The 118,547-nt window shown below is 33.8% G+C and overlaps 13 protein-coding genes, 3 long non-coding RNA genes and 2 pseudogenes across 18 annotated transcripts; 7 read left to right on the top strand and 11 right to left on the bottom strand.

The window, feature by feature from the left end:
• The first annotated feature begins 6,391 nt into the window (after positions 1 to 6,391).
• On the top strand, positions 6,392 to 9,539 carry LOC113717972 (protein NRT1/ PTR FAMILY 5.5-like). Of its 2 annotated transcripts, XM_072071759.1 has the most exons (6): positions 6,392 to 6,535; positions 6,663 to 6,711; positions 6,822 to 7,036; positions 7,492 to 7,555; positions 7,667 to 8,252; positions 8,844 to 9,539. In XM_072071759.1, the coding sequence occupies exons 2-6, from the start codon at positions 6,690 to 6,692 to the stop codon at positions 9,337 to 9,339; spliced, it is 1,383 nt and encodes a 460-aa protein (XP_071927860.1). In that variant the 5' UTR covers positions 6,392 to 6,535; positions 6,663 to 6,689; the 3' UTR covers positions 9,340 to 9,539. The 2 variants fall into 2 exon arrangements, with proteins under 2 accessions (XP_071927860.1, XP_027098647.1); XM_027242846.2 differs by having other exon boundaries at positions 7,492 to 8,252.
• Positions 9,540 to 14,129: 4,590 nt separating this feature from the next.
• LOC140004331 (feruloyl CoA ortho-hydroxylase 1-like) lies at positions 14,130 to 14,766 on the bottom strand. The gene has a single exon (XM_072073068.1). It carries the CDS (start codon positions 14,689 to 14,691, stop codon positions 14,206 to 14,208), a length of 486 nt encoding a protein of 161 aa, XP_071929169.1. The 5' UTR covers positions 14,692 to 14,766; the 3' UTR covers positions 14,130 to 14,205.
• Positions 14,767 to 15,246: 480 nt separating this feature from the next.
• Positions 15,247 to 15,747, bottom strand: LOC113717722 (bi-functional coumaroyl CoA and feruloyl CoA ortho-hydroxylase F6H2-2-1-like). Its single transcript, XM_072072132.1, has one exon. The coding sequence runs from the start codon at positions 15,745 to 15,747 to the stop codon at positions 15,247 to 15,249; it is 501 nt and encodes a 166-aa protein (XP_071928233.1).
• Positions 15,748 to 18,070: 2,323 nt separating this feature from the next.
• Positions 18,071 to 18,418, top strand: LOC113718484 (receptor-like protein EIX1). The gene has a single exon (XM_027243385.1). The coding sequence runs from the start codon at positions 18,071 to 18,073 to the stop codon at positions 18,416 to 18,418; it is 348 nt and encodes a 115-aa protein (XP_027099186.1).
• A 196-nt stretch (positions 18,419 to 18,614) lies between these two features.
• Positions 18,615 to 21,943, top strand: LOC113717558 (receptor-like protein EIX2). Its single transcript, XM_027242305.2, has 3 exons — positions 18,615 to 19,385; positions 19,593 to 20,755; positions 21,694 to 21,943. Exons 1-2 carry the CDS (start codon positions 18,650 to 18,652, stop codon positions 20,753 to 20,755), a joined length of 1,899 nt encoding a protein of 632 aa, XP_027098106.2. The 5' UTR covers positions 18,615 to 18,649; the 3' UTR covers positions 21,694 to 21,943.
• Positions 21,944 to 24,620: 2,677 nt separating this feature from the next.
• On the top strand, positions 24,621 to 28,440 carry LOC113718482 (farnesol kinase, chloroplastic-like; annotated as a pseudogene).
• Positions 28,441 to 29,274: 834 nt separating this feature from the next.
• On the bottom strand, positions 29,275 to 31,006 carry LOC113719580 (UPF0481 protein At3g47200-like; annotated as a pseudogene).
• Positions 31,007 to 34,421: 3,415 nt separating this feature from the next.
• Positions 34,422 to 42,101, bottom strand: LOC113718759 (MACPF domain-containing protein At1g14780-like). Its single transcript, XM_027243675.2, has 8 exons — positions 41,664 to 42,101; positions 41,293 to 41,534; positions 39,413 to 39,614; positions 38,944 to 39,018; positions 36,924 to 37,107; positions 36,432 to 36,601; positions 36,036 to 36,100; positions 34,422 to 35,352 (listed from the first exon to the last, which is right to left on the bottom strand). Exons 1-8 carry the CDS (start codon positions 41,898 to 41,900, stop codon positions 34,737 to 34,739), a joined length of 1,791 nt encoding a protein of 596 aa, XP_027099476.2. The 5' UTR covers positions 41,901 to 42,101; the 3' UTR covers positions 34,422 to 34,736.
• An 11,239-nt stretch (positions 42,102 to 53,340) lies between these two features.
• On the top strand, positions 53,341 to 56,018 carry LOC140021440 (uncharacterized). Its single transcript, XR_011825171.1, has 2 exons — positions 53,341 to 53,517; positions 55,793 to 56,018. It is a non-coding gene; the product is annotated as an uncharacterized lncRNA (long non-coding RNA).
• A 2,318-nt stretch (positions 56,019 to 58,336) lies between these two features.
• LOC113717709 (alpha,alpha-trehalose-phosphate synthase [UDP-forming] 6-like) lies at positions 58,337 to 62,456 on the bottom strand. The gene is made up of 3 exons (XM_027242505.2): positions 60,024 to 62,456; positions 59,647 to 59,920; positions 58,337 to 58,899 (listed from the first exon to the last, which is right to left on the bottom strand). Exons 1-3 carry the CDS (start codon positions 62,027 to 62,029, stop codon positions 58,612 to 58,614), a joined length of 2,568 nt encoding a protein of 855 aa, XP_027098306.1. The 5' UTR covers positions 62,030 to 62,456; the 3' UTR covers positions 58,337 to 58,611.
• Positions 62,457 to 75,561: 13,105 nt separating this feature from the next.
• On the bottom strand, positions 75,562 to 79,772 carry LOC140021539 (putative caffeoyl-CoA O-methyltransferase At1g67980). Its single transcript, XM_072072615.1, has 5 exons — positions 79,611 to 79,772; positions 78,082 to 78,167; positions 76,785 to 76,929; positions 76,421 to 76,552; positions 75,562 to 75,987 (listed from the first exon to the last, which is right to left on the bottom strand). The coding sequence occupies exons 1-5, from the start codon at positions 79,668 to 79,670 to the stop codon at positions 75,694 to 75,696; spliced, it is 717 nt and encodes a 238-aa protein (XP_071928716.1). The 5' UTR covers positions 79,671 to 79,772; the 3' UTR covers positions 75,562 to 75,693.
• Positions 79,773 to 81,824: 2,052 nt separating this feature from the next.
• On the top strand, positions 81,825 to 86,273 carry LOC140021774 (uncharacterized). Its single transcript, XR_011825754.1, has 2 exons — positions 81,825 to 82,581; positions 86,090 to 86,273. It is a non-coding gene; the product is annotated as an uncharacterized lncRNA (long non-coding RNA).
• A 92-nt stretch (positions 86,274 to 86,365) lies between these two features.
• Positions 86,366 to 90,902, bottom strand: LOC113717797 (putative caffeoyl-CoA O-methyltransferase At1g67980). Its single transcript, XM_072073061.1, has 5 exons — positions 90,711 to 90,902; positions 89,176 to 89,261; positions 87,879 to 88,023; positions 87,515 to 87,646; positions 86,366 to 87,081 (listed from the first exon to the last, which is right to left on the bottom strand). The coding sequence occupies exons 1-5, from the start codon at positions 90,768 to 90,770 to the stop codon at positions 86,788 to 86,790; spliced, it is 717 nt and encodes a 238-aa protein (XP_071929162.1). The 5' UTR covers positions 90,771 to 90,902; the 3' UTR covers positions 86,366 to 86,787.
• A 2,157-nt stretch (positions 90,903 to 93,059) lies between these two features.
• On the top strand, positions 93,060 to 96,960 carry LOC113719732 (heat stress transcription factor A-8). 2 transcript variants are annotated; one of them, XM_027245021.2, is made up of 3 exons: positions 93,610 to 93,747; positions 95,330 to 95,581; positions 95,896 to 96,960. In XM_027245021.2, exons 2-3 carry the CDS (start codon positions 95,558 to 95,560, stop codon positions 96,823 to 96,825), a joined length of 954 nt encoding a protein of 317 aa, XP_027100822.1. In that variant the 5' UTR covers positions 93,610 to 93,747; positions 95,330 to 95,557; the 3' UTR covers positions 96,826 to 96,960. The 2 variants fall into 2 exon arrangements, with proteins under 2 accessions (XP_027100821.1, XP_027100822.1); XM_027245020.2 differs by lacking the exon at positions 95,330 to 95,581 and having other exon boundaries at positions 93,060 to 93,747.
• An 880-nt stretch (positions 96,961 to 97,840) lies between these two features.
• On the bottom strand, positions 97,841 to 100,471 carry LOC113718790 (vacuolar iron transporter 1). Its single transcript, XM_027243707.2, has 4 exons — positions 99,955 to 100,471; positions 99,337 to 99,422; positions 99,127 to 99,241; positions 97,841 to 98,246 (listed from the first exon to the last, which is right to left on the bottom strand). Exons 1-4 carry the CDS (start codon positions 100,173 to 100,175, stop codon positions 97,949 to 97,951), a joined length of 720 nt encoding a protein of 239 aa, XP_027099508.1. The 5' UTR covers positions 100,176 to 100,471; the 3' UTR covers positions 97,841 to 97,948.
• Positions 100,472 to 102,792: 2,321 nt separating this feature from the next.
• Positions 102,793 to 107,403, bottom strand: LOC140021048 (probable L-gulonolactone oxidase 6). Its single transcript, XM_072071769.1, has 4 exons — positions 106,681 to 107,403; positions 105,711 to 105,966; positions 105,250 to 105,351; positions 102,793 to 103,629 (listed from the first exon to the last, which is right to left on the bottom strand). The coding sequence occupies exons 1-4, from the start codon at positions 107,371 to 107,373 to the stop codon at positions 102,914 to 102,916; spliced, it is 1,767 nt and encodes a 588-aa protein (XP_071927870.1). The 5' UTR covers positions 107,374 to 107,403; the 3' UTR covers positions 102,793 to 102,913.
• Positions 107,404 to 114,249: 6,846 nt separating this feature from the next.
• On the bottom strand, positions 114,250 to 114,555 carry LOC113718481 (probable truncated L-gulonolactone oxidase 7, mitochondrial). The gene has a single exon (XM_027243384.2). It carries the CDS (start codon positions 114,553 to 114,555, stop codon positions 114,250 to 114,252), a length of 306 nt encoding a protein of 101 aa, XP_027099185.2.
• A 1,848-nt stretch (positions 114,556 to 116,403) lies between these two features.
• Positions 116,404 to 118,198, bottom strand: LOC140021688 (uncharacterized). Its single transcript, XR_011825585.1, has 2 exons — positions 118,100 to 118,198; positions 116,404 to 117,059 (listed from the first exon to the last, which is right to left on the bottom strand). It is a non-coding gene; the product is annotated as an uncharacterized lncRNA (long non-coding RNA).
• Between the last annotated feature and the right edge of the window lie 349 nt (positions 118,199 to 118,547).

The raw sequence follows: 118,547 nt of genomic DNA, 5'->3' as shown, positions 1-118,547 counted from the left end.
ATTGGGATACCTTTATGGTGGGAACCTGCTTATGGTAGGAAGACGGAGACGTTAAATTGTTGTACAGCGCGTGGAGAGGAAATATACAAGAACCGTCTGCGGATGCAACCAAAAAATACACTGACTTCCATACGAGTTGGGGCAGGAAGTGTTTTTGCATGTTAAAACCAGAGGCATTTATGTATTTGTAAATGTACCCATTACAACTGGAAAAATGTTGCAAATGCCTTGGACAAAAAATGTGCATAAAGAAGGTACCGAAATTTTAAGAAATAATAAATGACTATCGCACACGCGTGGGGATAATAATTTTGAAGAAGGAAAAGTGGAGGTAAACGAAAGGATTCAAGCCTTCATTATATTTATATACATATATAAATTTAGTGACCAAGTGTTCAGCTTAAGTATCCGGGAAAATGGTCCCATGACTATCATTATGGTAAAAAAACTTATTATAATAGGTTATAATAAATTTAGCAACCATTTGATTACCTGTTGGACTTATCCACTTGAATAGAATTATGCGTAAAAATAAGGAAGTAAGTTTGTCATCTAAAATAGTAAGTTAACGTAATAAATTAGTAATTTTTGCAGCCCAAAACGTGAATTGAAAGTATTACGAAACATACTTTTTAAAGAGATAAATTACAATTTTTATCCTCAACATACTTTTGAGGGAGTAAGTTTATTCGAAGTAATAGTATGTTTTTATACATAAATAATCATTTTTACTTATAACATAGTAAATTTCATTAATGACAAAAACATGCTAATTTATGGCAAAAATTCTCTATTATGCTTAAAAAACTTATGCCAAGCCCATATTTTATTGTTATTTAAAATAACACTAAAATGTTTTATTAATGATTAAAACTGAGTACCTTACTTAGTAAGTAATGTTAATATACTTGTATAAATACTTGATCGTATGTGAAAAAATTAGTATTTTTGAAATTTATACATAATTAAATTTTTTCTATTGCAGTTTTAAAAAAAAGTAAGCGAAATTTTTTTTGCGCAGAGCACCAAAATCCACAAGTCAAAATAGTTGGTCTGAAAGGGAAAAATACAGCTGAATAGCATTGTTTAAAGCACCAAATAAATAGATGTAAAATGCTGGTTAAAAACTGGTACTTTGACATATAATAAAGGAAAGTCATAAAAATTAGACCATTTATGGAAAAAGTTTTCATTAATAAAAATTCTAGCTCTTCACGACTTTCTTACCAGTCCTCCAAAGCATGAGCAAAGTGCCAATAATTGAAATAGTAATTTTTCCGATTTATACAGAATTAATTTATTTTTTTGCAAATTAAAAAAATTAATTGAAATTTTTTATCAAAAAGCACATAAGCCAAAAGGATTGGTCTAAAAGAGAAAGGAATAGCAGATATGTACAGTACTTGTATTTCACGTTCGAAGGACTACAGTGCTGTTTTTGACAATACCCCGAAAAATATGTAATGCAAACGGAACCGATTCTTCATTATTTAAAATACCAAATCTGTGATTGTGTTTTACCTGTTATCCATTGGTATTCTAAAGTATCATTTTTTCATCCAATACCACCTCTTTAACACCCGTTTTCCCTTAAAAATTTTATTTATTGGATGAAAAAAAATAAACCTTTTATGCAATAAAACACTAGCTCTTTGTAGTTTTTCTCCATTATAAGAATAGAGTACCCATTTTTTCATAAAAAAATTTATTTATCAGATAAGATAAAAATTAACCCGTTTTTCAATAAAACACTAGTTATTTATGGTTTTCGTCCATTATAAGAACAGAGTACCTATTTATAAAAAAAAAATTTATTGATAGGGTATAATTTTCTCATTTATTTTATTATTAATTTTTCCTATCACCTGACATGATGTGGATTAATTGCTGGATTCTACTCATTTTTAGCATTTTGCATTTATTTCAGGAAATAGAACGAAAATATAATAACAGGTGCCAATTTGACATAAAAAGGAGTCCAGATGATAGAGCTTGTCCCAAGGGCATTTTTGAAAAAAAAGATGTCACGCCCATTTTGGTAATTTCTGCAATGGGATGACGGACGAAGGGCTTCTTCTCCCTGGTGTGCCGCCGCAACTAGAGACGAGAGCAATAGACTAGAATTAGGATGGCAGATGACTAGCTTAGCATACTCTTTTGTGGACTTTTTCCTTTGGACCTTTTTTTTGGCTTTGGACTTACGAATGTCAGGAGCACTTAGCCATTCTTGGCTTTGACCTTTCTTCCTTAGAGGCTTTTAGTAGTTTTTTCCCTTCTCGTGCGGGAGACGAAGTGAAAACTATGAATTGCCTTTTGTAGCTTTTCTATCTATTCAATATTCGGACGAGTTAGATTTTCCAAATTTCAATGGATGATGGCCGCTACTCCCTCTTCAATTTTGTATGGATTCTTCACATCAGATATGAACTAATTTCCTCACTCTAATCAAGGAAAAACGGAGGTTTTGATTCGCCTAAAGATTGCGAGATCGATTTAATTTAATCTTTTCCTTTTATTTATTGGTATTCGCATATTCTTTGATTGCTATGCTTGTGGTTATTTAATTAATTGATTGTCTTGGATCCAGATAATTAATTGATTTGGTAATCTTTTGTCAATTAGGACATTAAATCCGTAATTGTTTAATTGTCCTGGAATAGTGACAACTGGCACGATTAGATTTGTGTCAGGGGGATATGCGGGCTAATCTGAAATAACCCTGGTAGTGAGTTGTTTGGTTAGAATAGAGCTCCTCTAATACGTAAGGCAATTGGGGAATTAAATCTTACGGGCGTACGTGGGATTATTTCCTAATTAGAGCAGTGATTAACGGGCGTATCTTAATCACCGATACAGTAAGGAAGGGTTGACTGCCATCGCTTGTTTGGTAGTTATAACCTATTTATTGATAAATAATTGGGATTGCCTTTGCATCGATGATCAATTAGGTGAACCATTGCTGAAGTTAATCCTTGGCTAGATCATTAATTACTATTACCTTGATTTTAGTGAATTGCCGTTTGATTTTTAGTTGCTTACTTTATTTTATTTTTAAGTGTTTTCTTGTTTTAATTGATTTAGGCCTTTAATTATTGTTACTCTGAGTTCAGTGAATTATTGTTTAATTTCTAGTTAGTTATTTATTTTTATTTTCTTATTTGAATTTATTTGATTGTCATCGTTCCTACAAAATCACCCCTTGTGTTACTTTGGATTTCTTAAGAGACAAATATACCCAATCCCTGAGGATACGACCCTACTTGCCCTATTTACAAATTCATAATTATTTGTGAAAAAAAAACCATCCCATTCGGGTATATCGGATCAAGCAAACTCTTCGGGAACATGGTGAATCAAGTAACCCATTGCACACCTAGAGTCCCTGCTCCAGTACTTGGAATTGGGTTTTGGTCATTTTAACTGGCAATTAGGTTTAATTTTATTATTGTGCAGGCTTCGACAACCTGTCAAATAACAGAGTTGGTATAACAAAATTAGTTTAGTCTACAAATTTATTTTTTTCTGCAGATAGTTCGCGAATATGACATTCAACCACTAAAAAAAAGACATCTATATCTGTCTATATGTATTGCAGAGAGAATTTTAGATAAGGAGCTTTTCAAATTGTCAAAAGTTCGAATACTATTTTATTACAATTTTACATTTCTAAAATTAAGAAATGTTTATCTCACAACTAATCCTTAACTGCTCGTACAAATCCTATAATCATGCTCATGTTTTTCCCACATTTCCCCCACTAACCAATAAATTAAAACTCCCGAATTTTAACTAACAGATAATAACCAACCATGTCAAATTAATATATGTAAATTTCAATTAACATCTCACATTTACTGCTGACTTTACTGATAGTATTAACTAACAGTTATTACTGACATTCACATCTCACACTTACCACATTACTCATAGTAATAATTAACTGTTAATTTAAGATATTCGCAACAGCGAAAGTCACATATCCAAAATTTAGGAGCATGTTGAAATTATAATTTTCACAATTCAATGTATTTTATTGCCATAATATAGTTTACTCTCGGAATCATTCACAAAACTGCTGCACACTAATCCAATTGACCCATTTAATTTGCCATCATATAAATTCAATACAGTGAAAAAATTACGTATCATACATTTTTTCACTAAGGATAAATCTCAGTTACAAACATTTCAGTCAGTGACAAAGCCAAGTTTTTTTTTCTAGAGAGACTAAAATGGGTACTCAGTTTTTATAATGGAGAAAAGTCATAAAGAGTTAGTGTTTTATTGAACAATAGATTTATTTTTATTTCATCCGATAAATAAATTTGTTTATGCAAAAATGGGTGCTCTGTTCTTATAATGGCGGAAAGCCATAAAGAACTAGTGTTTTATTGAAAAATCGAATTTTCATGTATTTTATCCGACAAATAAATTGGTTTATAGAAAAATTGGTGTTAAAGAGGTGGAATTTTTCTAGAGGGGCTGAAATGGATACTCTGTTTTTATAATGGAGGAAAGCCACAAAGAGTTAGTGTTTTATTGAACAATGGATTTATTTTTATTTCATCCGATAAATAAATTTATTTATGCAAAAATGGGTATTCTGTTCTTATAATGGAGGAAAGCCATAAACAGCTACTGTTTTATTCAAAACTGAATTTTCATGTATTTTATCCGATAAATAAATTGGTTTACGGGAAAATTGGTGTTAAAGAGGTGAAATTTTATGGAAAAATGATACTTTACGATACCAATAGATAACAGTTACAACACAATCATAGATTTGACATTTTAAATAGTGAAGAATCGGTTCCGTTTCGATTACATATTTTTCGGGATATTTTTAAAAAATAGCACTATAGTCCTTCGAACATAAACTATAGGTACTGTATATATATGCTATTCTTTTCCCTTTTACACCATTCTTTTGACTTATGTGCTTTCTCATAAAAGATTCTCATTCATTTTTTTAAATGGAAAAAAATTAATGAAATATGTATAATTCGAATAAAATATTATTTTAATTATTGCCATTTTGCTCATACGTTGCAAGACTGATAAGAAAACCGTAAAGCGTTGCTATTTTTTTGAATGATAACTTTTCTCATAAATGGCTTGCTCTTTATGTCTTTCCTTTATTATATGTCAACGCACCTGCTTTTAACGAGCATTTTACATCTAATTTATTTAGTACTGTAAACAATGATATTCAGAATGTTTCTTTCCCCTTTAGACCAAGAACTTTGACTTGTGGATTTTTGTGCTTTAAGAAAAAAGATTTTCGCTTGCCTTTTTTTTAAACTGCAAAAGAAAAAATCAATTTCCCCATAAATCTCAAAAATGCTTATTTATACACATACCAGCAAGTATGTATACAAGTATAATAACTGTATTGACAAGTAACGTACTCAGTTTTAATCAGTAATAATACATTTTTGTGTTATTTCAAATAACTCTAAAATATGGGCTTCGTATAAGTTTTTTAAGCATAATACAATATTATGGCCATAAATTAGCATGTTTTTGTCATTAATCAAATTTACTATGTTACAACTAAAACTCATTATTTCTGTATAAAAACATATTTTTACTTCAAATAAACTTACTCCCTCAAAAGTATATTTGGGATATACTATTGTAATTTATCTCTTTAAAAAGTATGTTTCATATTACTTACAATTTACCTTTTCGACTGCAAAAGTTACTAATTTATTACGCTAACTTACTATTTTGAATGACAAATTTACTCCCTTATTTTTACCCATAATCCTATTCAAGTGGATAGGTTTAACGGGTAATCAAATGGTCGCTAAAATTTTTAGAACCTATTATATCATATCTAAAACTGTGTTGTTTACCGTATCGATAGTTATGGGACCATTTTCCTGGATGCTTAAGCTGAACACTTGGGTACTAAATTTATATATGTATATAAATATAATGAAGGCTTGAATCCTTTCGTTTACCTCCACTTTTCCTTCTTCCAAATTATTATCCCCCACGCGTATGCGATAATCATTTATTATTTCTTAAAATTTCGGTACCTTCTTTACGCACATTTTTTGTCCAAGGCATTTGCAACATTTTTCCATCAGTAATAGGTACATTTGCAAATACATAAATGCCTTTGATTTTAACATGCAATAACACTTTCTGACCCAACTCGTACGGAAGTCAGTGTGCTTTCTGATTGCATCCGCAGACGATTCTCGTATATTTCCTCTTCACGTGCTGTGCAACAATTTAACGTCTCCGTTTGGACTGTATATAACATCAACACGTGTCGCTCTCTGCCGGCCTTCCTACCATAGGCAGGTTCCCACCATAAAGGTTTCCCCCATAATTGGCACGGCATGGCACGGCATCAACTTGTCCTCTCTGCAGTCTGTACTGGACTATTTAAATACATTTCCAGGTGGTTTTCTTCCAGCTGAGTTAGCAAGTGAAAGAACACAGTAGTTGACTTCTTGCAGAGAAATTCTCTCAATCTCTCCTCCTCCAGGCTCCAGGAAGCAAGGACAGACCGGAATTTGAGGTAAAGAATAACTAAATTCAACATCAATGCAGCTTTCTTTAGCTTTCTGTGGCTAGAACGTGGAATTCTTGAACTTCTCCTTGTCCTATTTCTGTTTTTTCTTCATCTTTTCTCTGCCGAAGGACAGGGAGAATCCATAAGGATCACAAAGAAAATGGCATTTCTCAGAATAATGGGTAATTCTTCTCATCCCTGATTATTCAGTACTTTTCTGCTTATTGATTTGTTCATAGGTGCTTTTGGCCCTTCTGCATAAGATATTGCTGATTTCTTGCTCTGTTGGCAGTTCTGTTATGGGCAGATATGCTTGCAACATATGTGATGTGGATAATGCAGACATACTTAACAAATGTTTGGAAACTTGGATTTACTCATGCTGCTAGAATCATGAATATTTACACTGGCCTAACTAAATTTCTGCCATTAGTGCTTTTCATCTTTGTGGATGCTGGCCTTGGTAACTACTGGAATCTGCTCCTCTCAAGTACAGCCTTTTCAATTGTAAGTTCTTCTGCTGGGCAACTATATTTTACCTACTTTCTTCTTCAATTGAACTGAATATACTTGCTAATCTACTGTTAGAGTTCATGATTTAGCCTTTATAGCCCTTGGTTAGCTCGATATTCGCTGGTTATAGTTCCATGATTTAACTTCTATAACCCTTAATAGCTGAATATTCGCCTGTAACAAACTGAAAATACAAAAGTCAGTTCTGCCTATTGATGCAAGAACTTAAATTAATCCAGCTGGTGCAATCTCTTAAAAAGAAAATGTCTTTTGCCGTGATCAATTGCTGGGATTAGATAGGAATCTTCGGTCCCAATGCTAATTTTGTCCCTTTTGAAGTATGCGCGAACATTACTTTAAAAGGGACTTGTGACATTGTTATTCAAGAACATTAGCTAAAGATGATGATTGGCCTTTCTTGAATTAATCATGCCTGCAACTATTGACAGGGTTTGGGATTTCTATCAATGTCAACACCACCAGTTCTACACAAGGCCACAGGGACCAGTAAAGGTTACGAGCCAAATTGCCTTGGTCATACACAAAAGGCCCTCTTTTACACAGCTTTAGCATTGATAGCAGTTGGATTAAGTGGACATGTTGTCTCACTGGTTGCATTCGCAGACAATCAGATTGAAAAGAAGCCAGATGAACCTAAAGTCAACGAGCCGAAGTTTGAACGAAGCTCAAAGTCCTTCCTATACAAGTTCAGGAGAGGGCCTGATGGAAAATTGAAATATATGCCAAACTTACGAACCCCATCTTTCATGGTCAATTATCACAAGAGAAAGAAGCAGCAGCAGCAAGGTGAGAGTACTCCAAAAACTGAAGTTGATATATCACAACTTCAATTCCAACCAATAGAAGCAATGCTGGCCCTTGTGCAAAAAGAGCGAGTGAAACTCCTTGGCGCTTGTTTTATAATCCTTGTCCCTGTTATTGGTTTAATTGCTCTACCATATATAAAACCATGGTCACTTCGGTTTGGTATCCCAGCAATATGTACATTGGTGGCAACCCTTGCATTTCTGCAGGGTACAGGTTCATACAAAGGGGAAAGTAAACCAGATGGAAGTCCAGTAACCAATGTTTTAAGAGTCTTTGTGGCCTCCACACGCAAAATGTTTGAAGATCCTAAGCAATATTCAGAGCTTTATGAGAATCAAGACACCAACACTCCAAAATTGCCTCATACCAAGGGACTACTCAGGTTTGACAAAACTTTTCCACTAGTATTTTGTTCTCTATACATTATTTACCTTCCCAAGATAGATTAACTTGTTTGCTTATAAAAACTTTGTTCCGGTCAATGATCCATTAAAATCCTGAGATGAGGCAAGGTACGGTTAAGATTTGTCATAATTGGCACATTTCTTACAGAATCCGATCTGCAGTGATGTTGTTTTAGTTGTGAATTTTGTTCACGTACACTGGGTCTTGATAGTGGTGCAACAAGTTGCATGGTTGTATGCCAAAGTTAGTAAGAAGCACATCCATGCTGTAACTACCGCCAACCTCTAAATTCATGGAACTCTAGTTTCTCAATCTAAATAGTACCAATGGCTTACAATAGTTTGCGAATATCTAATAGTTCATATGCTTTCCAATCAAATATATACATTGCCAGTGGAAAGGTTTTAGAGTTGTGAAAATTTCATCAGATTTATAATTTTATATTCTCTAAGCTCAATTAGTCAAAATCTGAGTTTATTATATCCTGTTCTATACTTAGAAAGCATGATGCATTTAATTTCCTTAACTTGGCTCTAGCTCATTTTTATATTTTATGCACTTCACTCAGTTTCTTAGACAAGGCTGCCATCCAATTGACGACTGAAATTGAAGAACCAGAAAAGCATAGATTGAGACTGTGCACTCGGACAGAAGTGGAGGAGACAAAAATCATAATCCGCATGATGCCAATTAGGATCACCTTTGTAATTTGTGGTCTCATTACTTCTGTTGGAAACACATACTTCGTAGAGCAAGCAAACCACATGAATTATAAGATTGGAAAACTAAAGTTGCCTAACTCAGTCAATCTGGTGTTCTATGAAATATCAAAGTCACTGATTAAGTTAATTTACACTGCTATTGGAAGGTGCTTAAGAGGAGCACGCAAAGAAAAGTATGCCCCCTCAATTGGCATTGCGCTTGCTACAATCTTCTCAGTGTTATGTTGCATAACTGCTTCTGGAATCGAAACTCGAAGGATACATGTGATCAGAAGTCATGGACTGCTAGATAAACCGGAAGATAAGATCCCTTTGAGTGTGTTTGTGCTTCTTCCACAATAGTTTCTTCTAGCTGGTCTGGACTCGCTCTATGAAAACAATGTTACCCCTTTCTTGACTGATCAGAGTCCTCCTTCGATGAAAAAGTACCTTGTATACCTCAGTCCTGGATTATCTGGGCTAGGAATCGTTGGAAGTGTTTTATCAGTTTATGTTGTAGGTAAAGTTAGTGAAAAAGGGGGAAAAAGGAATTGGTTTCAGTACACATTAAACCAGGTCGCCTGGATCGCTATTATTCGGTGCTTGCTGTCCTGAGTGCTGCAAATTTCATTTGGTTTGTATTCTGGGCTGTATTGTTCCCTCTTAGAGAACCAGGTTCAAATGATGAGAAAGCTGCTGAAAATGATGAAGAAAAGGCTGGAAATAATGATGGAAATGAGGAACAGACTCGAAATCAAGAAAAAGAGGAACCTATTGGAAATAGAGAATGGGTTGACCCTTCTCTGAATTTTGTTAACGATCTTTTGGCTGCTAACATTACACGTTGATATATGGCTTGAGAGCAACATTAACTTGTCTCAAGAAAGTGTTTCCCACTCAAGCTTCATAGGTCTTGTACATGGTTCATACCTTTTATTTTTACTAGTAATAGTTCACGTGCTTTGCACGTTATTGTAATATCTTAAAATATATTATTTTTTAGATACTAAAAATTTTTTATGAAATTTTGATCATCAACATCGTAATATAGTATTTTTATGTTATTTATTTTTTTAAGCTAGTTACTTTTAAAAATTTTATTAAATGAAAAGAGACAGAAAACATTCCAATGTAGTTGACATATCCCTTAGAATTGAATTTGAAATCATGAACGAAACACTATTTGATTTATAACTTGAACTCTAACATATCAAATATTGATAATATCATGTTTTACCAAAAGTATTATATATTCATGACTCTATTGCATATTAGCCACAATCATCAAAATTTTTTATAAACAAAGAATATAATTAAGTTAGAAAAATAAGCATACATGTAATTTGAATTCTTTGTATTATGTTAATTTTATTTTTGTCAATAATAGAGTATAAATGATCTACCACGTAAAGTTTTTTTGGCTTGTACATTCTAACAATTGAAATTTTATAGATAGAGATAGTTGGGGTTTTTCTATTTTCCTTTTCTTTTATTCATGTTTTTAGCACAATCCAATGCGAAGCAAGAGCAACAAGTCTACTTTTTTCATATGAGGACAATATTTTTTATTTTAATATTAGTTTTTTTGATGATCATGAAATTGGAATGAGAATTGTGGCTAATTAATTATTTTAATATTATTTTTTTGTATATTGCAGTGTTTTAGTTTTTATTTGCCAACTTTTAATCCATAACCGCTATCATTATTATTACTTATTGGAGAGCATTAAATCTGTCTAATTACAATTCTCACCATAAACGAAATTTACTTAATTTTAAAGCTTTTCATTTCATAATCGCTTCCATTATTCACTAATATTGCAATACAATAAATATATGTAATCATTAGAAAAATAATGGTATTTTGGATATCACCAAAAACAATTTGGATATCATTTTCATTTTATATTTACTCTTATTATAATCCTTATTTTATCATTGGAGATAGTTTCTGACTTGATGGATGGATTTGGTTTGCTCAAACCAATACAAATGAAGCATTACTATATTATTGTCAATAACAATGTTTGTCTTCCCTGGACATCAGCGATTTGGATGTTGTCTTTGGTATTATTTGAATTGTATTTTAGCTTTTTAATTCATTTGCTATTTACTTTATGTCATTTTATAAATAGTTTTCAATTTTATTTCAGTTTTTCTTGTTTTGATCAGTTGCTATTAATGATAATAGTGGTTTGTATGGTGCTATTTTAGATTTCTTTTTTCTAGTTTAATACTGCTATTTCAGTTATAAAGGTGTCATCATATTTTGTATATTGAAATTTCATTGGGTGCAACATGAAAAATTCTTCATATTGGTAAAAGTGCATAATTGTAAAATTTACTTGTGATATTTGTGTGAGGATATACAGATGAATAAGGGTTTTCTTGTCATTGTATGTTTCTCCATTTCTAGAGAGTATCTATTTTTTGAAATTGAATTTTTTTAATAATCTCAACTAATGACTAATGAGGAATTTTTCATGCTTCAATTAAGAAATTTTGATACATATAATAATAGGAGATGGAGTCCAAGGGTAGGCAAATAATTTTTAATGAGGAATTTTTAATTATAATTACCAATACCATTAAAATGTAATCAATTGGAGTGTTTTATTTCTTTTAATTAGTGCCACATTAAAATGCAATAATTCTAATTAAAAGGCATGAGGGTAATTTAGGAATAACAAAAACTAAGATAAAAAAGTGCTTACACTTGCACTACCCAATACCAACATTCATACTTTTTATATAGTAATGATAATGATTTTTTTCTTCTCTAGAGGATGATTATGCAGAAATTCCTTTTTAGATTAGTTGAAGGATTTTTGTTGTTCATATCGATTTCACTCCATCATCCTATTAGAGGCAAAGTTACCTTTATTGTTATCTGATGTACAACTTTTGTATCTACCAGAGAAGAGAGAGAGATTATCTATCTTAATTTTGTCTTGTGTCAGCAATTATTTTCACTTAATTTGGTCATCTGCAGCTCAAATTCGAAGCAATACCAACATTTGTCTTACTTCGATGAAACTGCCCAACCACTAGGCTTCGATGATTGTGATTTGTGTTCTGATTGTCATCTGTGATGGATTAACACTTCGAAGTGTTTGTGTTAAGCTTAAAGTAAGTTTGATCCACCTTCATGGTGCTGACGGTTGCATTATCATATCAGAACCGAGCCAGGACAAACTACTGGATTCTTTGAAAACCGCTTTTCCACTATGTAGAGCATTTTGGAGGGATGAAGTGATCACTGTCCAGGAGGAGATGACACTGCATTGCAGAAGGATTTACTGTAGAAACAAAAAGGTGTTTAGAAATTGTGTTCAAGGAGTATTCGATGGACGTTAATTGAGTCAAGCTATAGTAATTACAACTGAAGAAATTTCTCAAGGCTGGATAAAAGCATGTAATGATCTCTAATACAAATTATGCATGGATAAACCCGAGAACAGCAGGTTTGGCAAAAGAACCTGTAACAACCAAAAACACAAAATTGAGAAAATATTCCTCTCTATTAATGGTGTGCATAGCAGCAACAGTTTTTTATTACAGAGAGAGAGAGAGAGAGAGAGGCAAGATGTTTAGATGCAATTACGTCACTAGTTTACCTTCAATGTAGATATGAAAGATCAACGTGGAATTTTAGATGTAGACTTCAAGCTGATCATTTTCTAAATCAGTCTGCTCTCTGAATCAGCTTGACAGAATCCTTGGCAGAGGGACTGCACCCCCTCATCTCAATAACCTCTAGTGTTGGAATTTCTCCAAAACCTGAAGGGATTCTTGAAGGTGTTTACATCTGTGCAATACAATTTGCTCAAGACTGGGAAGATGCTTACTAGACACAATCCATGTTATAATGTTCAGCAAATCTAATTTCAAGAACTTCAGGTTTTGGAATTCTCCCTCATTCATTTCCCACTGTTGCCCTTCAAATGCTCTGTCTAATAATTTGAGAACTTCAAGGTTGGGAAGTCTTCCAATGCCTGAGTTTTCATTCCATGGTAGTTGAAAACTTGATGCTATCAACCTTTTGAGATTTGCAGGAAAGCTAAACTTGGAAGGACTATGAACCTTACCAGAGAAGCAAACTTTAAGAGATTCAAGTTGACTCAAACAGCTCAATTCTGGAAAGCTGTTGCAATGATCCCAACATTTTGTAAATATGCATCTGAGTTTCTGCAGCCCAGATAGCCTACCCAACATGATCGTTGAAACATTACTTCCATGATTTAGAGAAGGAGTAGAAATGGTTTTCAAATTACTCGTTCCAAAGGGGTTTTTATCAAAAGATTCTTGACTGTAGTGCTGGAAACGGAAAAAAGCACTGATGATATGAATATGCCTCAATCTTTCCATATCCCAAATAGCCTCCAGTAGAATCACCTCACCAATTGCTTCTTTCACAATCAAACTTTCAAGATTGCAGAGATTAGCAATTTCTGATGGGATTTCTTTTGTACAAAACCGGGGAGCCAAGTACCTTAGCTCAACCAGCTCTGCTATCAGGACCAGATCATGAGTGTTGGCGCAACCCTCAATGGGAACATTCCTAAATCTAATACTTTAAGAAGTCTGAATTTGGATTCTAGAAATGGAGTTCATGATATTTCTAAGATTCGTGATGTACTGTTCAAAAAAACATTGTTCAAGAATTATATGTTGCATAACATTTGTCGAAAAATAGGTCCTGTTTCTTCCCAGGGTCAAGCTGCTTTGAAACCAGTGGTGTATTTGATACTCTATCTATTGGTTAATGTTGTCTTTGCTACTTCCTTATCCATGAAATTATTCCAATATCCTAATTTTGGGCAATGACTGAAAATCCTCTTTTATTCTGAAATTCTAGTAGTGACCATCAAAATAGTAATCCAATAATTGACTAAATCTTCTATAACTTTTTTAGAGATGACTGAAGTATCCATAATTTTTCACTACACAGCTTGCAATAAAGTTGGCCAACACAAAATTTCAGCACTGGATAGTGTGCACCATATTTTGAGATATCTTGTATACTCATAGTATGATTGAAGTTCAACCAGTAGCCGCAAATTAGCAAGAAATAGGGCCAATGTGCTGTCATTACAAAGATTTTTGGATAGGGTGTCGAAATGGTGGATAACACTGATGCGTACCAGAAAACACACACACACACACTCACTCACTCATGCTTCCAGAGAGATTTTATTTTATTTTATTTATTAAATTATGGGATGAACTTCATATTTTACCAAATTCTATTGTCTTCTTTCCATCATGTCCTTTGCTATAGAAGTGTTTCATGTAATCTGACCAGGGAACGTCTTTGTAAATCGGCTTCTCTCCATTCTTCAGGACTTCTGGCAAAGGACCAACAACTCCTCCAGCTTTAGGAGAAGCAAAGATAGGCACAGAAACCCTGTTTTTTGCTGCATTAGGAATCACACAATGCTCGATGCTCTTATATCGATCGTTGCTCGCAATTTGCAACTTGTCGCCTAGGATCCATTGACCAGCTCTTGTTGCTCGAACGTAGAGACCGCCCACATCATCTTGAAGAAGGATAGTGATGCTCGAAATATCAGAATGAGGGCCAACTCCATAACTCAATTCTGGGTTCGGACAGATAGAGTAGTGATTAAGGCTGAGTGTACAGGCTCCCGTCAGGAGAGATTCTTTTTCTTCATCAAACTCCTCCACATTCAGTCCCTTCAGCAGCACTTCCATTAGCCCACTTTATGTGTTCCAAAACTTGATCTCTATGAAATAAATTAGAGTGTGTATTTAGACCGAATTGCTGGACAAGATTCTATGTGTCAACAAATCAGAAGAGTCAAATCAAACAGGAACAAGAGAGTCGAATCAAACAGAGGTGGTCTAGATGGCTAATTTTACAAGGAAAATATCAAGATTACAGATGCTGTAAGTTACAGACGTCTACAAATCATTGACAGCGTTTCTAATGTAAATCAATCTCAATATAATCTTAACCTTGTATCTAAATTTTAGGTATACCTGTCCCTGAAAAAGTGAACACTCTCTTGATTTTTCAAAAATATCAGGCTTTTCCGTTGTCTTTGTGATTTTGAAAATTAGAGCTTCGGTGATTCAACTATTGTTCTATTTTATTTTTCCAATAAATTTCTTATCCGATTGATTTTTTTTTTATTATCAAAAGATATTGCTTCTTTTTAACGAACCTATACATACGGTCATTGCTCACCACTTGGCTAATGAAGAAAAGCCAAAATTAGGTATGAGAAAAACTCCTAACTTATTTGCTTACTTGGAAACTGGAGGCCATAAATTTGTACTCTCATCTCCTGGCACATAAAAATGTATCAGAACATCTTTCCACTCCAGAACCATTTCTACTGAAGGACTGTGGCTAGTGCTCAACTGCACTGTGGGAGTAGGAGAATTTTCCTTGAGATACTTCCTCCTATCCTCAGTTGGCAACTGAAAGAACTTGTGAGCAGCCTCCTTGACATTGTCAAGAACCTCAAGTGGAATCCCATGATTGACGATTTGGAAGAAACCCCACTTGGATGCAGCCTCACAGATGGAGGCTGCAACTTTCGGGTCATCCCAATTGGATACATCAATCACTGGTATTGACTCATCATCCACTACTTGATTCTTGTCCAGTCTTTCTTCTGGGGGTTGGACGTATTGCCTCGGAACGGTTTTGAGGTCTATTTCTGAAAGGCCCTTGACCCCATTGCCTTGTTTTACAACAAAGTCTGTGAGATCATTAGGATCAGATAGGGATGATGATGACATTTCAGAACCAGCAAAGCTGTAGAGCTCTCTGATCAAAGAGAATCTGAATGTTCAGTTTGTCGATTTGGCAATGGCCAATGGAACAGCGCAAGGCTATTTAATGCAGTTCAGATCAGTAATTAGGCTGAGGAAATTAAGTATTGCAATTTAATTAGCTAGTTTTATATAGACCGTCGCCTTAATTTCTGGCCGGCTTGAGCTAGTAGGAATTGAAAACTTCAATATGCTTCTGCAGCACATAATGTCAAAAATGCAATTACAAATATTGGAATAGCTTACAGGTGTTCTGAAACCAAACGTAACCATGTTTGCAGTTTAGACTCAAGTAAAGTTTGCTTATTTGAAAAGTAACTACATATAAGGATTCAATCAATCCATGGAAGGGTAAGTAACGTCATATGGCAACTATCTTCTAAGTTTATCTTGCTGATATTTTTCTGATCCTAAATTATATAGGATGGATCCAACAAAAGCTACCTTGTGTGCTATTCTAGCAACTAATGAAGTTCATAACAGTAGCAAACATGTGTATATGCATCAAAGCAACAAGATATATATATATATATATATATATATAATCTATTAATATAAATTTTTAACCACCAAACTATTTTATGCATTTATAAAACCCTATTATCAAGAACTACAAACAACTCATTTGTACTTGTACAAACGAGGTATAATCTGGTATATGGAGCAAAATAAGAATTCAAATAACTGAAAAGAAAGTATGAAGATTTTGAATAACCAAAACAATGGACATAAGCCTCATCTCCTTGAAACCTATATGTTTTATGTATCCATTTTTTTTTATCATTTCAGAAAAAACTCTATCAGGTTGAAATGGTCAAAAGATGCACTAGATGCTAAGATTTTAAAATTAGATTCAAAGAAGCAAAGAGATAATCAACAATGGAAACACGCACACACATGTGTGTGTGTGTGTGTCATATTTTCAAACCTTCCTTTTCTTTTATATTTTTCCACTAACCACTACTTTTTTTTTTTTTGGTCTTTTCATTAAAAAAAATGGGGCTCAACTCAATAAATACATACAATTTAAGAAGAGTTTCCTACTATTCCGATAATCCTGCATAACTAATACCAACTACATTAAGTGACACTAAACTTAGTTTTATTAGATTAAGCGTCAACTGTGTCAAATTATCTAATGTTAAAACGTCATTGTACTAAATGTTCTATTTAATTAAAAAAAATTTCTTTTTTCTTGGATGATGGGAACAACAATGCATGAATATCTTGTTAAAGATATGATCCAAAATTCAGTACTAGCAGTTATTATAATTATTTTAATCATCAATAGTGCCGACCCTTCTAGGCATGATTAATTCAGAATTGTCTCGCAGTATTACTTTCTTTTTGACCTTTTGAAACTAACTGTCTCTTATGATGCATTTTGTCATAAAAGTTGCTACTGGTCAGTAGACTTTGGTCCATTCTCAGACTCCCAGTTGGATAGGTAGGCGGCAACTTTTGAACGGTCATAGTTAGATACATAGCCATGGTCCTAGCAGATGCTAAAAATGCAATACTTCCACCTCAAAAGTAAACTGCAAAATATATCAATAACCTCTTTGGTCATTCATGCATCAATTCAACCTTTCCTTGCTCTTTCATTCAATAGCTATGATCTTAAATCCAACCAACCACTATTTAAGTGCACAAACAATCACGAGTTAAAACACAAGTGGCTCTTTCTCCAATGGAGACATGCCTAGGCTGAAATATAGCCAAATTCCTTTCTCCAATTGCGGCAACTTTTGAATGGTCATAGTTAGATACATAGCCATGGTCCTAGCAGATGCTAAAAATGCAATACTTCCACGATTCCACCTCAAAAGGAAACTGCAAAATATATCAATAACCTCTTTGGTCGTTCATGCATCAATTCAACCTTTCCTTGGTCCTTCATTCAATAGCTATGATCTTAAGCAAGAAAATTTTCTCCAACCAACCAACCACTATTTAAGTACACAAACAATCACGAGTTAAAACACAAATGGCTCTTTCTCCAATGGAGCGTCATCTTCTTTGTAATTCTTCATCTTTACTTCTACTCTTCTTATTCAGTTCTTTTCCTATCACTAGCCAATTCCCATTTGGTAGCAGCAAACAAGCTTATCACCATTCAAATGTCACTTGTATTGAAAGTGAATGACGTGCCCTTCTTCAACTCAAACATGGATTGAAAGATGAATTAAATCGTCTGTCATCTTGGATTGGAGAAGGTTGTTGTTCATGGGAAGGAGTTGGTTGCCACAAAATCAGTGGTAGTGTTTTGAAACTTGATCTACACGGTACAATGTATGATGATTATCACTGCACAAATTGCTTGGGAGGCCAATTAAGTCCATCTTTGGTCAATTTGACCAATTTGCGATACTTGGACATGAGCTCAAATGATTTTTCAGGAATCCAAGTTCCTGCATTCTTGGGATTGTTGAAAAACTTGAGATACCTCAATCTCTCAAGTGCAGGATTTGATGGTGAAATTCCCCACCATTTAGGAAACCTCTCACATTTACGGTATTTAGATCTTGGGTGGAATTCATTGAGCACTAAGGATCTCGGGTGGATTGCTGGGCTCTCTTCTCTAGAAGGTCTAGTCCTGTCTAAGTTGAACCTTGCAGCCGCTCAAGATGGATTATAGTCAATTAACATGCTTCTTTCACTAACAACACTAGACTTGAATGGTTGTGATCTCTTCATCCATCCTCATCTTTCACATGTCAATTTCACATCTCTTGCTTTCCTTGATCTCAGTGGAAATAATTTCAACAACTACATGGCCCCTCCTTGGCTCCGTAATCTTACTGGCCTCCATGATCTTCGTCTTGTTGGTACTAATCTTTTTGATTCAATTCATGATCTATTTGACCATATGACCTCTCTCGTTCATCTCGATCTATCTTCAAACCACTTTTGTAATGCAAGCAGTCTTACTTATTTGGATCTGAGTTTTAATAATTTGCAAGGGTCAATACCAAGTGAAATAGGCCAACTTATAAATCTTACTTATTTGGATCTGAGTCACAATAATGTGCAAGGGTCAATACCAAGTGAAATAAGGCCGCTTTCAAAATTAACTAACCTATCATTGTCTGGTAACAGCTTAAATGGTACCATACCGACCAATCTTGGGCAGCTAACGAAGCTACAAGCATTTGACGTTGGTTACAATTCAGTAACTGGTGTCCTATCTGAAGACCATTTTGCGAAACTCCGAGAGCTGAAGTCACTGGGCCTATCCGTAAACTCACTCGCGCTGAACGTGAGCTCCTCGTGGGTTCCTCCTTTTCAACTCCATGAAATTCGGATGGGATCCATCATTGTGGGACCCAGGTTTCCAGCTTGGCTTCGGACGCAGAAGGAGGTTGAGGAGTTAGACATGCGGAACGCGAGCATTTCAGATACCATACCCAGCTGGTTTCGAGTGCTTTGTCATAATATTACGTCATTAGATCTCTCCAGCAACAGCCTAACTGGAAATCCTTTGGAGTTCAAATCTTTTCCGCAGCTTGAAGATTTAGATCTTTCACACAATTTTCTTACTGGACATATTCCGCAGCTTCAACATGCGCTGGTGGTTCTCGCACTAAATGATAACCGTTTCACAGGTATGGACAAATTTAAATATTCGACAAATAGTCAAATAGTTTCCGTTGATATTTCATATTATCCTTTTCGAGAAATATCTCTGAGCTCTAACAAATTGGACGGATCTCTCAAATCGTTTCCGTTGGATATTTCATTTTTTGGATCTTTCACACAATTTTCACAAATTCCGCTGTGGTCTCTCTTTCTGAATGATAACCGTTTCACAGGTACTATCCCTGAAGACTTGTGCAAGTTGGAATATTTAGAATCTCTAGATCTATCCAACAATCATCTGTCCGGAAGAGTTCCTCTGTGTCTAGGAAACTTGCGAGACCTGCAGTACCTATTCTTGGAAAATAACAGTCTATCCGGTCAAATTCCGAGTTCACTGGGTAACTTGTTGCAACTTTCTTATCTGCATTTGAATGGAAATAAATTCGTTGGGAAGCTCCCTGCCTCGATGCAGCATCTGAGCAATTTGCTAATTCTTGATCTCGGTGACAATGGACTGAAGGATACTATACCAGCTTGGATTGGGGATAGGTTATCAAAGTTAAAGTTTCTAAGATTTCAGTCAAATAACTTCCATGGACCCATTTCCGATACACTCTGCCAACTCTCACATCTTCAAGTGCTGAACTTAGCACATAATAACTTGAGTGGATTTATTCCTCGCTGCTTTAACAACATTACTGCCATGGTATCAGGTCTAGATGGAGGTTACACCATTGATTCAGTAGAAAGCCTTCAAGACATTAAGGGAGGAAGAGAAGTTCAGTATTCACAAGACAGCCTTCGGCTTGTTAATTCCGTAAGCCTCTCAGCAAATAATTTAGTTGGCGAGATCCCTGATGAGATAATGGAACTGGTTCAATTGCAAGTTTTGAATCTTTCACAAAATCATTTGACTGGAAGGATCCCCAAGAAGATTGGCAACTTGAAGCAACTTGAAACACTTGATCTATCAATGAATGAACTCTTCGGTGCAATCCCTGAAAGCTTATCTGATTTGTACTCATTGAACTCTCTCAATTTGTCACACAATAAACTTTCAGGGCCAATACCATCAGGAAATCAGCTTCAAACCTTGACCGATCCATCCATCTATGAAGGAAACAGTGGACTCTGTGGCAAACCGCTCCCAAACAACTGCTGGGAACACAAATTGCCTACCAAAAATGGGCCTATTGATGATGATGAAGGCCACAGGGAATCTGATTGGTCTTGGTTTTATGCTGGAATAGGACCGGGTTTTGCTGCCGGGCTGTCAGGAGTTTTGGGAATCCTTCTCTTCAAGAAGTCATGGCGCTATGCATACTTCAAGTTTATAGAAAGTGCCTGTGACAAAATCTGGGTAAAGACTACTCGCCCGCGGAGGAATTTCCGTTGAGTAAGTTCCTATAAAAGCACTCATACTCTGTTTTTCGTATCACACACTAAGGAGCCACAATGTCCGTAGCATACTATCTTTGATAATTTGCTCTTTGAAAATTTCACATTTTTGTTGACATTCCTTCATCTAACTTATTCTTTTTGCTTTTATATGCTGATCGTAGAGAACTAATTAGAACTTAACATTCATAATTTGCAACCTATTTTGATTCGTAATTTGTTTTTTCCAAATATTTCTGAGGATTTATTTTATGCGCCTGTCCAATACAAGAAAATTATAGCTCAATAAGTTTGTTTTTTTTTTTCAAACAAAGAATCTTAATAAGTTATATCAACAAAAGAATAGCATACCAATTTTAATAGACAGGAGTACAAAGTAGTAGATGCCTGATACCAAATAGCTTACCAACAAGATTCTAACATCAAATTGGTAGCTTTCAAAGAAATTTTTTTTCCCAATAACCTATTACATGATTGTAGACCAAAATTTTCATTCCCTTAACTTTTGAAATTTTCGATCCCAAAAAACTTGATAACAAAACTTTATGTGCTTTCTATTGGCAATTGTTTCAACTGTCTCAAAATTTTGAATTCTAATAATTCTCTTCTATTATTCATATTTACATTTTGTTTCCTATGTTTCATTAAATTCCATGTTATGAATTTTATTGAATTTTTTTTAGTTACACCTGATTACAAAGATAATAGCTCATTGATCTAATGTCCATCAATAGTTTTATATGCTTTAGAACAGTTCCATACTAGATTAGTTTTCTACCTCCTCCACCACTGCAAGGAGTAAAGATTTGACAAGTTGTGTATTTCAGACTAGAAAGTTATAAATCTTGAACTTTAATTTTTTTTTTTTTTTGAAATTGGCACTTCACTAGAGAAGATTTATTAACTTTGGTACTTTGTTATCTTTCAATTTGGTAGGCCTACGACTATCAGAGTGGTTGCTGCTGCTGTTGTCCAGGGTGCCTCGAGAACCCAATAGTAGTTTAGTTGTGTTTTCGTGTATTTAAGCTTCGAGTATTCAGTGTTTTTCTGTTTTGTTTTGCATCTCAAGATGTAATCTGAGGATTAGTCCTCTTTCAACAGCTGTGAATTCTATGTCAAACGGTATGAGACCCTGGACAAACGGTAGTAAATCCTTTAGAAACATAGAATAACTTAATAATCTTTATCAATGATTCGCAATTCATAAATAATTGAACATGCATCCTCTTTAGTGTTCCACAATCTCTTTCCCTCTACCAACCTGGACACAACGCAGACAAGCACATAAACAAGCATATATATGTGTGTGTATGTGTGTATATATATATATATATATATATATATATATATATCATGAGAATCACTTGTATATTTATTGTAGATACCTACTCTTTCCAGGGCATTTTAATGGTGGATTTTTCTAACAGAAAACTAATTATTCCATGTATTTTATGATTTTTTATCACGAGAATACTTACGCTGTTACCTGCATTTGGTTTTTCCACTTCCCTTTTTCGTTTATCATGTTCCTATTTCATATTAGTGCTTTATATTTATATTTATGTTTATGGAATGTTGATTTACTTATGCAAATAAAAATTAAAAACGTATCTATTCAAATGTGGAATTTTACACCTTACCACCCCAAATAAAAATACAAAGCAATAGATGTTATTTGTGATGGTAAAAGCATAGATGTGTTTCCCACCTTTTTTGATCGGAGGTTGTAAATCTACTTCATAATTACCATGAAACAATTTTCTTTGTTTCAAGAATTTATCTTTGTGAGAGGAAATATATGTACCAATGAATTTAGATTTGTATTGCTGAAAGTCACGCTTTTACAGCCTGGTAATGCGAATTGTACTACCTCCTGGAGAAAATCTTATCAGGCGATATCAAATAACTCTTTTGCAAATAAAATTATGTTTGACAATAAAAATGATTTACCTCCAACTTTATAAACTAAAGCAATTTGCTCAATTACCACAAATCTCGTCATTAAAATTCACAATTGTACACACCATTGATGAGGGTCATAATACTTCAAAGTTCAACTACCACACAAAACCTGCATGGTTTTTAAAAAAATAACAAGAAAAACAGAGGGGTGGGTTGAGCTCCGGGGGCACTAGGATACATAAACCAATCGATAGTATAGGTAGTTTCTAAATGTTTTTCTGAGAGATTATTTGTAGATTAATATTTTAATATTGAGTGAGCTATAACTTTCCTTTTTTCATAAGTGTAGGCTATATGCAAACTACATGTATCAAAAGATTATTTTGTTTTGAATACAATTTAAAGTATACTTGCTAAAAAAAAATATGTGTTTGGAATTGGTCGGTTTACTGTTAAAATATATGGATCTACATCTTCTAAAGGATGATAAATCTCTAATTTTTATAATATGATAAGAGTGTTCAATTTGACTTTCACAATATTAGATATTTTGGTTGAAAATATTTGGGCTTTATGGTTAATTAGCTAATTAAGATTGCAAGTATACTATTGTCAATTTGTAACCTTTAATTGGGCCATGTTCTCTTATCGAACTAACCAGGGAAATAGGTAAGATTTTGGAAATCTCAAGGGTCTAGGTGTACTATGAGAATTCTAAGGAAAGGTTTCCAAATTATCCCTAGAAGCTAATGGTATTTTTTTTTTGAACCTATTTTTTAGTAAGTCAAGGTCCTAACTTGACTCCTATTTACATCCCCTTTCATCTTACTACCCAACCGAACTGTCCTCCCTAGTATATTTTCTTTGAATCATTGACTCAATCATTCTTCTAATTTTCATGATTTCGGGCAAAAAAGGAGAGGAGGTCAACAATTTTTAGGCAGCCATTGCCTTTTAATTTGTAGGGTTTTTCATTAAAAAATAAAAAAGGATAAGCGTACGGTCAATTCTCCACTCATATGAGGAGGCCACCAAGCCACTCAACCTCAACTTCCCTGTTCATATGGCCAACTCTTTACTTCGCCCGGTACTTGTAGAGGTGTCAAAATGGGTGATTTTGATGGGTTTAGATTGGGTAAAATGGGTAATGGATATAAGTGAGTCAACACATTTATACCCATTTAATTATATGGGTATAAATGGGTAAGTCAAAAAATGAATTGGATAACCCAATTACCCATTCATAACTCATTTATTTTAACTTTTTTGTAAATTTATTTAAATTCATTTTTGCAAACTAAGTTATCAATTTATACCATCCTTTGCACTCACCATTAGTTTTAAATATTTATTTATAATGCTCAATAAACCTAATTATCAATTTTTTTCCCATATGTACTCTATGTCGCAAAATTGCATATTATTTAATAATTAAATAATAAGAATATAAAATTTTGAACTAAGTACTACAAAAGTTAACATAAAAACTTAATCAAAAAATTTTGAACTTCTAGCATTTTTTCGTGTGTAAATTTAAAATTTCATTTTGGAGAAATAAGAAAAGAGACTAAAACTTGTCATAAATTGGTAATGGTGAGAAAAGAGCAAGTTAATGGGTGGGGGAAGTGAGGAGATTTGTGGGAAGACAATTCTAAATTGGTTAATTGGGTTTGATGGATTACCCAATAATACCCATTTAATACCCATATGCAAAAATTTAACATACCCATACCCATCTATTGATGGATTACCCAATAATATCTATTTAATAAATAGGTATTATTGGGTAACCCATTTATACCCATATACAAAAATTTAACATACACATATCCATCTATTCATGGGCGGGTATGGATAAATTTAGTTAAATGGGTTTGTTTAACAACTATAGGTACGTGTCTATTATAAATTCAGCTATACTTTCATGAATATATCAAAGACGTCCAAGAATTTCCATGAATATGAGCACAGCCCTGGTGGCTTTCAAGATGTTTAGAGAGCACCCAATTGTTGGAGATGCTGTTGCTACTGCATTGACCCGTTGTATTCTCCTCTATACCACTCCATTCTGGACAATGATTTATAATAGGGGGCTTCTTGATCAGGTACGCAGGGCATTGCAATCATTTTGTTTTTAATTTTTGAAAAATAGTTGCGAAGGAGGAGGAATTGAAATGGCAAGAATCTAAGCCTTGTTCACAAACGAGAATCCATGCCACACTTTCAATCATTGAACATTAAAGACATTTAAACTGATTAAAAGGTTACAATGTATCAAAAGTTTCTAAAGAAAGGGCCATTTTAAAGCACTACTTTTGTATTGAGAAAAAGAGAAAAGAGCGAAGGAAATTTTTTCATTATTCTTTGGAGTTTTCCTTTCTAGAATACTTACGGGAAGCTTCTGCATATTAGCATGGGGCTAGTTTTCATGCTTTGCTGGCCACTGTTCAGGTAATTTAAATTTACGTACTAACAAAGTAGAGGGAAAAAAAAGAAAAGAAAAGAGGCCACTCTTATTTGCTTGAGAATAGAAATGGCGTTTAATTTAATTTATTATGATTTTTGACAGTTCTGGTAATCAAGGAGGGTTTTTAGCAGCTACGGTTCCTGGTTTCAACGCTTTCAAATTGCTTCTTTTGGGACTCGAAATGCGGAAAGATGAGAAGGCTGTTAAGTTGATGAGCGGATTGGGAGATCACTATAGGTTCTGGCACCTTAACAAAATGTACTAGAACACTAAACCAGATTACGTAAAGGACATTAATTTTCTAATCCCACACTCAACTTCTATTCCATCCTACTCTAGAGAGATGGGGAATCCAATTAAATTGTATAACGGACTACAGAGAAGGCCCATCCATACCAAACGGGTACATTAGCACACCCATTATATTATTTTTACTTAGAGTTGGCAAAATGGGCGGGATGGGCGGGATTTGCTTGGGTTTGAGATGGAACCGAGTCATATGGGTTTGGGCCCAACCTTACCCATATGTGTTTTGGGACTAACTTGGGCGGGATCATTTTGGGATGGGTTTAGATTGATCCCGCCCAATACCCAAATCCATTTTCTACATATTTTTTTTCCTTTAATTCATTTTTTATTTTTATATAATTTTAATATTTTTGATTTATTAAATTTCTTTTAGTTTTATTAAATAAACATGCAAGTGCTTTATACTCAAGATTCCCACCAAAAATTGGATTAACAAATAAAGGAAAAGATAGATATACAACCATATTCCAACATATATCAAGATGGCCAAGGTCCTTAGGATGTTGAATATTTATCCTTATCATTGTCCAAGGATGACAGGTCTAAACTAACTGAAATGTTGGAAATTCTTGTGGATAATGACTAGGAAGACTACTAGATTATATTCGCTGGTATAACTATAAAAATTGTTAAAGATAATTTTTGAATCTAAGATTCCGTTTGGATTGACTTTTTTTTCAAAAAATAAGTTTTTCAAATACAATGTTACAGTAATATACAATAACTCAAGAAACATCCCATCCATATTAATATATCAAATATTTCAAAAAAATTTTATAGTAAATATTTTTCATATACACTGCTACAATAAAATATTTCAAAAACACCTACCAAAAACAGCTAATCCAAACGGAGCCCTTGCCATTTGAGCCCAATGGGTACCCAAGTATTTCCCATCCTTTCCCATTCATTAATGGGTATAGTTGGGATGTGTCCCAACTTAAACCCAATACCAAATTATAATACCCATCCCGCCCAAAGTTCCTTTGGGCATGGGTAGCCCATTGGGACTTGGGACAAATTGCCAGCTCTATTTTTACTGTAGGAGTTGGGGTTTGACTCCAACCTACGAGCTAAAGAAGGATCTTATATCCTTTCTGGTTGCCGATTTACTTTTGACAAGTTGATTTAATACATTTCCCGTCAAGACTATACATCGTGATTAACAGCCTTTAGTGCAGTTTTGTGCAGCATTTTATAACAGCCATATAAAAGACAGGTTGAATATTAGGGCTAATTGCAATATGCACCTTTAAACCATGCATTTTTCTCTCTAAATTATCAATTTGTGGCATGTAATTGTCCACATCAATAAGTTGAAGCCAATTTTGATTTTCTAAGTGTTTTTGAATGCAACGACTATAACACACCTAATTATTTTTCTTTTTTTTTATATAAAATATGTGAGAAGTTTCGAACTCGAGACCTTTCACTTACACTCCCTCCTTCTGATCTATCCAACCAATCGCTTTTCCCTTATAACACACCTTATTTGCTTTTGTTTATCGAAGTACTTTTATTCATTTATGGGTACTATGTCTGTTTAAGCAAAAAATATCTATCTAATTTGTTGGATTTGAAATAACCAATATGCTACAAACTGATGGTGTAAGATACTTTAATGCTACAATCGAAAGCTAAAAGTAAAAAGCACTTGTGATAGTTTGTGGGTACATATAACAATTAAACATTGATAATATAATCAACACGAGGAAAGTCATATAAATTGTGCGATATAATTCTATAGTAGCAAATTAAGACAAAACTGAATTTGATCCAAACACATATCAATGTTGGCTTAATCAACTCTATCATAACGATATGTTCAATCAGTATTTTCCTGATTTAACAGGCTTTGAATGTTGTGTGTGGAGGTTCCAAGGCTTGAAAATTATGCAACTCTGACCATTAGGATTTACAAAATGCTTCTACATATAAACATGATTCTTGTCAACTTCCAGTGCAAAAAGCGTAGTTGAACTTTTCTTCAATATTTGTAAACCAACTTATCCAACTTACCTGTTGCTAGCTGGTTCCCAGGTTTACAGGTTTGATCAACCAAGTTAAATAATTATTTGCTTTGAGAAGATTAAAATATCATTTTTGCTTTTTAACTTTGAAAAAGTACAAAAGATAGTTATTGTAAACTTTGATTAAAGTGTATTGACATGTTTTTAACTTTGACATATTTATTTCAAGTAAAATCAACTGTTAAAAGGCAATAAAAACTAAGCAGCACAAAATTTCCATATTGTCTTCTTCACCAATTGCTTAATGATTGAAAACCTCTACATCTTTCAATGCCTTCATAAACTGAGCTTGGCTAATTGTTTCATTCAGGCAAATTCTCAAGGCATCATTTTATTACCTTACCGCAATCTCCTTAGCCTGTGTTGTTTATTGGAGAACTCTCCCGTGGCTGTTGCGGCAGTATGCAACCTTTGTGCTGGAGACGATACTATTCTTTGATCCATTCTCATTTTCTTTAACCACATTATCAAGTCAAATCCATTGTTTCTTGCTTGTATGCTTTTTTCTTATTTCTTGTTTTTCCCCCCGTAAAATAAAAACAAGAACCAGTGTCTACCTGGTATTTGGATTTTGTATTCTTATCCTGCTCCAGGTATAGCTCCTATTGTGGGGAGGCTTTTCGGGAGCCTGAAATTACCATACAACAAAAACAAATCCATTGCTGGAACTTTTTCAATGGTAGCAGCTAGTTTCTTAGCATCCATCTGGTAATTCCTGCTTTGTCTTGATACCAAATATCAAAACTTGATGTACAGTACTCTGACAAAAAATGGTTGCGCAACAGGTACGTGCACTATTTCTCGATATTTGGGTACCTTCAAGAAAGCTGGAAAATGGTATACAAATTCTTTGTGGTGTCTCTTGTTGCTGGGCTAGTGGAATCTCATCCTATCAGCACAAAACTTGATGACAATTTGACAGTTCCCCTTGCTTCGACTGCAGGTAAACAAGAGGGATTCATCAAGGCCATCTGAGGATGTCATTGGTGCTGCCAAATGATGTTATTGAAGGCATGTGTTAATTAGTTTAGTTAAACATGCATTTGTAAAATTATTTGTGTCAATTAATTCGGTCAAAGCTAAACTCAATGGTCCAAACTTCTCCAAGGTCTTTGATTTTTTGGCATATCTAAATTTATCTGTATTGAATTCTGAAAGAACAGCAAGTCTTGGTTTGTTAAAGTGTTAGGATGTTATTCGTCATAGTTTTTTTTTTTTTTTTTTTTTTTTAACTTTGACAGTTTCCTCTTGTCTATATTGAAATTCAATGGATTTGAAAATGAGAAGTTCTAGGGCAAAATTTTAAAACAATAATTGAAAGCAAATTTGGATTGGGAGGGCCACATGATTTTTTTTCCTTTTTTTTTTAAAATTAGCTCGATCGACACATGCAGGGATTGATTTGAACAAGACCGGCAAATTGTTCAGATAATAATCATGTAGAAAAAACTACCTCATGAATGTCTACATCAATGATTTAGTTCCAACTTACCAACTGGAAAACCATACAGCGACCATGAATTAGAGAATGGAGATACATTCCATCCCAAAAAATTTTTTTTTTTTTTTTTTGAGAATATATGCAAAGATTTTCAGCAAAGTTCATTCTATCCGCATGCTTCTTGTTAAGTTCAAGGATATAAATCTGTCTACAATGAAACCAACAATTATGTTTTTATTGCAGTACTTAATAACATTTGAGTTCCATCTTTTTTATTCCAATGACATTTATAAGTTTCTTCACCCTTTTTACCAACAATTGATGATCAATATCCATGAAATTGGTAACAAGAAATGCCTAAACATTCACTAAGGCCTCCGATAGTAAGCAATTACGGTATAACCAGTCTGGGCAAAGGTGAAGGCAAAAAGAAACATTGAACCTATTACAGATATACTTGCCCATGGATTCTTAAAGTAAGTCCTAACAAGATTGGCTCTCCAACGAACCCAAGGTCTACTGCAGTATTTGATAACCTTCTTTTCGACCACGTAAACTGAGCTATTATCTCTGGTTAGTGAGTTGAATAAATCAGCAACAACTTCATCCTTACCAAGAGAATTTTGGATGATCCCACAAGAGCGAAGGAGACTAATGTCCTTGGAATCTCGGATGATATTGTTCATGAAAGCAAGATAGTTAGTCACTTCTCTGCCTGCCCCGACGTGTAAACGCTCGAAAGCCAATAGGTTGAGAAAGAATGTTTCAGTAATATTATCCACAACAATTACAGGAATCTTGAGGGTGACGCAGAAAACACCCTTGTAGAATCTTATGTCCTGGAGACTTGTACTTCTGCTTCTTTGAATTTGGATTCCTGCTTCGTGAAGCTCTGTTGCAGATGGAATTGTCTTCTCAAGAACCCAACTTGGCCATATTTTTCCACGTAGATGACTGGCATCGGAAGGCAAGAGCAAAACCCTGTGACAAATATCTAATACATGCAAGGATTTGTCTATGGATTTGTGGCGACTGTAACTGTCGAGATTGTAGAGGCGAAACAACAGCTTGTTGACATAATCCTCTGCCTATATGCAACATGAAGATCAATTGCTCAAAAGTTGATGTACTCAGAGCTAGACTTGCATATATAGAGTATGATAATCTAACGTATTCGTTCAAATCAGCGATTTGAGATAACACAGTAACATGTTATAAAAGTCGCAGAAACGCAAATAATGAGAAGGAAAATGATGTAAGCCTGTACTGTTTATATACCTTTGTTACTAATACTTTGCAAAATTATGGTAATTTAGAATAAATTAGTGCTTCCTTTAGGGTATGCACTATCCAAATTAATAGTGTAAGGTGTGAAGTGATAACAATTGATAAATTTATGGTGTAATTTTATTCAAAAATATAAGTTAAAAGAGTGTAAAGTGAGAACTGATAACAGTTTGTTGGTGCAAAGTAGAATTAATCCAAGAGAGGAGACCTGAGTATTAGAGGCACCTTCAGCTGCAACAAGCCGATGAAGAACCAGCATGGGCAGCTGATTTTCAATCATGAGCATGTCACGCATAATATCTGGCATGACGTAGACGATTCCATGATTGCTGAAATGGGATCGCTTTCAGCATAGCCCTCCATGCTTCGAGTGAATATCCTCAAGATCTCTAGCATAAAACAGCCATCAAGAATCATAAGTTGAAGGAACCTTTCTGTATCTTCACGCCAATGATTATCCAATGATTGATATGCAGCCCGTAGATCATCTACTACTATATTTAAGCATTCAATATAAACCATAATAGGTTTCCGGAATCTCCTGAGGAAGTGAAGAAGAGCTCTGTCCTTGTGTTCTTCCATTGGCTTTAAATTAGCATGGCCATGGTAACAAGGGCCAAAAGAAACAACTTGAGGTGTGTAAGCGTTCCTGTTCAGCTTAATAATGGAGGCTGGCAATCGATAAACAGACAGCCGCTTCCACCGTTCATTCTCCGAATAAATATCAACTTCATGCATAACTCTGTGATCCAGTTCAATTATCCATCTCCTAATTTTTTCATGCGGCTCAACTATCCAGCTGTTGTCACTCATTTTCTTCAACCAAGATTGAAGGTTGATTTTGAGCCAGGACAATTCTTGCTCTCAGAACACTTGAGCTATCATTGAAGTGCTGTATGAAATACACAGAGTCTCTTAAAATTTTAAAATCTCTTTTCTATGGGAAGAAGTTTGGTATCAATCTCTGACGCAACAGGGGGCGCATCATCTTGATTTCGGGCTGTTCTAGATGCTTTTCTAAATCATAACTCAAGTTGATTTGTACAATAGAGTCTTGTGTAAAAATACCAAAGAATTGTGCTTTGCTCCAAAGCAAACTAACCCCTCTTCGGTCTATTGAAATCAAGAAAAGAATAAGTTCTATCAGAGTAACTTTTATGAACCATCGTCAAGAACATGTTAGAGTACTATTAAGTAATGTTGATTTAGTATAGATTTAAATGGATCCCATATTCCTTTCTTGCGCATGTGTAATAATCTTTATTCTGTACTTCTTCAGTCTAATTCTTGAATCTTGATGAAAGCACATGCAAAATGGATATTTCCCCGTCAGTTTCTTTGCAAAACAGCAAGTAATTGTGTCCCTTTCCTGTAGCCTAAAATCTCTGGAATTTTTTTAGAGGTCCTTCTGAGCATGTCTTCCACATTCCTTTCGTACCAGCTCTTTGACCTGGGATCAACCATTGATTCCATTCTTTCAATTCCAAAACAGCCGATTTTCTCCAGCACTGTCCTCATCTCTTGACAGAAGCTGCACATATAGGCAAATTGCATGAATCAATTTATATGGATGCTTTGCTCCTCCCGTATAAATCAACAAATCACTGGTTTAACCAGTAAGCCAGTTGGTCGAACCAACACTACGTTAATTTTTTATTACATCATCAAAGTTGACAAACGGAATAAAAATCAGCAAAAAGATATTGTTACAATGTTTCGATTGATATCTAATATACTACTATATTAAAAGTAAAAGTATCATGACTTGTAGCATTATAGAGTGTAGGCACTTTTTTTTTATCTTAGTTTTTATTATGTCTATATTATCCTCCCGTGTTTCAATTAGAGTTATTACATTTTAATTGTGGCAGCAATTAAGGATATAAAACATTCCAAATGATTAGATCTCAATATTGTTGGTAATTAAAATTAAAAAAAACTCCCTATTAAAACTATTTACTAATCCTTGCATTCCATCTTCAATTCTTCTGTGCATCAAAGTTTCTTATCCAAAGCAATTTCTTACTCGAAATAGAGTGACCAACTATATTAGCCGCAATTTTAATATCGTAAAAAATATGAGTATCAAGAAAATAGATGCTATTAGAATAGAAGAAAAAAGATAAAAAGAAAAGAGTCCATATTCATTTGAAGAATCTTGATATGGATATGACAAGACATATGCATAATTATGTGGTGTTTATCAATATGAAGAAATACAAAAACAAAACCAAAATAAAAGAATCCAACTATTTCTAATAATTGAATTTCAGTTGACAACTAAATAGCCAATCTAAGATAATTGAGCTGTCTAAATCATTTACATTCTTTGTTAACCTAAATAACACTTACAGCTCATTTGGAAGGGCAAATTTGGTGAGAAAGGAAAGAATTACTAAGGGAAGTTGAATTTTTCTGACATTTGGAATTTTGGATGGGAAAGAATTGAAAAGAAAATGAAGAATATCATATCCCTTTCAAGACAGAAAAGCTATCCGCCCAAAACTGGGCAGAAAACGAGAGAAATGAAGTGGGTCAAGTACGTGAAATATTTCATATACCAATTTTACCTTGAAAGGTTACAATATAACTATGTAACCTAATAGAATATTCATTTAAATTCAAGATTTAAGGGCCTTTATGTAAAGCACGATGTTTTCTTTCTATTTTTCTTCACTCCCAAACAAAGGAAAATTACATCATTCTCTTTGTCCTCAAAAACTTCCAAATAATAGGAAAGATATTACAATCTTTTCTACTCTATTGTTTTCTTTTCTAACTTAAGATTTCTCTTCTTTTCTTTTCTTTCCTAAATTCCCAAACTAGCTATTAGAAAAAATGTAAATAATTCAAATTCAACAATGCACTTCACATTATTCAATTCAAATTATAAAAAATTAAAAAGTTCAACTAGAAAGATATAAACTAAAATAATTAAATATTCATACAAAGTTGGATATAAGCACGGTTCATATATTTTACTCTTAAATGATTACTTCATTCTAACTATACAATTGCACTTTGGTTGTCTTAGCAAGAAAAAAAAATAACATTCAAAATGTTATGGCAAATAACATTAAAAATGTTGATACAAATTTTTTTTATTTGTTAAAATTTACTGATTTCATTAGAAACATATTCATGAGTATTATTTTCAAGTCAAAAAAGGCGCATCTAGACTCTAGTTGGAAAATGAGCTTATGGAAGGGATAAGTGTGCCAAAAACAATTAGAATGACAAAATTTAACAAGCCAATTCATTTACTCTAATACCCCTCTGGAAATTAATTTTATTGTTTAAGTCTTTACTTTACTAATAATTATGAATTCTGTTTGCTAAGTTCACACTTGACATGTGTACATATATTTTTAGTTTAACATCTTTTATCCTCGATTAAAAAATACAATATTATGATGTAATGGTAAAATAGTATGAGTATACAACAATTTTGGTGAAACATGACCATATTAAATTTTTTTTTATCAAGGTTGAATCCATAATTTACCAAAAAGCTCAAAATAAATTCAAAAATCAATAGATCAAAGAGTTTGAATCTAGATAGTCTTTGTAACAACGATTGCTTAAAGAAATTGAAAATATAAAATACTCTATTATGAGGTAAATAATCAAATTTTACAAAAAAAAAATTATATAAAAGATGCTATATTTAAATTAATATAATCACGTGCAAAGTAAGTGAACTATTACCGGTAATAATAAGGTACTGAGCCTGAATCGTCTTTTTTATTTATACTCAGGTTTTATCACTAAATAGTTAGGTGTCACGTCTGTGTATGCCTCGTAAAAAGGAAATTTAATGAATTAAAATTCATTATGAAGTGCACACTAGGTGGAGTGACTAATAAAAATGACGCATTTTTTTCCTTATCTGACACTGACTAATTATTGTTACCCATTTATACTAAGGCGTTGACATATCATGTAAATACATTTTGTACAAAAAAGGACATCTCACACATGCATTATGATATTCTCATAATTGATACACTTAGGTATAAATAGATTAAAAAGAAAAAGAAACTATTATGTTGCCTTCATCGATTGTCTTCATATCATACCATTTCCATTGATTTTTCCCTTGAGTTATTAACTAAATTTTACAATTTCGTATTGAAAAAAGGCTATGAGGTGTGAAACTTAGCCAAGATGAGGTTTGAACAATTCAACTGATCAAGATCACTAGACAAAAATGTATAATCACCTCAACTAAATCACAAGAAAAAGAATAAAGTATTTCTGATTCAAACCAAGGGATCCTATAAACAATTTCGGGATAGCTTCTGCATAAAATTCAAAATCTACAAGAGGACTCTCCAAGACTCTCCAAGCCTATGGTTTCTCCAAGTCCAAACCTCATAATTAGTCTTCTGCATTTTACTTCCTGGGATCGTATGACCAATGGACCTGACCTCCACCACAGTAGATATCTTACCAAAAATCTATATATTAACACAAAACTATATATACAAAATTTAGGTCAATTTGGATATCCCTTTGGATATGTGGACATTTCCTGGTCTGATCAAGAACATAAGTTCAACAAGGAGAACTTGACATGCAAGCAAATTTTTCCTTTCTCCAAATCCAATTTAGCTCCTGTCACCAACCAATGTCCTGGATTATCCTGAGGCCCTTTACACAATTGTGAAGTGTCTACAAACTTCAACAGCTTTTGTGTTTGCACTGGCACCGGCGGCCCTGTCGGATAAACCGCAGAATCCACCACAACGGCGGGCATTTTCTCCTTATCCAAAGTACCGGAAATCGACGTGCTTATGGCTGAGAAAATGCTCCACTTGATGGAGTTTTCCGATGGACATTGCATCCAATTTGATTGAACAACACAACAATTTGAGACCTTTGAGTATAACAGTCGAAGATGTAGCACTGTTTTTGATGATTCTTTCTTAACATGGATTTGTGCCCCGGTAACAATGAATGCTTCGTCTGTTTTGGTAGCCCATTTTGGATCATATCTCACAGGGGCTGTGCATATATGTGAAAATTTTTTCGATTGAACTGCTTCCATATATCGATCATCCGTGATTTCTTCTGTTCCTCGCCATGTTAGAGGGTCATTGATCTTGTCTTGGAATAATACTGGAGCATTTGATAAGTGTTGCAGATGTATTGCTAACCTGATAAAAGTCCAATTTTTGTTAAATAAGAATGCTAGCCAATTTTATTAATATAATTTCAAGATTGATCACCTGTCAATGCAAATAAAAATTTTTGAAAAAAAAAAAGCAAGAATAAAAATTAATGTTTATTAAGTTGTATATATAGTTTTGTTTAATATGAAAATCAATAAACTGTTGCACAAAAAAACGCATACAAAAAGATGAATTTGTGACATAATGTACAATGAATCATAACGAAAAAAACACTAAGTAATTGATAACTTGGATATAAAGAATCTAAAAACTTAAAACATTAGTAATAAGTTGTTTCTTCTAATTCACCAGGAAAAAATATAACCATTATTATTATTATTTGTCAGAAACCACATTTGAGAAGCCAGAAGCCAAGAATACTTGGTGTTTGATGTTGGCAGGGAATTTGATCCCTCAACCAGCACCCCAAGAGAGACTTAAAGGTTCTCCTGGTTTAGGAAAAACAGATAACCATTAAAAAAAAATGATTGAAGTCTGCATGCTTTATCCATCTATCATTTTAGTGAAGTTCTAAAATTAAAATTGACCACAGTTTGCTTTTTTTTTTTTTTTTTTTTAACTAAATACAACCTCTTTGTCTAGGCTAACAAATACAACTTCATTCATTAGTGCATATATTCACCAATATTGAGATTGTCAAGCAATACCTGTTGCATTTCATACCCTCCAGGTACAACCGCATTCCCGTTACCGGTCTCTTTCCAACTATAACCTACAGCAAAATTGTCCCATTAATTCATATACAAATTATAATCACCAATGAATCTATTTAGTATACGGTTATTCCTTTGATAACAAGAACATGAGTTATATATTATAATATAGATTAACTTTTTATATACTGGCAACATAATAATTTTTTTATAGTAACAGTTTCAGATATATGCCATAAGTGCATGATTTGAATTTTAAATTTGAATTCATATTATATGTCATGATCTAAATCTGCTATTACAAATAAAATTATGCACTGACAATGTATAAAAAGGTTATCTTTATAATATTTATATTTACTAAAAGGAGAAAAAGATAAAAATAATTACCTTAGAGGTGTTGACATAGAGCTTAGGGCCCATGAAGTTGAAATGCAGAGTGGGGTTTTGTCGAGCCTTGTTTCTTGTTGGCCCAAGAGGAAGATCATTGTGAACTGGAGCCCACATTTTGTGGGCTTGGAAGTCCAGAAAGTACTGCAAATCATTAATTGGTGGTTTATCTGCAGATCATGCATATACAACACCAGTTATTCACTAATGACTTCAAGCCCAATGGAGTGGAAGCTTTTATACTTTTATTTGTATTCTTCTCCTCTTCTTCTTTTTTCTATGTGGAAAAAGATCCATTTTCAATTTCATTTTGTCGTTGAATATATAATTATAACACAACCCATGATTTATGCAGTTTTCTCAATTACAACACAAAATTATCTATTATAAATTACTAATTCATTTTTTTATGAATTACTAATTCATGCATGTCAAAGAATTAAATTAAAAGTATGCAAAAGCTAACATATACATGTAATAAAATTAACTTACAACGAAGATAGAGGTTGATGGCATGTGACAAGAAGCCCTTGCCAGGCACACCTTTGAGCAGAGAGGTGATGGGAATGAAATTGAAATGGATTGCATCTGGCATTGATGGAACTGTTAGAATCCACTCACAATGAGTACTAGTAGAAGTATCACCACCCCTTTTTGAGCATATAACTGTTATTCCCTGCAGAATATATTCATATCACAGGTTGGAAACATAATTTAATCAAATAGTGTATTCATTTCTTAGGGTCTGTTTGATAATATAAAAAAGTGCTGAATCTGAATTTTTTCAGACATTCAGATGTTTTGAGTGTTTGATAAATGAAATCTATTTGTTGAACTTGTTAAACAGTGCTGAACCTATGTGTATTTTTTTCAGCACAAGAATCCTAACTGAATGCTTAATTCTGATAAGAATCAATAGAATTTATTTCAGCTACCTTATCTTATCTACCAAATCTACCCTTGTTTATTAATTATGTTCAAAATTTTTATCTAATTAAACAACATAATATTCTCTATCTAACAATTTTTAATTTCTCTTTTCTCCCTTTTTAATGACTTTTATATCTTCTCCATGCTCCTCATATAATATATTTCATATTTTATGTTAATTTGATTTAAAAATAAATATTGTCATTTTCATACCTAACAATTTTAAACTAATTAAATCATAGATTCTATTTCTTTTTTGAATGAAAGGATATAAGGGCAAAATTGTCAAATTAAATTTATTAAGCATTTAGCTATAAATATTTATCAAATAGTATAAATAGGTTTAGAATTAAAATTCAGACATTCATATATATTTTTTCAGTGCTTAAAATTCAGCAAATTAATTGTTTCAGTATTCAGATTTCAGAATTCAAACTTCAGAATTCAGATTCAGTTTTATCAAACGGAACCTTAGTCTTTTGATCTTTAACAGCCAAATGAGAACACTGCTGTTTGTGTGTTTTTTCTTTTGTAAAATACCCTGAATTTGATTTTCTTTAATAGTAATAGTTTAAAAGTTCCTAAGATATTAGAAAACTACAATTTTGGGCTCTTAGCTTTTCAGTTTTCTAAGTTAATGTGTCACATTTCCTTCGATTGTTAATTGAGTCTTTCAATCGTCTCTAATGCACTGAATTATTCAGTAATGAGGTATATGAGATGGAGGGACCAACTAATTTACTAACTTTTGAGAAACTAAATTTCTCTAAATTTAAAGGGACCAGACTAAAGATAACCTCAGATTTCAGAACTAAAGCTCCAAAGGTTCATTTTTGTTCTTAATATACTAAAACTTTCCTTAGTGTGTCGCATTTTTTCAATCATTCTTTTTTTTTAATCCTCTCATCTTTCTTATTCCTAACTGTCAGGTTCGGATCATGAATCTGACCGTGAAAAAGAATCTAAGAGTTTTCTCCTGTTACACTCATATTTCGGACCATGCTCATCAGACTCTAATAATTTTTTGTTCCAAGACCAGTCAGACAATTCAATGTTATATAACCTTGAGAAACCACCACATTAGCTGCCTTATGGAGTCTTGAAGAATTCAAATACCTGATTGTTCATTTAAGATCTTGAGAATTCACTTCTTTCTAGCAAAATTGTGAGTGATCCTTGAAGAAAATAGTCATGGGAATAGAGTGCAATTTTGGAAAAAAAATTATAAATTGCTTCCCAGACCTGAAGTTTCTAGGAATACTAACTAAATTTACCATTTAAGCATTAAGATTCACCAAAGGTCAAATATTCACATGGTAACATGAATTCTTGGACCAAGTGTACCCCATTCCCCATAAAAGATCACAACCACCGAGTTGACCAATCAGTGGAAGAGTTGACATGGCACAATTATTAGGGACATAAAAATGGTATACTGTTTAGATTATTTTTTCTTTATTCTTGATGCCTAAATATTTTGGCATCAAACATTAGATTACTCGATCATTAATTTCAACAACAGCAACCCAATATGTAGATATGAATGAACAAGAAATATCACTGAATGATGAACCGAACCTACATCTTTCGTTGTGATTGATGAGAAGCTGTTGAAGGGGTTAGGATGTGGATCGAACACATTGAAAGCCTGAGGTGCCTGTATTCAGAGTACCATGTTAAATTAATAGATGATTATTAGTGAAAACTAGACAAATTACAAGATTTTCACCATGAAAACTAGACATCTTATTTTTTTCCCCTCCTTTTTTAAAGAAGATCAATCATGATTAAGTAAAACGTCTTACCATCTGAACTACACTTCATTGTTATGAAAACCAGATATCTATCGAATATTACTTCCAAATATAAAAGCTATGCAAGAGTGCTGTTTGATCAAAAACATTAAGAAAAAAAAAAAACTGTCTTCATGTTTTTATAAGAGGGTAATACGGAGTTACCTAGCTTGATGGTAAGGTAATTTTTGTTTTTAACCAAGAAAAATATCAAGATGGAGGAAGTGAGAAATTAGTTTTTGAGCAAATTTAAGAAACCTTTTGTTTTTGTTCTCTGGTTTTCAATTGATGAGGAGAGAAGCTGCATGCCCCAGTGAACAGCTGATCTCCAAGAACATCCAAGTGGCTCTTGAGTTGAGATGGTTCCAAATTAGAAGATTTGTCTTGTCTTACTAGCACCACGTCTTGCCCACCTATGCTTAGTCCCACAATAATGTGGGTACCATATTTCTCAATAAATCTGTCAAACATCAACAATTAATCATTATAATTACTTATAAACTGTCATCAATATCTCAATTAAGTGTCATAACCTTCCATTGTTGTACAATATCGTCAATGATTTTATTCACTTTTTTTTAAAAATAAAAAAAGAAAAAGTAGAGGTTTTAATCACTTTTAGACACGATAAAAATAGCATCTACCAGCCAAATGCAAGTCATTTCTCCTGGCCAAATTTAGTTGTCCTTTTTTTTCCTCTTGGATTTGGACGTTGGAGGGGAAAATAGTCATAATTGATATTATCATGTTAGACAAAATGTTGACCAAATTCATAACGATGTTTAGAGGATGTTTTGTGATTTGCAGCTATTTTCATTGATCGACGTACCTTTTTTTTAATTAATTTTCTGTAGCAAATATTTAATTCTTTATCCCAAATCTTTTACCAAATTTCAACCAAGGAAGCAAATTTCAAAGTTGTTGAATTTTTACCAAATCTAACTCTTGACCATTGCAGAAGCTATCTTCAGGTCATTGTTAGCAAATACAAGAAGAGGCAGAATAATCGCCTCATTCATTAATTTCTTGTAAACGAGATGAACTGATTAAAGGTCTCTCCCCTGTGGAAAATTATAGCCACCAGATTTTTAGCATGTGTACCAAAAGCCCTGGCTGGCTGCTATCCAGCCTATCATGTTGAGAAAGCAACTTGTGGTATTCGCCGTCGATTTTGCTGACTTTATGGGTGGATTCTACGTGGAATATTCTTGATCTCCCCAGAAAAAAAGGAAGAGGAATTTTGTAATAGATGTTGATGACTTAATTGGAAGGACTATATACCCAATTATAAATTGAAAAAGTATACATTAATTGTGTGCATATATGTTAGTTGTGGTGCAACAAAGGCACGTATATTTTATTTGTGTAAAAGTTTTTTTTTTTTCAACAACCGAAATTACTGGAAAAGTTTATTGACTTGGTCAAGTTTAGCTATTTGCATGAATACCTGCCATTTTAGGTCAACTTTTTTTTGAGTGTGGATGAGGTAAAGGTGTGGTGTCAGACACCAACCAAACCATGCCAAATATTGCCCATTTAACTGCCAATTAACTTTTGACCAAAAAAAAAAAAAACTGCCAATTAACTACACATTACTATCAATTTTCTTGTGCCCATTCTTCCATTGGTAAACTAATAAATGCCCTTTTGCTCCATTTTGGTGGATGAGAGAGCCAAAATATTAAATTCATTATCTAAAGTTGATATTGATATTTGTGCACCTTTCAAAGTAGTACATATACATTTATATTTGACAAGAAATTTGGAAGAGAAACTTTTATCCTACACTAAAATTGTACTTATTGACCAAAAAAAAAACTAAATTTGTACTGCCATCTTATTGGTAAGTTATTGTTTAGCCCCATCAAAATAATTTACACCCCTCTCCACCAAAATGGCCCTTTTTCTTCTTCTTTTTTTTTTTTCTTTTTTGCTTGCTTTTCTCATTATTGCAGGGATTGGATGGGGTATGCTATGTTAACTAGATAGCAAGCAGTTTGCAGAAAATAATGCATAAAAATTTAAGGATAATGCCAGATTTTTAAGATTTCATAGTTATGCTTCATGTTCAAGAACCACAAAAACATGAAAAAACAGGCTAGCGTGTAACACTGATGCAGAAGTGTAAGGATTATTACCTTGCAAGAGCAGCTGGATCCCAGGTGGAAGGAACAGCATTCCGGACTTCGTCAGCAAGAACAAGAGGATACCGATCAATGTGGACATTGAAGAGTATAATGAAATAGCCATCAAGGCCTAAACACTTTGTATTTGCTGCATCTGTTGCCCATGAGCCACTCTGGAATCCAAACATTGAGTTGAACATCCCTGATGGTACTTTTCCAGGAACTGAGGATTTCTGGTTGAAAAACTCTGACATCTGCAACAATTTTGTTGAAACCAGGAATTCTAGTAAAACCAAAAATTTTAATACTCTGGTCCGAACACGCTTATCTTCAGAGTTCTGACAAAATCTGATGAAATCAATAACAAGAAGAAGAAGAATTACCTGGCTAAAATCAAGGATATCGGATTGATATCGAGTTCGATCACCTTTATCACACTTGATATCAATTGAGACATCTCTGAAGGCTCCAAATCCCGGTACAAGAAGTTCTGTCGTCTCCCTTTCATTAAGCCAAACCAGCCTTTCTTTTCCCTTGCAATATTTCAGTCGAAAATCAGATGTTATATCGAATCCTTTGCCCAAACTGTTAAGAGCCCTTTCCACGATTCCTTCTGTCATTTCTCGTTCTGCCCTTTTGTTTTCTATATGGAAATCAAGTTCTTGATGCTTCCAAGCATTAATTGATGAGGAGAGGGAGAAAGATAGAGAGAGAGAGGGAGAGAAAAAAATAATGTTCAAGTTTAGAAAATATTTTAAGCTGCTGAGGAATAGAAGAAAGCCGTTGAATTTGAGAATGTTGATGAGTTAATATATAGTTTCCTTATATTATTATTCAGCACAAAGTAGGCTGGAAAATGTAAAGAGTTGAATAAAAGACAAGACTTGGTAAGAGAAAGATACCAGTAGGAAATTAGGAAATTTCATTCCCTTTGTTGTTTTCTTGTATACATGGCTGGCCCAGCAACAAACTTTGACTGCTCGGTCTAGATGTGTATAGTGTGTAAGATTCTATTAGCATTCTTGGCTTCACACAGATATCAAAAGGGCAAGAGACGGTTGAAACAGCGAAAGGGATGACTGGTTAACTTGCATAGATCTTTTTTAGTTTGAGATTTCATGCATCTGCATAGCAATGTGAACGTGAATTTGAAGGATTACCGTGTATTCCCCAACTTTTAGCCAGAATTATATGCATATGTTTTTCCGTATAAAGTTTGGAGTCTTACTTGAACTAAAAGAAGAAGAATTATATACATGTGAAGTTAATCAAACTCATGTATGTTCATACAAATTAGTGAATACGTGTTACACATGATAGCTCGATTAAAAAGGATGAAATTGTTGTAATCTAAAACTCGTCTCTCAAGTTTAACTTTTGTTTTTCTACTTGGTCGAGTATTTAAAGAATAGTTTTAACATATGGATCAATTCAATACGTCTTAATTTGAGTGAGACAATATATAACCAACACATTTAAGCAAGAAAATACAGAGGTTTTCTTACGCACTAAAGTAAATTTTTTCCTGTTCTATTTTAATTTCCTGAAACAAATGGAGCTGGACTTTGACCTAAAAAGTTCGGGTCTAAAAAGCTGACGTGCGGTCCAAAAAAGGAAGTGAAATCTCAAAACTTGCTGGTTTTTAAAAGCTGCGAAGAATATGTCAATATTGTTCAATTATGCCAGTTGATTAAACAGGGCTAAAGATTTTTTTTTTTTTTGTCAGTAACGATGTATTTGCATAACCTACTCTATCATAATCTAGGGGGAGGGGGAGCCTAAGGAGGCTGCTGTAGGGGTTAGTGGGTGTACAGACCCAACTAGATCAAGGAAGTGCTATGGTACAACCCTTAGATTTTTTTCGCTGCTGGTGAAGTTCGAACCCTCACTTACAGCCCAAGGAGGGAAATCCCTCCCTGGTGGCCACTAGAGGTGGCAAATCAACCCACTTAATTAAATTTACCCATACCCGCCCATGAATAGATGGGTATGGGTATCTTAAATTTTTATATATGGGTGTAAATGGGTTATCCAATAATACCCATTTATTAAATGGGTATTATTGGATAACCCATCAAACCCAATTAACCCATTTAGAATTCTCTTCCTCCCAAGTCTCTTCTTTTCCTCCACCTATTTTTTTTTCAAATTTTTCATTTTGTCATGATGTTAACTACTTTTGTTTTATTATTATTATTATTATTATTATCATTTGTTGATTTTATCTTATTATTTTATTTTCTCTAAGTTTGTTAACTTGCTCATTTTTCAGCATTACTAATTTATGATAAATTTTAGCCTATTTTCTTATCTTTCTAAAATGAAATTTTAAATTTATATATGAAAAAAATGTTAGGGGTTCAAAATTTTTGGATTAAATTTTTATATTAATTTTTATAGTACTTAGTTCAAATTTTTATATTCTTATTATTCAATTATTAAATAATAGGTAATTTTGTGACATAGAGTATAAATGAAAAAAAATTGGTAATTAAGTTTATTAAACATTATAAATAAATATTTAAAACTAATGATGGGTACAAAGAGTGGTATAAATTGATAACTTAGTTTGCAAAAATGAATTTAAATGAGTTTACAAAAAGTTAAAATAAATGGGTTATAAATGGGTAATTGGGTTACTCAATTCATTTTTTGACTTACCCATTTATACCCATCTAATTAAATGGGTATAAATGAGTTGAGTCACTTATACCCATTACCCATTTTACCCAACCCAAACCCGTCCAAGTCACCCATTTTGACACCTCTAGTGGCCACTGAGCCATTGCCCAGTGGTTGCTAAAGATTATTATTTGCTTGATACATATGAACTTGGTCCAGAAAAGGAGTATAGGGATTTTGAAAATTTTGACTAACAAAAATACTTACTAAGTTCGTTCCTTTCTTGATTACACAATTTGAAAAGTTCGCAAACATACATGGAAAAATGTGGTTTGAAAAGCCAAATTTCGTTAAAATTTTGAGAATGAGGTATTCAATTTGATTAGCATTACTTAGCATTATTTAAAGGGAGAAAAGGACAACATGGCCAAAGAATGTTAAGCGAAAAAAAAAAAAAAAAACAGAAACTGTATGGTCCCAAAATGTTGCAAAAATTGTAGTCCTTCAATAATAAGATGATGTCAGTTCTCCTTTTAAGTTTAAAGATTATTACAACAATCAATTTTTCATCTTCGTTGTGTCCCTTAATTACCACTCATTACAAGCTAAAATGAGACATTTCAACCTCTAAGTTATTCAATTTATCTTACTTAAGTAAAATTATTGACAGAAGTAAGGCAGGTTTTATATTTTAAGTGAGATAAATGTGATACTTTTAAGAATAAAGTAGGACAGGTTTAATAATTTAGAAACTAAAATGCGTCAGGTTTTATATTTTAGGTACTAAAATGTTATAAATTTTATACTTTACGTACTAAAGTGTTTCATTTTACAGTTTAGAAATCAAAGTGAGTATAATTAAGGGTGCAAAGTAGAATTAGCCCTTCATCCAGTCATCCAACTAGGCCTGTCAATGGGCCGGGTCTAGACCCGAACCCGGCCCGGATCCGTGAAATTATTGCGGGTATGGGTAGGGATTTAATTCCATTACCCAGACTCGGATCCGGATCCGTTTTGTCAAACAAAAAAATGGGTCGGATACGGAATATAGTATTCCGACCCGTATTAGACCCGGATCCGAATATAAATGGATTAATAATTTAAAATATGTATATTTATCAATATAAATGGCTTATTATCCTCTCTAACTATTGTAATGAATAATATTGGGTTTTGTCTAAGAAGCACTCAGTCTCAAATTTTAAAAACTTGAAGATAAATTAGCGCAGTGTTTAAATGTTAGGTCTTTTAAATGTGAATGTGTACATTTACACAGCAATCTTAGTGCAAATTGAGTACACTAACAAGTGATGAATAGGCATCCATTAAAGATAAAATATAAAGAATTGGTGCAAATATATGTATATGGTTAAAAAACTAGCAGCTGATTTTACTAGCAAATCGGAAAACATTCCCTTTCTATCAAGAGCTTTGCTTGCACGGAACTAATGAGGAAGCGGATTATTAGTTTATGTCAAATTATTAGGCATTGTTGTTATAGACTCAAGATACCTTGTCTTTTGGGAAAATGCCGCAGGAGAAGCATTAATAATAGACCTCAAGATTAAAGGGAAACAAAGGGTTGTTGTAGGCTAGTTTAAATTAATCCAAAACATTCTCCATGGATGGAAAATAAAGATTTTCTTCAGCACCTGGTCCAATTGGCCTTCCTGAGGATGATCTTGTTGTCCTAAATGCTTGTAACTTGCAAAATTAGGTGGTCCGTTCATTCAAATAATCAAACTTTTAACTTTTATTGATGGACACTAGTGTTTAGCTTCGTTATAGAAAGTTTCAGTCAATACACGTCATTTTTAATTGGGTATTTACTTCGCATTCAAAATAAAAATATAGAGCTAATACGGGAATATCTGAATCTACACTTTTAAACAACGATTTGATTAATGAGCGATTAATGGATACTCATTTAAAAAAAAAAAACATCATGTGTTATTTTATTTTATTTTATTTTTTTTGAAAAAAGGTGCAGTATATTTGGGAAAGTATCTTAATTCTGAAGGTGTAATAGCTGTGATTGTATATATTCACATAGTAATTTAAGTGTATATTTTTCCATTTTGTTTGAACTCAAAATTCTCCCTTTTATGTGTGAACTCAATATAGTATTACACTGTGAGTGGCCAGAAATAAATGCAATGTTTGAAAATAAAACATAAGTCATTTCCCATTTGCTTTGAAAATAAAACATAAGTCTGCTGCAAAATGATATACTCCATGAATATAACAATGATATATATTCTACCTTCTGACTAAAAACACAAATAGAGCTAAATGACGGGCTCATTAAACTTCTAATAAAATCAATTTATGATTGACTATGAAAACATTTGACGAAAAACAACTGGCGCCATAAGATTCAAGAAGCAGATTAATCCGTCACTATTTTGAAGTTCTTTTTTCTTTTTCTTTTTGTATTTCATTCTCATGCACTTTAAAAATACAACATCATAGTGCAGTACGATAATTTCAAACAAGTAATCTTTCCTATTCATTTGGATTACCAAAAAGTAAGTCATGGTCTTCCCCCAAAAACAAAAAAAAAAAGTCATGGTCTTGCTAGTTAATTAAAGGGGTTTAAACATGACTGTTAATTTGTACAGATAAGAGTAATTAATGGATGATTTGAACGTTCAATTAGACAGAACTGCTTAAGTCAATGGGGACTTGCAAGACTGAATCATTCAAATCGCCCAATGAGGTGGAAACTGCGCGTATCTTCTCCAGCCGACACATCGTTTCAAATTTGAGAAATTACTTCTCCTTATTTATTTGTCTAAATTATATTTTCAACACAAATTTCCAATGATATAGTCTAAAGCTATGACATATATAGGTTTCTTACACGACACGTACCAATCTTATGTTGAATTTCAATTATGAATAATACTAGTTTATATTAAGTCGTTGTAGAATAGTCGTAAAATATTACCTCATAGTTTAAATGAAATAGTACAAATTTGACATTCTTGAATTTTAGCGTATTGTCTCACCATGCACCACAATGGTAGTATCGTGAAAGTGTTGAAATTTCTGATTTAGAATATTATCGTATTTGCATGGCCTTACCAAAATATGATTATTGCTTTCTCCGTCTAGATTTTATTCAGTTCAACTAAATAATTTTGAGATCATATAACCTATAACTAGTGCTTCTTTTCTTTTTTTATTTTTATTTTTTTTTTATAGTGAAGAAGTCTGGGGGTTAGGAGACATGTATACGGGGCAGATGTTAAAAAAAAAAAATGCAAGAAGACACAATTTAGTTCAATTGAAGCACGTAGAGAAAAACTTTTGAACGTTTTAGTTTCTTTGATTTGAATTATATTGTTGTTAGTATATGTATCAAAAAGATTGAAAACTAACAAATTAGTAGACGTTGTTAAAAATTTTAAGGTGACTCAAAATTTGGTATTCGTGTTTTACTGAAAAGAAAGAAAGGATAATTAAAGACATAGCTTTTTTTCTTTCTTTCTTTTTTGGGTAGCTAAAACGTAGGTAGTATATTATCACAAAGCAGTAATTAGGAAACAAATTTGGAACATAGGAGGAGTTACTATAAGATAAGTAATCCAGGGATAAACAGACAACAAAACTTTCTGAATCTAAGTAGTAAGAAAGCTTTCCATGATCTCAAAGAACCCATTGCAACCCTGATCAGAGCTCTAGCATGATTATGCATGTCAAATTGCAAGAAAATGAAAGGTAAGATTTATTACATGCCAAAAAAATGTCTCAAATTCTAATCATTCATCACTAATTTTTCTTCTTAAATAATACTCCAATAGAAAGCTGTTGTACACTAGGGGGCAAAAATTAACACATGTGAAGTTGTTGTTTCTACACGCTAACAAAACCAAAATCCTAAGTATTTTTCAACGCAAGGGCTCAATTGCATCCATACACACAAGGAAAATACAAGCTGTAATAGGATGAAGTCGTTGCTGTTTTCTTTTGTATTTTAAAGATTTCTCAATTGCTTCTTTATCCACACAAAGAAGGACGCGGATCGAATGGACATTGAGTGATGTATTCACATTAAGCTCCTGGAGTGAAGGTGACAGGAAGAAGAATGTACCAAAAAGAAAGAATGTGGAAGAAACAAAGAAGTGTGAAAGCAAGAATTCAAGAAGAGAGTCAATCCAAAAACTCTTCAGTATTACTCGGTGGTAAACTATTACACTTGATATATGCCAGAATTATTGCAACTTGGAGTCTTCAATTTTGTTGCGTGTTGGAAATGGGATAGAGACATATTGATAAGGACATCGACAGTGGTGGTGCTTTCAAGGCCTAGGTGGAACTTAAGGAATTTGGTCACTATTGATAGGAAAAATCAATATGGCTTCCCTCAGGCATCAACCAGCATGACTAGTCAGATCAGATACTAGAATATATGGGTTCTATTGCAATTTGTTATACTTTTAACTTATATAATAAGTTCAGTTTAATTTTATATTAGTGTTTGTCCCATTATTTTTTAGTAAGTTATAATCTATGAATATTAATCCAACGTACTTGTAATCTTTTTTGAATAAAATGAACTAGTATTGCTTGTGAAATTTATTTTAAAAAGTTATTTTATATGAATTACTTTTATATTAAAAAAAAGCTTTTGATCTTTCAAATATTTTTTCTATGGGATTATAGTTAACAACTGCTACAATGCTTATGGATAATTGTATTCCCATATAATTAGGTGGCTAAATATAAACTTAATTTTGAAAAAAATTAGTTTCACTGATGATGTTATTTTTACTGAATGTCATTTGTGAGAGAAAAAAGAAAAATGAATAGGAGAAAAATGGGGAAGTGTGGCGTTTTTGACATTCTATAGAGTGACATGAAATTTTAACACCAAAAGTTGCTCATAATTTATATATATACTAGTGTTAAGGATACACTTAATGTTTGTGCACTCTAGAAATAATAAAAATGAATTAAGTTTATATAAGTTTTGTTTTTTACACAAATAAAATTTATATAATTTTTTAGGTTATAGTAATTTGGTAGTTATGATACATAGGTGATTTTTTTTTTGTTACCCTCCCACCCCTCCCCACACTTCCTACCCCCAACTGTAGACATAGAATTCGAGCCCTAAACTTAACAGTGAAGAAAATTCTAACAGCCCTCTCATAACCAATGGGGTTGACCCCGTGGTTACTTAACGCTGTTATGAGTGATTATGTTAGCAAAAGCAATGATTTGGTAGACCTAGTTTATGGCCTCATCCACAGATCTAGTGGTTCGTGTCAAAATTTGGGCCACTGGGCATAGTAGACCAGGTCTAATCAATTTTTTGCCAAATATGAATAGCTGAGTTACAGTAAAAATAAGTTTTTTTTTTTTTTTGTACATGAAGTCTATATAGTTGAAGGTATTTACTTAAAGTGTAGTATTTTATTTTGTTTACCAAGATAATCATTATCAGAATTTATTTTGCATATTTTTTTGTTTAATCAGCTTATTTTCTAATGTTTGGGTAATTATACTAATTGTAGTCATTATAGTTTAATTTTCTGGGAAAAAAAATAATCATTCTAGTGAACCAATACTATAACTAACTGCTGCTCCCAAAAAAAAAAAAAAAGTTAACTGCTAGTGTACTTAACCTGTTATGTGGATGGATTCATGAAACAAATTTTCAAACATGTAAAACCAGTCAAAACAATCATTTATGCCCTTACAATAGCAAGAACAGTCACAGTTGACTCTTATTTTTGCTGGTCATATTTATTTAATCATCTTCATAATCAAATCATTTCTCTTTATTTAAACAAAAATTTCACATTTGCTGTGTTAAAAAAAAAACTTTCAAACTTTGGTCCTGTTTTTAATTGTTAAATTTGCAATATCATTCAAATTAGAGCTCTTCACAAGTCAATTAAATCAATATGCCTTTTTAATCGGTCACTGTTGCATCACGGGAGGACTAATTCGAGTGACTAGATCACATCTCAAAAGAAAAAGGACAAAGCCAGCTCGGCTTGACCAAAATTTTCTGGTGCTCTAAGGAAGCCTTTGGCATAGGCTAAAGGCAAACCCGATAGTGTCACCGAGAGCAAGTCAATAGGCCCATTAGTACAAAATAATATCTAACCTTTGACTAGTCACGAGTCGAAGAAGTCTTGATTTAGAAATTAAAATTGACATTTCAAAATTTAAAATTTTTGGGTTATAATTTCTCGGTCCTCTCTCTGCTTCTTAAATCGCATTCCTTTTTCGCTAAATTTTCTTTTAAAAGTAATACTCATGCGCGAAGGCATACACGTGTATATACATCGTGATTAATATTTCCTTACGGGGCCCGACTAATCCCCTGCGGCCCGGGTCCGGCGCTCCAACCCGACCCAAGCACGATAAGTGCGCGGAGGAATCCAGCAGAGCAGAAACTCGTTTTTGGGACCAAGTGGTCACCAGTGGGAGGTGCTACCGCTGGACCATTCACGCGGAGGCATTCTCAAATTATATATTGATAGACAATTTGTAAGATTCATTATGAATAGCAAAAAACTGTTTTGTTACAGATCCCGAACTTAGAATAGAGTAACGATTACAATTAACATCATTCTAAACCCTTTTTTTCCCTTTAATCAGTAAAGGATAGAAAAAAATTTTATTCGATATGGCAGTGGCTCAACATGTTGTGAGTTCAAAGAAATTAGCTTATTTTAACTTCTGAAAGACAAATGCTGAAATTTGTAAACACAGACAATAATAGTTATGAGTCCGTGAACTCCTGATGTTATGGTGATGTAACTGATGTTCCCGTAGCTTGTGGTTATATTTTGATTTCATTGTAAAGCATTCCAAATATGATTCGTTTACGAATTGCCCAACAATTAAAAAGTGGAAAAGGTCAAAATTGAATTCTTCAACACTAGGGGTATGTTTTCAAGTGCATTTAATTTCATTATTGGCTACCAAAAAGTTCAACTGTCTTTTTAATTTTTTGGAAGAATGAGCGAACATGGTCTTAGACAATGATGGATAAAGAATCATTACAAGTTTGAAAGACTAACTAAATTACTCAATATTTGAATCAAGTTCGATTTGATAAGAATTTGTTTGACTTTGATTCATTTTTTGTTCCCTAAACATTTGAGTTCGATTTGGGTGGTACGAGAGAAGGAAGTATAATTGAGAGATCCTAGATTTAAGATCTTTCAGTTACACAAAAAAGATTATATATATATATATATATATATATATATATATATTTATAGACACACACACACACATACAGACAAATTCAAGTTGCTCGAGCTCAATTCAATAAATATTTATTTGAAATCAACTCAAATCTTAAACTCATTAAAATAAACAAATAAATTTGAACACTATCGTTTATGCCCTAGCAGTTATAACCCTTGTGTAAGCATTAGATTTGTCAAATTAAAGGATTCTATAACTGGGCTAAACAGGATGGACGCTGGTAGTTTAGCCCAATTCTACTGGGATTGACATTTAGGTGAGACTGAGCCGAAGGAGAAAATGCTTCCGGTTTTCTGATTTTACTCAGCTTGAAGTGTGATGAAGCTGGGCCCAGTCCATTATATAACAGCAATTTTAGCAGTTAATTATTGGGAAAATCTCTTAAACATCACTCATATTTTACAAAATAATGGTTTTCATCCCTTACTTTTAAAAGTGTAATATTACGTTCCTTACAAATTTACATTGATCAAATTCGGTTCCTACCTAGATTTCCGACTAGTTTTTAGTCAGAATCCATCACGTGCCTTGCACGTGATTATTTTTTAGGGGCAAAATTATCAAATCAAATTTTACATGATTCAATCCATAGTCCTTCACATTTCACAAAATGAATTTTTTCATCCCTCACATTTCATAAAATAAATTTGTTATCCCTCATTGACCATGTGTATGAATAATTTTTTTAATCCACGTATGTATATATTTGATTTCATTTGAATAATACGAATAGTATGTAATATATTTCTATTTGATTTTACCTAAATAGATTAATTGTAATTGTACACATGCTATTTAATAGATATATACATGGGTTTAAAACTAATAATTTTATTTTAAACCCATGTATATATCTATTTGATTTCACCATGTGAATTTGTTCAAAATTTGTGGGCTTTTCTCTTTTAGTAATAATTCATTTATTGAGTTGTCTACTAAGGGTATTTAATTAATGGGTTCTAACTCGAATTATATAGTCATGCTATCGAATTGCGGTTTAAATCTGAAGTTTCTACTCGCAACCTTTGAAGACCAACAATTGAATTATTTGCCTTGTGATTGTCCTAAAATTTGAAAGTGTCAATTACTTACTTCTTTTTGTCATACTTTTCCTTTGATTTTTTTGTCCAAATCTAATTTGATATAAACACTCGACAATGTTCAAATTATTTGATTTCATCTAAATAGACTAAGTAGTTGTACATATGCTATTCGTATTATTCAAGTGAAATTAAATAGATACATACATGGATTTAGAAAAAACTATTCATATACATGATTAATGAGGGATTAAAAAATTCATTTTGTAAAATGTGAATGATGAAAAAATTCATTTTGTGAAATGTGAGGGACAAAAAAATTCATTTTGTGAAATATGAGGGACTTTGGATAGAATTATGTAAAATTAATTGGACAAATTTGCCCTTAAAAAATAATCACGTGCAAGGCACGTGATGGATTCCGACAAAAAACTAGTCGGAAACCTAGGTAGGGACCAAATTTGATTAAAATGAATTTGTAAGGGACGTAAACACTTTTAAAAATGAGGGACAAGAAAAGTCATTTTACAAAATGTGAGGGACGTTTTGAACTGTGAGGACTTGCAAATTCCTTATATTTTTCGTAAAAAAATTCCCTTTTATTTGGAAATTATTCTTTTATACTAGCCCTACTACCCAATCACTCTACAATAAGTGCAAATGAATATAGAAGTAAGAGTTTTCTCTTTTCGTTTTCAAGTTAGCGCGAATTAGGGTTTTCACGTTTTTTTCGTAGTGTGATTATTTGGTACGGAGTGAGGATCAAATTTGGTAGGTAAGAGTGACTTTTGGATGAGAAAATATTATATGATTAGAAGTGATAATAATAAGTTAGTGATTATAAGATAAAAACCCTAGTATATGCGATTTAAGGAAAATCGGCTCGGACCGACGGATATCGATCACTACCGATTGAACCCACCACTTGACCACCACTTCCCTACCACCACATACCCTTGATATTTTTGTAAAATATCTCCCTCATCCTCAGCCACATAACCGAAATATGTGGCCAAAATGCAAGGAAAAGAAAACAAAATTTTAGTTGGTTTTGGTGATGACAAGTGTCAACCACCTATGGTTCCTTGACCAACCTTTTGTCTTGCCTTCTTATCTTCCATTTGAGCTCATTCTTCCTCATTTTTTTTCTGGTCAGTCGAGAGCAAGGAGAGGGAGGAGAGTGAAGAGAGTTTTCAATCTTCAACATTGAATCCAACCTTTTTAGTGCAAACAAGAAAAGCTAAACCGATCAATCACTAGTTTGGAAGCTTGGAAAGCTTAAGGAACAAAAAATTTCAAGGAAAGGTGGAGGATCATTCTTGCAAGCTCTTGTTTTGAGGTATAATGGCTGATCAACCTTTCTTTCTCCATTAATCATGATTAAGTTGGGTATTAATGTTAGTATTGTACTTGTGATGCTTGTTCCAAGTGATTTTGATGATTAGATGGATGACTTTTGAGTTAGGGTTTCTTGTGGGTTAGGTGTTGTATGATGTATCTATATGGTATATAATCTTGTAAAGGAGAAAGTAGTGGTGGTTTTAAGGTAAAAATGTGAATTATAGCTTGATGTAGCAAAATTCCAGATTTCTGGAAATTGTAGCTTCAGTTCTGCCCGGTTCCATTTCAGTATGTTAGAGGCTGAATTAGGCTTAGTATAAAACATGAAAATTGTATATAATGATATTTTATAGTTGCTTACAAAATTTCAACTCAATCGGAGCAACGTAGCCTATGAAAAGACAAAAATACCCCTGACTCTCATAGGTTTAGTCCAATGGACAATTTTGATATTTCGCAATACTAACCGTGTCTGTTCACCATGATCCGTACTGATTTAGCATTTTCCCAAAACATGAAAGTTGTAGTGCTATGTCGTAAATTTCCAACATCCTTGGAATCACCTTTATTGGACTTCGGTAGCTTGAGTTATTGTCATTTACGTATAGTGCGGTTAAGTAGCCCGAGTGTGAGATTCAGGTTCTATAATTTGAAATTTTGACCTAGCTACACTACGAACTGGACCGAGTGATCTTCATCAAAGTTGTAGCTCTCTTCATCAAAGTTGTAGCTCTCTGCCTTAGCTTCGAAATGGTATAAGTTTCACCCTAATCCGATAAGCGTAGCTCCGGTTGTGTCCGTTACGCAAAACAACGTCAAATCTGCCTTTTGTTTCCTAACTTAAACTTCAGTTCCGCACATGTTCTTAGCTTGATTTTGTACTTGTATGACCTTGAGCCTATTGGACGGCTAATGAAATGAGATTATGTTGTGTGTAACTTTGGGTTGATTGAGGAAAAGAATGAAGCCATAAATGGCTGGAAAATAGGTAAATACAAAGGGCGTGCTGCCCAAATTTACGCTCGAAAACTAGGTAAATATGCTTGCGACTTGAGTAAGGTTTGAGAGCGAATGCCACTTGAACCATCTAGGATATTGCACCTTCTTTTATCGAGATATATAAGTTAGAACTTGGCCGACCTTGTACTCTTGAAAAAAATGAAATTTATGACTAATAGAAATATTTTTTCGCCATTTCGTCGACCCAAATGGTATTTCAAAGTATAGTTGTTTCCAAGTTTGAAAAATTTAAGAGCGAGCATGAGTTTACAAATATTCTACAAATAATTTTCAATTATGTGATTCTCGTTAAACGAAACGTTTAAGTTTCGAACCTTAATTACTTTCAAAAGCTCTTAAACAATGTTTTATCGCAGATTTGAACTCCACACACACGGAGTAATACCCGAACGTAACTTGTAAAGGCACCGCATCTTTTGGTGAGTGCTTCCAAATATCTGGTTGAACTGGACACTTGTTTTAATACTTGATCCATGAAAATACATGATACGAAATTTATTGATCGGACAAGGGTGTACTTTATCGCACTTGCCTTAATATGATATCTACTTGTTTATTGTTGCAATTAACTTGATATACTTGTACTTGATTTGTAAGTGTGGAGCGGCAGTATGTACCATACTCTATCCGAGTGGGAGGTGCCTCTCATTCCCGTCTCCATACTTTTATTTTAATTCAGTCGATTGGAGTGTTACCTCATCGACTTTTTTGGGGACCCCAAACCCCACTGGCTAGTTAATCGAGTCGAGCCGGCAAGGGTTTGGTCGATTAGATAACGAACCATGGGTAGTTAGTGATGTCGAGTGTAGTGTTATCTCCTCGACTAATCGGTATACTCGAGTATTACCACCAATATTTATTGAGGATTTTAGGCCCAGTAGGGGGTGTGAATGGTGGACGGAGAGTAGTGTAAGTGGTGCTCTACTGGATTGGTTACTTACTTGAAGGTTGACGGAATGTCAACTATTACTTGATCAAACTCTGGTGATGCAATGGGAATTTGGCTCCTGAGAGCCATCCGTATCCTTATACTTTGGAGTGATTATTGTTTATTGGATTATTGTTTCTTTTGAAAAACTTTTACACTCGCTCACTTTGAGATTTGCTACTTGAAGTATTATTGCTCACTTTTATGAACTATTCATGCTCATTACTTTGCTACGCGATACTTGCATTTTTAAATAAGGGTTAACTTGCTATTTGGAATCTCACTGGGTTTTTAGCTCATTCCACGTCATTTGTTTTCCTTACAGGGGGTACGAGCGAGGCGTGAGACGTATACCGACTAGCGTAGTCTAGTTATTTTGACTTTTGATATTGTACTCACGCTAGTACCCGACTAGGGTTGATTGTACTCGAATTGTAAAAATTTTGAAGTATTTTGGTGTGTAGAAGTTTTGTATCTGATTTTGAGTATCAATGTATATATTAAGTTGAAGTGACTGTGTTGTTTATTTTCTATGGATGTGCGTTATTTTTTTTCTTGAACTATGAGTGAGTGAGTCCTGACGAGAGCTGGACAGGCGGTCCGCTAAATCCTAGGGTACGCCCAGGGGGAGGTGGGGCCGTCACATGAACGATTTTTCCTTAATTATTTTTCCTTGTTCAGAAGATTAATCCATATTATATATGTACCTGTTTTGCTTAGGTTTTTCAGCTAATTGATACTTACAATGAATGAAGTATAGGAAGAATTTTAATATGGCTCTTTTGATTCTCAAGATATTGAAGAAGCAATTTAGCTGATGAACTAGCATTCATATTTATCTATGCACTATTTGCTACCATCTTTATTTTGTATGTGAAGTTTTATGGTCATCTGCGTCTCAAGAATAATTTTACTTATAAAATATTTTCTTTGGAAATTATTCTTTTTATATGAAAATAAAAATCACAATACATACAAATATGTTGATACCCATGAAATTGCTAATATTTGGAACTTTTGATCTTGCTTAGCAATCATCTGTGTATTAATATTACCTTTTGATCAAACTCGTTCCAAGAAAAAAAAATAATAATAATAAATGAATAAAAAGGAACTATGAGACCTTCCAACCAATCTCCAATTTGGAGGTCATTGAAATTTTTACCATGTCTATTATCATTTTTTCATACTATACTGCATTAAATGAATTTAGTAAGGGCAAGTTTGATAATATTGAAGTATGGAAATAAAATTAAAAAAAAAACTTCATTTTCTATTCACAAAAGTCAGTATAATGAGGCACGAAATACTATTATTGTATTATAGTGCAAAGAACAACTTTGACAGATTTTCAGAAGCATTTTCAAAAAAAAAAAAAATGCCCTGGATTTTAACAGAGGCAGCAAATGGCAAGATTTCTTGCATTCCACGATAAACAAACTTTTATTACCAATAGAAAAAATACACGAACTTTTTATGATTTATAATGCAAAATGGTGTTATACCATAAATAAAAAGTAGCAAAGACCAAAAGAACAAATCAAACAGTATAGAAGAAATTCCTACATGGATTTTCAAACGAAGCAGTATTAGTACAAAAAATCACACAACAGAAGTAACATTAAAATCTTACAAAGAAATAACATTAAAATCTTATAAATAATAAACAATAAGAAAGGGACGGGCGTCGGGAGGAAACAAAATATTCTACTTCAATCTACTAATTTCCCGCAACTACAAACTTAGAACTCCAGGTCCTTAAATAGAGAAACATAACCACAAATCCTATTCTAATTATTGTTGGGATATCAAGTGTGAATCAATGTCCCACATCGGAAAGAGATGAGTAGTATGAGGAGCATATAAGTGGGAATGATCCATAGATCCAATGGCTTAAGGTTTTGGGTTGAATGTGGTGTCAAATCCATGGTTGTGGTTCCCATTCTAACTCATGGTTAAATTCTCCCCGAATTTGGCACTCTCAAAGCCCAACAAGTGATATCAGAGCCGATGGTTCGGCTGGGCAGTGACTCCAGAGTAAAAAGCCAGTGGGAGTGGTAAGAGCGGGGAAAAAAAAATCATGCAGACCTGCAGTGAGGCAAGGGCATGTGGGCTCTTGAGCAAGAATCGTACACTCCAAATTGAAGTGGGCTTGATGGAGTGGATGGGTTAGGGAGAGAAGTCCGATGTGGAAGAGATTCACAATTGAGGGGGAGATTGTTGGGATATCAAGTGTGAATCAATGTCCCACATCGAAAAGAGATGAGTAGAATAAGGAACATATAAGTGGGAATGATCCATAGATCCAATGCCTTAAGGTTTTGGGTTGAATGTGGTGTCAAACCCATGGTTGTGATTTCCATTCTAACTCATGGTTAAATTCTCCCTGAGTTTGGCTCTCTCAAAGCCCAACAATTATAATACCAAAACATGACTCAACTCTATTTCCTAAACCAAGTGTAACACCAAATCCAATATAGTTACCAAATAACAAATCAATTTCTAAAATTATTAAAATTCTAAACATGCTCGGTTTAAAATATGTCATCAAGTAGCATAGATTTCGCCCGTCTTCAACCTCTATCCAATATTGTCTAATGTTTACCCCATCTGAGAGATTTCATCTGCAGCCTCCCAGAAACCATATCAATACGCAAGAGATCATATCTACTACAAGAGGTACACAAATGAAAGGGTAAAGAAAGCTCTCAAGGCAATGAAAAAGCACCAGAAAGAAAATTTTGTTTCTTCCATTGTTGTTTGAGACATTGCATTTAGCTCCAATAGCTGTCATTGATCCTCATTTTGAGCAAATAGCACAAAGGCAAATATGACCACCGCTGGAAACAAGAAAAGTAGCACTCCTCAATGAAAGTCTAAAAACAAACAAAATAAATCAGTGCACGTTTTCCATTTCATATGTACAACTTTCTCAGATGATGATCAAGCACTAGCTGAGGAAAAAACTAAGAACAAGGGAAAAACAAAAAAGCACCGTTGTGCAGCTTCTCTTAGTCTATTCTTAATTTACAGGTGCTAGTGGAAAACATAAAAAGTACTCCTACAAACGAAACAAGCACGATTGAGCAATTGAGCCTCCATGACAGATTGCATCATGTGTTGCCCTTTAAAGCCCGTAGGGTTCTAAAGCGGCACCATCTGCTCTGCAACTGAGGCCAAGCCCTGCATCAATCTTACAATTTCAGCCGTATCATCAAGATAATATTTTGCCTTGCTGGGTTTTCGACCAACAGTACATGCAAAGACTTCTGCAGTTGGAGCTATAGATGTTCCTGCCACAGAGTTCGTGATGACTTCAAACATGTCTTCATCAGATCTGTCGTCTCCAATACACAGAACGAAATCTGGAGAAATTCCTCTCTCTTGCATGGAGGAGAGTAGGCGTTTGGCTACAAGACCCTTGCTCACACCCTGCAAACAAGCATGCAGCAAACTCCATTAAACAAGAAAGCTCGACAATGTTTAATCTCCTCAAAAATCAGAACGCGCAGAATTTTTTGCCAACGAGTAATTTGGAAAGAATATCCAGCAAAGCTTAACATAGGATGACAGTCCTTGGACTATTGTTCTGTTGGTTGACGACAAATGTTCAGTTTCTTTTCCTTGTCCTTAGAAGGAAAGAAAAACCGCATGTCCACTAGCAAAAAAATGATAACTCAATACCCATAGAAAACATGATAATGCAATGGCATGTCGCACTTATATGTCTCGAAAAAGAGAACCTACTTTTTGCCTGTCCCAGGTGAAAATGGCAATACTTGCAAGCTTGGATCTGTTAAGTTCTTTGAGGTTAAGATGCGATCACAGAAATGACTCTAATCCAGGAAGAAGATGGAGACATAATTTTAGTTGAAAAGTGCAGGAAATAAATATAAAAGCATAGTTGTTCTTTCTATCTCATGAATCATGGAGAGGTAATTGATTTGCAGTTGCTAATCTGTATAAAACCTTAGGAAATTAGGCTCAAAAATGTTTGTTCTTCTCGATTTCCAAATGAATTCAACCAACAACATTAACAACTGGTAATGCTACAAAGCCATTTAACATAGACCAGTAAATATAAATTTGCATTGAAGACATAAGAGTTGCACAATAGAATCATTTTCATTGAAGAAATAAGAGCTATCCAGTAGAAACAACAGACGAAACTATATGTACCTGTGGCTTAACTTCAACAATGTTCTGACCACTCTTGACCGTAACAGGCTCATTGGCAAGGACACTTTCAAGATGATCAAGAAGTTCTTTTGCTTGACAGGATCCAAAATCTGGATCTGCATCTTCATAACACCATACCATCGCAGTCTCGTTGATTTCAATTACTGATCCATCAGTTGTTTCTGTGTAAAGTTTCATAACAGGCTCTGCAATCTGTTTCCACCCACATTCCACTGTTGGTACGCAAGTTTCCCACTCCTCATCTCTCCTAATCCTTAAAATGGAAAAACAAATCACAAGGTTCAACAAATAAATTATTTATCTGACCAATGTCAATGTGAAGTGGAATTGTACTTAAAACAATCATCAATACATACCTCAGGAAATGGCCATGTTCTGCTGCAAGTCCAAGCTTTTGACAAGATGAAAACCATTCTTCTAGCTTGTTTCGACTTCTAGCACTGACAATGAAAACCGTGTTGTTCTTATCTCTGCACAACGTATTCAGGATTTCAATCGTTTTAGAGCTAGGCTTCTTATCAATTGAATTCTGAGGCATCAAAGTGCCATCATAATCCAGAAGGATGGCCCGAATTGTTGTCCTTTTGTAAGCTGAAACTATATGCTCCATTAACAACTTCCTGAAATTTGGATCCAGCGCCACCACCCTAAAACTTAAGCCAAATCCAATACCCCAGCATCTCCGCCTTACATGATCCTTACATGTTCTACCCAAATCCTGCAGAAAACTACGAGCCCAATAGCCTACATCATGTGTGCTTACATACTTGTAGTGTTTCTCATGCCTCAGCCGTTTTTCTGGTTCAGCCATAACAAGAGCAGAGTCCATAGCTTCAGCAACTGCATCAATGTTCCAAGGGTTAACTCTGATTGCTCCACTCAGGGATGGCGAGCACCCTATGAACTCTGAGACAACTAACATGCTCTTTTTTGGACTGGAAGGTTTCAATCCTAAAACTTCATCTAGTTTTTCATTTCCTTGTCGGCTAATTATGTATTCATACGGAATGAGATTCATTCCATCCCTAACTGCTGTGACCAAACAACACTCAGCAACTACATAATAAGCAACCCTTTCATAGAACTTCAGTGGCTGGTCGATCAAGATAACTGGTTCATATCCTGGCTGCCCAAATGCCTCATTAATTCTCTTAACAGTTGAGTAAGTTTCTTCCTGAACTTCCTTCACATCTTTCCCTTTCCCCCTTGCTGGATTGGCTATCTGCACCAAAACAACCTTCCCTTGCTTCTCTGGATGTTGCTGCAACAGTTGTTCCATCGCCAATAACTTCAAACTGATGCCTTTAAATATGTCCATGTCATCAACCCCAAGCAACATTGTCCTCCCCTTATCTTGAAACTGCTTAATAAGCTCAGCAACTTTTACCTCCGTCTCTCTTAAACTCAAGACTGACTGAAGCTGCGCCATATGAATACCAACTGGAAGAATCTTGATACTCACAGTCCGCCCGTAATATTCAAGGCCTATGTAACCCCTTTTAGATTCATAAGATAGGCCTAGCATTCGACTGCAACAGGAGAGGAAATGCCTTGCATAGTCAAAAGTATGGAACCCAATCAAATCTGAGTTCAGTAGAGCTCGCAAAATTTCTTCCCTTATGGGCAAGGTCTTGTATATCTCTGATGAAGGAAATGGACTATGTAGAAAAAACCCGAGCTTCACCCTATTGAACCTCTTCCTCAGGAAGGTGGGCAGAATCATCAAATGATAATCATGGACCCATACAAAATCATCTTCAGGATTAATCACTTCCATTATCCTATCAGCAAAAATCTTATTAACTGAAACATAAGCCTGCCATAATGAGCGATTAAACCTGCCACCAAGATCTGGTGACAAGGGCAGCATATAGTGGAACAACGGCCACAGCTGCTGTTTACAGAACCCATGATAGTACCTGCTAAACAGATCGGGTGGGATAAAAGTCGGAACACACTTAAATGTCTCAAGGAGTATCTGCGAGACCTCATCTTGCTCATTTGGATGAATATCCTCCTTGAGACACCCCACATATATGACCTCAAGGTCATCATCACCCAAACCATCCTTCAACTGGAGAAGAAGTGAATTATCATCCCAATTGAAAGTCCATCCCTTACTACTATCACTTTTTCTCTGAGCTCTTATGGGAAGCTGGTTGGCCACAATAATTATCCTATCCTTTTGAGCTGATGATGATGGGTCAGAACACACACTGTCTGAAGCATCATCATCCAGATCAGACATGATACCGGCTACCGTCATAATTCGTGGAATCCTCCGGCTAATACTTCCTAAAGACGGTGCCGGAGCCTCTCCGGAGGCGAGCTCCAAGAGGTTTGAGTATGACCTTGAGACCATTTTCTGTTTTAACCCTTCACTTTTCACTATCTAACTAAACCAATTAACAAACCAAAACCTTATTTGTCTATCCAAAAACCACCTAAACATAGAGAAAAGTACCCCCTTAACTTAAAAGCTTCCTAGCTCAACCAATTCCTCCCAAAAATCAAGAAACCAAACTTCCCACTTTACTCTTCTTAAACCAAGCAACAAATAAAGATTACAGCTCAGAAGCGTGCAAGAAACTATTTAAAAAAGTGATCTTTAACATGTAAATCAAGCTATGAAAGTAATATTTCCTACCTAAACAAAAGTCCCTCATCAAACAAATATAAGTGGAAAGCAACAGAATAGATTCAGATCAAAACAGAGCTAAGAATATAACGAAAAAAAAAAACAAGCAGCTGTTTCAAGAATATGACTGATAATTACCAGACCAGCCAGTAACCAATCAGCAAGAGCTAGATAAAGATTTGAAACCAAGAAACTGGCAAAGGACACAGCATTAATGAGAATTCAAGAGTAGTTTCAAGAAATTTTACCAGTTTTTGACACTTGAATCCCAAAAGGTGAAGGCCCTTAAGTAGAAAAATGAAATGAAAAGGGCAGAAGACAGCTAACAAACTATTCTTTTTGTTATCTTTATTATGGGTGGAGTTCCCTTAAAGCTTGTTATATACACTGCCCCACTATCCAGTGTCCACTGTAACTGGTGTACATAGTTTGTTGATATTTAATAATCTTCAACTTTCTTCCAGCTAATGAATCATATTTTTTTTTTTGTAAAAAAAAAAAATGAATCATACATTTTTGCAAAATTTAGCCCTTTTATGTTATACTACTTTTGTATTCCAAATCTTAGAATCTTGTTTGTCCATGGGATGATTGTTTTAAACCTTGAGCAAGTGTTCAAAAATAAGGTGTAAATTTGCATAACAGTCAAATTTCTAGAGTTCGAAGTGAAAATTTGATAAAAATTACTTTGAGGGAGTAATTCATTCATTGAAATATCATATCAATCTCGTTTTAAAAAATACATAATTTGATATTTACATAATTTTTCGTTACTTTTCACAGTCTCAGTATAATACCATAACCTTTTCCTTTCTCCATTGTTCTTCTAGAGAAAGCAATAGATAAGCTTTCAAATGATGAAAGGCTAGGCTAATGAGGTCAAATTAAAAGATACTTAATGGATGGATAATATAAATTAGTGGTGCCTTATTCAAATAATTTTTTTTTTTTTTTTTTTTGTAATTTGTAAAGAGCCTATGGGATAAAGATATTGGAGGTTAGAGTCTCAGATGCAAATAGTCAATTAAAAGGAAAAGAATTAAAAAGTGCCCAATGGTACACCTTGACCTATCACTGAGCAACTTAATTGTGCACTCCGGAACCAATCATTACCCTTAGTGTTGAAGAATAATTTTAAAATTTTTTTTTTTTGATGTAACTAATAATGAATTTGGGTTTTTCAATTGGATTTTTTTTTTAAAAAGAAACCAAAAAAAATTACACTATATGGGATTTTGTTTCACTTGAGGTTAGAGCTCACATTCTCAAGTTCAAGATTGAGAAGGTATATATTCCTGCATGCCTAATTTTAGTGGGCACAACAATTAATGGACCAACTTACTTGTACTTAGAGTGGTGACAAAAGCTGAAGTGACTATTATTCTTCCCACCACTTCTTGGTCTAGTTAGGTTTGGAGCTAGAAGTGCTTCTTTAATTATGCTGGGGTTTTTCACTTAATTGGTTTGTGCATTCCTCTTTCAGTTGCAGAAATGCCACAAAAAATGTCTTCCTCTTTTAAATTATAAATTTGTTTTGTTTGTAAGTGTCATATTTGGAATATATATAAGTATGATTCTTGTCATATATAGGATACAATTTACTACTTTTATTTAAGAATTTCGTCCATGATTTGCCTTTTCTATTTTTTTTTTTTTTTTGTAGTCCTAGCGCTAGCTGACTAATCTAAAATTGCTCTATTTTTAAATGCAAACCTAAACTATCCCTAAAGCTAGTTTTGCTACAGACCTTTGCAATTCTTTGACAGCTAAACCATAGAAAAGGTCATATTCTTTTTTTTTTTTTTGGGTCATAGGAAAGGTCATATTCAAATCAACGTATATGAACTATCGTCGGGCTTTGCAAACAGCTGTATGCCCAAGTTTTATATTAGCAAATGGACAGCATAACCCTATCCGATTGATAATACATACAAAATTACACCATATTATCCCTGCATACTTATATGTTTTTATTATATATATAGTGTACCATCTCTTTTCTTGCTTAGGTAGTCATTTATTTATTTTTAAATTAGATTTTTTTAATCTTTTTTCTAGAAAGAAAGAGATGAGATTTAAGAAGTTAAAATCTAAAATAGTTAGCTCTCAAGGTCTCAACCTTAGCCACTAGATCAAGAACTCCTTATCTATTTTTAAATTGGATCCGTTAGGCACTCATATTCAAAAAAAAGAATCATTATTATTCTTTTCCAATTTTCAACATCCAGGTTAAGAAAACCTAAAGAAAAAAGAGTAAATATACAACTTTAACAATGCACTTAAAGCGTAAGAAATCTAAGGCTGAATTCTTTGATTTCTTTTTTTTTTTTTTGGGTCTTTACCCCTTGTCTAGTAAATCTCAATTGCCCCTACTCTTTTGTAAATAAAAATCACAATTTTCACTTGCATTATTTAATAATACAAATAAATTACTAAATACTAAAAAAATATATAAATAAAAAGTTTCGAATCCGACCTTTCCCACCTACACTCTCGAAAAAATGTTACTAGGTCAAGTTGGCATGGTTGAGATTTGTGATATCTCAAAATATCAAGTGTACAGTAATGGGATGGCAGTGCCATCGAACTAGAAAGATCTTATCCACTGGAGCCTTGTAGAGGTCGAAAACGAGGTGAGGGACAGGGTCCCACATAACAGATTGAAGAGGTTGTCCCAAAATGCTTGTACTCTTTGGTACCACCTTGAACTAAAATTTAAAAAAAAAAAAAAAGGACGTGGCAACCTAATCCTGTCAAATGAGCTTCTGTACCGTACGTGGCAACCCAGGGGGCTCTCATGAACACGAGACCTTCCCTTGGATTATGTGTAGTCAGTAGTCAAGGCGTTGATAGCACCGTAACAGCTGATCCAATCCATGTCCTGTGGGTTTGACCAATTTTTCAGCTTTTATCATAAACCTTGGGAAGCTACATTATATTGTGTTTTTTCTTTTTTTTTTCCCTTTTTTTTTATTTTCCTAGTTTACGTAAAGAAAAAAATTGAAATCAAGACTCAATTGAAAGGTTTTATTCTTGTTACTGCAGAAATTTTCATGAGTCCCCATTATGAAGGAGGTACTGTTATGTTTCTCTTTACATTTCAATTTATCTCCGAGTAAATTTTTGCAATATGTTATTAAAAATTGAAATGGTATATTGGTTCTACAAAGTTTTTCAAGATAGATTTATTTTCAAAAAGAATTTAGTGGCTTCAAAAAGTACTCTTCTGCTTTAAGCAAGCAAGAAATTAAATTTCAAAAGAAAATAGAACACCTCATCAAATTTTCTAGTATTAAATCTCCAAATTTAATCTGTTAAAAATCAAAGAACAACCTCTAGGCAAGGAAATATTCAAGAATTAATGGTCATGGATTTTTTTCGGTTTTTTTCCTCTTTTATTTAGTTTTGATAAACTTTAACTTGGATATTTCATTCACGCAAAACAGTGAAGTGAATTTACCAATTAAGCAAATGGATCGCTTTGCATGCAATATATGCAAGAACTATATAAATACTCAAAAGAATCACAAAATATTCGTTTTTTAGGTTGTTGTCATCAACTTTTCATCACCAATTAGTAGCCGATTGAAAGATACTACTGTTGAACAGCTACTGCATGGATTATGCATGGCATCTTCTTGTTCATGGTGCTTAGGTAAGTTGTCAGGCGGCGGAGCAAAAGCAAGAGATTTAATTTTCTCTTAGTCGAAGTGACATTTTTTGAGTTATCTATTTCTTTTTCTATTTTAGGGAGAGCTTATTGAGGTATATTCTTTTGTTTTTCCATTATGTACATTCCGCCTTCTCTATTGCCTTTCGTGTTTAATCTGTTTATTATTGGAACCCTAATAACTAGATAATTGTAACAACCTCATCTTTGGCCTATGATTTATAAGGAAAATTTGGAGCGCTAGTATAGTATACATTTTGCTAACTAAGAAGTTTAAGGGATTTTCTTCAACATGACATCAAAAATTAAAGAAGATCTATTTAGTTTAGGGTTAAAAACAGAACATTAACGGAGATTTTACAGTATCGTTCGTTAATTGGATATAATCTTGTTAGGCGATCGACTAAATTAATGCTAAATTAGAGATATATTTATATTAAATGGGTAATAAGGTACTCTAGATTGTAGAATTTCCAATTGCATCTTGAGGGGTCAATGTAACACAAGGAAAGCTTTCTCTTTTAGATGTTTGTTTTGAGATATTAATATTTCTCACTGAAATAAGCTAAACTTGATTTTAGATGGTAGAATATGCGAGAAAGATTCTTTTGTTTTTATTTAGTCTTTCATTTTCAAAGAAAGCCAAAAAGAATATTTTGAGAGAATAATTCCTGGATGTCATAGAGCTAGTTAATTTGGGAGGTGGAACCGGCCAAGATATCGTATAAGTACCTTGTTTTCATCCTCTCATGAGTTCCATCACAAGAATATTTACTTATATATGTTATTAAGTTATCAAGATACAACCTACAAAAGAGAAGACACAAATTTTATTGTCATAGGCTCTTTGACTTATTTGTCTGGCTGTGGCTGGCAACCTGCTTCGATTTTTATTTTTTTACTTGTTAGGAAGTTTCTATTAATTGATGTGGTGGGTCACGACTTAGATCGGATAAGATAAAATTAGATTTGCTATCAATTTTTGTTGGATGCACGAGGGCACGAACATTGATGATTTTTGTTTTTTGATAGACAAATATCACAAATCTAGGGCTTCCAATTAGCCACTCTCCTCCCTCTACTTTTTATCTTTAACATTTTTTCCCTCTCTTCTTTCTCTATTGTTTTACTTTTTCCTTCCTTTGAAAAATCTCAAACAATAGAAAAATTATTTTGTTTGGATAGTGTTTTATTTGCCAAATTTTATTTATTTGCATCATTAACACATTTTTCAATCAACTTGTTATCTCACATATATCACGACAATTAAATAAGTGTTACAGTATTTTTTTTCTTCACAAAATTACCCTAGATAAACTACTATCCAAACGTATGTCCACTTTTTTTTCCACCATCCAAAATTTCTTTGGAATATTGATCTTCACTTTTTGACTAGTTAACTAACCTAAAAATATCCATTGTCTTCTATTTTCTGGTATGCAATGAAGAAAAAACAAAAGTATTAGTATGTTTGAAACTAATACAAGATAGAATTAATGTGCATGGCCACTAAGGAAGACCTACTTTCGATGGAAGTTTTACAAAGATTTACAAATGAAAGACAATCTGATGGCAAAAGTTTCCCAGAAAGATAGCAGTTAGGTACATATATAAGACAGCCATATAGGAAGGTCTAATCTTGCAGTTAGAACAAGAATTTTATCGTCTTCCTCACTTTTCTTTCATTGCTTCGTCATTTCTAACCCAATCGATCTGCTTTTGAAAACTTTAGATAGGAAAAGAAGAAGACGATTGGAGACAAATTATACTTGGATAGTACAAAGTTAAAAAAAGAGAAGGAAAAGGTAAGGGGCCTTATTAGTTGCTGGTGGCGGCTAGCAACTGGCTGACTTGTAAAAGAGCAAAATATCCAGATTAACTGAAACTGATTTAGGACGACACTTTGCATCTAACAACTCTATACAACAAATATCGGCCGACAAAGACACATCGGCAATAATAGCTTTAGGCTTTGAGCCGTCTTCCACTTGAAGCACATCTATAGCTTTTAAGACGTTGGCATATGATGGTTTTTGTTTTGTGTTTGGTAAGAAAAGGTCAAGAAATAGGGTTTAAAGGTTATCTCCTTCCAAGATCACGACAACTTGTCCATATATTTATGAGTGATTCAAACATTATTGTTGTTAGAGATCGCTTACCAACAACGTACATATGTTATTCACAAGACTCAGAATCCAAACTTCTCTTATCAACAAGAGATTGCTGTTTACGAGTATTATTGGTCGTGCCAATTCTCGTTGGTGATATGGTGGTTGATTTTGAGCTTTGGCAACACTATAGGGTGCATTCTGTGCTAGGTATTGTTGAATGAGTGGTAAATAGGATGCATTCTATGTTGAACGAAAATAGGATGTATTCGTATGTTCGAATTCTGCTGTTAATAGGAGAATTATGTTAATGAACGATTTGTAGGAATTTCTGTAAATGACTTATATTTTGAGGGCACGTTCTAACCCGTAATTGTGACCAGAATAAAAGGCATCCAAACTTTTTTCTAAAAAAAAAAAAAGATTGGAAAATTGAGATGAGTTTAAGATGCATGAGCAGTAGTTTACAATATTTTTATTTTCTTTGATATTAATATTTTAAAAGCATAAATAGTGATTCCCTACTTACTCCTTTAATCGCTCGATCCTATTTGACGTGAATGTTTGCTACACAAGAAAGATCAATTTTTTTTCCAAGAACCCGTAATTGTGACTAGAATAAAAGGCATCCAAACTTTTTTCTAAAAAAAAAAAGGATTGGAAAATTGAGATGAGTTTAAGATGCATGAGCAGTAGTTTACAATATTTTTATTTTCTTTGATATTAATATTTTAAAAGCATAAATAGTGATTCCCTACTTACTCCTTTAACCGCTCGATCCTATTTGACATGAATGTTTGCTATACAAGAAAGATCAATTTTTTTTCCAAGAAATTTTCCCTACCATTGAAGCCTGCACAACTTGTAGAATTTTGTATTACAATTCTAGGTGAGTGATTGCTTTTACTATTAGTCGTCAATTACACACAATTTGTACTTAAGTTTAAAAACATATGTCCTACCTAGACGTGCACACAAAGAAGAATTACTTTCATTTTCTTTCACTTTCTCGTAAATAGATTTCACTTGCGAAATGTGTGTCGCTATTCAAATAGAGTGGTAGAGAAGTCAAACATGTTTTTGGAAAGACTTTTGAAACAAGAAAAATTCTAAGAGTTCAATTTAGAGAAGCCATTATGACTAAATGCTTGAAATGAAGTTTTCTTATGCTAAATTAATGTGTTTTACAAGATAAATAATGTGACTGATTACCAACCAGTCAAACGCTTTTAGTCTAGTTTATCATTTGGGTGAGCCACTAATTTTGTGCCCCTAGCCATCTTTCATTACATTTTTTTTTTAATCTTTCCTAACAGGAAAAAGATGAAATTTAATAAGGAAGGGAAACAGAAATATAAATCAAAAACCTCTAAATCCTGAAATATCAATTTTAGCCACTAGGCCAAGGCTTCCTCAGCAACTTTCACAAGTTGTTAACTTTATGATAAAATAACTTAACATATGGCCTGGATATGTATAGATAAATAAAAGCAATTCATTAGACAACTTTCTAGTATAGCTAAATTAGACAACTTTTTTATATAACTTATTAAGTAGAAATAAAAAAAAAAGGTTGAATTTACAGATATTTTGTGACATAAAAAATGATTGAAATATGTTTACTATATAATTTATTTTTGAAAATATCCTTTAGATAACTGAAATAGAGCATAAGGGGATGGGTTAAAAGGAAAAAGGGGGGAAAAAAGGGGAAAAAGACAAAAAAAAAAAAAAAAAAAGCAGTTTGTTGTTGTGGCATTGACCATTCAGATGAGAGGAGATACGTCATCGCTTCGTGTGTGTTCCACGAGGTACGTGGGCCCCACAAGACAAATGGTTTCCCAGGCTTGTGAATTAATTAATTAAGCATGACGATTATTAGTGGATAAGCTTGAGAAAAAGTGACCCAGTGCCTCCTATTAGGTGCCCATTAATACAAGTACAAGTGTCCATTCCTTTCGTCTTACCTTATTGTTTTAGGATTTTTTTTTTTTGATTAGGTAAAAGGACAAAGCAGCAGTCTTTGTCTACATTATCTTGTCAATTAAGTTCTTGAGCACCCCATGTAGCTAGAAGATATCCAATAGTGCAAAACATTTTTTTTTTTTTTTGGTTAAGATAAGATAAAATACTTCCTTCTTGTATCAAGTTGTCCCGTGCTTTTCCAACTTGAGATTTATGTGTTATTGAAAATCACAAAAAAGGATGAAATCACGTAAATATGCCAAAACTACTTTTGAGTCTAAAGGAATATATAAAACTAAAGAAAGATAAATGACCTAATACTACATTTAGTAAAATCTTGATGAGATGACCCCAACATATAAAAATGTAAATTCTTTTGGAAAATAGTTTGGGGATTGACTTCGATACAATATTTGGACAATTATCGATTTACTTGATTTAATTTGAATTTATTTCTGCGTGCAACTTGTATCTAGCATGGAATGAACTGTCTACATTTTCTTATCTTTCAAAATAGATTTTAATTTATTTGTAATAATGAATGGAGATTTCCCTAAATTACACTCTTTTTTCTCTCTCTCTTTTTTTTTTTAATTTCTAAACAGAGAAGAGATGAGATTTAAGAAATGGGAAGCGGGAGGGAAACTTTGTAAATTACACAATTAATTTATCAAATAACTATAATTCCTAATATTGAACTTTAAGAAATTCGAGCTCATGAATCAAGAACGCTTATCAAACAATACTATATTGCATGTCAATTTGTGTTACATTTCTAAAAATAAACTGAGGGAAAACCAAAGACGATGAATATGCCTTTTTCAAAGTAATAAAAAAGCCCCATTATAATCTTCTAAGTTTGGAATATTTTAATTTTTGCAAGACCCTATTTTCTTCTGCTGATGTTTGTAATGGTGACTTATGTATAACTAGCGATGGTATATTGTTTTCTTTTATGATACACAAATGGAAATGTTGGCTAGCTAACTTAGCCGATATAGTGAGGAAAAATTATGCTCATATCATAATAATTTGTATTTTACAAATTCTCACGACACCTATGTAGCAATACTATTGGTAATTTAGGGGCACGTCGTCAACAGAACCAGTTTACAGGGCATCATTCTATAATAAACCAGAAAAGTTTGTAAAACATTTCATATTTTCAGATTTATTCTTTTATAAAGAAAATGGAAAAGAAAGCCAACTGTAGGTCTTAATTTTTCTTTTCTTTTTCGTGTTAAGTTCTATATCTGCATTTCAACCAAAAAAAAACTGTTCATTTAGGAAAGAGGAGCAGCCACCCCACCCCCCCCCCCCCAAGGTGGGAACTCAACATGATGGATGATGGAATCAAGATAAGTATTTTGATTTAGCACTTACACTGGCCATGGGTATCCGATTCACCCTGGTCAATTGAGGGTTAGCTGGTAGTTTTTGTCCTTTTGGAGGTAATTTTGAGTACAGACTACAAATGAGACAACAAAAGTATATGAGTGTATTTAGAATAATGCGTACTAATTACTAGTGTCCATTAAAAATTTTCCAAAATTTATAAGGTGGAAGCAAATGATCTACTAAAGATTGGCTAAAAGATCTTGCAGGAAGAGATAAGTACTGTATAGAAAAGATGAACATTAAACCAACTCCATCCTAGTTTTTGATATTTTGTTTGTTTTGTTTTATGTGTCAAAATATCTTCTCTATAGATTCGGTCACTATTGCAAGTAGTTGCCATTCTCTGTTCTTATTATATGTTTCTTCTGTCATCCTATGTGTTTTTTTTTTTTTTTTTGGAAAAAAAATTCTCTGATGGGATTCAACAAGCCCTACTTCAATACGGAACTTATTATCTGAATACAAATATACTTTTGTTAGATATCAATTTTTGTGTTTCGGCAGTTATTTTTACATTATTTGTTAACATATATTTTTAATTAATTTTTTACTTTATATTTATTAAATTATTACAATTTTTTTTTCCAAAAACTTGAGAAAATAGCAATCCAAACAGACCGTAACACTTGAGATTCTTCTCATTGAATGCTGTTTGTGGACTTGTTATGAACAAACATTTCTTTTCTTTTTTTTTTTGGTTAAGAAAATGTTGAATTAAAAAAAAATGTTCTTTCCACTTGAGACACAGAATAGCATCTGAAATCCACTTGAAACAGTGATGCCTCATAAACTAGAAACCAATATTAAAATGCAATTACAGGATAAGTATGAGCAAGCTTTGACTGAATATTTTATTTTGAGCAAAAGGATGTTTTATATTTATCGGTCCCACAAATATGCCGGCCACATGAATCTAATTTTACACAAAATCCAAAGTGCAATGTTTCAACTTGTTGATAGACAAAGCAGAAGCAGACATGGTCAACGTAGACTTTAGGATCTATTCTCGTTTAGATATTTATTTATTCTCATTGGAGACGTGAATCATAATATTAAATTATAGGAGAGAAGAGTCTAGAATTCTAGTTTCATATCGTCCTCAAGCTCCAAATCAATAAGCAATAAGGATGCTTATAATTATTCTAATGTATAGTTCTCAAATAGCCCTAGGCAACAAAAGTATGAGATCAGTCGAGTTTTATTGCAACAAAAAAGGAAAAGCAAACGGTTGAGGAAAGGAGTGTAAGTGAAAACTCTCGAGTTTGAACCCTCTCACTTATACTATAAAATAATAATATTTTTTTCGACAATTACTTATAATAGACGCGTGACGAAGTTGATAAAACATGTTGAAATCATGTTGAATTCTATTTTAAGTTTAGGGAATATTAATATCTACTGTTAGTTTAAACGTTAACTCCCAAAAAGAGACTCTATTAGTTGCTTTTTTACTAAAATGAGTTTAGTGTCAATATTGTCTATTCATCCATTAATAAAATTGAAGAATAAAACATCTAAAGCAATCGTACCAAAATTCGTTCACCTAGCATTCAAGATGGTCAAGAAAAGAGATGCTTGCATCAGGCGTTCAAAAATGTAAATAATGGAGTCACTTCGGTGAGTTGTAAGGTTTTTTTTTGGGGGGGGAGAGGGGGGTCGGGTGGGTTAGTTAATTAAACAAAAGTGGTTGTGAAATATTGGATATTTGACTTGTAATATACGCAAAAATACGAAGAGTTTTGATACACCTATCATTTCCACTAATATGCAAAAGTACGGCTACACCTTATACGATTATACCAAGGCAATGTTGACTCGCCTTGAAAAAATCCTACAAAGTGATTCATCCTATGGCTTAACCTAATTGCTATAGATATGTGTTGCATATTTATTGTTGAGGCCTCCAATTTAGTTTTTTTACTAAGCGAGGATGGAACTTAAGAAGCGGGAAGAGGGTAAGAAAATTTGAACCCAAAATTTTTAATTTTTGGGGTTTAAATCTTAGCTATTAGACTAAAACTTCTTCGACCCTTTTTTTTTTTCCTAATATTAGATGAAGGTCTTTGTAAAGAATAAAAATTGTGGTTGAATTAGCACGACACGCAAACTTTGCATGACCATGTAGGTGAGAAAATACAAATTCGATGGTTTAGGACTTTTTAAGCACCGGTAACATTTACGCTTTGTTGAAGAAACTTTTTTAACACAAAGCTTTAGCAAATCAACAATTTACTCTCTCCAATATTTCAGGTGTTGAAACCTTGGATTCACCAAAAACCATTATTATAATCGGTTATGCTAAAGTAAATAATGAATATTCCTAAAGAAATAAACATCTTTTGCACACAATATCATGAACGAAAAGGAACGAACCATTGCTTACTAATTAAAGAGATGAGGCATATCTTCCTTTTTTTAATTTTTTTGACTTTCTATTTCCCACTTTAGAAAATTATGGTGAATAATACTGTATATATTTTGACCTATCCATGAAAGTAACACCAAATGTAATCAATTCCATCTGAGTTTGTGACCTTTTGCACATGCGATGGGCTAAGTATCAAAATGGACCCCTAAAACAAAAAGGGATATGAGTGACTCATTCCACTATAAGAGTAGATGGTTTTCATACCCAAAAATCACTAACAATGGCATATATTTGGTGGATGATGAAGCATTTGTACAGCATGAAATAGTTCCCATCTTGGAAGAGAGGGCACATTTGGGTTAGGGTTTTTGAGATGGAACAAGGAATTAGTGGAAGTTTTATTTGTCTATACTGGAAAATTACATTAACTCATGGGCTGTAAATGGGATCAGGGCTCTCAACAATCTCCATTTTCGATCGCATCTAATGATGTAGATAGAGTTTAAGAAAAATAAATAAATTTTAGATAATAAATGCAAATACAAGCAATCAAATGTATAGGAAAGGTACTATTTACATGCAATTTCTTCACTTCTTGAAAAAAAAAAATGTGCCCAGAAAATAATCTAAACCATGTGAATTTGAAATGGACAAATTTTCATCATAAACGAAAAGGAAGATGGAATTGCTCAACAAATAGCCAAATTGTCTTGCTGTTGACGTCTATATATAACAAAAAAAACATAGGAATGGATGTGAATTTTTTTGCACTTCTGAAGAAAATTTGATCCTGTTGCTCTATCCTGTGGACAGTGGCTCAGGGCCTCGTGTTTGGGCTTTGAAGCTCTTCTATATTTTTTCCGTTATTGTAATTTTCCTCATCTGTTGTAGATAGGTCCTGATTCAGTCTCAATTCTTGAAATTATCACATTTGGTTCCTTATATTTTTCGACCTTATGAGATTGAATATTTTAATTTTGACACCTTGCTTTTGATTTTACAGTCAAATTTGAAGAGATGATAGGGGACAAATAGCAAGTACCAACCTGCTGAATGGCCTCAAAACTCTTGAGAATTGTCTTCATATACCACAGGATCTCCTTGGCCTTGGAAATGAAAAAATGGAAAAAAAATTTGGAGTATTTTAGTTGTCATTATTTTGTTGAGGGATGGTGCGGTGTTATTGAGAGGCTATTTAGGAAAGCCCAGCAGGAATGTGTAACACTGTCATTTTAAGAGAAGATTAATGTGCTTGGGATTTTTCAGACTAATTCAATTAGCTTTTGTTTGGCTGAGAAGAAAACAAGAAAGATTTGGAGCACAAGTGCAAGTTATATGTATATATATATGGATTAATCTTTCCTACACTGACAGTGTATATATATATATATATATATTGGCATTGTCAATTATTTTTCCTATGGCAAGTGTAATATTGAAATTCTCAAGGAGCCAAATGAAATTGTTAGAAACCTCAGGGTAGATTTCTGAAATTATCTAACATAACAATGTAGACAACTAGTACAAGTGACCCAAGTCTTCTCTAATTTTGGAGACTACTGCTTGAGCACAACCAAACTCCTTTTGGGCTGGCACTATCTATATACCCTGCCTATTATCAACATTTGAACTATGACAAAAGTAATCTAATTCACCACTCATTAACCTCACACGGAATTATTCTTCTAATATGGTCTAATGCTAACTTTCTAAAGTAGAGGTATGAATGCAGAAAAAAGGAAGAAAGTTGCTCAGAGAAGAAATCTTTCTTATGCCTAATGCTATTGGGACAGCATCAAGGAATTATGACCAAGCAAACCATCCAACTATGCTGTAGCAATTGCACTATTAATAAAATTCATGTAAAATATCATGTCAGCTAAGCCATGATGCGCCTACACAATGTAACACCATCTCCTACAGGAACCTGAGAGATCTCAACTCGCGGATCCGAGGCTATATAGTTGTTGAATTGTATGATGGCTTTTCTGTTGACAGTGGATCTTTCGTGCATTTCAATTTCTTCACTGACAACATATCCACCGTATAGAGTATTATCGTAAGCGATAATTCCTCCAATCTTCACCAGCTTTATTAGTTGTTCATGGTACTGGATGTAGCTTGGCTTGTCTGCATCCACAAATGCAAAGTCGAATGTTGCTTCACTAGCTTCCTGCATGAGCATGTTAGCCTCAAGATCAGCAACTATCGAAGTGGCTTACATCATCAGTTCTCCATGTTTCTAACACTACTGAATATCCATATTGAAGTAAAACTAAGAACAGAAGCAATAAGAGAAAAGTTCAAACTTTCTTAGATCATTTGCATTCTCTTGAGAGGTAGAAATCAAGATTTCCATATCGAGTTGAGTCGGGTAGCTTTGTCATGTGCAGAGGCTTCAAAGTCCATCACTTACCAGTCAAATAGAAATCCAGAGCTGCTAGTTAAATCAGACCAATCTACTATATTCTTGGTATTATGGTTTTTTAGAATGAAAAAGTATCAGTTTTATCTAGACTTTCAAGGGAACCTACTAGTGGTTACTTTATAGTGCACTTTTTCCAGAAAAATCTGAAGGGAGCTTCTGGCAAATGCTGCATACTCACATTGTTCAACAAATCATTTAGAGCAGAAATGCCATCTGATTTGATGAATTTGATTTTGTTCTCCACACCAGCTTTCTTGATGAATTTCAGACCAACTTCAAATGCTCCTTGATCAGGGTCTATTGCAACTATCTGCTTGATATAAGCAAACGAATGCAGTATTTCAAGATTTGCATCAATTTATTTGTAATCAGTTGTACAGAATAATACCACATTCTAAAATTCTACTTATGTTTATTTGCAACAGAATATGGTTAGCTATGTCTAAAGTTCTACTTATTTTTTATTTGCAGCAGAATATGGTTAGCTATGTCTAAAGTTCTACTTATTTTTTATTTGCAACACAATATGGTTAGCTATGTACCTGGCCATCATCAGGAAGTGCAAGAGCAGTAGTAAGAAGAGAATAGCCAGTAAAAACACCAATCTCCAGTGTCTTCTTGGCATTCATTACTTTCAAAAACATAGACAGGAAGAGCCCCTCATCAGGTGGCACACCTATAATAGCCCTGCAATACAAGATCAGTATAAATGTTCCTTTCAAATAAGCATCATGCATCCCATCTATGCAACTTTGCAAGATCAACTCTGGTTCCAGGCCTACAATTGCTGATTGACATTTTGGAGCAAACAATTCTGCATCAGTATAAATTGGTCTAGCAGTGTAACCAATCAAGAACTTTTGGAGCAATAGAATGCTCGCTAGGTACTTTATGTCTTTTTATTTATTAACGAAGTAAAGAAAAGAGCAAAACGTAATTTAATCATCATGCTTCATAGCAGAAGCAGAATTGGAACAGCCAAAAGATCTTAAGTCATGAAAAAGTTTGATTACCAGCATTTCTTCCATTAAGCGTTATGGTATTTTCGGTCCTGGACATCAGTAAAGGACAAGACAGGTGGTTTCCAAGGTTGACTACATAAACATTGTAGTTTCATTTTCTCAAACTACGCTCATAGAGTTCATACAGCCATGTGCTTGCAAATCTTCATGATTGGCTAACTCGATATTGGTTCGGTCTACCTCTTCTTCCAGGTTTTCCTTCAATGTGTAATCATCCTAACTGGTTAAACTGTATATAGATCTTCCTTGAGTACTTCCACACAATAAGAAGCAACTTTTTCTTACTTCCCCTTCAAGATAATGCTATTTTTACCGCATAATGGATAACAGCCATTTTTTTTTCAGCGAAACGTGTAGCTTCCATTTTAGCTGTCAGATATGTACAAAAATGCTGAAGAAAATTTGAAGCTTGATAATTTGGAAACCAACTAAGCTGACTAAAATATCATATAGATATGATCAAAATCAAGGACTTCTCCAAAGCTTTCCTATTGTCTTCAAGGGATCGGTATATCAGCGTAGATTTAAGCTTGAAGCAGGACCAAGTTTCTTTTCTACAGCTTTATCTAGACTTATCATTCCAAAAAGCAAAGAAGCAATATTAAAAACTGGAAAGCTTATTGGTTTCTATACTGCAAATTCATGACACAGGAAAGGAATTCCAAGATACATATTTTTGAAACTTCATAGTCATTTGCAAAGCTTTAAGAAATCACTGAAAGGCCTTTGTGTTACTTTTCTGAGCTGGAAGAAGAAAGGTATCTGAGCTGAAAATTAGAAGTTAAGAAGTCCTGTCAGTATCAGGAGTTCACATTACCTGGCACCATATTTCCTGGCAGTCTCTTCTCTTAGCTCCTTCAGTTGTTCATGCTCTCTTGGGTATGTGCTAGTATTCAAGATGTACTGCACATAAGCAGAATCAACAAGGCAATTAAATAGTGAATGCATGCTTGGACAGAAGGCACTTGTGCATAGTGAACAAATTCATCTCAAGTCGTCATCAAATTTATAGATTCCTTCAACGGGGTTATTCATGCAAATATTACCTTTTCTTTGTTTAGAATCTAAAAAATATTGTTGCTCTAAAGCAGTTCCAAATTTATAGTAAGTGCACTTCTTTTTCCCTTTGCTTCCCAAAAACAAACTCTACTCCATGGCTGGGTTTTTCTACAAAGAATAATTCTCTTCCCACAACCACAAGTCAGTTTCCAAATAGGAGGCATTCTTCTAAAAAGAAAAATTTCCCTCCCACAACCACAAATCAGTTTTCAGTTCTGAGGCAAAAAATCACCTTCGGAGGTTTTCAGAGCATCCAAATTTATTTCAAACGCCCATCCCAGAAATCTTCAAAAATTGTCAAAACTACAGAGAAGGCGGCAAGATTGCCTAATCAAATCATGCCTCTCCCAACGCAGTTCGAGCCAGCAGTTAAGAATCAGCTGCCCAAAGATCATGATCAAGGATTGAATCAAGTCATTAGGTCACAATTGGACAACTCGCAGGCCAGAAACCTTATTTGCTGAAAATTATCATCTGGTTTGTACTAGAAAAAAAAATTATCATCTGGTCTCGCAGGTTTTCTTCAGGAATTTGAAGGAACACCACCAATAGGTGAATTTTGCCTCAAATTGAGCTGGTACTTTTCAATTTGAGAGAAAGCACAGGACTGCAGTGTTGAAATGGCACTGGAAACAACCAAAATTCCAGCCCAAGACAGAAAGCGTATGAAGACAACCTCAATTAACTAATAAGGCATAATTTCCTAATCCTGAAGCGTACTCCAACTGACTAATTCCAGATCAAAGTACATCTATAAGAAATTCAGCTTAGTTTCCTAACCTAAATCAGCTGGGAACAGGCAGAATCTTAATTCTGAAAAAAGAGATTTTTCCACACCCAAACAACAAAAAGAAAAAAAAATTCTAAAGCAGAGGGAACTTTCGTTCTTTAAACTGACATCTTCTTATTTTCCATCTTAGCAATCTAGGCCGTTCATCTTTAATTCTTTATGCAATCGGGTATATTATCAGTCCCTTATAAACTCTTTCTTGCAAGTTTACTTACTCAACTGACTCATGTAAGCTGATGAAAAATGTCTCTGCTGAACTCACTCGTGAGCAACACAGATAAACAAACATATATAAGACCATAACAAAAATATTTAACCAATTACACCCAAAAAAAAGACAGGGAGAGGAAGAGTGAAATTGAAAAAAAAAAAAAAGGGATTCAACACAAGAACTCAAAATTTTGGAAACTTATGAGCTGGTTAACAGACAACAGAGAAAAATAATACTAGTAAAAAAAAAGATTAGATTCAAGTGTTAATGGGAGAGGAGGACTGACCTTCTGGAGGGCCTCACTCTGGAGAATTGTCTTCACTTTAGAACCTCCTTCCTTGGCCATGATACTGCAGATGAATTCAGGAGATTTTGTAACGTGCAGAAATGCCTCTTAGCTTTATTCAGCCCAGAAGACGGTGGGGCTATTGGCATATAAGGATATTAATCCGAAGTTTCCGATGTCACATCCTCGAGAATATTGTATACATGCATATTTATCAAGGGTGTTACAGCTAGGGGTGTTTCGGGAATCGAGCCGCTCGCGAGCCGGCTCGATTTCGATTTCGAGTTTGAGTTCAAAAACATTAAACTCGTTGGCTCGTGAGCTCAATTATATATATATATATTTTTTTATTTTTTATTTTAATAGTAAAATTACATATATATTCCTAATATTTTATTATTTGTTAAAAAAATTATTATTTTATTTATTTTTAAAAATAAATATTTATTTTTTATTTTTTAAAAATAAAATAATAATAATTATTTTTTTATTTTTTAAGCTCGAGCTCGACTCGAATTTGACTCGAGCTCGAGCTCGAGCTTGATATTTTGAGCTCGTCGAGCTCGAGCTCGAGCTCGAGCTTCACAAAATTAACTCGAGCTCGGCTCGATTAGCCAAAACTCGATTCGAGCTTGACTCGTTTGCACCCCTAGTTACAGCACACCGAAGAAATTGTCAAACATTAGGATCATGCACGCAGCAGCATGGGCCGTTTACAAACAGGATTGAGACGCGATAATGCAACACATTAAGGGTTAAGAGCATTACACATGATCTCTGTTATATTAGGGGCGTAAATTAATCAAGCTGCTCAACTTGGATTCACAAGTAACTCGATCAAAAAGTTCGACTCAAATTCGGTATTGAGATACACTGAATTTGATAAGTTGAGTTCGAGTAAAAAAAATCAAAACTTGAATACTTATTGAGCCTTATCAAATAGTATATTTATAATAGGACATGTCTGATGGATGTTCATAGGACATGCGTTAAGATATATTTTAAGTGTTATATATTTTGAAATGTAAGATTAATTAAAGAAAGTAAGTAAATATAAGAAAGAGTAGGTAAGATTAAATTAAAAAAAGTATATAAATGTGAGAGAGTAATAATTGTGGTGTCATATTTTTGGAAGTATAAGATTAATTAGGAAAAGTAAATAAATACAAGAGAAAGTAGGTAAAATTAAATAGAAAAAGGTATATAAATACAGGAGAGTAATAGTAATTGTTAGTGTATGTATACACATAGTAGGTTAGATGAATGTTAAGTGTGTTAATAAATGTCCTATGCATACTGATTAGAAAAACCTTTATAATATAATTTATAATTATTTATTATAAAATTATAAAATTTATTAAAAAATCAAGCTTAAAACCTGAATTGAACTCGATTTGGTCAAGTTTGAAGTTGAGATCGAGTAAGGTAAAATAAATTTGAACTCGAGCTCACTTTGAAGATTTCGACAAAATTGAGTTCGGGTTCGATTTCAAATATTTTTACTTGAGTCAAGTCAAATAATGGACTATCAGACCCGACTCAGCTCTGTAGTAACCTTGATTAGATTAAGTGGTGAAGCCCAGAAAAGGCTCTACAGCTAATACGGCATGCGAAAGTGTTTTGACCCTTGACATGCTTGTTTTGTTTGTGTCTGTTCTTGAAGCTACTTCATAACCTTCAGCCCAACAAGTGGGCCTTTTTCATGTAGGCCTCTCGACTTGGAGTGCGTTTCATGTAGGGCATAGTGAACTTTACCCCTCAATTCCAATGCCCCATTAAGGAGTTTATGCTTTATGGAGTCTAGTCAATGAATACTTTAGTATTTAAATTTGTTTATTTATTTTAATAAGGTTGAACTTATATTTAAATTTGACTTTGCTTATTTATTAAGTTGTAGTAAAACGAGCTTTTTATCGAATAATTTAACCTTTTTTGACATGTAAATTTCAAGTTATATTGAACAAAATTTGAATTAAAATTAAAATTTCATCAAAAACAAAATACTATTTGTAATTGAAATTAACCAATTAAACTTGAACGACCTTTTTTTCAACTCATGAGTTGAGCTCGATTCAATTATACAGTAGTTTTATTCATCTACCAATTGCATTGCAAACAACTTGCTAGACAAATTCCAAAGAAACACGATTTTTAAAAAAAGAAGAAAAAGCGGATTACGTTTAGATATTTTCCACCGTCAATGTTTCCCGTTAACGCACCAATCAGAATGCACCTTCCGCAGAATCTGCACCGTGCCCTCTTTGACGCCCTTTTTGAGTTTCTGTCAATCAAAACACTGTACATTCCCCCTTTTCCTATACATGACCTCTCTTTCCCAGAGACTTCTGTGGAGTGAGGACCACGCTTTTGAAAGAGACGCACCTCAAACTGACTACATTCCTAGCCCCTTTCTCAAGTCTTTTAAACCCACTTATAAATTAGTATAATTCAAGGGATTCAGGTACTTGGTCTCGAATTCGATTCAAAAGAGGAAACTATTGGAATCCCACTTCCAAGATTGGATTTTAAGACCAAAATTCATCTGGGTTTTTCTTCTTAGGTCGTATTGTCGAGTGGGTCCAATTCACAAAAGTGGAATTCCGTAGAAGAAGGTTGATTTTTGGGACCAAAATTGAAGTGGGTTTGTCTTCTTAGTGCTATAATTGAAGGGGTCTGTTCAAAAGTGAAAGTTTCATCGAGAAAAGTTGATTTTGTTGGTTTATTTTTTATCCGTTTTTCTGTAGTCGGGATTATGGTGAAATCTTTGGAGAATGGCTCATCAGTGGCTCCATTTTTGTTGAAAATTTATGAGATGGTGAGCGATGAATCAACCGATGAGTTGATTTCGTGGAGTCAAACACATAGCAATAGCTTTATCATATGGGATGTCTCTAGGTTCTCTTCTGAATTGCTTCCAAAGCACTTCAAGCACAGCAATTTTTCCAGCTTCGTTCGCCAACTGAACATATATGTGAGTTATCTCTGCAAAGTATCATTAATTTTTTGGTTTTCCGAGTGAGAATTTGCCGAAGGATTATGTTTTTTTTTATGCTTATTGTGCTAATTGCGTAGATGCCTTTTTGAATTTTGGTTTGTTGGTTCTTGATAATCTACGAAATGAGCTTATTATTTCGGTTTATTGGAATTTTGTTGATTAGGATATGAGTGGCTGAAGTTTCTTTCTTTTGATTTTGATGAGTAGCTAGTACTTAAGACGGTGATTCTGGAATTATGTTAGTTGAAGATGTGTCTCTGTCAAGTTGAGAACAGATTGTAGTGGATTGTTCTTCCTACAATGATATCGTAGTTGTAAAAAGAGAACCTAATACAGATGGTCTGGAAATATTTTGGTAAGATGCATTTACATGTGCATTAAGTTAAAAATAATCTGTTTCCAGAAGGAATTTGGTTTCTTCATGACATGAATGTCCTTTCTTGCTATCATGCTTGCGAATATCTAAGATATTTTCTTTGTGAAACTTAATGATTCCTGAATTTTCCATTACCTCATTCCAAGCGGCTGTCTCTGCAATTCATTACCGATCAAAAAGGTGCCTGTTTGTGGGTCGATAAAGATTAACAAATAGCTAGCTGCCTAACCTCATAACTGGAAACAGCATATTCTGGCATTCATTTTATTGAATTAATATCTTTTAACAGGCTTTAGAAACAAAAGATGGGCATGAAATTTTAATTCATTTCAATCTAGTGTTTTTCCTTTTCTTTGCCAGTTAGGTGATTAATGGAGATGGTTCAATATTCTCCTTTTCTACATCCTATGCTAGGATAGCATAAAAGATTATCCATGTTCGGTATGTTGCTGTGATTCCTGTGACTGGAATGCAATTATTCATCTTGGACAGGTTTAGATATGATGAATATTGAATACTGTTCCTTGTTGTGTCTATTCATTCCATGGCCTTAAAATAGCAGAGCTTGTCAACTGAATTTGTATTGTCCTTGCTTATGATTTATTTTTCTAACTTGTATCTTGTGTGAGTTTACAATGATAGTGGATCACCTTGTCCTTGGAAAGTTGAATCGGGTTAATGTTTCAAGGTTCATCCATTCTATGCCATATTTTGGCACTCTCTTTCTGCATACAGAACTTTATCTTTTATTTAGATGGTGAATGGATTAGAATACAGAGTACAATATGGTTGCATCATATCTTGCCTCAAAAGAATAGCTATGAAAGATAATTCTTCTGAAGTTTATCTTAAAGGACTTTCCAAGTTAGAAAGTTACAACAACTACTCCTAAATAATGGTTCAATGCATTTCATTGTGGTAGTTAAACTAATGATTGTGGCAAAGTTTGCAATTAGAATTTTTTTTCATTGTGTACAACATTGTCTGCCCATTTGTTCGAGTTTAGATGTTGCTCTGGAACTACTTGGACTATGTATATTTTAGATGAATAGGTGTTTGATTTCTTTCTGCAAGGTGTTATAAGGAGATATAGGACTCCCTAAATGTCATGTTTATCCTTATCAAGTGTTAATTTTACTATGGAGAGTAATGTGATGTGTCTTGATGTATATTCCTTCTTAATTTAGTGTCAATATTGCCTATTCATCTATTAATATAATTGAAGAATAAAACATCTAAGGCAATTCGTACCAAAATTCGTTCACCTAGCATTCAAGATGGTCAAGAAAAGAGATGCTTGTATCAAGCGTTCCAAAATGTAAATAATGGAGTCACTTCGGTGAGTTGGGTTAGTTAATTTAACAAAAGTGATTGTGAAATATTGGATATTTGACTTGTAATATACTAGTTAGAGAATATATGCTGCACCACATAAAGGATTAGATTGAATGATACAGAAAGAGGGAATGTAAGTGAGAGTTTTGAATTCTACACCTATCATTTCCACTAATATGCAAAAATACGGCTACACCTTATACGATTATACCAAGGCACTGTTGACTCGCCTTGAAAAAATCCTACAAAGTGATTCATCCTATGGCTTAACCTAATTGCTATAGGTATGTGTGGCATATTTATTGTTGAGGCCTCCAATTTAGTTTTTTTACTAAGAGAGGATGGAACTTAAGAAGCGGAAAGAGGGTAAGAAAATTTGAATCCAAAACCTTTAATTTTTGGGGTTTAAATCTTAGCCGTTAGACTAAAACTTCGTCGACCGTTTTTTTTTTTCCTAATATTAGATGAAGGTCTTTGTAAAGAATAAAAATTGTGGTTGAATTAGCACGACACGCAAACTTTGCATGACCATGTAGGTGAGAAAATACAAATTCGATGGTTTAGGACTTTTTAAGCACCGGTAACATTTACGCTTTGTTGAAGAAACTTTTTTAACACAAAGCTTTAGCAAATCAACAATTTACTCTCTCCAATATTTCAGGTGTTGAAACCTTGGATTCACCAAAAACCATTATTATAATTGGTTATGCTAAGTAAATAATGAATATTCCTAAAGAAATAAACATCTTTTGCACACAATATCATGAACGAAAAGTAACGAACCGTTGCTTACTAATTAAAGAGATGGGGCATATCTTCCTCTTTTTTTAATTTTTTTGACTTTCTATTTCCCACTTTAGAAAATTATGGTGAATAATACTGTATATATTTTGACCTATCCATGAAAGTAACACCAAATGTAATCAATTCCATCTGAGTTTGTGACCTTTTGCACATGCGATGGGCTAAGTATCAAAATGGACCCCTAAAACAAAAAGGGATATGAGTGACTCATTACACTATAAGAGTAGATGGTTTTCATACCCAAAAATCACTAACAATGGCATATATTTGGTGGATGATGAAGCATTTGTACAGCATGAAATAGTTCCCATCTTGGAAGAGAGGGCACATTTGGGTTAGGGTTTTTGAGATGGAACAAGGAATTAGTGGAAGTTTTATTTGTCTATACTGGAAAATTACATTAACTCATGGGCTGTAAATGGGATCAGGGCTCTCAACAATCTCCATTTTCGATCGCATCTAATGATGTAGATAGAGTTTAAGAAAAATAAATAAATTTAAGATAATAAATGCAAATACAAGCAATCAAATGTATAGGAAAGGTACTATTTACATGCAATTTCTTCACTTCTTGAAAAAAAAAAATGTGCCCAGAAAATAATCTAAACCATGTGAATTTGAAATGGACAAATTTTCACCATAAACGAAAAGGAAGATGGAATTGCCCAACAAATAGCCAAATTGTCTTGCTGTTGACGTCTATATATAACAAAAAAAACATAGGAATGGATGTGAATTTTTTTGCACTTCTGAAGAAAATTTGATCCTGTTGCTCTATCCTGTGGACAGTGGCTCAGGGCCTCGTGTTTGGGCTTTGAAGCTCTTCTATATTTTTTCCGTCAAGAGCTAAAATTGTAATTTTCCTCAGCTGCTGCGCGATTCTTGAAATTATCACATTTGGTTCTTCATATTTTTCGACCTTATGAGATTGAATATTTTAATTTTGATACATTGCTTTTGATTTTACAGTCAAATTTGAAGAGATGATAGGGGGGACAAATAGCAAGTACCAACCTCCTGAATGGCCTCAAAACTCTTGAGAATTGTCTTCATATATCACAGGATCTCCTTGGCCTTGGAAATGAAAAATGGAGAAACAAAATTGGAGTATCTATTTATGAGCAATTAGGAATGGTCATTATTTGGAGCACAAGTGCAAGTCATTTTCTTTTTTTTTTTTGGCATTGTCAATTCTTTTTCCTATTGCAAGTGTAATATTGAAATTCTCAAGAAACCAAATGAAACTGCTAGAAAGAAACCTCAGGATAGATTTCTGATATTATCTAACATAATAATGCAGACAACTAATACAAGTGACCCAAGTCTTCTCTAAATTTTGGAGGCTAGTGCATGAGCAACCAAACTCCTTTTGGGCTGGCACTAGCTATACCCTGCCTAGTATCAACATTTGAACTACGACAAAGGTGATCTAATTCACCACTCATTAACCTCACACGGAAGTATTCTTCTGATATGGTCTAATGGTAGCTTCCTAATGTAGAGGCATGAATGCAGAAAAAAAAAAAGGAAGAAAGTTGTTCAGAGAAGAAATCTTTCTTATGCCTAATGCTATTGGGACAACATCAAGTAATTATGACCAAGCAAACCATCCAAGTAAGCTGTAGCAATTGCACTACTAATAAAATTCATGTAAGATGTCATGTCAGCTAGGCGATGATGCGCCTACACAATGTAACACCATCTCCTATAGGAACCTGAGAGATCTCAACTCGAGGATCCGAGGCTATATAGTTGTTGAATTGTATGATGGCTTTTCTGTTGACAGTGGATCTTTCGTGCATTTCAATTTCTTCACTGACAACATATCCACCGTATAGAGTGTTATCGTAAGCGATAATTCCTCCAATCTTCACCAGCTTTATTAGTTGTTCATGGTACTGGATGTAGCTTGGCTTGTCTGCATCCACAAATGCAAAGTCGAATGTTGCTTCACTAGCTTCCTGCATGAACATGTTAGCCTCAAGATCAGCAACTATCGAAGTGGCTTACATCATCAGTTCTCCATGTTTCTAACACTACTGAATATCCATATTGAAGTAAAACTAAGAACAGAAGCAATAAGAGAAAAGTTCAAACTTTCTTAGATCATTTGCATTCTCTTGAGAGGTAGAAATCAAGATTTCCATATCGAGTTGAGTCGGGTAGCTTTGTCATGTGCAGAGGCTTCAAAGTCCATCACTTACCAGTCAAATAGAAATCCAGAGCTGCTAGTTAAATCAGACCAATCTACTATATTCTTGGTATTATGGTTTTTTAGAATGAAAAAGTATCAGTTTTATCTAGACTTTCAAGGGAACCTACTAGTGGTTACTTTATAGTGCACTTTTTCCAGAAAAATCTGAAGGGAGCTTCTGGCAAATGCTGCATACTCACATTGTTCAACAAATCATTTAGAGCAGAAATGCCATCTGATTTGATGAATTTGATTTTGTTCTCCACACCAGCTTTCTTGATGAATTTCAGACCAACTTCAAATGCTCCTTGATCAGGGTCTATTGCAACTATCTGCTTGATATAAGCAAACGAATGCAGTATTTCAAGATTTGCATCAATTTATTTGTAATCAGTTGTACAGAATAATACCACATTCTAAAATTCTACTTATGTTTATTTGCAACAGAATATGGTTAGCTATGTCTAAAGTTCTACTTATTTTTTATTTGCAGCAGAATATGGTTAGCTATGTCTAAAGTTCTACTTATTTTTTATTTGCAACACAATATGGTTAGCTATGTACCTGGCCATCATCAGGAAGTGCAAGAGCAGTAGTAAGAAGAGAATAGCCAGTAAAAACACCAATCTCCAGTGTCTTCTTGGCATTCATTACTTTCAAAAACATAGACAGGAAGAGCCCCTCATCAGGTGGCACACCTATAATAGCCCTGCAATACAAGATCAGTATAAATGTTCCTTTCAAATAAGCATCATGCATCCCATCTATGCAACTTTGCAAGATCAACTCTGGTTCCAGGCCTACAATTGCTGATTGACATTTTGGAGCAAACAATTCTGCATCAGTATAAATTGGTCTAGCAGTGTAACCAATCAAGAACTTTTGGAGCAATAGAATGCTCGCTAGGTACTTTATGTCTTTTTATTTATTAACGAAGTAAAGAAAAGAGCAAAACGTAATTTAATCATCATGCTTCATAGCAGAAGCAGAATTGGAACAGCCAAAAGATCTTAAGTCATGAAAAAGTTTGATTACCAGCATTTCTTCCATTAAGCGTTATGGTATTTTCGGTCCTGGACATCAGTAAAGGACAAGACAGGTGGTTTCCAAGGTTGACTACATAAACATTGTAGTTTCATTTTCTCAAACTACGCTCATAGAGTTCATACAGCCATGTGCTTGCAAATCTTCATGATTGGCTAACTCGATATTGGTTCGGTCTACCTCTTCTTCCAGGTTTTCCTTCAATGTGTAATCATCCTAACTGGTTAAACTGTATATAGATCTTCCTTGAGTACTTCCACACAATAAGAAGCAACTTTTTCTTACTTCCCCTTCAAGATAATGCTATTTTTACCGCATAATGGATAACAGCCATTTTTTTTTCAGCGAAACGTGTAGCTTCCATTTTAGCTGTCAGATATGTACAAAAATGCTGAAGAAAATTTGAAGCTTGATAATTTGGAAACCAACTAAGCTGACTAAAATATCATATAGATATGATCAAAATCAAGGACTTCTCCAAAGCTTTCCTATTGTCTTCAAGGGATCGGTATATCAGCGTAGATTTAAGCTTGAAGCAGGACCAAGTTTCTTTTCTACAGCTTTATCTAGACTTATCATTCCAAAAAGCAAAGAAGCAATATTAAAAACTGGAAAGCTTATTGGTTTCTATACTGCAAATTCATGACACAGGAAAGGAATTCCAAGATACATATTTTTGAAACTTCATAGTCATTTGCAAAGCTTTAAGAAATCACTGAAAGGCCTTTGTGTTACTTTTCTGAGCTGGAAGAAGAAAGGTATCTGAGCTGAAAATTAGAAGTTAAGAAGTCCTGTCAGTATCAGGAGTTCACATTACCTGGCACCATATTTCCTGGCAGTCTCTTCTCTTAGCTCCTTCAGTTGTTCATGCTCTCTTGGGTATGTGCTAGTATTCAAGATGTACTGCACATAAGCAGAATCAACAAGGCAATTAAATAGTGAATGCATGCTTGGACAGAAGGCACTTGTGCATAGTGAACAAATTCATCTCAAGTCGTCATCAAATTTATAGATTCCTTCAACGGGGTTATTCATGCAAATATTACCTTTTCTTTGTTTAGAATCTAAAAAATATTGTTGCTCTAAAGCAGTTCCAAATTTATAGTAAGTGCACTTCTTTTTCCCTTTGCTTCCCAAAAACAAACTCTACTCCATGGCTGGGTTTTTCTACAAAGAATAATTCTCTTCCCACAACCACAAGTCAGTTTCCAAATAGGAGGCATTCTTCTAAAAAGAAAAATTTCCCTCCCACAACCACAAATCAGTTTTCAGTTCTGAGGCAAAAAATCACCTTCGGAGGTTTTCAGAGCATCCAAATTTATTTCAAACGCCCATCCCAGAAATCTTCAAAAATTGTCAAAACTACAGAGAAGGCGGCAAGATTGCCTAATCAAATCATGCCTCTCCCAACGCAGTTCGAGCCAGCAGTTAAGAATCAGCTGCCCAAAGATCATGATCAAGGATTGAATCAAGTCATTAGGTCACAATTGGACAACTCGCAGGCCAGAAACCTTATTTGCTGAAAATTATCATCTGGTTTGTACTAGAAAAAAAAATTATCATCTGGTCTCGCAGGTTTTCTTCAGGAATTTGAAGGAACACCACCAATAGGTGAATTTTGCCTCAAATTGAGCTGGTACTTTTCAATTTGAGAGAAAGCACAGGACTGCAGTGTTGAAATGGCACTGGAAACAACCAAAATTCCAGCCCAAGACAGAAAGCGTATGAAGACAACCTCAATTAACTAATAAGGCATAATTTCCTAATCCTGAAGCGTACTCCAACTGACTAATTCCAGATCAAAGTACATCTATAAGAAATTCAGCTTAGTTTCCTAACCTAAATCAGCTGGGAACAGGCAGAATCTTAATTCTGAAAAAAGAGATTTTTCCACACCCAAACAACAAAAAGAAAAAAAAATTCTAAAGCAGAGGGAACTTTCGTTCTTTAAACTGACATCTTCTTATTTTCCATCTTAGCAATCTAGGCCGTTCATCTTTAATTCTTTATGCAATCGGGTATATTATCAGTCCCTTATAAACTCTTTCTTGCAAGTTTACTTACTCAACTGACTCATGTAAGCTGATGAAAAATGTCTCTGCTGAACTCACTCGTGAGCAACACAGATAAACAAACATATATAAGACCATAACAAAAATATTTAACCAATTACACCCAAAAAAAAGACAGGGAGAGGAAGAGTGAAATTGAAAAAAAAAAAAAAAAAAAAGGGATTCAACACAAGAACTCAAAATTTTGGAAACTTATGAGCTGGTTAACAGACAACAGAGAAAAATAATACTAGTAAAAAAAAAGATTAGATTCAAGTGTTAATGGGAGAGGAGGACTGACCTTCTGGAGGGCCTCACTCTGGAGAATTGTCTTCACTTTAGAACCTCCTTCCTTGGCCATGATACTGAAGATGAATTCAGGAGATTTTGTAACGTGCAGAAATGCCTCTTAGCTTTATTCAGCCCAGAAGACGGTGGGGCTATTGGCATATAAGGATATTAATCCGAAGTTTCCGATGTCACATCCTCGAGAATATTGTATACATGCATATTTATCAAGGGTGTTACAGCTAGGGGTGTTTCGCGAATCGAGCCGCTCGCGATTCGGCTCGAATACGAGTTCGACTCAAACTCGATATTCGAGCTAATTAAGTCGATTTCGAGTTCGGGTTCGAGTTCAAAAACATTAAACTCGTTGGCTCGCGAGCTCAATTATATATATATATATATTTTTTTATTTTTTATTTTAATAGTAAAATTACATATATATTCCTAATATTTTATTATTTGTTAAAAAAATTATTATTTTATTTATTTTTAAAAATAAATATTTATTTTTTATTTTTTAAAAATAAAATAATAATAATTATTTTTTTATTTTTTAAGCTCGAAGCTCGACTCGAATTTGACTCGAGCTCGAGCTCGAGCTTGATATTTTGAGCTCCTCGAGCTCGAGCTCGAGTTCGAGCTTCACAAAATTAACTTGAGCTCGGCTCGATTAGTCAAAGTTCGACTCGAGTTTGACTCGTTTGCACCCCTAGTTACAGCACACCGAAGAAATTGTCAAACATTAGGATCATGCACGCAGCAGCATGGGCCGTTTACAAACAGGATTGAGACGCGATAATGCAACACATTAAGGGTTAAGAGCATTACACATGATCTCTGTTATATTAGGGGCGTAAATTAATCAAGCTGCTCAACTTGGATTCACAAGTAACTCGATCAAAAAGTTCGACTCAAATTCGGTATTGAGATACACTGAATTTGATAAGTTGAGTTCGAGTAAAAAAAATCAAAACTTGAATACTTATTGAGCCTTATCAAATAGTATATTTATAATAGGACATGTCTGATGGATGTTCATAGGACATGCGTTAAGATATATTTTAAGTGTTATATATTTTGAAATGTAAGATTAATTAAAGAAAGTAAGTAAATATAAGAAAGAGTAGGTAAGATTAAATAAAAAAAAGTATATAAATGTGAGAGAGTAATAATTGTGGTGTCATATTTTTGGAAGTATAAGATTAATTAGGAAAAGTAAATAAATACAAGAGAAAGTAGGTAAAATTAAATAGAAAAAGGTATATAAATACAGGAGAGTAATAGTAATTGTTAGTGTATGTATACACATAGTAGGTTAGATGAATGTTAAGTGTGTTAATAAATGTCCTATGCATACTGATTAGAAAAACCTTTATAATATAATTTATAATTATTTATTATAAAATTATAAAATTTATTAAAAAATCAAGCTTAAAACTTGAATTGAACTCGATTTGGTTCGATTGAGTTCGATTTGGTCAAGTTTGAAGTTGAGATCGAGTAAGGTAAAATAAATTTGAACTCGAGCTCACTTTGAAGATTTCGACAAAATTGAGTTCGGGTTCGATTTCAAATATTTTTACTTGAGTCAAGTCAAATAATGGACTATCAGACCCGACTCAGCTCTGTAGTAACCTTGATTAGATTAAGTGGTGAAGCCCAGAAAAGGCTCTACAGCTAATAAGGCATGCGAAAGTGTTTTGACCCTTGACATCTTGTTTTGTTTGCGTCTGTTCTTGAAGCTACTTCATAACCTTCAGCCCAACAAGTGGGCCTTTTTCATGTAGGCCTCTCGACTTGGGGTGGGTTTCATGTAGGGCATAGTGAACTTTACCCCTCAATTCCAATGCCCCATTAAGGAGTTTATGCTTTATGGAGTCTAGTCAATGAATACTTTAGTATTTAAATTTGTTTATTTATTTTAATAAGGTTGAACTTATATTTAAATTTGACTTTGCTTATTTATTAAGTTGTAGTAAAACGAGCTTTTTATCGAATAATTTAACCTTTTTTGACATGTAAATTTCAAGTTATATTGAACAAAATTTGAATTAAAATTAAAATTTCATCAAAAACAAAATACTATTTGTAATTGAAATTAACCAATTAAACTTGAACGACCTTTTTTTCAACTCATGAGTTGAGCTCGATTCAATTATAGAGTAGTTTTATTCATCTACCAATTGCATTGCAAACAACTTGCTAGACAAATTCCAAAGAAACACGCTTTTAAAAAAAAAGAAGAAAAAGCGGATTACGTTTAGATATTTTCCACCGTCAATGTTCCCGTTAACGCACCAATCAGAATGCACCTTCAGCAGAATCTGCACCGTGCCCTCTTTTACGCCCTTTTTGAGTTTCTGTCAATCAAAACACTGTACATTCCCCTTTTCCAATACATGACCTCACTTTCCCAGAGACTTCTGTGGAGCGAGGACCACGCTTTTGAAAGAGGCGCACCTCAAACTGACTACATTCCTAGCCCCTTTCTCAAGTCTTTTAAACCCACTTATAAATTAGTATAATTCAAGGGATTCAGGTACTTGGTCTCGAATTCGATTCAAAAGAGGAAACTATTGGAATCCCACTTCCAAGATTGGATTTTAAGACCAAAATTCATCTGGGTTTTTCTTCTTAGGTCGTATTGTCGAGTGGGTCCAATTCACAAAAGTGGAATTCCGTAGAAGAAGGTTGATTTTTGGGACCAAAATTGAAGTGGGTTTGTCTTCTTAGTGCTATAATTGAAGGGGGTCTGTTCAAAAGTGAAAGTTTCATCGAGAAAAGTTGATTTTGTTGGTTTATTTTTTATCCGTTTTTCTGTAGTCGGGATTATGGTGAAATCTTTGGAGAATGGCTCATCAGTGGCTCCATTTTTGTTGAAAATTTATGAGATGGTGAGCGATGAATCAACCGATGAGTTGATTTCGTGGAGTCAAACACATAGCAATAGCTTTATCATATGGGATGTCTCTAGGTTCTCTTCTGAATTGCTTCCAAAGCACTTCAAGCACAGCAATTTTTCCAGCTTCGTTCGCCAACTGAACATATATGTGAGTTTATCTCTGCGAAGTATCATTAATTTTTTGGTTTTCCGAGTGAGAATTTGCCTATGGATTATGTTGTTCCTTATGCTTATTGTGCTAATTGCGTAGATGCCTTTTTGAATTTTGGTTTGTTTGTTCTTGATAATCTACGAAATGAGCTTATTATTTCGGTTTATTGGAAATTTGTTGATTAGGATATGAGTGGCTGAAGTTTCTTTCTTTGGATTTTGATGAGTAGCTAGTACTTAGACGGTGATTCTGGAATTATGTTAGTTGAAAATGTGCCTCTGTCAAGTTGAGAGCAGATTGTAGTGGATTGTTCTTCCTACAATGATATAGTAGTTATAAAAAGAGAACCTAATACAGATGGTCTGGAAATATTTTGGTAAGATGCATTTACATGTGCATTAAGTTAAAAAAAATCTGTTTCCAGAAAGAATTTGGTTTCTTCATGACATGAATGTCCTTTCTTGCTATCATGCTTGCGAATATCTAAGATCATGTTCTTTGTGAAACTTAATGATTCCTGAAGTCTCCGTTACCTCGTTCCAAGCGGCTGTCTCTGCAATTCATTACCGATCAAAAAGGTGCCTGTTTGTGGGTCGATAAAGATTAACAAATAGCTAGCTGCCTAACCTCATAACTGGAAACAGCATATTCTGGCATTCATTTTATTGAATTAATAGCTCTTAACAGGCTTTAGAAACAAAAGATGGGCATGAAATTTGAATTCATATCAATCTAGTGTTTTTCCTTTTCTTTGCCAGTTAGGTGATTAATGGAGATGGTTCAATATTCTCCTTTTCTACATCCTATGCTATGATAGCATAAAAAATTATCCATGTTTGTTATGTTGCTGTGATTCCTGTAACTGGAATGCAATTATTCATCTTGGAGAGGTTTAGATGTGATGAATATTGTTCCTTGTTGTGTCTATTCCTTCCATGGCCTTAAAATAGCAGAGCTTGTCAACTGAATTTGTATTGTCCTTTATGATTTATTTTTCTAACTTGTATCTCGTGTGAGTTTACAATGATAGTGGATCGCCTTGTCCTTGGAAAGTTGAATCGGGTTAATGTTTCAAGGTTCATCCATTCTATGCCATATTTTGGCACCCTCTTTCTGCATTCAGAACTTTATCTTTTATTTAGATGGTGAATGGATTAGAATACAAAGTACAATATTGTTGCATCATATCTTGCCCCAAAAGAATAGCTATGAAAGATAATTCTTCTGAAGTTTATCTTAAAGGACTTTCCAAGTTAGAAAGTTACAACAACTACTCCTAAATAATGGTTCAATGCATTTCATTGTGGTAGTTAAACTAATGATTGTGGCAAAGTTTGCAATTAGAATTTTTTTTTAATGTGTGCAACATTGTCTGGCCATTTGTTCAAGTTTAGATGTTGCTCTGGAACTACTTGGACTATGTATATTTTAGATGAATAGGTGTTTGATTTCTTTCTGCAAGGTGTTATAAGGAGATATAGGACTTCCTAAATGTTATGTTTATCCTTATCAAGTGTTAATTTTATTGTGGAGAGTAATGTGATCTGAGTGTCTTGACGTATTTTCCTGCTTAATTTAGTAATGGGTTGAGACCAGAAGCTTCTGGTTGAACAATCAATGTCATTTAAAGATCAAACTTTTGTGCCTTCAACTAAGCTGAGGATGTTGAAGCTAAAGTAATATGTTCTGTCCTGGCCATTGAGGGACTACTGGGTTCATTTGTCGACATTCAAGTGCATAGAGTTGGCAAGCTGCAAAATGCTGTGACCAGCAAGGCGGTTCCCATTTAGGGTGCTTATCTCTAGTTATGAGTGGTAGCTTGTCAATTAAGGTAGGAACATGTTTTAATTTGCACATAGCTCACTATCTGATGGTAAACATCTTGTTGCAGTCCATAAAGATGGTTTGCTTTCAAACATGGATAGAAGTAATATCTGAAGTTTCTATATTTGATTTCTTGAAGCAACAAGGACAATTTGAAAAAGGACAGACCATTTGTGGATGCGTGCTTGAAATTGAAAACTGACACAGTGCTAATTTCTTGTCATTAAATGTGACTTGTGGGACATCTTTTGAAGTTTTACCTTGTTATTGATTAAAAAAAAAAAAATTATCTACATACTTATGAGAGTCTGCTGAACTTAGGGTTTCCATAAATCTGATACTGATCGCTGGGAGTTCTCAAATGATGAGTTTGTTAAAGGCCAAAGGCATCTACTGAAGAATATCGTTAGAAGAAAGCAGACTCCAGCACAAGCGCAGAGGAAATCTTCCCAGCAGAAGGATGCTGATCCAGGTGCATCTGAAGAAGATAGGAGAACTGCACTGAGGAAGGAAGTTGAAACTCTGAAGATTGATAAGAATACGCTCATGCAAGAACTGATAAAGCTGAAGCAACACCAGCAGACCTCACAGAGTAAGCTGGTACTTGTAAGAGATCAATTAAAAGGTATGGAGAAGAATCAACAACAAATGCTCTCATTTATAGTGATGGTCATGCAAAACCCTGGATTTTTCATCCAGTTGCTGCAACCAAAAGAGAACAATTGGCGCGCAGCTGAAACTGGTATGCACAAATTTAGTACAGTTGATGATGACTGTGAACCTTTATCTTCTGATGGAGCAATCATAAGGTATCAGCTTCCTGCAAATGAGCCTTCAGAGCCTCCCTGCATCGCCCCAAGTTCTAGTTCAGAAAAACCAGTGGAGCTCGATCTTTCTGATGAAATAAGAGATCTCCTCTTGAGTGTGGATTTCACACCATTACCGTTGGATGAGAAGATGCTTTCTCTGGAAAACCATGGACCTCTTGTTCTTCCGGATTCACCTGGTGGTGACTTTCTGATGGACCAACTCCTTTTATCATGTCCACTTGCAGAGTCTAAAGACACTGATGAGCCTGATTCTGAAGTTTATCTAGATACTGGAATGGACATAGAGTCAGCATTCCAGGCACAGGAATCTAATAAACTCAAAAGTCCGAAGGATGGATCGAATCAGAATAGATGGGTTGATACAACAGGAATACGCAAACAACTGGATAACCTTGAAAGCTTGGACTTTTTGACTGTGTAAATGGGCTCTCTGAATTCCTGAAGCCCGCTGCAAATGTTATTATTCGCTATATGCTAATGCTGTATAAATCAATTGAGATTTACGGCTAATTTTGCTTTTCCTTTTCTTAATACCACATAAGATTCTGGTTTATCATCCTTTATTGCTGGGTATTGTCAAAGAAAAATTAAGTGTGTTTTGTTAAATATGGCCTACTTGGTATAAGCTGTTATACATCATTTCAGAAACGACCATTTTCGTTTCTGAAAATTTACAGAATCTAATCTTTCTGCTTGCTTTTGCAGCAAATTACTTGGGTAGCTTTGTCATATAAAATTTTCCAGTCTAAACATGATGCACGCTGTTAGGTGTCAAGTGCACTGCTAAAAATGCTTCGTTTACAGGTCCTGTAGTTTTGCACGTTAATGTAGCAGGATCAAGATTTGTATTCTTTCGATTATGGTTCTGAGCTGGGAGGAGAGGAAATGGGGCAATAAACTTCTACCAAAATCCTTGGGACTTGAAGAGTCTTAAATCTAAACCATTAGACTGCAGAGCAAATGAGCCGAGTTTCGATCTAATTAAGTCGAGTTTCAACATAATTTTACAAAACTCGAACTCGAGCTCGAGTTCAACGAGGTTAAAATGTCAATCTCGAGCTTAACTTTGACTTAAATTTGAGTCAAGCTCGAGTTCGAGCTTAAAAAAAATTAAAAAAAATTATTTTATTTTTAAAAATAAATAAAATAATAATTTTTCTTAACAAATAATAAAATTTTAAGAATATATATGTAATTTTACTATTAAAAAAATATATAACCGAATTTGAGTTAACTCGCAATCTAACGAACTTAAAATTTTTGAACTCGAGTTCGACTTGATCAGTTTGAATTCGATTTGAGCTCGGACTCAAGCCGATCGCGATTGATTCATAAGCGGCTTGTTTCATTTGCAACCCTAGACTGCATTACCGATCAATCCTGCGGAGGTTTATGCGTTTAAGCTCCATAACAAACCTGTTGGATTTTGTTAATGATTGAAGGAAAAGCTCATAACAGATTTATCAAATTCTTGAAAATAAACAAGTAACATATATGTTATTCTTCAAACTAGGCTACAGTTCTACACAAGGATAAGGAGATGGCTATCCTTGAACAGCTTTGGCCATGCCAAAAGCAGCAGCAGATGCAACAGCTCCAATCAAAGCGGTTTGCAGAGCACTTCTGATGGGATTATTTCCAGTAAAGTAGCCCTTAGCAAACCCAAAGACAAATAAGGCTATTAATGTTATGGCAACAGATGCCAAAACGGCCCTGCTTGCAACTGGGATGAAAATGTAAGGAATAAGAGGGACAATTCCACCAACAACGTAGGAAATAGCAATGGTAAATGCGCTTTGCAGTGCTCTTCTTGGATCTGGCTTCTCCAATCCGAGTTCAAATCTGCATTTTGCTTGAAATTTTAATAGCTTGACTCGTAAAACGCCAATCAAATTCTTGGAGAATAAAAGCAAGAATCTTGAACGCAGAAATAATACCCTTAAAGAAAAAAGTGTACCCGTGCTTAGGAAAGTCATACTTCTGTTTAGACAAGTGTTTGTTACTCTAAATGGTTAATTCACCTCATTAAAAAGTAAAACTATTGTGTTTTCTCAAACTCAGTCTTGGTGCCTAATATGGGTGGTTACCATACCTCCAAAATGTCTCTATATAATATGGTTTCGAGTATATCGACCTCCATTTGACCCCAAAAAAAAACAAAAACAAAAACAAAAACAAAATCCTTAACCTAGTCAATTCAAGAAACTTATCTAGTGGTGAAACAGAAAGGGACATTAATGGACTAGGTTCTACTTAGTTTCTTTGTTGCTCTTTCAAACAAATTGTTTCTCGGAATTGTTATACTCAGGAAGAATAGAGTTGATTGCCACTAAATAACAACAAAACCAAAAAACATTTTAGTTCTTAAATTGCAAAGTTAAAGTAAATTATTCCCTATAGTTGTGACATGCACCATTCGAATCCTCTTATATTTGAGAAATTGTCAAGAAAATTGTTTTGGTGTTAGTCTCAATTTTTGATCTGCGGTTTGGTTTATGCAAATCACATTGGACTCTATTTATTTATTTATTTTGTCACATTATGGATTCATTCTACTTGTAGGAAAATGTTAGCCCTGTAACATTTCATGAACAAATTTGTTTCTTTTTTATCTTGTAAAAAATTCTGACAAAAATATATGAGAAATTGATGATTTTTTTTTTGGTGGTTATCCTTGTAACATGTGGCGCTTTTATGTCATGCATGTCAAAGTTAAACTTACTTCATCATGAAATCAAGCCAGGCTTGTGGGTTCTTCCTCAGAGCGTTCACCACTGGCTTATATTCATGGGGCTCAATTCCATACCTGGACAATATCTCTGCGACCTCTGCTGCTTCTGCATTGTTGATTTATCCATGAAATGGAGACAGTAAATATCGTTGGTTGATTAAGAGTAAAAATCCATTCAAAAAAAAAAATCAAAACTCAAACCTGTATCTGGTACAGCAATGATCTCTTCCTCTTCCCTTTTGAGTTCTCTCATGTAGTGGTCAGCCTCACTTTTTGCAGCAAGATAACTAAATACATATGAAAAATTAGCACTTCAATTGAAGTTATGTGGTAAAAATTGCATAAAATTGACACCAAACTATATACAAGTTTCATATCCATCTGTGTGTTGTGTATCTAAATGCATGATGCACCTGTTGAAATTGGTATACATCTTTGGCCATATTCTTCATGCCCTATGCCAATGGCCAGCCCAGTTGGGTAGGGATTACATGCTTTTTTTTTTTTTATAAATGTTTTTCATTAATATGTAAAGGAAAAGAAAAACCCAAGAATTATACATAAAAAGAAAGAGAAATGAAGAAAGAAGGAAGAAATATTCTCAGTCCATCCTAGAACAGTACCTAACTGACAGGAAAATATTCAGTGCATCCATTGCATCTTATTGGTCTACCAATATACGAGCCTATGCATGTAAGAATCAGTCCTATTTGACTGTTTCTGCAGCATAATTTTCGTTACTATTTGGACCAAACTTTATTTTGTGAGGAAATTAGATGTGGAAACAAATCAAGAATCGAAAAAGGAAATAGAAATCACCCTCCTAGTCCCATGGAAATGGCTCCAGCAGCAACCTCAGCAATGCCAGCAGTGAGAATGATGGATGATGAAGCATTAGCACCAGACAATCCAGCAGCCAGAGCAAAAGGGACTGTTAGGCCATCAGAAACACCAATAATCATGTCACGAACAATTTCTCCAGCTGTGAAATGGTTCTCCTTGTGTTCATCCAGCAATAATTTCTCTTGTTCTCCAGCCATTTATTGCACTAGTTTTTCGTGAAAAGGACCAAAAAAACCCAAGAAATATTTTCTCTTTATGAGAAAGAAACAAGAAATTGATGAGAGCAAGACAAGAAGAAATGAAGTTAATGGTATATATATATATACATATATTGTCTTGGTACTTCTTAGGTAGTACTATGTAGGAAGAAAGAAGAAGTCCTGGCTGTTTAGTTTTGTTTCCACATTAAGATAGAATGCCCCGATTCCATAAAAGTGAAAGTTTGCGTTCTCAAGTTTAGAAAGTTTTCCTCTTTGCTTTTCTTGTTTGTCTCATCCCTTTTACCTTTCATCCAAGCAATACAAGGTTTTGCCACTTTTAAACAAAAGAAAAAAAAATGAGAGAAGATAAATCTTGCAATTTATTTATTCTTTCCTTTTTTTCTGTCTTTATTTTGATATTAAATTTTTTTATCCCATCCCATTTTTCCCCTTTGAGATTCAGATTGATAGGAACATTAAAAGGCATAGAATACATGAGTTTTAGTGACTCTCACATGCTTAAAAGAATTGGAATATTCTTATTTGAGGAGTCGTATTTTATAGCATTACTGGAAATGAGCATAAATTGCTGCTTTTGGATTTAGCTTTTTAACTATTCTATGCTATATTCTTCATGCTGAAATCTATGGTTTGGTATCGTGATGAAAAAAACTATGGTCTCCTGCGAACGGCGCGGATAGGTCCAATTGAGGTACGTCCAAAGTTGGTTCAAGAACGGCACAGAAAGCTTCACACAGTTCACACACTAGGCGCACACCCACCACACGCCTTACCCACCTTTTGACAACGCAAAAGTTAGTACTTAACAATTTGCAAGTACTAATAAATAGTACTCATATACGAACTCAATTTCGCTTTAGGGCCCTCTAGTTTGGGGATAGTCATACTTTACTACCTTAGATTTTTAAAATATGCAATGTGTGTGCCCCATCCGTCTTGCGAGGTTTGAACTCTTAATTCCAGGAAGATATATTGCCGAAAGCATCTTTGGCCATAATATGTTTCATTTGCTGAATTTAAACAATAGGTAATTTTTAGACTGTTATTTATGTATTTATGAATTTCCTTGCAAATCACAGGCAAAGTTAATTGAAGTCTTTGTTCAACACATAAACATATGTTTTCAATTTGGAATAACTTATCTATTAAAAGATAAATTAAAAAAAAGCCTCGTGAGTTCATGTTGCTTTTCTAATAATAAATAAAAAAATAGAAGCTTTGGATCCACCTCTTCAAAGATTTAGGTTCCAATATTAGAAGAGAAATTTAGAATAAAAGAAATGATGGATAAATTATTTGAGATATTTTTACTGTAGCACTTTTTGTGATGTAATGTATGTGAGATAAAAAGGTAATTGGGAAGATAAAAAGGTGTGTTAGAAATTGTAATGATGATGTAAGCAAATAAATTTTGACAAGTAATCCTCAATTAGTGTCTGAATTGCTTTTTTTCGCTTAAAAGGTTTGTCCGATCTATGATATATCATTCATGGAATTTGACAAAATCTATCTATTTAATAGCACCTTAGGATAATATAACCTTAAAATAAAAGTGAAGGGCGAGATTTAAACATGAAAAAGTTTGTAGAAAGCATAATAAGAAGAGATGAAACAATTGGCCAACAGCTAGCTACCAAGATAAAGCAAAGCATGTAAATTGTAATAGTAATTCAAGGGCAGTTAGCTCATTTTGTTCTCTTTTTCTAAAGGACTTGGTAGTCGAGATGTTTGATTGGTCTTTTCAGAGAGGGCGAAGTGTATACTTTTGAAACTCAAGAGAGTAATGTAATAATATCCCAAAGTATTTAGGGTTTCAATGTAATTAACTCTACAAGGAATCTATAGCGTGATCAAATTTTTGTATTCCACTTCTTGGCTCACTAAACAAAGCAGAAAAATCCATTGTAAGTTTCGTCTTTTCTCTGAATGCTTCCTCATGGGATGTCCCTTTACCCTGGTGGCCTCAATTTTGGGATGTCCAAAATGTGTATAATAGGAAAAGGATGCCTTTCATTGAAGGGGAAAAGGACACGGAATATTATTAGCTATGTAATTCATTTTGATAATGAGAAGATTCTATGGGCTTCTTCTTTTTTTTTTTTTTTTGGTGGGAGCACAAAGATTCCAAGGTTGGATATACTGGATTGGTATATTTGGATGTGAAGGGAGGATTTAATGGATGAAGAAACTATCTTTGTCCCATTTTATTCATCTAAAATAACAAAGGAAAAAAAATGAAGAAGGAAGGATTATTATTATTCAAGTCCAATGATATAACCAGCAAAAGTTTAAATTACTAAGCATATGAGTTTATAGAGATACCACGTAAGAATTCACTAACCTCTACTTGAGTTTATCAAATTAAAATTTTATTACTCGATAAATTTGTCCATTTTTTTTTTAGTAAAAAATTTATTTATTTTGTGTGAAAGGATTGGCTAAGGTTGATTTAGTTTCGGGATAGCTGAGTTTGGAATGGGCCTGACGTGCCTTGGGTAGATATGGGCTCACCATTGGATATGCCAGTAGGAGATATGAGCCCATTTTCACATCTACCCTAGCTCATACGTTTGTTTCACACACAAAGGCCTCATGCGCATAAGGTCGACTTTATTGGAAAATTCCATTAGTTATATGACGTTACAAAAATAATTTATTTCCTAGAAAGTCCAAAATTCTACGTATAGATCTTTTTGTGACTTTAAGTATTTTCTTCACCTTTTTGCTGATAGGGTACATACCCTAGCATCCTTGTAAATTTTTCCCGGTCTACAAAAATAGCCCAATCTTGGGGCACAATGATTATCTTGAGAACAAATGCAAAGGCCCTCCAAAGCACAGCCATCCTTGTCTATGGTGATCCCATTTTTCAACCCAAGAACTTGGTCTGTCCATTCACTAGAAAACAGCCCATTTGGGTCATAATTTTCTTTGACCTTCATGAATTCAGTGACATTTCTATATTTCTTGATTGCCCCAAGAAAAGCAACATTTCTATTCTTTCCCCAGTGTGGCAACCCTCCATACTTGAACATAGCAATTTGCTCTATCTCTTCAAGAATGTCTTCATAAAGCCTAGGCTTGTTTGGATCTTTGCTTCTGTAGTATGTGATATCAAAGTCTATCCCATCTTCCTGTTTTCCCAAATGAGCACTTGAAGCTTTGACATACCTCATTAAGATGCCATTGTAAATGTCTATGCCACACAAGGCCTTAGGCACCAAATTGACTAGATTTTGTACGTCTTCAATGAAACCCTTGACTTTTGAGAACCCTATACTAAATGTTGTTTGGTGAAAAAATAAGCCTTTAACTCTAGGGTCCCATGGACAAGCTGTGATCAATGCATCTTGAATTCCATTAAGACAGCTGCCTGATGCCTGCAGACGATTTTGATATCCAACTATTGGATATCCCTTGAATATAATACCTAGCATATGTATCAGAAAGTCATTGGTCAATGCTGGATTTTATTTTATTTTTTGTGAACATGAAGCAAAGATACAAGCATTGTAAGAAAATAACGTATTGACATATTTCGTTTGACTAAATCTTTTATATATTGACAGTTTATACACTTGAGGGTTTAATATATGTTATATATGTAAAATTTAGTGTTTAAATTTAAATACAAATAATATGACATGCATTTAAACTCGTCAATATATGCACCACTGACAGTATAGGAAAGATTAATCCATTTTGTTAAGTATTTTGCTTAATTATAATCATAATTATTATGTCACCAACTGAAATGGCAATCCCATTAAATTTGTAATGCATATACTTTTCTCTCTAGTTGATTAATTAGTTTATTTTAAACACTATATAATACTCGGATGATAGTTTATTTGTAGGCTGATGGTACTAAAACATTTACATTGAGTAGATTGGAATTTACTAAGGATCTCTGACATGTTGACCAATTCAGGCTAGCCAAATTCTGCACTCCATAGAGTGTTAGCTTACGTATTTATGAACTGGGTACTACGGTGGTTGGTATTTCTTGTCTTGGGGCTATTGATGTGGGCTGCAATTTCATGAATGGGACAAAAGCTCTAAACCTTCCTATTTGATCTTAAATCGAAATCCAAAAAAAGTATAAAGTTTGAGAGTGATTGTTTAATATGTACTCTTCTAAACTTTTTTTTTTTCCTGTTGGATTTATTCTAAAAGGCATGTACCCCTATGAACTAGCATATTTTGTCCGGAAATGAAGAGGTCAACAAAACATAAGTTTCAAGAAATCAACAACTCTGACGAAAACAAAGAAGAAAAAAACCAATGTGACATCAGGTTTTTAGCAAAAGGAAAACCATTATCACTTTGTCGGTGTATTCATGTAACTTACTGCCGAAAGCAATTGCATGGGTCAGGTGACAGATTGACATACAAATACAGTCAAGTCAAGCATAGTCATACACACACAAACCAACAGAAAACAGAACCTAAACAGAAACCAATTGTAAACTTAACATGGTTGTGACTTGAAATTTGTAGACATAGACATAATCAAATTATTAATTTTATGACAAAGAAATTTGGGAAGACAGGTGCGTTTTGATTAGCTTTTTTTTTGGGTGTTTTAGAAAAAATTTTCTGCAACAGAGTTTTTATAATATATTTTGAAATATTTTTAAAAATATTTTGAAATATTTAAGAGTAGAAGAATTTTTAGAATATATTTTGAGATATTTTTTAAATATTAAAAAAAATTAGATTACTTTTTAGAATACCTTTTAAAATACTTTTTAAAAATTTTAATAGTATTTAAAAAACTAATTTTTGAAAAACTCAGCAATCCAAACAGAGACAGCTGAAAAATTTTACTATTAGCCACTATTAAACATGATTTATCTGCATGCAATGATACTGAATTGCATTAATTATGAGATGTGATTAGACCATATTTCAACATGGCAATCTGCTAGTTTTGTACATGTAATAAAGTTGGTGCAGGGGGAACATGTTTGAGCTGTGAAGTCACTTTCCCATTAAATTCCAGATGAAAGACAACCACATAGATGAACAGTTTGAGAAGAATAAATACCATCGTTGGTGTACCCATATGCAGTCGCTTTTAATGTAAATATTGTTGTTGCCGCATTTAAGCATATCCCATTTGCATCATTTGTTGATTCTTGAATCTCCTCTGCATGGTTAAAGTTCACTAGTATAACAACGGATAACATTGAACAATAGATCATTTTCAACATCAGTAAAAGCTCGTTTTGATAAATAAATAAGTCAAATTTAAATAAAATTTCAAATTTACTAGAATAATCAAATAACCTTGAACACTACGGTATCCTATCCGATTTGACTAAAATCTTTTACACTCCTAAACCTAATCCCTGAAAATTGCTTTATTTTTTTCAGAAAAAGTATATAATTATCAACTTCCCTGAAAATTATTGGATTCTTTATTTTTTTTTTCCTTCAAAAAATGTATAGAAAATAAAAGGGTAGAGAAATAATAAATGAATTATTCAAAGAAAAGTTTGGCTGGACCTGTGGATCTAACTGCTGCGACAACAAGTGAAGGAGTGGAGCGAAAGCCAGTGAAATCATTAAGGCCATTTCCCAGGGTGTTGGTGGCAACTCGATCATCAACCCTATAAATCACCTTTTTTTGACTTGGATGCCAACTAACATCTGCAAACTCATGCTGATATCCAAAGCTTAATGCTTGATCTCCAAGACTTGAATCATTCTTCTCTAAGAAGGTGATAGATCGTTTGAACATTGGTTGAAGCTTCAAAGTTACCTGCAATTGCAATAATTTTTTTAAGCACCATTATTATTAAACTAATAACTTAAAGTAACACTCGTTCTTGTTTCCAGATAGGATGAATTATTTTACTAGTAACATAAGCTATTCTCGTACTGTTGCATCAAAAATCTAAAATTTTACTGGTCCAAAATTATACCAATTCATAACCGTACTTGATTCGAATCAAGACTATAAGCATTACAAAAAGCGCATAGACTTTTTGCATATCATTAAATAACAATGCCTTAATTTGCAACTTTTTTACAAAGTTCAAATTAGTAGTAATTGATTCTTAATACCATGATGTTCCTTTCATCGAGCCATAGGTTCATATAACTAGTGGCTTCAACAGGTTCATAGTTGAATGGATATCCATTTCCGAAATGAGTCTTGCACTACTTGTCTTGGATGAGAGGTCACACTTCACTTGTGATTTACCAAACAAGTTTGATTTTGTTTCTAACCTCTACCCCCTATATCAAAAGCCCTACACATGATGATGGCCCCTCCAATCCCCAAGGCCTTTTTTGAAAACATATTTTTCAATTATTTTTTTACTTCATATGAATCAAATCGCTATAATAAATTTTCTATAAAAAATCTAGAAAAATGCAATCCAAACAAGGTGTTACCTTAAATGCAGTCACTTTTGCAGGGAGGAGAAACAAAGATGCAGACAAAAATGAAAACTAGTACCAACCTAAGTACCTGTGAAATTACTCCAAGAACTCCGAGAGAAACTTTTGCTGCATTGAGCTCAGGATTATCACTCTCAAGTATCCTCACTTTTGCATAACCTTCCTCAGGTCCAGCGGGTGTGACAATCCGAAGCTGAACAACATAGTCATGGACAGCACTGCCCAAACCCCATAAAGAGCTGCCATGAGCCCCCGTGCCCAACATTCCACCAACTGTTAAGCCCCACCAGTACGGTGCATAAGGCAAGGCCAGCCCCACCTCGGCCGCCTTGCTAATCAGCTCCCTGAGAGTCATCCCACTTCCAACAGTCATCGTCATGCTCGATTTATCGACATTAATGGTTTGATCAAGGTTTTTCGTGCTTATCAGAAGGCCATTCTCGCCATCAGGACACGCCAACTTGGGAATACTGTGGGAAGTTGAAGTCGCCACCTTCATTTTTCTGTTTAGTAAAGCTGCATTTGCTACTATTGAGACTAGCTCAGCTTCTGTTGAAGGGTAGACAACTTCGGCTGCTCGACAAATGATCCGATCAGGGAAGGACCCATAAGTGTTGATTACGGTGCAGTTGAAGGTTTTATTTGAACATCTTATTGGATCTTGAGGTGGGCTACTTTCGGCCGTGAAAATAAGGATTGACAAAATAATGTTTGATATCCCAATTTTCATGAAAATGGTCTTATCAGAATATAGTTTGGACATGTTTTCAGGTCCTACGAGTGAGGAGAAGGGGAAGACTTGAGGGTGATGAAACAAAAGCTTTGTATTAGGCAAATTTATAGGCGTATTGAAGGAGTACTTACCAAGCTTGATAAATTACACATTGAATAAAGAGAAATATTTATCGTATTCCACTTTTTGTTAATCATATTTTCACTTTCATTTTTATCATATGACTTTCATTGTATGATAAGATAAGTATTGAAAGTCTGATTAATAAAAAGTAAAATGTGATTAACATTTTCCTTCAACAAATGATGGATTGTGACAAGAAAAATAGCAAAAATAGGGGGCCTTTATTAATTCTTGAAAATAACTCGTTGACTTTGGAGGTATTCATGAATTTACTAGGTCGGCAAGGATAGTGGTACAGAAATCCAGGATTTTTGATCCACGAAAAGCGCAACACATGTTATCATAATGTCTGGAGACGACATCACGAGTATTTTCCCCTTTCGTTTTCCGAACTTGACCTTGATTAATCATCCATTCGATTGATGCATTTTTGAGAATCTTGATGTTCATACGAATCAGAAAGTAAGTTCTGAGCTCATTTTCATCTAGTGCTAAAATTTATTAGTGAATTTTTTTTTGTTTTATTATTTTTCTTCCAAGTAGAGATCGAAAATTGAGTAAACTTGAAAGGAAATAATACTTGTAGAATTTGACATCAAAAGCGTAAAGTCATTGGCTTTGGAGGTAGTTGGATGGGACCTCACGAGTACCATTTCAAATTAATTTATCCTTAAGGTGTAAATACGGTAGAATAGGGTGTAAATAAATTTAGATAAGTTGTAAATAAATTGAATATAATATAAAAAAATTTTGAAATAACCATTTTATCCTGAAATAATTTGGAAGTAAGGACAGCAGCATAAACATTTGGTTTTCGTCAGCCAAATTATCACTTTGTCAAGAATTGTAGCTAGCACATTATTACCAAGCGGGAGAACTGGTTAAAAACAATTCCTTGTTTTCAACTCAATTGACAAAGGTTACAAAGTTAAGATGAGTCAAAAGGAGCAATTTCAAAATTGTTATCTACTATAAATTAGTTAGAAAAACCATGCCAAGGACTATTGACCTAAAACTTGACAACATTGGAAATGTATTTATATTTAAAAAAGATAAATTAATTCAGACTTATTAGTGCAGATACTACTAATATAGTAAGATTGAATATATACACACATAACACTAATACCTATTTTATGTATATGCATATAGGTGTATTCACGTCAACCCTTATTTAGTAGTGCTTCTAATCAACATATAACGTGTTTTGCAGCCCAACTAAAACCCCACAGACAATACACGAAACAACTTGGGAAAGATCACTTTTTGCTATTTTCGTTTTTTGGGTCAAAGTCTTCCATGAGTCTTCAAAATTTTGTCAAGAAAATTACCCCAAGTTCTTTGTTTTAAGCAATACTGTTGATTTCATAGACTTGACTTCATAGATGTTAGTAATAATTGCACATTCCGTTCTTCTCCTTGCCTGTTGGTTTTATTTCAACTTTCACGAATTCATCATCTGATATTACGCTAAAGGTTGTAGTACCAAAGAAATTTTCATGCAAAAATTCATGGGCTGTCGACCCCTGGCCAGCCGCGTCAACCGTGCATCACATGAAGCAAAATCATCACATCTTTGAGTGGACTACAACTAATGACTGCAGATGGTAGGACGAATAATAAGAATGCATCTTAGTTTCTTATGTAAAGTGGAAGCAAAATATATACAAATGGAGTCGGCAACAACAGCTGGAATGATGATAGAAGAAGCAAGAAATTCTTCCAACTATACTTGTACATGTGTTAATTACAGGCATGCCTAACTCTGCAAGAAGGTGGAATTCTGGTGTGGGCATGGGAGAATGTAACACTTCATCCTGCTCATACCATATCGTCTATAAACTTTTATCACGTTCCACTGCTGAAATCCCACAAACCCTCTTCTGACATTTATGCCAATATTACTAGATTTAGGGCGGTGACGAGCACTAGAGTTGGGATCTAGTGATGGTCTTGATAGAATGGGCATGGTAGCCCCTGATGTACCCGAGGTTTGAATCTTTTGATTAATAAAAGTGGAAAATCTGCCTACAACATTTTCTTTTAAAAAAATTCCATGCCATTAGAGTACAAAATAAGCACACAAAACTGGTGGGGTCCATCGTAAAATTTTAATCTTTTCTCCATCGCCTGAAGACAAGAATATACAACCACCTTGTTTTGATTCAATGGCCACCAAAAAAGGATTAAATCTCTCTTTGAACTGTTGGTCGGAGATTCGAATCTCATCTATAGTAAACAAAATCTAAAAGAGGTGTTAGAGCATCCTTTTGGTCTAATTAGATCTGTATACCTGCTAATCCTTTACACAGTTTTTTTAAATTCCCCCTCTCTCTATTCTAAAATATATTAGATTATAAGAATGTTGCGTCAAAAAAAAAATGAAGAAGACAAGAATATATAGAGCCCAAATTTTAGGTAGTGCCCTTAGGATGCATGCCTCGAATTGAAAAACCCATAAACAAAAAAAGCATACACTTCCTCCATCCCATTTTAATAATCCTTTTTTTTCCATACAATTTAAGAAAAGTTAATTAACCTTATTGAAAAAATAAATTTAGCTTACTATCTTTCTAAAATATCCTTACATTAAATGGAATATGACTAATTAGTTTTGCATTAAATAGTTAGGTTATATTCAATACTAACTTGCATTAAATAAAGATATTTTAAAGAAATTTAAAGTTATCTATATTCTTCAATTGAAAATGAACTATAATTTGGGACGGATAAAAAAAAAAGACCTCTTAAATTGGGACGGAGGAGCACTTGTTTCAACAAATTTTGTGAACATATTAAACTCAACGGATGATGTTGGATGATGTTGTAGTGGGGTGTAGTCACATTCCATGCTGTTACTTGCTCCCAAATGTCCATTGCAATTGTTAAGTTTACCACAATCTCCGGTGGGTTGTTTTGGATAGTGAGCACAATTACAGTTGTCCCTGTACATTAACCTCGATCCATCGCGTGTGAGCCTAATTAAGGTGGTACCCTTCATAAAGTCAAATTGGTGCTGGTTTTTTTAAGCACTATCAACAACGTTTTGTCTGGACTCTAGCATATCCATCGTTTTATCGAGTTTCATTGCTAGAGGGCTATAATGGCTTGTAGACTTGCAAAAGAATCTTTTGTTTTTGGTGTGATGTCAATCTGATCAGCCACCAAGTTAGACAATGAAAGATTTTCTGATGTGCTCAAATTCAATCCCCAAAACCAATTGTTCAAAGTAATCACTTATAAACAATTGGAATCAATTGGTAAAGTTAAATATAATTCCTGCTGTATGCTAAATATAATTCCTGTTGGTAGGCGAAACATATAAATCACCATATAAGCTCTTCAAGGCCTGCGGCACCTGAATTGAGGCTCCCCTCCTGCCAAAGTTTTTTGCATCAATAGAAAGAAAAAAAAAACAGTTCCATTTTCCATCAACTGTTTTCGAATTTATGTCATCTCAAAAAAGGGGGCTTCAAAAGTTTTGGTCAGGCCGGCCTACTAGCGTACTAATGTAAACATTTACCACCATTTACGGTATATCACAAAATGATACATCACCTCTGACCACTATTATCAATTGTCCAAATTTGAAATGGGAATATCTCGAACGTGAAGCCTACATATTTATTGGTAATAATTAATTTAGGTAAATTCTGGTCACCATCATGAGTCAGGACATACTTCTGAAACTACGAGTCACTTATAGAGATTCTTACAAACCATTCATTGATACTGTTTTCATATCTGCAACATAATTCAAAGATATATATATATATTAAAAAATGATTCATTCTTATTAATTGAATCAACTTGTGTGGACATTATTCTTCGTATGTTCCATTATTCTTAGGACCTTTGAAGCGTATATTCTCCGGAGTCTTAGCTTCCGGTCAATTTCTTCTGATAGCGCCGGTAGGTTCTAGTAATCCAAAACGTATATATTTTATGAAAAGCCACTTTTAGCGACAAACAATTTTCCCATAGCCAATTGAATAAGTTCAAGAATACTAAAAAGTTTCTTTACATGTTGGACGCAATTGACACATTCACCATCGTTTGAAATGGACCAAAAGCTCCATACTTAGGGGGTTGGTGAATCTTTTTCTGTTTAATTTGGTTTAATTTGGGTTTTGCAAAAAAAAAAAATGTAAGTTAAATTTGTAATGGCCAACCAATACTTAATCTTTATAATTTTGTTTGTTTCAGTAAGTACAGTTGCTAAATGAATTTTCTTAAATAGTCAAAATATATTACGATTGTCATATATTTGTATAGTAAATCTAAAAACTAATCAAGCGTGGTAGAGCAATTTAATAATAATTTTTTTTTTCGATAAACGGACGTGTTCGTGTTTTAAGAAACTTCCATACTGAATGAATTGAAGATCAAATAGTTAAGGACTAAAAAGTAGAAAATGAGAAATTATTGGAGTATATATCATATTCAGCAATAGTTTAAGGGGTTCAAGGTTAACTCATACAAAATACTTGAGCGCTGCACTAGTGCACATCTCATCTAGAAAATATAAAATATTAAGCATGCGGCTTCAAGATGCAATAGCAAATCATGCTAGTTACCAAAAAAAAATTATGGATCTTTTACGACCTTTATTCTATATATTATGTTGCCATGAGTCCTTCATAATATTCTATTTTAACTCAATTTTTTAAAGGTTCCCATAAATATTGAAAAGATAAAAAAACAATATACAATAGACTTAAAACTAAAATATAACAAAATCACATAACCATTTCTATTGTACTTTTTAATTTTTGTTATATATATATTTTTTGATCTATTGTGTTTTTTTTTCACTTGTAGTAGTTATGGGAAGTTTGAAACTTAAGGAAAAAATAATTAAAATGAAAATTTATGAATAACACATGAAAACATAATATAACTAGTTTTGTACCCATTCGTTGAATGGGAATTGTCCAAAAATAATAAATTATTTAGTGTAGTTCATAAAAATATTTTCATAAATTACAAATTTATTGTATAATCTAATATAACCTTTCTTAAATAAATTGTTATTCAAAAATAGTCTTATAATGTAAATTTAAACATCTAATTCAGTGATTAATAATTCTAAATGCAAAAAAAAAAAATCGACAACATGATGACATTCAAAAACTTGAAAATAGGGAAGATCAAATCTTGGCTGATCTTTTGTAAACAAAAGAATGGTCAACCCATTACCAAAACATCAATTTTGGTACTTAATATAAATGGCTTAAAGATTAATGTGAAAAGAAAAGAAGCTGAATGAAATATTAATAAAAGATAAGAATTCAGAATCAATCAAGTCACAGGAACATAGCAACCTTCTAAATCTGTTCATGGCTAATAGAAACCAAAACGAAAACATAAGATGTATTTTGCTATTAAGTCAATAACATAAAAAATCTAAATAGTCTGATGTATATTCCATAATGTGAACTGCTGTATGACAATGAACTTGATGCCTTGCCATTTATGTAATCAATGACACCTGCTTGTTCTTTGGAAGTTTTCTATCAAAGTCTAAAAAAAAAACATTGAAAACTGCACAAAATTTTTTTAACCCCAAAAACCTAGAAAATAAAAAAAATTAATACGTTGTTGAAGACAATTAATAAATTGTCAAAAGCAATTAAAAAATCATGTGAAAACACATAGTTTAAAAGGCCACTTTTAAATCACTAACCAAACAAGCAATATGTGTTCTACTTGAATTGAAGAGTGAATCCATAAATTGAAATAACAAATTAATTACAAAAACCTTGCCAGAAATAAAAACCAAACTGTAACTTTTGAAGACTTAGAAAATTCAAATTCAATGACCTAGCTATGAAAAAGGTGTAGGAAATTACAGACCACATACATCGAGCATAAACAAAGTCAAAATGTTGTCCTTGCATTGAAGGGAATAAAAACGAAGTTCCAAATCCGGTCCTTGCATTGGAAAAAAAAAATTTCCAAAAACATTGTGGAAAAGTGTAAACATCTGCATTGCTTGATAAAGTGATGAGTAATAGATCGATAACCATATATATGAGTACAAATGTAGAGCATCTTCGATATCGATAATCTGATAAAGATAATCTAATATTTGAATGATATTTCGAACTTTTGAAGTGAAGATGAGAGAGAGTTAAAAACATAATTCAAAATTATTTATACTAATCTCCTGGAAATTTAGGCTTGACGATTAGGGTTAAGGGAAAAAAAGGTGAGAGAATGGAAGAGATAATTATAGAAGGATTATCTAGAATTGTAAAGTCAAGAGAAAAAAGAGGGATAGAATAGCGTAGGTTATTAGAGGATTAACTCATAGAGCGCATTGCACCTACTTGCTATGTCGATAAGCCACGTAGGAAAGAGATAAACTAAAAGAATAAGGATGAGAATGAGACATTATTATATATATATATATATATATATATATATATATATATATATATATATATATATATATATATATGATTTATTAAGAATCCTATTAGGAAATTACTTGCCGTCTCGTGAAGCCACATAGGAAAGAGAAAACATGAAGGGATAAGAATGAGAATAAAACTTTATTATATATATATATATATATGGTATGGGATAGAAAGTGAGATAGAACAGAAGATCAATTGAACTTAATAATTAATAGAAAGATAAACGACCCGAATGGAAGATCCTTCACTATACTAATCCCATCTTTCCTAATGGATCATACAACTATTTTACCTTAAAAAACTCACTAGCACTCTTATATTTCTTGATTGCCCCAAGAAAAGCCATATTTTTGCTTTTCCCTCAATGTGGCAACCTTGCACATTTAAACAAGGCTATTTGATCAATCTCTTCAAGAATGTCTTGATAGATGCTGGGGGGCATTGGATCCTTACTTCTATAGTAAAGCTTACCGAATTCTATAACATCTTCATCTTTACCCAAATAAGCAGTTGAAATAGTGATATGTCTCACATGGATACCATTATAGAGGTCCAGGCCACAGAAAGCCTCAGGTTGCAAAGCAACAAATTTCTTCACATTTTCAATGATGTCCTTAATCTTGGACCAGCTGATGCTGATTGCAGTATCCAAGTAGTATAAGCCCATAAATCTAGGGTCCGAAGGGCATGGTCTGGGGTATCTAGGAATGTACCAGATGATTGAAGGCAGATGTGTGAATCATAACCTAATTATGTTGACTCATTTAAATCGGATCATTAATAATCGGATATGCAATGAACTTTGAATGGGTTTAAATGGATACTCAATTTAACTCATTTCTTAAATGGGTTAATTCATTTTGATCCATTATTAAATATGTATAAATAAATTTACTCAATTATATCCATTATCCTATTATAACCTGCACAAATCCGTTTGAATCATCTATTTTAACACGTCTAATTGAAGGTGATTGCTACAGCCTACCACAGGGCAGCCATTGAAAACCACACCAAACGATAACATCACACGTATATTGCAGATTTTCCGCCACAGGACATTTTGGTTTTCCAATCTTAATCTTTATTAGTCATCCGTTCGATGGATACATTTTTGAGAATGTTGATGTTCATACGAATAAGAAAATAAGTTTCGAGCTCATTTTCATCTAGTGTTAAAATTTTTACTGAGAACTTTTTCGTTTTATTGCTTTGCTTCCATGTAGAGATTGAAGATTGATTAAACATGAAAAGACATAATCCTTGTAGAATTTGGATCTGTTATTTAAATGGATGGATTTCTCAATCACAACTTAGAAAAATAATTTGAATTATCATTTCAAAGAACACAATCCGACATAATTGTTGGCTCTGTGAAACTGTGAAAGCATTTGTTCCTACTTCAACAGAAAATGGCAAATTATGGAAGCTATTGCCCATTTCGGAAGATATGAAGATGACATACGCTATGATTTTAAAAGCTACAAACTGCTTTTAACTACTAATTTTTTGTAAGTTTATCATTATCTTATAACATTATTCCTGATTTATAGATATTTTTTCGATTATTTAAAATCTAAGCGATTTAATTAACGTTAAAGAAAGTGTTCAAAATTATCACGTCTATCAGCTAACTACTGTTCTATGCGACTAATAAACAAAAATGTTGATTAATAATACTGGACGATTTCCAGCAATATGATTAATAATATTGATTTATGTTTTATCAAAAAAATAAACAAAAATCTTAAAGTATAATGTAAAAAAATTTAAAATAACCATTTTAACCTAAAATGGATTATTAAGACACCGAATTCTCGGAGATAAGTACTGCAGCATAAAACGTTGGTTTATGTTAGTCAAGTTGAGCATAGTCAACTTTTTATTTTGCCTGTGTCATAAATACAATTTTTATTCAACTTTTTTTTTATCTTTTCAACTGCTATCTTTTTATCTCATATATGTTATAGATAAAAAAATATTATAATAATTATTTTAAATAATATTTTAAATAATTTTCTATTCAGACACGCTTCTAGTTAGCATATTATTGCAAACTGGACAAGTAACCTGAGCAAAGCATATAACGTCTTCCGCAGCCCATCTAAAAGCCCACGAATAAAATGCAGAAACAGCGAATGAGCCTTTTTTGTTTTGGCTATTTTCGTTTTTCCTCAAAATCCTCTTGAGTATTCAAAATTTTGTCAGGAAAATTACTCCAAGATCTTTGTTTTAAGCCATATTAAATTGATTGTTTCTGTTGATTAATTTCATAGAATCGACCAATAGATCTTAGTAATAATTGTACATTGCCTTCTTTTCAAAGCTTGATTTTAACTTTCTCAATTCATCATCTGATACTATGCCAAATTAAAGCTTGTAGTACCAAAGCCATTTTCATGCAGAAATTCATGGGCTGCCCCCTGGCCAGCCAGATCAACCGTGCACCATATGGTCCAAAATCATCACTTCTTTGAGTGGATTCTAATCAATTACTGTGGATTGGTAGCACAAATAATAACAACGCGTCTTTGTTTCTTATGTAAAGTGGACGCAAAATATATTCAATTGTAGTCGGCAATAACAGCTGGAATGATGGAAGAAGCAAGAAATTCCTCCAACTCTTCTTGTACATGTGTTAATTAAAGACAAGCCTAGCTCCATAATCAATACGTGGAGAAATGTTCTTCCTTAAACCATAAATAAAAAAGCATGCACTTGTTTCAGCAAATTTCACGAACATATTAAACTCCAATGGATGATATTGTTGTGGTGGGGGTGGAGTGACATTCCACGCTGTTACTCCCAATTGTCCATTGCCAATTGTTAACACTTTCGTTTTCCATAATCTTCAATGGATAGTTTTGGATATATAGTGGCCACGATTGCAGCTGTCCATTTACAATAAGCACGTACGATCCACTTGCATGTGACACTAATTAAGGTGGCATCCTTAATAGAAGTCAAGGTGATGCTGTGTCCTTTGAGCATTCACCATTTCCTGCCAAGAGTTGAGACCATGATCCATCATTTTATTGAGTTTCATTGCTAAAGGGCTGTAGTGGCTTGTAGACTTACAAAAGAATCTTAGTCTTTGGTGTGACGTTAATCTGATCAGCCATTTGCTATAAGCTCCTCTAGCGCCTGAGGCAATTCAGAATTGGGGCTCCCCTGTTCCCAAAATTTTTTGTATCAATAAAAGAAAAGAAGAAAAGAAAACAGTTCCATTTTCCATCAACTATTTTCAAAGTTATGGCATCACAAAGATGGGGCTTCAAAAGTTTTGGTTAGGGCCGGCCTACTAGCATACTAATCTAAACATTTAACACCATTTGCTATATACCAAAAATGTTGTTTCATTACCTCTATTCACTAATATCAATTGTCCAAATTTAAAATGAGAATATCTTGATTGTGAACCCTACGTGTGTTCCAATTAATTAGGACCTTTGAGGCCTATATTCTCCATAGACTTAGCTTCCGCCAATGACAGGTTGTCGAGCCTGTGCAATAATAATTACCTACTCAAGAAAAATACAGATTTTGTATATAGCGGTGAGTAGGGTCGAATCCACAGGGATTGGGGATAACTTATTTCTTTTAGAGTTCGAAGTATGGGGGTTTTTTGGAGAATATAAAATAACTAATTAACTAACTAATAAAACAACTAATAGAAATAAATAGAAATTAATCAATAATCAATATGACTCTAGCCAAAGGTACAACTTTTCAGACACGGTCCATGCAACTGATCATCGACGCAAAGATAATTCAATTATTCATTAATATATTGGTTATAGTTGCCATACACGCGATGAACAACCAACCTTTCCTTAATTTCTCGATAGTTAAGGTACGACCGTTAACTATTTTTCTAACCAAGAAATAACCTTAGGTACGACCATAGGATTTAATTACTTGACTGCATTAATAATTAGAAAAACCCAACCCTAACCAACAAACATGCTACGAGAGTTTGTTTAAGTTAGATCATACGTTTCCCTACCATGAAACCAATCACGCTAGTCGCCACTGATATTAATCAATTGAACAATTACGGATTCAATCAATTAATTTGGCATTAGATCATTAGGTTAATTCGAATATCGGGCCCTTGACATTCAAATAACATAACAAGCATAAGCAATTAAATCAGGAAACGTACAAATACCAATGAATAAAAGAAATAAATAATATTAATTCGATCTCACAGATATTTGGAACCGCGCCTTCAAATTGACCTTCGACTAGAAAATAAGAATTTAGTTCTTCATTGTTCAGGAAGTTCTCAACGTGATACTATCCCCTCCGGACCCAGACATGCGGCTCATTAGCCTCCAATATATATAACTACGTGACTAGTCTCCTAACCGAATAAGAAGAGAAAAAGAATAAGGCAACCACCCATTGTTCCTAATCTAAACAATTGCCTAACTTCTCTCGGTGGTCCTCACAAATTAGTAACAAGGCTGCCGAATTACTCCTTGTTTTAAGCCTCTGTACGTTTCTTTCTTCTTAAAAGCCCAACATGACTAATGCTTCATACTCCGTGGTCCCCGCCGAATTGAGTGAAAGGTTACCAGAAGTCAAACTCTGCCCAATTCCCTTATTGTTTCCTATTGACCTTCGTACTCCAATCTCCCAATCAGCAAAGGACAT

The sequence above is a fragment of the Coffea arabica genome, chromosome 11e (assembly GCF_036785885.1).
Source record: "Coffea arabica cultivar ET-39 chromosome 11e, Coffea Arabica ET-39 HiFi, whole genome shotgun sequence".
In the NCBI taxonomy this organism is placed as follows: Eukaryota; Viridiplantae; Streptophyta; class Magnoliopsida; order Gentianales; family Rubiaceae; genus Coffea; species Coffea arabica.
Note: the sequence above shows the minus strand (reverse complement) of the source record. Positions and strands in the feature narration are given on the sequence as shown.

What these genes read in the sequence shown, in the direction of transcription:
- LOC113719732 (XM_027245020.2), top strand. Translation starts at nt 93,529, where the DNA reads ATGGTGAAATCTTTGGAGAATGGCTCATCAGTGGCTCCATTTTTGTTG. An exon ending in TTCGCCAACTGAACATATAT is followed by an intron (nt 93,748 to 95,895) that starts GTGAGTTTATCT and finishes TGCTGAACTTAG; the next exon opens with GGTTTCCATAAATCTGATAC.
- LOC140004331 (XM_072073068.1), bottom strand. Translation starts at nt 14,691, where the DNA reads ATGGAAGTGCTGCTGAAGGGACTGAATGTGGAGGAGTTTGATGAAGAA.
- LOC113717722 (XM_072072132.1), bottom strand. Translation starts at nt 15,747, where the DNA reads ATGTCATCATCATCCCTATCTGATCCTAATGATCTCACAGACTTTGTT.
- LOC113718759 (XM_027243675.2), bottom strand. Translation starts at nt 41,900, where the DNA reads ATGACAGAAGGAATCGTGGAAAGGGCTCTTAACAGTTTGGGCAAAGGA. An exon ending in TCTATGTCAACACCTCTAAG is followed by an intron (nt 36,101 to 36,431) that starts GTAATTATTTTT and finishes ATTTTGCTGTAG; the next exon opens with GTTATAGTTGGAAAGAGACC. An exon ending in GAGGGTATGAAATGCAACAG is followed by an intron (nt 35,353 to 36,035) that starts GTATTGCTTGAC and finishes GACTTTTATCAG; the next exon opens with GTTAGCAATACATCTGCAAC.
- LOC140021048 (XM_072071769.1), bottom strand. Translation starts at nt 107,373, where the DNA reads ATGTCCAAACTATATTCTGATAAGACCATTTTCATGAAAATTGGGATA. An exon ending in TTCTTGGAGTAATTTCACAG is followed by an intron (nt 105,967 to 106,680) that starts GTACTTAGGTTG and finishes TTGCAATTGCAG; the next exon opens with GTAACTTTGAAGCTTCAACC. An exon ending in ATATGGGTACACCAACGATG is followed by an intron (nt 103,630 to 105,249) that starts GTATTTATTCTT and finishes TACATATGCTAG; the next exon opens with GTATTATATTCAAGGGATAT.
- LOC113718484 (XM_027243385.1), top strand. Translation starts at nt 18,071, where the DNA reads ATGTATGATGATTATCACTGCACAAATTGCTTGGGAGGCCAATTAAGT.
- LOC113717797 (XM_072073061.1), bottom strand. Translation starts at nt 90,770, where the DNA reads ATGGCCAAGGAAGGAGGTTCTAAAGTGAAGACAATTCTCCAGAGTGAG. An exon ending in GCCAGGAAATATGGTGCCAG is followed by an intron (nt 88,024 to 89,175) that starts GTAATGTGAACT and finishes CTTGTATTGCAG; the next exon opens with GGCTATTATAGGTGTGCCAC. An exon ending in CACTTCCTGATGATGGCCAG is followed by an intron (nt 87,647 to 87,878) that starts GTACATAGCTAA and finishes TATATCAAGCAG; the next exon opens with ATAGTTGCAATAGACCCTGA.
- LOC113717972 (XM_027242846.2), top strand. Translation starts at nt 6,690, where the DNA reads ATGGCATTTCTCAGAATAATGG. An exon ending in GGCATTTCTCAGAATAATGG is followed by an intron (nt 6,712 to 6,821) that starts GTAATTCTTCTC and finishes CTCTGTTGGCAG; the next exon opens with TTCTGTTATGGGCAGATATG. An exon ending in CAAGTACAGCCTTTTCAATT is followed by an intron (nt 7,037 to 7,491) that starts GTAAGTTCTTCT and finishes AACTATTGACAG; the next exon opens with GGTTTGGGATTTCTATCAAT.
- LOC140021539 (XM_072072615.1), bottom strand. Translation starts at nt 79,670, where the DNA reads ATGGCCAAGGAAGGAGGTTCTAAAGTGAAGACAATTCTCCAGAGTGAG. An exon ending in GCCAGGAAATATGGTGCCAG is followed by an intron (nt 76,930 to 78,081) that starts GTAATGTGAACT and finishes CTTGTATTGCAG; the next exon opens with GGCTATTATAGGTGTGCCAC. An exon ending in TAAATGATTTGTTGAACAAT is followed by an intron (nt 75,988 to 76,420) that starts GTGAGTATGCAG and finishes ATGCTCATGCAG; the next exon opens with GAAGCTAGTGAAGCAACATT.
- LOC113717558 (XM_027242305.2), top strand. Translation starts at nt 18,650, where the DNA reads ATGACCTCTCTCGTTCATCTCGATCTATCTTCAAACCACTTTTGTAAT. An exon ending in AAATGATAACCGTTTCACAG is followed by an intron (nt 19,386 to 19,592) that starts GTATGGACAAAT and finishes ACCGTTTCACAG; the next exon opens with GTACTATCCCTGAAGACTTG.
- LOC113717709 (XM_027242505.2), bottom strand. Translation starts at nt 62,029, where the DNA reads ATGGTCTCAAGGTCATACTCAAACCTCTTGGAGCTCGCCTCCGGAGAG. An exon ending in GAACATGGCCATTTCCTGAG is followed by an intron (nt 59,921 to 60,023) that starts GTATGTATTGAT and finishes TTCCATTTTAAG; the next exon opens with GATTAGGAGAGATGAGGAGT. An exon ending in TTGTTGAAGTTAAGCCACAG is followed by an intron (nt 58,900 to 59,646) that starts GTACATATAGTT and finishes GCTTGTTTGCAG; the next exon opens with GGTGTGAGCAAGGGTCTTGT.
- LOC113718481 (XM_027243384.2), bottom strand. Translation starts at nt 114,555, where the DNA reads ATGGGCTTATACTACTTGGATACTGCAATCAGCATCAGCTGGTCCAAG.
- LOC113718790 (XM_027243707.2), bottom strand. Translation starts at nt 100,175, where the DNA reads ATGGCTGGAGAACAAGAGAAATTATTGCTGGATGAACACAAGGAGAAC. An exon ending in CATTGCTGTACCAGATACAG is followed by an intron (nt 99,242 to 99,336) that starts GTTTGAGTTTTG and finishes TCAACAATGCAG; the next exon opens with AAGCAGCAGAGGTCGCAGAG. An exon ending in TGGCTTGATTTCATGATGAA is followed by an intron (nt 98,247 to 99,126) that starts GTAAGTTTAACT and finishes AGCAAAATGCAG; the next exon opens with ATTTGAACTCGGATTGGAGA.